This window comes from Nicotiana tabacum, chromosome 5 (genome assembly GCF_000715075.1).
Source record: "Nicotiana tabacum cultivar K326 chromosome 5, ASM71507v2, whole genome shotgun sequence".
NCBI lineage: Eukaryota > Viridiplantae > Streptophyta > Magnoliopsida > Solanales > Solanaceae > Nicotiana > Nicotiana tabacum.
Genome location: NC_134084.1, coordinates 23,693,944 through 23,838,122, shown reverse-complemented (window position 1 = coordinate 23,838,122; position 144,179 = coordinate 23,693,944).

Below are 144,179 nucleotides of genomic sequence, written 5' to 3'. Positions count from 1 at the left end.
AGGTGCACTTTTGGAGCCTAAGGCAATGCGGACCGTGGAGGAGTTCGTGCGGTCGCAGTAGCCTCTTTGCGGCCGCAACATGTAAGCACTACGCACTACTAGTTTAGATAGGAATCCAATTCCCACTTCTAGCTCCCTGTGGATTCGATCCCGACCATCTCGGGTAAAAGATGCTTCGATCGCTCTTGCCATTTTATAGTGGTGTAGGGTTGGATTCGATCACTTCCTCCTCCTCGAAAGAGGACGGTCTCACCTCAAAAAATTCACCAATGCCTACAACTAAGAAATTAGTGCAATAGAAAGAGAAAGTACTCCTCAAGAAAGGGACTACGTAGCACATACCATGGTGCTTAGCCTCCCATTTGCCATTCGACAAATCTTTCCAATTGCTCTCATCATAAGTCGAAGAGGCCGCTAGTTTGCGGGCCCAGCCCGCAAGATCGGGGACCTCTTTTGGAATCCATGGGATCACTGCAGAAAAGGAAAGAAAATGCCCTTACAGAGTCTGACTCTGCCGAGAACAAAAATAATAGAATACAATGCATCACTTACGCTTGAAATTCCATTTCTCGGGAAATAGCAGGAACTCCGCAGGAATAATATCGACAGTCTTTACTCGAACAAACTGACTCATCCATCCTCGATCGCTGTACTCCTCATCACTGGAGATAGAAGGGCCCGGTGGATTGGCGTCGTAGTGTAATTAGACCTCGATGATGTAAAGGCTGATACAATCTGAGGAGATGGCTAAGACTAAACTCGAGCTCGACCTTTTCGGCAAAAAATCTCATCATCAGCACAATCCACCAGAAAGACAGATGGATCTGAGCCAAAGTAACTCAATGTTTTTGACAGAATTTCAGCACCAGTCAGTTAAGAGGACCCAACGTAAATGGGTATGTGTACACGCTCAAAAACCCCTCTACGTGGGCCATGATATCATTTTCCCGGGAGGGTACCTGCACCCTCACCTTTTCTCCCCATTCGCAGTCTCTTCTCACAACCTCGAGGTGTCTCTCATCTATTTATAGAATGAACCTCGATGCACGCTCTTGATGGCCCGGAACGTCGAGAGGTTTCTCCATCGTAAATCTCTTTCGAGATGAAACAGTTTGAAGTTAGCTCACCAAACGCCAGCAGTGTACCACCGGCCGGGTAGGAAGCAGAGGAAGGACTTCCCTCTTCTTGGTGAGCAGATTTGGGCGTGGTAACCATAGCTACTTCAACACAAGAAAGGGAAAATGAAAACTCAGGCGAAAACTTTGATCTAATGCAGCACTAGAACTAGCGCAAAAAAGGAACTCTATAGAGAAAGGTAGTTGCACAAAGCGGCAGGGCCTTCAAAACAAGGAAAACAAGTATATATAAGAAGAGCGGCGACTATTCATTAACTTTAATAGCCAATCAACTCTTACGATGCAATTATGACTTTTTGGGAAATGTACCGACGGGGCCATTTCGGTCACTTCACTGTCATGTCACAAGAATAACGTTGCCACCTCGTGTTCGAGACATCAAGGGGTCAAGTCCTTACCAATCCGACCTAGGGAAGGTATGCAATCAAAACTAGAACGACCCGATCTAGGGGGTCTCTGTTGCTCCGAGACCGAGCTCGAAGAAGTTAAAATTAAGCTTGACTTTGGCATAATCAGTAAAAGGCAAAACTTTGAAGACATTAAAATCCTTTGTATTCCAAAAATAGATTTACTAAGGTGCATTCACAAAACTCCCACGCGGAGTCCATGTACAGAAGAAGAAGAAAAAGAAGCAAAAAGAGAAAAGGTGGCTTAGTCTTCATTTTCACCACTCCTCGAGCCACTCACAGAGCCCTAGTCCGAAGAAGTCGGAGCTGCTGACTCCTCTTCCAAGGCCTTCGCTTCTTCGATCTCGGCGGAGAGATTAAAACCCTTGGCATGCATCTCCTCGAAGACCTTTCTCCGAGCCTCTAACCAAGCATGTGCAAGGGCATGAGCCAGTTTGAGCTCGACCTCTTCAGATATCTCCCTGGCTCGAGTATTTGCTGCAGTAGCGTCTTTCTGATACGAGGATAAGACTGCATAGCTTCAGACTTAGCCCCGGATAACGCAATAGCCGACTCGACATGAAACACCTGGAATTTGTGAGCCTCCTTCTTAGCACCTTAAAGAAGACCCTAGGTCGAGTCTATCTCCCCTTGGATAGTATCCCTCTCCAAGGTCGTTCTATCCTTGCACCATTTCAGCTTAAGTATCTCGGCATCTTTGGCCGCAATATCTTCCCGAAGCTGCTTCGCTAGGGCATCCTTTCGCTCGATATACAAATGTCGAGCCAAGATAGTAAACACAAAGTTATGAAAACAACAAGCAAGCTCATAAATACTGAACTACCTGCTAAATGAAGTTGGCCCGCTCTTGGAGCATTTTCTCCGAGCTTGCTCGAAGGCTGTTCAGTTCCTCCTTCCTTCGGGCGTATAGAGTTTTTAGCTCTTTTGATTCCGTGGTAAGCTTATCGAACTCCTCCTCACTATGAGTCAGTTCAGCTCTTAACTTGGAGAAAGCCCGGTCATACATCATCGTGACCTATAACATAAAGGAAAGAAGTTAGAAAAACAAAGATCAAAACTCAAAGCGCAAAGGTAATGTCAAAATCACCTGTTTTGGAGTTTCACAGCCTCCTCGAGAATGACTGGGGCATCAAGATCATCATCCTCTTCAACGCTGGCAAAGAAATCTCCAAACATCTCATTCTCCCCTCGGGATGCCCCCACATCGGTGGTCTCTCTGTTCTGGGCATCATGTATTTTCCCTGGGGGAAACGACGGGCCTGATTGAAGACCACCTATGGCATCAACCTCTATCAAGGCTTCTTCTTGCCCTCGAATGGCCTCAGAGCCGGATCTTCCAAATGTGCCAGACAAGTGTTCGTCAATGCAGATTGTATCTTGTTCAGTGATTGGCTCGGGGACTGCACCTAAACCCTCATCGAAGTGCTCCTCAATACGAGGTAGGACCACATCGGCCACCTCTGACTCGAAAGTCTTCTGCCCATCAACCATCGAAGCATCGGTGCTTCATCTTGCCCTATGTATCAGTGGGCAACTATCATCGTCTTCAGCACGAAAACTCTCAGCCGTTGCCAAAGTTAGGACCGTTGCATCGGACCTGGGCTTTTGAGCCTTAGTTCTCTTTGGTTTCGGGGACTCCACCAGCACCTCTTTCATTCTCTTTCCATCTTTGGCTGGCCTTTGGGTCTTCTCGTCGCCAAGAGGAGGCGGTCTCATTGAAACGGCTTCCCCGAGGCCTACACAAGAGTAAAATGTCAATCATGCCACCAAGAAAACCGTTCATGAGGGATTTGGAAGTGATAATGATGAGGGAGTACCATGATTTTTGTCCTCCCATCGAGTTTTAGCCAGGTCACGCCAAATGTGCTTGTCATATGGAGAGGCAGAATCTAAAAGTCTAACCCAGCTCAGGAGATCGTTGACCGCATCGGGGAACCACATGGTGGTTAAAGAAACCAGAGAAAAATCAATTCAAACAACAAAGGAGTTATTTTGAAAGAAGACAAGAGGACATTCAGATGATAAAACATGCTCGGTGTAACAACAATTATGCCTCATATTTCATTCCTCGGGGAATGGCATCTTCTTGGCAGGGATGAGGTCCGAAGTTCTGACTCAAACGAAGTGGCTCATCCACCCCCAGTCTTTACCTTCATCGGTATTGGCAAAAAATGCTTTGGCGGACTGATGCCACAATTTGACTAGGCCCCCTCGATAGAGGCAAGGGCTATACAATCTAATCAGGTGATCGAGGGTGGAAGACATCCCCTCGACCATGTTCGAGAAATGTCTAAGCAAATAGATGATTCTCCAAAAAGAAGGATATATTTGACCAAGGGTCACTCGATATTCTCGACAAAAAATGAGGATCACCGGGTCTATCGATGGAGAAGAAGAACTTACAGGACCCAAGGTAAAGGGATATGTGTACACGCTGAGGAAACTAGGTTTATATGTAGTTATATCCTATTCCGGAGAAGGGATCTCTACTTGTACTGCCTTTCCCCAGCGGCAATCTAATTTCACCTTCTTTATGTCAATTATTAGACTAACATACCGAGACATGGGTTCGCATCGGCCCGGTACCGAAGAAGGTTTATCAATTTTGAAGTTGGAAGCTGTATCGAAAGTCCCAGGAACACACTCTTTGATGCTGGGGGCACTACATTTTTGCTCTTAGAAGAGCGTGACGAATAAGGGGCTTCCCCTTTTTGAGGTACTGTTTTAGAAGTTTTTGCCAAGGTTGTAACAAAAATTCAAAGCAAAATGACAAAGAATTGAACACGGAAGAAGGGCGAAGGCAGGAAACTGTCAATGAAGATTCGAAAATCTGAAGATGTTGCAAAGGGTTGAAAGATAGCGAATTGGAGTATTTATAAGTCACTAGGAGGAGTTAAAAGGGCAACCAATAGCGGTTCGTGGGCTTTTCGAGAACCGTGTTTGATAAGACCCATGTACAACTTTTCTTTCGTGCCATTTAATGATCTCACGGGGCTGATGTCATAATGGGGGCATCGAAGAGACAAGAACTCAAGATTGTTTCTTATCATTTCATTCTAAGAAACGCGGGGACTATCTGTATACGACCAAAATTGAGGAGTTCGACTTTAAGGCTAATATGCCGCCCCACGCCCAACCTCGAGAAGCTCGAAGCAGAATGTGAGGTACGTCCCCGAGATATGTCCCTCGAGGGAGCACATCGAAAGCCCACTATAGTTGATCTCGGAGCAGTAAAATCGATGATTGTTATGGGAATGCAGGAAAGCTCCCAAATATACATATTTAGAGCTGACCAGGTCTGCAATAATAGTATGAATCCGTACCAAGTCATTATACAGCTGTACAAATAGTATTTTCTCGTTATTATTAGACATATACTATGTTGGGATTCCCCCTCCTATATAAAGGAGACCTTTGTCATTTTGTAGGGGATTCAGATTATTACATAACATATTGAATACAAGACAACATTCTTTGCTCTTTGCTTAAACAATTGCTCTACATATTTATTGATTATTCATTCATTGTTCATTTATTGTTCTTCATTTATTGCTCATTATTAACCGCAAGAGGCCATCTTTGAGGCCCTCATTATCATTGATTCTTCATCAATTATTCATTGCTATTAGCCCCATCTAGACCTCGAGGCTCTGCTCCAACAAGCTCGAGGCTCAGCCTTGTGACCTATTGGTTTGCATTTCTCATTTTCTTTACTTACACTTAGCATCTACTTCCTAACTGCTAGCATTGAAATAAATTATGTATATTTAGAACCACGAAATCAAATATAATTGTAGTTACTATTTTCAAGGTAAACAACATTAAATAAAGTGAAACTATACTTTTATAAGTAGTTTATTACAAAAATTGACCAATTCACAATATATTATTAATATTAGCCAAAAATTACTAATATTAGCTAATTAGCTATTTGTAGCAAAAAATGATCAATTTTTTATTTGCTCTTGAGTGAGTGTTATTAGAGATTGGGTACATCTTAAGAAGTTTGAATCTCAATTTTGGGATGATTTGGTGGAGTTTTGAGGTGGTTTGAATTGAAAATTCGAAATAGAAGATGAACACGAAAAAATTAGATATGAATATCACACCAAATCATTTGTGTAAGGCCCCGTAAAATTCTTCCTAAAACCCGAAATTTCGTGGTGACAAATTAGGATTATGTATTAGAGATTGTTGAAGCGGTTCGGACTTTTTGGATTGAGCAGTACGCCACAGAGTTAAAGGAAAATGTTTGCAGAAGTGTGCATTTCTATGGCCTATTATGCACTGCATAATCACTCTGCGGGCCGCAAAAATGGCCGCAGAGTGTGGCAGTCTTTTTGGACAATTTTGAGGTCAGTTTCACAGTCAATTATGCTACCGCATATCTATTTCGCAGGTCGTACTTTCGTCGCATAATCGTCCTTGGACTTTTGCCACGGGAGGTTCTGCGGCGCATTATGCGACCACAGAATATGTCTGCGAACCGCATATTGGTCGCAGACCGAGGCAAAAAATTCAGGTCCCTGAGGGCCACTTTTTGCGGTCATTTCGCGGGCCGCATAGCCATTATGCGACCACATATCCATGTCGGGGCTCCAAATTTTTATTTTTTAAACCCGATCCTATGTTGATATATCATATGCTATAGCTCATTTTAAGCTTATTTTCTGATACCTTTAGAGTGAGAAAGAGGGTCCTAGAAGGAAAAATGGTTCTTCATAAAAAAATTACTTAATATTTGCAGAAACCTTGAAGATTGTCAAGTGAAGTTCACTAAGTCTTCACCTTAAAGGTAAGAATCTATGTCCTAGCTCTCAATTTTGAAATTTCTACTAAAAATAGGTAATTAGCAAAATGGCTCATGGGTACGAGGGTTGTTTATTTTGCATGCATGTGTGGTGAAAGAGTGTAGGTAGATTATGGGCTAAAAATGATAAAAGATGGATTGTGGAATGATGGAATCTTACACAAAAAGAGTCTTAAAACATAATGCACACATAGTGTTTGATAGAATGCTTTAGTGAGCTAGAATTATACATCATTCTCCTGATTTTGGGTTCAATTATGCTATATTGCAAATAGATTGAAGTTCTAGTTCCAGAACATCTTAAAGTTTTAAGAGTTCAATTGAGGTATATATGGTTAAAAACCCCTTCTTCTTATAATCGAACCCCCCGATGTTCATGTAATTGGTGTAAGTCCCTAAATTGATCATACTAGAATTGACTGCCCTAATGTGTTGTGTGGAAAGATTCATGTTCAATATTTGCTCTAAATGTTTATCATGTCATCATGCCATTTGAGGATGTGTTTAAAAATGTGGAATATGTGTTGAGAAAGGTTAAGAATTCATGTTAAGAATCGAATAAAGGTTGTTGTGCCAATTTGTATGAAAAGCCTCTATGTGCTTTGGATTTTCCGAGCTTTTTGTGCGATGCTTTATATAATAGGCCTTATTGAAGTTGATGATAATGTTATTTGAATGTATAAAAGGGGAAACTTGGATTGTAAAATAAAGTCAAGTACCAAGAACGACTTAATAAATGAGGCCACTCGTGCCAATGTATTGAAAGATTGGAAAGAAATGTGAAGTGAGATGATTGATTGAAAGGATGATGTCTCAAGTGAGATGGCCTAGCCGATCGGGCTGTGATCGGACGTCATGCTGCACACATGGTGGTAACTGTGCTGGAAACGATAATTGAAATTATTGAAAAGTTGATGTCTCAAATGAGATAACTTAGCCGATCGGATCGAGATCGAACTCCGTGTAAGAACACGGTGGAATTGTGAATTATGGCACATGGCACTAAGATTACCAACCTAAAAAGATGGAAATTGAACCGAGAACTTATGTGATTTTTACTTGATGTTTTAGTATTTGTTTGAAGCACTTATTGTACATCATGACTGCTTCTTCTTTGTTTCATTGTTCATTCTATTAAGATTAGTGTTTAGCTTTACATACTAGTACTATTCGACAGTACTAACACCCCTTTTGCCGGGGACGCTACATCTTTAAATGGATGTAGGTGGTTCCATAGCAGACAGTGTTGATCGCAGCTAGCGGTGCATCATCATCATCTTTCCAGCAGACTTTGTGGACCCCATTTCTTCCCGGGGTCATGTAGTGCATCCCTTGTTTATATGTTTACCACGTTTTGAGGTATAGCCGGGGCCTTGTTGCCGGCATTATCGTAATTGCCTTTTGTAATTTTAGAGGCTTCGTAGATATTTATGTGGGTTGTATATGGGTATTGGAAGGGTCAGTGAATTATGTTGTGTTTTGGACCATTGTTCCTCCAAATTGTTAAGTGTATGAAAATTTGAAAACTTACCAATGATGTAACAAAAGAATTGATTTGGAAATGTTTACCAAAATCTTCTTATTGTATAATTAATAATAACCTATTTTTTTGATCATAATGAGTTGGGTAGAAAGTATCTAATAGGTTTGCTCAGTCGGGTTCACTCGGTTGAGCACCGGTCGCGCCTCCTGGGATTGGGACGTGACAATTTGTGTACCATATATGTATCATATTTGTATTAAATATATATCACATGTATATCTGTGTGATACATGCGTGTGTGATACATGTTTGATAAATATGTCGCATAAGTATTTTCTGAACTTGATTTTAACTACAAAATTTGTTATCAAATCAGTCCAAGTCACCTACAATCTTCCTCAAATTTTGTATATTGACTCATCTATATGTTTTCAATGAATTTCAACCATGAAAAAGGTCATTTTTTGCTTAGATTTTTGGAATCTTATATATATATTTCAACACTTTGTTTGTTACTTCATCCATGAATTTCCTTTCCGTCTTATATCTAATGTTGCTGATCACGCTTAAAAATATAGAGGGAGATCTTTGCGTATGATTCTTGAAGAGAAAGAATCTTAGTTGTTTGGTTTTCAATTTTTATAGGTGCTTGACTAGTTTTAGTAAGTCTATGATTAATGGCTAGAGGTTGGTAAGATATGACTTATTTGGGACATTTATGTAAGATTTTCAATAATCAATTTACTGTTGAACTTCTAAAATCACAAATAATTTGAGATAACTATTTTTAGAAATCACAACAACTAATTTGAGACTAAGGGAGTAATATACTAATATAAGTAGTAAATTTCTTGTTCCGTCAAATAGCTGATAGAAATAATTTTCTCTGACTGACACCCCAACGAAAAGTCAATACGTAGTTTTTCAATATAGAAGTAAAATATATCTTCTATTTTTAAAAAAAGAAGAATAATAAGGAAAATAAAGTGCTTCTTTCATGATATAATCACAATCCTAACCTATAGAAAAGGCGGAATATATTGATAGTCCTTTAAACTTGTCAATATATTTCATTTAGACATTCGAACGGGGACTTATTCCAATTGAAGTGAACATACGATAAAAGATTTCTATTCTAATTGGGGAGATTTGAGAAAATAACTCTTGTTATTTTCACTACTAAGAAAAAGGGAAAATCAACCGCCAAAAGCGACCGATGTTGGTTGTTATTTGGTAAAAATTGATCGAAAATCGATCGATCCGTGACGGTCGGTAATTATAATGTCGGTAGAGCTAACCGACCGATTTCAGTCAGTCTATTAAATTCCAAAAAAGAAAAAAAATTTGCCGAAAAAACTTATTCGAAGTCGGTCGGTATTTTAATTATGTAATTAAAAAATGCACCTATCTGGAAATTGAATCGGGGTTTGTATTGTGGCAGGATACTATTCTACCACTATACCATTGATGCATTTTGAGTTAAGACTGCTTTTTATTTCATTTATACTCTTTAATTGTATTTTCGCGGGAAAAATAACCGACAGATGTCGGTCGATTTTATTAAAAACTAAAATTACCGACCGAATTCAGTCATTTTTTAAAATGACCGGCCGAATTAATCGACTGATTTCGGTGATCAGTTTTTTTAAAATTAATTTTAATTTATTTTAAATACTTTGGTCGATTTCTTGAAAAATAAATTTCGCGCGCAAAAATAGTTTCCCGCATTTTTGCGCCAAAGAAAATCGATCAAAGTTGATCGATTTTATAAAAAAATTAAAAATTAAAATATTTTCGGCTGATTTTTTGACCTACCAAATCGATCGATCGATGCGATCAATTTTTGCCGAATTTCTAGTAGTATTTTAACTATCCTGTTTTTGTTTGTTTTAACAAATATTTATATTTGATGTGTATTATTAAAGGACGCAACATATTTTAAGTAGTTAACTTATCCAAGAACGAGCGCTTGGGAACACATGTAAAAGTTTTTCCGAAATTTGAGCCGAAAATTCTAGCATAAATATACTTCAATCATATGATCAGGTGTGCATGTTCAGTTGAATATATCTTAATTCGAATCATGTAAATATACTGGTATATTTAAGAGACTGCCTATTGAAAATTACATCTTGGGTATTCCATAATCTACGAAAGTTGATTGCCTCTTTGGATAGAACAGTGGGAATATGTAACTTACAGCTTCGATTGTCTAGAATTAATTAATCCTTCACATGTTAATACTGTTCATCAAAATGGCAAATAATTAATCTTTCACATGTTATTCTTGTTAATCAGAATGGCATATACCCCTCATATTTTGACAAACAATATCAATTTTATTATAGTTTGCTTTTTGTACAAGGAATAGAGCTACATATATTGTTCTATGCCCGTGGGGATCGTTTGGTACGAGGGATAAGGTGGGATAAGATGTGAGATTAAATTTATACTGTATTTGATTGGCGGTATAAATTTATACTTCCAACCAAACACAATATAAATCTCATCCAAACTTAATCCAGGATATCTCATCTTATCCCACATTATCCCATCAAACTCGGAATTATTTTATCCCTCCCATATGGTATGAACTAATCCTGAGATTATAATCTCGGGATAATTTGGTCCGCGTACCAAACGACCCCTTAGTTGCTATCTCAAGTTCATGTTTACCTTGCAATATTATTTTTTCAGGCAATGTCGATCGGTTTATTGTGTATTTTTTTTTAGAAAAATAAATCATATATATTACTCTTTTAATTTTTTGACGAAGTGATGTTGGATCATGGATGACACCACTTCATTCAACCAACACAATTTTCCCATAAGATCGCCTCATACTTATCCCAATTTTTCCATTACGACCTTAAAGTTTTCGGGGGGGGGGGGGGGGGGGGTATCGTGCCCTTCCAAATAACTTTTGAGTGATATTATTGACCTGTGTCAATTTTATTTCAAAAACTTTTTTATTTTTTTATATTTATATTTTTTCCTAGCTAGCTTGCCTTCTCTTTTTTTCACCTCAAGCTCTACTCTTGTTTTAAGTAAAATTGAAAAAGAAAAAGCATAACACCTGTAATTATTTTTGCTTTTGATACAAAGAAAGGAAATATCAACTGAAACCACGCTAACATTACTGAAAAGTCATCGATGAGGAAAACGACTTGCCAAGACAAATATGTGCACGAATTCTGGTCCAAATTTCAAGGTCCTCAGACTATGATCTCAAGAAATAAAAGAAAGAAATGAAAACGAGTTTTCTTTTCTTAAAAAAGTAAAAGAAAGTGGATAAGAAGAGTTTTATCCATCATTTGCCTTTTGTTCATAAACGGATATGAACAGTACAATCACACTAAGAGTTCGTTTGGTAGTGTGTGTTAGAGAAAATAATGCATGCATTAACTTTGTGTATTATTAATGTTTTGTTTGGTACACTTTTTTAATTTATGTATAACTAATATAAGCATTAGTTATACAGTCTATTTGGTATTATCCTATGTATAGCTAATGCATAGAAAACCATGACATTAGCTATACAAAGGCTATTAATGCATGCATTATGTCATGGGCTGCTTTCCAGACACGCCCCATGACCCCTTGGCCGCACCCCATGGCGGCCTAGCAAGCATCACAATGCCTAGCGCCATGGTCGGCCCGTGGTCTTGGCTGCGCCAAGTGACAAGCGCGCATGCGCTTCTGTCGCCCCACCGATGCCTCTCGCCAACGCCCAGTGGCTGGCCAATGATAACAGCGTCGCGCGCCCTGATAATACTGCGCGCGCAGATCCTGATGCCTCGCCAACACCCAGCTGCAGGCCCATTCCAGCAGCGCCTCGCGCACAGACCCTGATGCCAAGCACCAGTGCCCAGCCTCAGGCCAACACATCAAGTGTCGCGCGCGCCCACAACAACGTGCGCAGACCCTGACACGCAAGACAAAGTTGCTGCCATCGGACTTAGTTCTATATTGTAATAAACTAAGTCCTTTTCATTGTAATTATAGGCTAGTTTACATCATTTTCATCCAGTGTGTTTCCACAACTTTATTAGGACTGTAAGCACGTGATTTTTGCTTCACGAGCAATCACTCCAAAAGAAAATAAAAATAGTGACAAATGGTTTCGCTGTACAATTTTTCGATCTTTCCGTAACATGTGTTGTTGGTCATTTGTGGGTCTGTCCATTTTGCATCTAGTCATTATCAAACAAAAATACAAAAATGCCTGTCGTTAAAAGAAAATTCAAAAAAAATATATATGTATGTGTGCATCGTTCGTTCTAAGCTGTGATCTAACCATTTTTATTTTATTTTTATTTTATTTTTATTTTTTCATTTATGTGTGTTTATCGTTGTGGGTGTCACTCAATATGTGTGCAGGTTTATTTATTTATTTTTTTTACATTGTTTTAGGAATTTTTGTTTAATTTGAAAAAAAAAAAAAGAGGGGAAAAGGAAAATCTGATTTGGGCCCCGAAACAAGGCCCAAAACCAAAGTACTGATCCAGTCCAAGACGAGCCTGCCCAAACACGGACTCAAACGACGCCGTATCGGCGTCCCTACCAAAGCCGTTGATCTGATTCAAACGAACGGTCCAGATCAGGCTGTTCAACTCGCCTCAACGACGTCGTTTCAGGCAAGATGATCTAAGCCGTCCAACCCCATTGATCCAACGGATCCAGGCCCTCCTCTAAACCCGTCAACATGACCCGATCCAATCCCCTACCCGGTCTTAACCCACTATCATCTCCCGAACGACGTCGTCTCTCCTCAATGAGTAGATCCTGGCCCTTGATCTCAATTGATCCAATGGCCAGGATCTAAACCCTTAATACATATATAAACCTAACCCCTTACCCCCACGCCCCAAGCCACACCCCCCCTTCAGCCACTGTTCACCATCTTCCCCAGGACCCCTTTCCTCTCAAACCCTAGCAGCCTAGGTTTTCCCCCGTGAGCCCGGTAACCACAGTTCCGATGACCACCAAAATAACATCCCCGATGCACCCAACCATCCTGAACATGAATCCGTTAACCTTTCACCTCGAATCAACCCGTAGCTTCTCGAATCTTCCAACGAAGATTCGAGTAAAAACCAGATCTACACCGATTGACCCCAAACTCACACCACGGCCCCTCCTGAACTCCCTCACCCCCTGAATGGCTTAGGTTCCGTTCGAATCTGGCTGGAATTGAACGGTTCCCAAATCGAACCTCAAGAGCCCTAGGATTCAGATCTATGGGTTTTTGTCCGAATCAGTGTCAGGATCAGGGCCTAGCAGACTTTTACCGAAGTGTTTTCAGTTGAGAACGCTTCGGTTAAAGTCCATTAGACCCCAAAATCACCTGGCCCGAGTTCGAGCATTGAGTCAGTCTTAGTTTCAGGTCCCGGAGGTATTTTCCCTTTTATTTTGTCATCTTAAACTCTATCTGTTGTACATGTTCTGGTTTGTTTTGGTTTCTGACTCGTCTATCCCTGTGTGTACATTTTGAGTTTAAAGTTGATTTGTTTGTTGATTTTGTTGGTTGTTCGATGTATATTATAGTTCGCGTAGTCGTTTAAATAAGCATCGTCAACTAAATTCACTTGAAAGATTAGAAAATCAGGAGTTGCATTTCAGTATTGATTACTATGCCTGTTTCTTGTTGGTGTTACTTGTATCGGCATGACCAACTTGTACCCTTTAATTGGCACCCACGTTTGATTAAATTGGAATCATTGGTTTGAATTTAGGCTGAAAATTGATTGTTAACTGTGGAAAGCTAACAGATTCACCTGAAGGCAGCATTGAGTTTAAGTTAAGTAGTCAGTAGTTAGCTGAAATCAAAGAGGTTTATATACTAATTATTAAGAGTTATGGTAATACAGTAACATGCAAGGTTGAGGGTAGTTTTGGCATAAGACAAAGTCTGATTAGGGGGTTTAGGGGGTTTAACTTAAGAATATGTCAAGTGTTAATTAAAATACTATTAACCTAATAACAATGGGGAACAAAACATAAGAGCATGGGTTCAAATGAATACTTTATTGCACCTATAATCCTCGATTAGAGCAATAGGACAAAGCATGTGGGGGTGGGGCTGATTAAGTTTACCAAGAAAGATGCCTTTAGGCATGGGGAGTTAAGGGGTATGGGCAGATTGCAACTGGCAGGATCCAGGCAGCTTGACTGCACTGGGTTGTTGGCTTATAAATAAGCTGTTGCAGAACTAAAAAAGGGCTGGACATTTCTTAGTCTTCAGAAAAGAAAAACAAGAAACATAAAGTCTCGGAATATTGTAACCAAACACTGTCTGAAAATTACATAAGAGTTTATGTTGGTTTAGCTGTCTTGGCCAATTACTGTTGTTCGCCTGTTTGAGCCACTTGTAGTTATTGAATTGCTGGGGTGTTTACATTGAATACTCTGCTGTCTCTGTTGGTTCCTGCTCTGTTTCTGGGATTTGTTGTTTGTTGCTCGACTACTCGGGAGCTTCATCTTTGTTGGTTGATTTTGTTGCTGTGTTGTTGCTGTGTGTCTGCTGCTGCTGTATTCGTTGCATACTACTCAACTGATCACTTTCTTTCTTCCTTTCCTTCCTATACCAGGTACACACCCAATACACTGTCAGATGTAGCTGGAAATTTGAGCATGAATGTAAATGAACGACCTGAAGAATTTTGTTTATATACATAGTTTGCCCTTTTAAATATCATGTAATGTAGGAAATTTTATGCCTGTTTTGGATGTTGGAGATAGCCTTCAGGCCTGATAACTATCAATGAATGTTAGTTGAATGTTAGATTGTGTATATAGGATGGTGATAAGAGTATGCTTAAGGCAACAGGTTGTATCTCAGATTTAGTGCAATAGTGTAGTATAAGCATGTAATGTATGCCAAGCCTAAAATTCGTACACTAAATGAGCTCTTTCCTTTCCAGTAAATTGCTATATATAACTCTTAAAACCATGTCTTAAGATCAGGAACACAAATTCAGGGCCTCAACCTCACAAGGGTCGAGTTCAGGCCAAAACGGGCCAAGCCAGCCTGCTTCGAACAAGCAGTGGTCCAGGTCTGGCCAATCACACTGGGCTGGATTTGGGCCCGTGCTTACTTGTTCGGACATCCTCGTTTCTGATTTTAGGCATTTCTGAATGTTGTTACAAACAACTTGCAAGCATGTAATTAATTAGGACTATCTACTGTTTTCAATTGATAAGGACAAACGCGATAAGAAACGTAGTTGCTATAGGATATCCTTTTAAAATAAGAACGAGATGAGCCTCGATGAAAATAAACAAAACGTGCAAATGCGGGGCCCTTGTTAAATGTATATTATTGAAGCATTTAGTTTCCGGGACGGGTTGCTTAGCAAATCTCACAACCCTCCTAAAATAACAACACGTTAGTCTCTTTAGGATACGCTTTAATAAACCTTACCTTCTTAAACTCGGGTGCACATTTATGTGACCCAAATCCAAATCTCGACGGATTCGAAATGTATTTCTAATCACGGGTACATTGATTGTGACGTGATCCGAGAGGCATATCCATGACGTCGCGAATTCCTTTTAAAAGTAGAACGAGACGAGCCTCGTCAAATAAAATATACACAGCTGTGAGGCCCTCTAACTGTATATACATTAAAACACTTAGAATTCGGGATAGGCCATTTAGCGAATTTTTCGGCCTTACCCAAAACAACAACACGCTAGTTGCTTTAGGCACGTCTTAATAATTTATTCTCCTTAATTCGGGTGCACATTCATATGACCCAAATCCAAATCTCAACCGTGTCGAAACATGTCAACAACCATGGGTGCATTGATGTAACGTGGTTCGAGATATGTTTTCACAACGTTGCAATTCTTGATAAAAACAGTTAAAATGATAAAAGCGGTTAAAAGTTAAATCTTGCACATAAGTTTACACTTGTATAAAATCAGATAATCAAGCCGAATATAACAGTTGAGCGACCGTGCTAGAACCACGGAACTCGGGAATGCCTAACACCTTCTCCCGGGTTAACAGAATTCCTTATCCGGATTTCTGGTACGCAGACTGTAATATAGAGTCATGCTTTTCCTCGATTCGGGATTAAAATTGGTGACTTGGGACACCCTAAATCTCCCAAGTGGCGACTCTGAAATAAACAAATAAATCCCCTTTCGATTGTCCTTTAATTGGAAAAAACTCCTTGTACCCTCTCGGGTGCGGAAAAAGGAGGTGTGACAGCTCTGGCGACTCTGCTGGGGACTGAAACCCAGAACCACTGGTTCAGGGTTAAGAATTCGAGCTTAGAATAATTGTTACTATTTGGTTTTATTTATTATCTGATTTTATTACATGTTTTGAGCCTAATGTGCTAAGTGTTGCTTTTACCGCCTTGATATTATTTGGACTGTATATATAAACTGTGCCGAAACCCTTCTCTTCTCTCTTGAGGAGCGCACGCTGGTCGTGGCTTCTTTCTGTTAGTGTCATATGCCAAAATAGAACGAGGATTCGGAGGAGTTGCAAAGTCGGATGGCCTTTTGGTTACCGGTACACAGCTCCCATCCTCGGCTCGAGTTGTCCGCTCGGGTAAGCCAGGTCTAGAACAAGCACCTAGGTTTTACAGCTTAGCATAACATAACTTCATGCCGGATCCCTAGTAGGAACGCTTATTTGCATCATGTGCATTTGACTTAGGGGACTCAGCACAGGGGCTGGGTCCGTCTAGGACAGGCAACCTGAGAATAAAGACCATCCTGCTGCATCCTGTTTGCTTTATGCATTTACTTGTTTCAAGGCTTGCATGCTGACCGGTTTCTGAATATCGGGAATGTTTGGAAAAGGAAGAGGAATAACGGTTAAGGGATTACTTATTTATTCTTGAAAAGTCACAAAAATGGTCAAAGCTCTGCCAGAATTTTGAAAAAAAAATGTGTGTCTTATTAATTTGTTTTAAAAAAGAAAAAAAAAGGAGTCTTTGATCCATTTTTAAGAGAAAAATAGGGTGTCCCCAAAATTCGATTTATGCCCGAACTACGTCAGTTTGATTCTCGCATGGTGCGGGATACGTCCCATCGGGCTCAAATTGTTTTTCAAAATATAGGTACAATCCAAAGAACGAAAGTTCTTAAGGTAACATCATGCTTTTTCGAAAAACAACCAAATTTCATTTTTTTTTCTTTTAGAAGTGTGTCAATTTGGTATTTGAGTCTAATGAGTCTGGATCTTTGCTTAATCACCCCAATGCTCATGCAGAATGAGTATGAGTCCAAGTTTGCCGGTAACAGTTAGAAGCAAAATCCCCCTGGAAGTGCGATTATAGTGGGAGGATTTGGAAAGGTCAGAGCAAGACAAGATCAAACTGCACCTGGGAGGTTTGGTTGATTTGTTGAAAGTTAGGCCTCGGTGCGACATCATAAAGGCTTTAGTTACATTTTGGGATCCAGCCCACAACGTGTTCCGTTTCTCAGATTTTGAACTCACCCCAACCTTAGAAGAAATGGCGGGTTACATGGACGTCACTGAAGGTTTGAGACACAAATACCTGATCGCTCCAAGGGCTGTGAATTCACACAAATTCATGGATCTGTTGAAGATAAGCAAAGGAGTCCCATACGCTGAACTGGATAGAGGTTTTTCTACCCTACAATTCATATACCAGAGGTACGGGAGCAAAGGAGGATTTAATGATCCAGAAAGTGGTATTTGTAGCAGGGGAAATCTGGTAAAATGGAATGAGCATAGGCGGTTTGCTTTTATGGTGGCATTTTTGGGCCTTGTGGTGTTTCCCCGAAAAGATAGAAATATCGATCTAAAGGTGGCTGGAATCGTCAAAATCTTGATTACCAACGATAAAAGCATCCTTGCTCCCATGATAATGGCAGAAATATACCGAGCCCTCACAGCTTGTAAAGCTGGAGCAGACTTCTTCGAAGGCTGCAACTTGTTGTTACAGATGTGGATGATCGAACACTTGTGTCACCATCCTCAGTATATGCACTACATGTCTACAAATGAGGGCTGCATCGAGGGTTATAGCCTAAGGGTTTCAGGTTTTCGATCACCGGGAGGGTTTGAAGAATGGATATCCTATCTCCGGATCATCACCGCAGACCAAGTAAACTGGACTTTGGGTTGGCTTTCTGTGGAAGAAATCATATACATGCCCGCCACTGGTCCTCACTTCCTCTTGATGGGACTCAGGGGTATTCAACCTTATGCCCCTTACAGGGTAATGAGACAGTTGGGAAGATGTCAAGTACTACACCCGGACGAAGATCTCAGCACTTATGCAGTCGAGGTCAGCAGTGACGGCCAATTTCCTGAAAAGACAGTTCGTTGCATATGGAGTGAATGCCAGTACTTAACGGCAAATACCCGGGTAAATGATGTGTCTAGAGGTGAAGTCTCGCCGGCCTATCTCACTTGGCAGAACAAGAAGAGCATCGTGAAACGACCAACCAAACGGCCTCACCTCCGAAGTTTTGTTGAGTCATCGCAAGAACAATGGGATTGGCTCGCAAAAGAGGAAGGTTACCTGGTTGAAATTAGGAAGTTGAAGCGACAAATTGAAAGGATGGTATTCGAAAACAACGTGCAAGTCGCCCAAGAGCAGGCTGAAAAAGACAAGTTAGCCCAAGAGAACCAAACCCTGAGGGCCCGCCTTCGCCAAGCCAGTAAGAATAACATCGACCAACAGAAGCGCTGCTCCGACGAAAGATTGGTAGCCAGTTTGAGAAATCAGGTCATCCAGAGCCAAGATGAATTAGACCAATCAGAGGCTTGCATAGCAAGGATGAGGGTCAAATGGGCAGAAGGTACAATGGCCCGGAGGAAACGCCTACAGCAGGTCATGAGGAATTGTGAACTGAGCGTCAAAGCAGCAAAGGAAACGAATTCCGCCCTGCAAGAGCGGATCTTCAAGCAAACACAAGATGCCCAAGCCGACCGAACACGCTATTACAATGCAATGACAAGGATGGAAAGGCAAATGGATATGTTCCAGGATCAGCTCGCCACCAATGCACAAACGCTAGGATTAAAGAGCCGACAGATAAGGCAGTTGTTCGCAGAAAGGGACAACATTCGAGCAAGAATTGACGAAATCGGGCATTACATCTACCTAAAATGTTTGGCATGCGAGCAAACACCTCGGGAAACCCTCATTGCTTCCATCATGGGCTGCGTCCACCGGATTATGAACGAGTTGAAGAGCCTGCAAAGAGACCTTACACCTAGGGCCGCGAAAGGGCCGAAAGATGCCTCGTGGGTCCCTAAGTTGGAAAATTAGTTGTTGATCGAGTCCTGATCGTTTTGTTTGTTGTTTCCCCATATGTTGTTTTCTTTTCCTCAAACCAAGTTTAAAACCGTGGAGTCTGTACTGTTGCTATTTTTCTTGAAGTAATGTGTAATAGCAAATTTTGATAATGAAATTAAGCAACTCCGAAAGAATTTCTATGTGTCTTTACTTCGAGGCAGAACTACGCCTGGTCTGATTCACGCGGGGACGTGATACGTAGGCAATCCCCATAAGATTCGACCGCTTTTAATAAATAAAGAAAAGAAAATGTAAATAAAATAAAACGCGGGGTTTCGCAGAATACTTTAAAAAGAGGCGAATGAACAAACCAGGATGACGCATGTGGTTTGAAGCAAAGCATGTAGAAACGATTAACTGCCTAGGTGCATTGCATCCTCTATGTGTTATGATTAAATCTGTTAAGCTCTAACACTAACAATGTTTGTTGTTGTCTGATACCAGACAGTTAGTTGTTAAAGAATTCTGGCAACACATTCATACCAAACCAGATCCAAAGGACCGGTAGCAACAAGCATGACTACTTCAGAGAATAGTAATGAGGAAGAAAGGCCGATGAGCCAGTTGCTAAAAGAGGCAATGGAAAAGATTGAAAGGATGGGACTAAAGATGCATGCAATGCAGCTAGCCCTGGCCAAAACACAAAAGAGCCCTGAGACACTGGGACACATGCCGGAATACCCTCACTCTGGCCCTTCCACAAGCCGCCCAAATCCCCTCTATCATCAAGAAAGAAGCCCTCATGATTCCCAAGCTCCACCACCCCATCAACCTCTCCCAACACCCAATATTCCCATTTTTGTGGGACCTGCATCAGCCCCTTTGCAGCGAACGACCAGTGAGCCATTGTTTCAGGCTCACGATACACAATACTATCCCCCTGAGCCTATATTCCATGCACCCGAACCACAGGCTTACAATCCCCATTTGGAAGTTCCGGTAGAGGTTGAGAAGCCGGTTAAGGCCCCTGAACAGGATGAAGTGTTGAGAAAGTTCAAAAGCCTGGAGCAATCCTTCAGGAACTTACACGGACTGGGCAACCAAGTCAGCGTGGCATACAAAGATCTGTGCCCTTTCCCAGATGTCCAACTCCCGGCAGGGTTCAAGATGCCCAAGTTTGATTTATATGAAGGGCACGGTGATCCCATGGCACATTTGCGGGGATTCTGTAGCAAAATGAGAGGGGCAGGAGGCAAGGATGAGCTTTTGATAGCTTATTTCGGCCAAAGTCTGAGCGGATCTGCACTGGAATGGTATACCAGGCAGGATTTCAGCAGGTGGTACACGTGGGATGATCTGACACAGGCTTTTGCAGGTCATTTCCAGTACAATCTAGAGATAGTCCCTGACCGTCTCACGTTATTGAGAACTGGGAAGAAACCCGGGGAAAATTTTCGCGAGTTCGGATTCCGCTGGAGAGAACAAGCAGCTAGAGTCGATCCTCCCATGAGAGAGGGAGAAATGGTAGACTACTTTTTGTAGACATTGGATCCAACCTACTTTGGTCACTTGGTGACAACGGTTGGAAAATCTTTCAACGAGGTGGTCAAAATAGGGGTCATGATAGAAGAAGGTTTGAGGTCGGACAAGATCTTAAACTATTCGGCACTTAAGGCCACAACCCAGGCTATTCAAAGCGGCACGGGAGGTGCGCTAAGAAGAAAGAAAGAAGAGGTTGCCACGATCGAGGCAGGCAGTTGGTCCAGGGCTGGCAGGCCGCACTACAACCAACCCAGGCCTCACAGGTCAAACTACCCATACAACCCACCACAAAATTTCTATCCACCTCGAGAACCACATTGTTCCGTACACCAAGCCCAGGTATACACTCAGCCTCCAGTTCGCCCACAATGGCGCGCACCGGCTCCCCAGAACATATATGCACCACCACAAAACACTTACCCTCCACCAAGGGCATATAGAAATCCTTCGGGGGCAGGTTTCCGGGGAAATCCAGATGCTAGGAATGACAGGTTGCGGAAGCAAAGAACCTTCACCGAACTGGGAGAAACTTACACCGCTGTGTTCCACAAGCTGCGGCAATTGGGTTTGGTTAGTCCTGTCCAGACTCGGGAACCAAATCCCCCACCTCAGAATGTAGATCGATCAATCAGTTGTGAATACTGTTCAGGGACGCTCGGGCACGATACCGAGAAGTGCTGGAAGTTAAGACATGCCATACAGGATCTTATTGACACCAATAAGATCGAGGTCCAGACGCCGGAGGCTCCTAACATCAACCAAAACCCACTGCCAGCGCACCACGAAACTCACATGATTGAGTTGGTGTGTGAGGGAAGAGAATATAGAAAACCCTCACAAACAGTGATGATGATCCAAGCCGCCCCGAAAGAAGTCTTAACTAGTGGAGGAACGAGTGTACAGTCGCAGGGAGAAGGCGTCAAGCCGGTAGTGATATTGGGGAAGAGCCCGTCCATCATAGCAAACAAACCCGAGCCAAGCAAGTTGGTAATACCAGGGATCCTGCCCACACCGGTAGTCGTGTTGGACGGGGTATGTAGAGAACGGGTGATCATAAAGCATGTGGTCCAACTGCCAATGATTGACAGCAGGGCGGTGCCTTGGAAATATGAAAAGGCAGTGGTGACGTACCAAGGAAAACAGGTGGAAGAAGTCAGTTGTGAAGCGCAAGGGCTGACTCGATCAGGGCGATGTTTTGCTCCGGTGGAGCTAAGAAAAACCAACCCAGTGGCAACCAAGAAGCCAGTATCCGAGGAAGAGGCTGCAGAATTTCTGAGGAAGATGAAAGTACATGACTATTCTGTAGTCGAACAGCTGAGAAAAACACCAGCCCAGATCTCACTGTTGTCGTTGCTGATCCATTCTGAAGAGCATCGTCGGGCCCTGTTAAAGATATTGAACGAGGCTCATGTACCCAGTGAGATTTCTGTAAACCACCTGGAAACCATTGCCAGCAAGATTTTCGAGGTAAACAGAGTGACATTCTCAGATGATGACCTGCCGGTGGAAGGAACGGAGCACAATAAAGCTCTATACCTAGCTGTCAAATGTGAAGACTCGGTGGTAACCCGAGTATTGGTGGATAACGGCTCGAGCGCCAATATTTGTCCATTATCCACCCTGGACCAGTTAAAGATTGACCATGGAAGAATCCGGGAGAATAGCATCTGTGTCCGGGGGTTTGACGGAAACGGAACAGCCACTGTGGGGGATGTTGTACTTGAACTGACCATTGGTCCGGTCCTGTTTACCATGGAATTCCAGGTATTGGACGCCACGGTATCTTACAACTTGCTGTTAGGACGACCCTGGATTCATGCAGCTAAAGCGGTGCCTTCCACCCTACATCAGACAGTGAAGTTCGAGTGGGATAGACAAGAGGTCGTGCTGCACGGCGAGGATACAACATGCACCATGAGCGGAACCATTGTGCCTTTCATAGAGACCACTGATGACAAGGGCCCCTGGGTCTACCAGATTCTCGATACAGGGTCAGCCAACAAAATTTCTGAAGGAGAAATCATCCCGCACCCTAGGGTAGCTGCCGCAACGGTCATGATGGTCTCGGAGATGCTGGGTAACGGATTTGTACCGGGAAAAGGCCTGGGAGTTGAACTTCAAGGGATAGTCCAACCTGTTTCCCTTCCTAAGAATCTGGAAACCTTCGGGTTGGGGTTCAAACCAACCGCGGCAGACAGGAAGGAGGCGCGAAGAATGAAGAAGAAGGTCTGGTTTCTGCCTAAACTAGTGCCACGCCTTTCAAGGTCTTTTGTTAAAGCAAGTGCCAAGGGGTCAGCGATCCCAAAGATTCGAGGACCTTTGATCGGTATAAATGAAGACCTGAATCAGAGTTTTGAGAGGCTATTCGCGGATGTCAGTATGGTGGAAGCCGGAGAAGGTTCCAGCCGAACAGAGATACAATTTGTGGGGCCTGAGGCCAAGACCAACAATTGGACGGTTACTCCTCTTCCTGTCCGAGGGGAGTCTTGGTAGTAGGCTTTGATTAATGTTTTGTTTGTTTGTTTGTTTGATCGGATTATTCAAGGGTGTAATCCCAATTTTACTTTCATTTTGTAAAAGTGTGAACCCTTTTTATCCTGCAAATTTAATAAAGTTCTTTTCTTTTGTCCCGTTTTAATTTCTTGTTTTGTTCTTTTTCTTTCTGAACAGTTCTCTTTTTACTGGTCCTAATGACATGGCATGCACAGGGGATCTTCGACCTAGTCTAATAAATCAATCTGAATCTGACTCAATGATGCAAGAGGTCGTTTGTGATAATGAATCCGAATGTGACGAAGGGGAAGCCTTCGAAGAAATAAATCGAGAACTGTGCCAATTTGAAGAGAAACCCAAGCCTAACCTAAATGACACTGAGGCTGTGAACCTAGGAGACGCTGATAACATCCAAGAGACCAAAATTAGCATCCACATTGAGCCGAATGTCAAAGCAGAATTGATCGAAACTCTCAGGGAATTCAAAGATGTTTTTGCATGGTCATATGATGATATGCCTGGATTGAGCACCGATTTAGTGGTTCACAAATTGCCCACTGACCCGGCATACCCTCCGGTCAAGCAAAAACTAAGGAAATTTAAAACAGAAATGAGTGTAAAGATCAAAGAAGAAGTGATTAAGCAATTACAATCGAAGGTCATTCGGGTCACTCGGTATCCCGAGTGGTTGGCCAATGTGGTACCAGTCCCAAAGAAGGATGGAAAAATCAGGGTGTGCGTCGACTACCGCAACCTCAACAAAGCAAGTCCCAAGGACAATTTTTCGCTGCCCAACATTCATATCCTGATCGACAATTGTGCTGGGCGCGAGATCGGATCCTTTGTGGATTGCTATGCGGGTTATCATCAGATCCTAATGGACGAAGAGGATGCTGAGAAGACAGCGTTTATTACGCCATGGGGGACCTACTGCTATCGGGTAATGCCGTTCGGGTTAAAGAACGCCGGGGCAACCTACATGCGAGCAATGACTGCTGTGTTTCATGACATGATACACAAAGAAATAGAGGTGTACGTCCATGATGTGATTATCAAATCTTGGCGTCGGGAGGACCATGTGGCAGACCTAAGGAGATTTTTCCAGAGACTCCGGAGGTATGATATCAAGCTTAACCCGGCCAAATGCGCATTCGGGGTTCCATCAGGAAAGTTGCTAGGATTCATCGTCAGTCGACGGGGGATTGAGTTAGACCCATCCAAAATTGAATCCATCCGAGATTTGCCACCGCCAAGGAACAAAACAAAGGTAATGAGTTTGCTGGGTAGACTCAATTATATCAGCAGGTTCATCGCTCAACTCACAGCAACTTGTGAGCCCATATTTCGGCTGCTGAGAAAGGACGCTGCAGTAGGTTGGACAGCAGAGTGTCAGGAGGCCTTCGACCAAATCAAAGGGTATCTGTCTAATCCACCCGTATTGGTCCCGCCTAAGCCCGGGAAACCCCTAATCCTTTACCTGACGGTCTTGGAAAATTCATTTGGTTGTGTACTGGGGCAACATGATGACACAGGGAGGAAAGAGCAGGCCATCTACTATCTTAGCAAGAAATTCACAGTGCATGAGGTCAAGTACACTCAACTCGAGAAAACGTGTTGCGCCCTAACTTGGGTAGCTCAGAAGTTGAAGCACTACCTGTCTTCATATACTACTTATCTCATATCCCGCTTGGACCCATTGAAGTATATCTTTCAGAAACCTATTTCCACGGGAAGGTTGGCAAAATGGCAAATTCTGCTCACAGAGTTTGATATCATCTATGTGACGAGGACGGCCATGAAAGTCCAGGCGCTGGCAGACCATTTGGCCGAGAATCCCGTTGATGAAAAATACGAGCCCTTAAGAACGTATTTTCCTGACGAAGAGGTGATGCATACGAATGAGTTGGAATTACCCGAGGAACCAGGTTGGAAGCTTTTCTTCGATGGAGCTGCAAATGCAAAAGGGGTTGGAATAGGAGCAGTACTCATTTCTGAAACAGGACGGCATTATCCTGTTACGGCTCAACTGCGCTTCTATTGCACCAACAATATGGCCGAATATGAAGCTTGCATTCTGGGTCTGCGCTTGGCTGCTGACATGGATGTCCAAGACGACTTGGTCTTGGGAGACTCGGACCTCTTGGTACATCAAATTCAGGGTGAATGGGAAACACGAGATCTAAAGCTCATACCATACCGACAATGCTTGCATGATCTGAGCAAGCAATTTCGATCGGTAAAGTTCAAACACATCCCGAGAGTTCACAATGAGGTTGCGGATGCCTTAGCCACCTTAGCATCAATGCTGCACCACCCTGACAAAATGTATGTTGATCCTCTGCACATCCAAGTCCGTGATCAGCACGCCTACTGCAATACCATAGAAGAAGAAGCAGATGGCGAACCCTGGTTTCATGATATCAAGGAATACCTCAGGATGGGGATATATCCAGAACATGCCTCTGGAGACCAAAAAAGAGCCCTTCGGCGTTTGTCGAATGGTTTCTTCCTCAGTGGGGGAATATTGTACAAAAGAACCCCGGATCTGGGATTGTTGAGATGCATAGATGCCAGGCAGGCAACAACGGTTATGGCAGAAGTACATGCTGGAGTTTGTGGGCCACACATGAGTGGATATGTATTGGCAAGAAAGATCCTTCGAACAGGGTGTTATTGGCTAACCATGGAACACGACTGTATCACTTTCGTAAGGAAATGCCATCAGTGCCAGATACATGGAGATTTGATTCATTCTCCGCCAACAGAGTTACATACGATGTCAGCACCCTGGCCGTTTGTAGCATGGGGCATGGATGTCATTGGGCCCATCGAGCCAGCATCGTCCAACGGTCATAGGTTCATTCTAGTAACTATTGATTACTTCACCAAATGGGTTGAGGCTAAAACCTTCAAATCAGTAACCAAGAAGGCAGTAGTGGACTTTGTTCACTCCCATATCATCTGCAGATTTGGGATCCCAAAAGTGATCATCACGGATAACAGTGCGAATCTTAATAGCAGCCTGATGAGAGAGGTATGCCAACAATTCAAGATTACACACCGCAATTCCACCCAATATCGTCCTAAGGCAAATGGAGCAGTCGAAGCAGCCAATAAGAATATCAAGAAGATACTACGAAAAATGGTGGAAGGGTCCAGACAATGGCACGAGAAATTACCCTTTGCTTTGTTGGGTTACCGCACTACCGTCCGGACTTCCATAGGCACAACTCCTTATTTGTTGGTGTATGGAACTGAGGCCGTGATACCAGCGGAGGTCGAAATTCCGTCCCTCCGAATTGTCACTGAAGCCGGAATTGATGATGATGAATGGATCAAAGCTCGCTTGGAACAGTTGAGCCTGATAGATGAGAAAAGATTGGCAGCAGTGTGCCATGGTCAGCTGTACCAGAAGAGAATGGCAAGAGCGTATAATAAGAAGGTGCGCTCTAGGAAATTTGAAGTAGGGAAGCAGGTATTAAAGAAGATCCTCCCACATCAGGTCGAGGCAAAAGGCAAATTCGCCCCAAATTGGCAAGGGCCTTATATCGTGACCAGAATATTGTCCAACGGTGCTTTGTGTTTGACAGATGTCGAAGGTAGATGTGTCGACATGGCTATCAATTCAGATGCAGTCAAGAGATATTATGCGTAATTTCCTTAATTATGGCAATTATTCGGTTTGTTTGTTTGTATTTGGCATTTATTGGATAATGAGATGACGGAGGCAATTCTTTCTTCTACCCAAACACTGTTTAACCCTTGCTTCCCCCTTTGAGCCTTAAGCAAATTCTTTTAATATCCCTCTTTTGGAATCACTAATGGGAAAGATACAAAAAAAAAGAAAAGAAAAGAAAAGAAAAAGAAAAGAAAAGAAAAGAAAAAGACATGAAAAAATGAAAAGAAGGAAAAGAAAAAAAAGAAGAAGATAAAATCAAGGAATATAAAACCGTGGGAACTACGTTTGACCTGATTCCTCAAAGAGGATACGTAGGCGCCTCACGGCTCGGTCATAGTGTGCATCATAGCAAATATAGGATGCATAATGTACATAGTGTGCACAATGTAGCACAATGTGCGTAACACACCTAACTCAACATAAGCGTAAAAAATAAATTCCCCAAGCAAGAAAATTGGGGCAGAGGTTATGTTTTAAGTTCCAACAAAGGTTTGATTCCAAAAGTTGTAACACATCACCCTTCAAGTTGTTTTCATTTTATAGCCTTCCTTCAATCCCACACCAAAACCAACATCGACATCCAAAAGACCTCCCGATCAATGTTCGAGAGATGCCAAATCCGGCAAATAAGGCCGAGAATAATACACTGATCCCCAGCAAAGAAAAGGATCGTAAGACTGGGAATGAGTTGATAGTCAAAAGAATCCCCGGAAGAGAGGGTCGTATCTACAACACACCGGATTCTCAAAAGAAATAAAATGAGAGAGTCTTATCGGTAAAAACCTTCACAGCCACCGAAAGGCGATGTAAGATGAGGGATATGAAATGAGAGAGTCTTATTGGTGAAAACCTTCACAGGCACCGTAAGGCGTCGGGAGATGAGAGAAAAGAGAGAGTCTCATTAGTGAAAACCCCTCGAAGGGCACCATGAGGCGACAAGATAGAGCAGCAAAAGCTACCACATTCGCAATAGGATGAACATCCATTTATCATCCCCAGCAAGCCAGACCATCGGGCAAATCGATTGATACAAATAGACTGGGTCGGGAATCTATGGTGCACGTCATGATCACGGGGACCAGTTGTGTCCTCCAGATAAGTTCTTTTGATTGTCTCCTCCCACAAAATATTGGTTCAGAAAGATTTTCTCTTTTCCATATCTTTATTTCTTTTCCCAAAATGTGTCTTTAAAGGATTTGTCAAAGCTTACTACCAGAAACCGAAGGGGAATTCATCCAATGCAGGATAATACAAACAGTCTTAAAGGCCGGCCCCAGGCAATGCAAGGATTGTGCTCGAAAATATTGGAAGAAGTAAGCTCCAAAAGGGAGTGGTTTCGGGAGTTAGAAGCAGACTCCCACATCATGTGTTTTAAAAGAAAGCAGAAAAGGGGATAAATTGAAAACCAATCCCCAGCAGGCTAGAGACCCCCAACAAGCAACTTTGCCCGCCGACCAATTATGGGGACAAAGAGCAAGAAAAGGGGAAGAGAGAAAAATTGCTCGCCAGAAAGGCACCCTCTACCACCACGATTAAAACTGATTAAATACTTTTGTCTGCTGCAGGAAAACAAAGGATTGATGATGGCAGCAAGATGCACCGCCATGGAAGTCACCAAAAACCGGGGCAGAAAATTTTCTGCCGATTGTCGAAAATTTTCTCGGAAGAACGGGGAAACAATTTCAATACTTTTAAGTTCTAGGTCGCCCACCAGTATAATGCAGGAATACTTTTAAGTTCTAGGTCGCCCACCAGTATAATGCGGGAATACATTTAAGTTCTAGGTCGCCCACCAGTATAATGCGGGAATACTTTTAAGTTCTAGGTCGCCCACCAGTATAATGCGGGAATACTTTTAAGTTCTAGGTCGCCCACCAGTATAATGCGGGAATACTTTTAAGTTCTAGGTCGCCCACCAGTATAATGCGGGAATACATTTAAGTTCTAGGTCGCCCACCAGTATAATGCGGGAATACATTTAAGTTCTAGGTCGCCCACCAGTATAATGCAGGAATACTTTTAAGTTCTAGGTCGCCCACCAGTATAATGCGGGAATACATTTAAGTTCTAGGTCGCCCACCAGTATAATGCGGGAATACATTTAAGTTCTAGGTCGCCCACCAGTATAATGCGGGAATACTTTTAAGTTCTAGGTCGCCCACCAGTATAATGCGGGAATACATTTAAGTTCTAGGTCGCCCACCAGTATAATGCGGGAATACATTTAAGTTCTAGGTCGCCCACCAGTATAATGCGGGAATACATTTAAGTTCTAGGTCGCCCACCAGTATAATGCGGGAATACATTTAAGTTCTAGGTCGCCCACCAGTATAATGCGGGAATACATTTAAGTTCTAGGTCGCCCACCAGTATAATGCGGGAATACATTTAAGTTCTAGGTCGCCCACCAGTATAATGCGGGAATACATTTAAGTTCTAGGTCGCCCACCAGTATAATGCGGGAATACATTTAAGTTCTAGGTCGCCCACCAGTATAATGCGGGAATACATTTAAGTTCTAGGTCGCCCACCAGTATAATGCGGGAATACATTTAAGTTCTAGGTCGCCCACCAGTATAATGCGGGAATACATTTAAGTTCTAGGTCGCCCACCAGTATAATGCGGGAATACATTTAAGTTCTAGGTCGCCCACCAGTATAATGCGGGAATACATTTAAGTTCTAGGTCGCCCACCAGTATAATGCGGGAATACATTTAAGTTCTAGGTCGCCCACCAGTATAATGCGGGAATACATTTAAGTTCTAGGTCGCCCACTAGTATAATGCGGGAATACATTTAAGTTCTAGGTCGCCCACCAGTATAATGCGGGAATACATTTAAGTTCTAGGTCGCCCACCAGTATAATGCGGGAATACATTTAAGTTCTAGGTCGCCCACCAGTATAATGCGGGAATACATTTAAGTTCTAGGTCGCCCACCAGTATAATGCGGGAATACATTTAAGTTCTAGGTCGCCCACCAGTATAATGCGGGAATACATTCAGCTCTAGATTTTGGAATCAGTCACCCCACCTGAAGACAGAAGGTTACAACAGAGATCCCCAAACGGGAAACAATAAAATCCCCAGCACCAAGAAGCAGACAACTGCAAAAGCAAGCGCACATTCAAAGGGAAGAAGGAACGCGTCTCAAAAGAAGTAGTTTGGGAACGTTGTAGCATGCCCAGTATAACAATTCTGATGAAAAGCCATACCACTGAAGAAACCATTGGAAGATCTAAAGAAGAAAGCCGTGTCCCCAGCAAATCAAGCAAAGTGATGAGAACTGACATTCAGAAAAGGTGAAGGACCAGCATCATCTCCAAGTTCACAAAATAAAGGCGTCGGAGGAAAGCATTAGCCGACAAGAAAGCAAGGCAACAAGAGCAAGTTGAAGATGGATGAAGTTTCAGGATCCTCAGTTTAACTTAGCTTCTTGTTTTCCTTTTAGAGCAATGTAATAGGGAGATCGGTTGAGCAGTAGCATCCTACAGCAACATACAACAGCGCACAACAACAGCAAACACTACAGTCACACGGTAGTCCCAGCTACCAAAATTTCCCGAACTACATTGACCTGATTCCTGTTCAGCCCAGGATATGTAGGAAACCTCTGAAGCAAAGGTTCGGTCAAATCTTTTTCAAAAACGCTTCACACGGAGTATTCGGACGGGCAAAAATCGCTCGCTTTATCTTTGCGCGAAAACCCTTCGTGTCTTCGGGCAAAGAGGGGCAGCTGTAAGCACGTGATTTTTGCTTCACGAGCAATCACTCCAAAAGAAAATAAAAATAGTGACAAATGGTTTCGCTGTACAATTTTTCGATCTTTCCGTAACATGTGTTGTTGGTCATTTGTGGGTCTGTCCATTTTGCATCTAGTCATTATCAAACAAAAATACAAAAATGCCTGTCGTTAAAAGAAAATTCAAAAAAAATAAATGTGTATGTGTGCATCGTTCGTTCTCAGCTGTGAGCTAACCATTTTTATTTTTATTTTATTTTTCCATTTATGTGTGTTTATCGTTGTGGGTATCACTCAATATGTGTGTAGGTTTATTTTAATTTTTACATTATTTTAGGAATTGTTGTTTAATTTGAAAAAAAAAAGAAGGGAAAAGGAAAATCTGATTTGGGCCCCGAAACAAGGCCCAAAACCAAAGTACTGATCCAGTCCAAGACGAGCCTGCCCAAACACGGACTCAAACGACGCCGTATCGGCGTCCCTACCAAAGCCGTTGATCTGATTCAAACGAACGGTCCAGATCAGGCTGTTCAACTCGCCTCAACGACGTCGTTTCAGGCAAGATGATCTAAGCCGTCCAACCCCATTGATCCAACGGATCCAGGCCCTCCTCTAAACCCGTCAACATGACCCGATCCAATCCCCTACCCGGTCTTAACCCACTATCATCTCCCGAACGACGTCGTCTCTCCTCAATGAGTAGATCCTGGCCCTTGATCTCAATTGATCCAATGGCCAGGATCTAAACCCTTAATACATATATAAACCTAACCCCTTACCCCCACGCCCCAAGCCACACCCCCCTTCAGCCACTGTTCACCATCTTCCCCAGGACCCCTTTCCTCTCAAACCCTAGCAGCCTAGGTTTTCCCCCGTGAGCCCGGTAACCACAGTTCCGATGACCACCAAAATAACATCCCCGATGCACCCAACCATCCTGAACATGAATCCGTTAACCTTTCACCTCGAATCAACCCGTAGCTTCTCGAATCTTCCAACGAAGATTCGAGTAAAAACCAGATCTACACCGATTGACCCCAAACTCACACCACGGCCCCTCCTGACCTCCCTCACCCCCTGAATGGCTTAGGTTCCGTTCGAATCTGACTGGAATTGAACGGTTCCCAAATCGAACCTCAAGAGCCCTAGGATTCAGATCTATGGGTTTTTGTCCGAATCAGTGTCAGGATCAGGGCCTAGCAGACTTTTACCGAAGTGTTTTCAGTTGAGAACGCTTCGGTTAAAGTCCATTAGACCCCAAAATCACCTGGCCCGAGTTCGAGCATTGAGTCAGTCTTAGTTTCAGGTCCCGGAGATATTTTCCCTTTTATTTTGTCATCTTAAACTCTATCTGTTGTACATGTTCTGGTTTGTTTTGGTTTCTGACTCGTCTATCCCTGTGTGTACATTTTGAGTTTAAAGTTGATTTGTTTGTTGATTTTGTTGGTTGTTCGATGTATATTATAGTTCGCGTAGTCGTTTAAATAATGATCGCCAACTAAATTCACTTGAAAGATTAGAAAATCAGGAGTTGCATTTCAGTATTGATTACTATGCCTGTTTCTTGTTGGTGTTACTTGTATCGGCATGACCAACTTGTACCCTTTAATTGGCACCCACGTTTGATTAAATTGGAATCATTGGTTTGAATTTAGGCTGAAAATTGATTGTTAACTGTGGAAAGCTAACAGATTCACCTGAAGGCAGCATTGAGTTTAAGTTAAGTAGTCAGTAGTTAGCTGAAATCAAAGAGGTTTATATACTAATTATTAAGAGTTATGGTAATACAGTAACATGCAAGGTTGATGGTAGTTTTGGCATAAGACAAAGTCTGATTAGGGGGTTTAACTTAAGAATATGTCAAGTGTTAATTAAAATACTATTAACCTAATAACAATGGGGAACAAAACATAAGAGCATGGGTTCAAATGAATACTTTATTGCACCTATAATCCTCGATTAGAGCAATAGGACAAAGCATGTGGGGCTGATTAAGTTTACCAAGAAAGATGCCTTTAGGCATGGGGAGTTAAGGGGTATGGGCAGATTGCAACTGGCAGGATCCAGGCAGCTTGACTGCACTGGGTTGTTGGCTTATAAATAAGCTGTTGCAGAACTAAAAAAGGGCTGGACATTTCTTAGTCTTCAGAAAAGAAAAACAAGAAACATAAAGTCTCGGAATATTGTAACCAAACACTGTCTGAAAATTACATAAGAGTTTATGTTGGTTTAGCTGTCTTGGCCAATTACTGTTGTTCGCCTGTTTGAGCCACTTGTAGTTATTGAATTGCTGGGGTGTTTACATTGAATACTCTGCTGTCTCTGTTGGTTCCTGCTCTGTTTCTGGGATTTGTTGTTTGTTGCTCGACTACTCGGGAGCTTCATCTTTGTTGGTTGATTTTGTTGCTGTGTTGTTGCTGTGTGTCTGCTGCTGCTGTATTCGTTGCATACTACTCAACTGATCACTTTCTTTCTTCCTTTCCTTCCTATACCAGGTACACACCCAATACACTGTCAGATGTAGCTGGAAATTTGAGCATGAATGTAAATGAACGACCTGAAGAATTTTGTTTATATACATAGTTTGCCCTTTTAAATATCATGTAATGTAGGAAATTTTATGCCTGTTTTGGATGTTGGAGATAGCCTTCAGGCCTGATAACTATCAATGAATGTTAGTTGAATGTTAGATTGTGTATATAGGATGGTGATAAGAGTATGCTTAAGGCAACAGGTTGTATCTCAGATTTAGTGCAATAGTGTAGTATAAGCATGTAATGTATGCCAAGCCTAAAATTCGTACACTAAATGAGCTCTTTCCTTTCCAGTAAATTGCTATATATAACTCTTAAAACCATGTCTTAAGATCAGGAACACAAATTCAGGGCCTCAACCTCACAAGGGTCGAGTTCAGGCCAAAACGGGCCAAGCCAGCATGCTTCGAACAAGCAGTGGTCCAGGTCTGGCCAATCACACTGGGCTGGATTTGGGCCCGTGATTACTTGTTCGGACAGCCTCGTTTCTGATTTTAGGCATTTCTGAATGTTGTTACAAACAACTTGCAAGCATGTAATTAATTAGGACTATCTACTGTTTTCAATTGATAAGGACAAACGCGATAAGAAACGTAGTTGCTATAGGATATCCTTTTAAAATAAGAACGAGATGAGCCTCGATGAAAATAAACAAAACGTGCAAATGCGGGGCCCTTGTTAAATGTATATTATTGAAGCATTTAGTTTCCGGGACGGGTTGCTTAGCAAATCTCACAACCCTCCTAAAATAACAACACGTTAGTCTCTTTAGGATACGCTTTAATAAACCTTACCTTCTTAAACTCGGGTGCACATTTATGTGACCCAAATCCAAATCTCGACGGATTCGAAATGTATTTCTAATCACGGGTACATTGATTGTGACGTGATCCGAGAGGCATATCCATGACGTCGCGAATTCCTTTTAAAAGTAGAACGAGACGAGCCTCGTCAAATAAAATATACACAGCTGTGAGGCCCTCTAACTGTATATACATTAAAACACTTAGAATTCGGGACAGGCCATTTAGCGAATTTTTCGGCCTTACCCAAAACAACAACACGCTAGTTGCTTTAGGCACGTCTTAATAATTTATTCTCCTTAATTCGGGTGCACATTCATGTGACCCAAATCCAAATCTCAACCGTGTCGAAACATGTCAACAACTATGGGTGCATTGATGTAACATGGTTCGAGATATGTTTTCACAACGTTGCAATTCTTGATAAAAACAGTTAAAATGATAAAAGCGGTTAAAAGTTAAATCTTGCACATAAGTTTACACTTGTATAAAATCAGATAATCAAGCCGAATATAACAGTTGAGCAACCGTGCTAGTACCACGGAACTCGGGAATGCCTAACACCTTCTCCCGGGTTAACAGAATTCCTTATCCGGATTTCTGGTACGCAGACTGTAATATAGAGTCATGCTTTTCCTCGATTCGGGATTAAAATTGGTGACTTGGGACACCCTAAATCTCCCAAGTGGCGACTCTGAAATAAACAAATAAATCCCCTTTCGATTGTCCTTTAATTGGAAAAAACTCCTTGTACCCTCTCGGGTGCGGAAAAAGGAGGTGTGACAAGGACCAGTCATGTAATGTTGGTTTATTTTTTTTAAGCATTATTAGGGGGATCAAGCAATCAAACATTTTCAACAATCAATTTTCTGTACTGGTGTCCCTCCCCCTCGACACTGCATCTTTTGTAATCAGCATTTCATTCATCAATAAAATCATCATCATCATTCAAAACCCAATTCTCTCTCAGCTTCCGCAATTGCTCGTGACATTGGGTTTCCCGCACGACACTGACAATCTAGTCTAGCGTGCAGAGGGGACCTCATTGGCGGACAACAACCGCACTGACATCGGTTGCTTAGCCTTACGTTGCCCTTCCAAAGAACATCAGTAAGGCGTTGCGTAACAGTTGGTATCAAAGCCTAGGCTCGACATCGGACGAGGGAACACATTTGCCATCATCACCATTTCTGACCATGGTGAATCATGGGGAGCGCCTAGCATCCCTAGAAGAGACGGTTGACCGATTACGACCCATCGTGGATACGGTGCCTGATCAAAACAATAACCTAGTGCAAAAGTTAGATGACCTGGACCGCCGAATGCAGCAGGCGGAAAATGACATTGCAAACATCAGTCGTGACTCTGACGATGACCGATAAATGGCAGCCATCAAAACTGCCAATATTCATGGCAAATTTGAGGACCTCCAACAGGAGCGTGCCGACGATTTAACCCATCAGCAACAAGAGGCAGACAGACTAACTGCCATGCAGCAAACTGTAGACGACTTGACAAGCAAGCTCAATGTTGTCAATGTTGCCCTACAGAGCCTACTTCGAGGCGGCGACAACCACATCAGTGGTGCAGCAAACCTCACCCCCATTCCACAAAAGCTTAAGATACCGGATCCAAGCCATACGACGGATCCCAAGATGCTAAAGAAGTGGAAAACTTCATCTTCGACATCGAACAATACTTCGATGTCGTGCGCCATTTGGAAGAATCCAAAAAGATAGCGACTGCTGCCATGTATCTTCAGGCGATGCCAACTTTGGTGGTGGGTCAAATACGAAGCCATCAAGGCCGATGAAGATACTCTCCAGACATGGGATGAATTGAAGGCAGCCATACGCCTGCAGTTTTTCCCCGAAAATGTGGAATACAATGCAAGGAGAAAGCTACGGGAGATCCACCACACCAGATTAGTGCGGGAGTACGTGCGCGAATTCTCCACACTCATGCTAAACATACGCGACATGGGGGACAAAGACAAACTCTTCGCATTCATAGAAGGTTTGAAACCTCATGCCCGTATGGAACTACAGAGACAACGGGTAGGCACCCTGCCCAAGGCCATTCAAGCTGCAGAATGCCTTGGCGATTATCATTTGGGAACTCAGAATGATAGGCCCCAACTGTCTGTCCGAGGGGGATTCAACGGGAACCATCCCAACAATGGTGGCCCAAGCAAAAGTGGGGGATATCGGAGTGCATCCAAAACTAAGACTCCTCCCACCAGCAGCAACAATGCTGCATCCATCAACAACAATCAGGGGAGAAAGCCTCCCTCAGAATGCCGTCATTGCGGCGGGGCACATTGGAACAATGAATGCCCAAACATAAAGGTCAATGCTCATCAGACTGTCGAGGATGAGTCAGATGCATCAGACACATCAGAATCAGACTAGGTAGGCGCCTTCAATGCAATTGTTGGCTCTATCTCACATGCCTTAGCGGGGACCAGTGCATGTCCTCCTAAGAAAATCGCAGTCCCAATCACCAAGAAAGGGAAGGAAAAGATGGACGAGAGGCCTCCTAAACAAGCGAGGACCCTAATGTTCGTCGAATTGAAAGTGAACGACAAGCCCTTCACGCATTGATAGACACGGGTGCTACCCACAACTACTTGTCTTCTACTCAAGTAGAGCGCCTGGGTCTTGTTGTGCAAAAGAGAAAAGGCCGCGTCAAGGCCATCAACTCGCCACCTCAGACATTGGGTGGAACAACTGCAAATGTCCCAGTGAAACTTGGCCCATACAAAAAAAACATCGACCTGCGCATCGCAATCATAGATGACTTCGACATGATAGTGGGGTTGGAGTTCATGAGGCAGACCAACACCATACCAGTGCCATATGCCAACATGATCCTGATGTTGGAGGAAAACGGGTCCAAGCCCTGCACCATACCATGCTTTCCTATAAAGATGACCGCTGGAAACATCTCAGCCATGCAGTTGGAGAAGGTAGTCAACAGACATGAACCCTTGGTTCCGGCTACCCTTCGCAGCAACAATCAGCCATCATGTCATCGGCCTCAAAGGACTGGTGACACTCCTCAGCTTGTGAAGACTTGTCAACCATGCCACAAGGACAAGTTGAATCACTCATCACAGATGGGACCCTTGCAGCCATTACATGTCCCTCAGAGACCATGGGAAACTGTTTCCCTCAGATTCATCACGGGATTACCCCAAGTCGGTAATCGTGCATCCGTCTTGGTTTTCATAGATCAGTTTTCAAACTATGCAACCTTTGTAGCGGCCCCGAAGAACATCTCAGCAGAAGATACAACTCGACTCTTCTTCTCGCACATTGTCAAACATTGGGGCCTGCCCAAAGACATTGTTAGTAGGAATGACTCACGCTTCACTAGCAATTTTTGGACCCATCTCTTCAGGTATTTTGGGTCAACATTGAGTCACAACTCAGACATCCATCCACCATCGGATGGCCAGACAGACCGGTTCGATGACATGCTGGAGGAATATCTCCGCAACTTTGCAAACGGATCACAGAAACATTGGGTGAAGCTCTTGGATGCTGCTCAACTGTGTTTAAATTCTCAAAAGAGCTATCATACAAACAAAAGTCCTTTTGAAATTGTTACCGGACAACAACCGCTTCTCCCGCAAACGGTGAACGCATCAACCATGCCGAAATCTCCTCGAGCTGCCAACTTCTCGAGCGAATGGGAGAGCAACATGGGGATAGTGCGGATCTATCTCGTCAAAGCCCAAGTACGGGCAAAAAGGTTCACCGAACAAAATCTTTGATTTTCCCAACATCAAGTAGGGGACAAAGTAATGTTATGCATCCCAAAGCAATACTTGTTTGCAGAGAGAATCCATGACCCTCGCCTGCAACAAAAATACATCGGCCCCTTGCTACTCAAAAAACGCATTGGGAAATCCACATACCAGGTGAAAACTCCATCCTGGTGGAAGATCCATCCAGTTTTCCATGTCAGCCGTATGAAATCATTGCGTCGCTACAATAACAAGCTCAAAGAACAGAGGGGCGCAGACCTCCCATCCAACAACCACCAGAATCATCATCATCATCATCATTATCATAAGGCTCCGAGGACGGCGCCAACTCAAGTGGGGGAAAATGTCATGGGCTGCTTTCCAGACACGCCCCATGACCCCTTGGCCTCGCCCCATGGCGGCCTAACAAGCCTCACAATGCCTAGCGCCATGGTCGGCCCCGTGGTCTTGGCTGCGCCAAGTGACAAGCGTGCATGCGCCTCTGTCGCCCCACCGATGCCTCTCACCAATGCCCAATGGCTGGCCAATGACAACAACGCCGCGCGCCCTGACAATGCCGCGCGCGCAGATCCTGATGCATCGCCAGCACCCAGCTGCAGGCCCATTCCAGCAGCGCCTCGCGCACAGACCCTGATGCCAAGCACCAACGCCCAGCCTCAGGCCAACACAGCAAGTGTCGGCGCGCGCAGACCCTGACCCGCAAGACAATGTTGCTGCCATCAGACTTAGTTCTACATTGTAATAAACTAAATCCTTTTCATTGTAATTATAGGCTAGTTTACATGATTTTCATTCAATGTGCTTCCACAGCTTTATTAGGACTAGTCATGTAATGTTGGTTTATTTTTTTTAAGCATTATTAGGGTGGATCAAATAATCAAACATTTTCAGCAATTAATTTTCTGTACTGGTGTCTCTCCCCCTCGACACCGCATCTTTTGTAATCAGCATTTCATTCATCAATAAAATCATCATCATCATTCAAAACCCAATTCTCTCTCAGCTTCCGCAATTGCTCGTGACATTGGGTTTCCCGCACGACACTGACAATCTAGTCTAGCGTGCGGAGGGGACCTCATTGGCGGACAACAACCGCACTGACATCGGTTGCTTAGCCTTACGTTGCCCTTACAAAGAACATTAGGAAGCCGTTGCGTAACAATTAGCATGGTTAAAGATAAAATTATCCTTAAAGTCTCTTAAGTTAAAGAATATGGAGGACATTTTTGTAAACAATTAAATTTCTTAAAAATTATGCAATGCAATTTAATTTTTAATACACCACACCAAAAAATGCATAAGAAATAATCTTTGTATAACTAATTCTTTCATTACTAACCCATGCATTACTAACCCCTGCATTACTAATACACCTTATTTAGCATTATTCTTATACGCCCTACCAAATGACCCCTAGGATTAAAATTGACTTATGCTAATGAACGTATGGGTCGTTTGGTAGGGTATATAAGAAAAATATTAAATAAGTTATATTAATAATACTATGAACATAGTATCTTGATAAAGAGGAAGAAGAGGTTTGTACGGGGTCAATCGAGAATCAGGTGAGGAGTTTTGACTAAGGATAATGCGCGAGAGTTGGAAGGGCGGCTGACGGCTATTGGAGCCTAGAAGAGTGGTGAGGACACTAGCGTTATGTGGATGGCGATAACGGACTGTATAAGGGAGGCGGTGAGCAAGGTGTTGTGGGTCCCGAAGGGTTACTCTCGCGGGTACTGAGGCGACTGGTGATGGAATGACGTAGTCCTAGGTAAAGTGGAGGCAAAGAAAACAACTTACTTTAAGTTAGTAGAGAGTATCGACAAGGAACATAGGAGAGCGAACAAAGTAAGATATAAGGAGGCTGGGAAGGAGGCGAAATTAGGGTCATGAAGGCTAAGACTGCTGCGTTCGGTTAGTTGTATGAGAAACTAGAGGGCAAAGGTAGGGACACGAAGTTATTTCGGCTGGCCAAAGCGAGAGAGATGAAGGCTCACAATCTGGATTAAGTAAGGTACATCAAAGACGAGGAAGGTCGTGTATTGATGGAAGTGGCCCAAATTAAGCAAAAATGGAAGTCGTACTTTCATAAACTTTTGAATAAAGAGGGGAACGAAAACACCGTGTTAAGGGAATTAGGGCACTCCGAGAGTCACCGCGACTTTAGGTATTGTAGGCATATTAAGGTTGAGGAGGTTGTGCGAGCGATGCGAAGATGAGTCGGGGAAAAACGATCAGATCAAACAAGATCCAGTAGAATTTTGGAGGTATGTAGGTAGAGCAGGCTTGGAGTGGCTGGCTGAGCTATTTAATATTATCTTTAGGACGAAGAGGATACCAGATTAATTGCGGTGGAGTACGATGGTTCTGCTGTACAAGAACACAGGTGATATTCAGGATTGTAACAATTATAGGGGTATCAAGTTACTATGTCATACCATGAAAGTTTGAGAAAAGGTGGTGGAAGGGAGGGTAAGGAAGGTGGTGTCTATATTGGAAAACCAATTCGGGTTCATGCTGGTCCGTTCTACTACAAAAGCTATCCACCTTACCAGGAGGTTGGTGGAATAGTACAAGGATAGGAAAAGGGATTTGCATATGGTGTTTATTGACCTCGAGAAGGCATATGACAAGGTCCCTATGGACGTCCTTTGGAAATGCCTGGAGGTGAAAGGTGTGTCGGTAACTTATATTAGGGCGATAAAGGATATGTATAATGGAGCTATGACTCGGGTCTCAGAGCTTTTTTCGGTGGTTATGGGGTTACACCAAGATCTGCGTTCAGCCCATTCTTATTTGCCCTGGCGATAGACGCACCGACACACCATATTCAAGGGGAGGTGGCATGATGTATGTTGTTCGCTGATGATATAGTTTTGATTGATGAGACACGAGATGACGTTAATGGGAGACTGGAGGTATGGAGGCAGGCCCCTAAGTTTTAAGGTTTCAAGTTGAGTAGGACTAAGACAGAATATGTGGAGTATAAGTTCAGCGACGTGACGCGGAAAGCGGACATGGAAGTAAGGCTTGACTCATAAGTCATCCCCAAAAGAGAAAGTTTCCAGTACCTAGGGTCAATTATCTAGGGAGATGGGGAGATCGACGGGGATGTTACACACTATATTGGGGTGAGGTGGATTAAATAGAGGTTAGTGTCTAGAGTCCTGTGTGATAAGAATGTGCAACCGAAACTTAAAGGTAAGTTATATAGAGCGGTGGTTAGATCGGCCATATTATATGGGGATGAGTGTTGGTCAGCCAAGAATTCACATATCTAGAAGATGAAAGTAGCAAAAATGAGGATATTAAAATGAATGTGCGAGCACACTAGACTAGATAAGATTAGGAATGAAGATATTCGGGAGAGAGGGCACGTGCAGAGGAGAAGCCTAGATGCCCCAGTTAGGAGGTGTGAGCGGTTGGCTTTGGTAGGTACGAGAAGAGGTAGAAGGCGCCCTAAGAAGTACTGGGGCGAGGTGATCAGACACGACATGACACGACTCCAGATTTCTGAGGACCCGATTCTTGATAGGAAGATGTGGAGGTCGAGCATTACGATTGCAGGTTCAGGGGTAGTCGAGCAGTTTTCCTCTTTGTATCGGCTAGTCTGATAGTGTTTTGTCTAGGACTGCTAGCGATTTATGTTGTATTTCGCACATTTGCATAGTATTTCTGTTATTGCTTTTCCATTTATTTGCTGTCTCTCATGTTGCTGATACTATTTTTCTAGTTTCTGTTGTTGTCATGAATCTATTGTCTCTGAGCCGAGGGTCTCCCGGAAACAGTCTCTCTACCCCTCCGGAGTAGGGATAAGGTATGCGTACACTCTACCATATATCCCCAGACCCCACTAGTGGGATTTTACTAGGTTTTTATTATTGTTGTTGTTATTGTTATTGTTGTTGTTGTTATTGTTGTTATTGTTGTTGTAGTAGTAGTAGTATTGAGATTTGTAATGCATGGATTAATTATGTTGAAACTATTTTTTATTCACTATTTGATTTGGATGTATTAAAAATAACATACATTGCATAAGGTTGTATACATGCTTATCCATGTATTAAAAATTATGGTATTACTAATGCCATGGTTTTCTATGTATAAGAATAGTACTGACAATACTAAATAAAGTGTATAACTAATACATATATTAGTTATATAACTAATACATATATTAATAAAACATAGGTTGAAAAACACTATCAATTAAAGGATTAATAATACCCAAGCTAATACGTATATTATTTTCCCTAATATATCCTACCAAACGATGTCTTGCTAGCTTTGATGTGATGCATACTCCCGGTACCTCATTATTTCAAGATTATGTTTTTGGTAGGACGAAAAGTAGTTTCAGAATGACGATATGAAATTCAAAAGTATTTTTAAGAAAATAACTCATATGTTTCAAATTAAAAGAATCTTTGTCTTTTCCATTCTTTCCTCTGGGTGATCACTTCCTAAAATAAAAGCAAAGAAAATATTGAACCCTTTTGACATTAAGTTGCATTTCTCATCAATTTAAGTGGTCCATTTCTTATATGCATAACAAGTTAATTTCACGTGTAGTCACTATATTTCATTTGTTGTATCAGTAAAGTCATATAATTGTTACTATCAAAGGATATGGTGCAGCGGATAAGACTGCTCCTTTCTTAATCAAAGGTCTCGGGTTCGAGTCCTGAGTATGGAAAAATCCTTGGTAGGAAACACTTTCCTCCGAATGAAGCCCTACGCGACACGAATCCAGATAATCGGACTCCAATGCGAGTACCGAACATCGGGTGGGAAAACCAAAAAAAGTCATATAACTATTTATTATATATTGATAAGGTGATTGAACTTTATACATTGTATCAGAAAGTCATAGAACTATTTTGTGTATTATTAAAGTCACACAACTATGTAATTAATTTCTTAGGAAAAACAACTTAAGTCTCTGACACCCAAAATTGACACGTCAATTTCAGATGGTGTAATATGCCTAGACCCCCAAAATATTAGGGGTGATTTTGAAATTAATCATTAAAATATCAAGTACAAGGTAGTAATTGAACCCCATAAATGGTTAGCGTAACTAAGAACACAAGTGATTGCCCTATTCCGGAAAATTTTATTTCGTGTCTCATACAACTGATACTAGTTGTTCTCATACAACTGATACTAGTTGTATGAGACAACTTTTTTGTCTCACAATTTTGTGGACCCAGAAATATAAGATTGGGGTCCACTAATTTATGAGATAAAAAGAGACACAAAATAAAACTTCTCCCCTATCCGTTGAATTGTTGCCATTGGCAGTACAATAAGGACCATTTTGCATTCAATTCACTCACCTGCCCCCCCTCCCCCCTCCTTTTTTTTTTGCTTTCTTATCGGATGTCCAGTAATCAGCACTCGGCCCTAACCCCGACTAATTTGAATTCGGCTAGCATAAGATTCATTAGAAGGAAAAACGCTCGCTATAAATTAAAAAAAAAATCATATTTAAAATTCGAATCCGAAACCTTTAATTAAAAGTATAAGGATCAATCACTCGACAACCCTCGAGGGTCGCTCACCCATCCCATGCATACGTACATGCATGGTGTTACAAAGGTTGTTTTACAAGTCATGTGAAATGAATTATCGTACTACTGTATATTTAGAGTCAAATCAATATATTATTTCTAAATTTTTTGAACTTATGAGGTTTATAATTCAATTCAAAATATGTTTTCGTTTGTACTTGACTTTCTAACATCATTATTGTTGGAGTTCAAAATTCTTAGAAGTAATTAAGTTTCTGAAAATGTAACATTTTCAGACGAAATAATTCAAATGGTCCAAAATTTTTTGGACCATCATTGGTTCGAGTCATTTTTCTGGACAAAATCAAATTCTTGATTGGACCATAATTCTTTGAATGATTGATGTTTTCTTGCCCTTTTCCCACTAGCTGTTCTGATAGATAATGCTTTGACAAAATAGACATTTTACTTTAAAATTAATATAATAGTACATGTTTACTCTTTTTAGGGTCTCTTAGGTCGAGAGATTTGATATTTTAGTTTACAGTAAAAAATTATTTTAGTTATATGATTCTTTTCCATAAGAGATTAATACGAAGTAACATAAAGAGATCATAACTTAAATACGAAAGATCTTTGTAGGATCAGTCTTGATATTTAAATTGTAACTTGACATATGAGATCATTTCTTCGGGTTCTTACGTTATATATCACGTTGATGTGACAAAAACTTAAATAATTCATGTCAAATAAGCGCATCTCAAGAAACTATATGCGTGTATAGGGACTCTGCATGAAATAATGATTGAAAAGTTCATTTGATAAAGAAAATATTATATCAACGTATAACTATATGAATTTAATTTGAATTATTGAAAATCATACTGAATAATATTAGTACGAATGAAATGTGTCAAGCAATGTAGAACGTTTGGAAATGAAAAGAGTATTTTAATACAAATAAAAAATGAAATAATATAACATAAAGAGTAGTACGACGTGTTAAGAACCTATGATAAGTTCTAAGTTCAAATCATAATATATAAATTAATAATCAGATTTTTCGACAACCTATTGAAATATCATTTTTTTTCCCAAACAATATGCGACCGCACAATGGGTGCTTTTGGTATGATAAAATTAATTTTCTTGAAAAATATTTTCTCTGAGTAAATGATTTTCTAATGATGCCATTGGTTTTCAGAAAATCCTTTTCAAGGAAAACAAATTCCATTGGAAGGGGCAAGTTGGCTTTCCAAGTCATTTTCTTTCAATGTTAACTTTTTAACTTCTTGTTATTTATTTCAGCTAACATATTTACTATACATATACACACTAAAAATATAGAAATTAGCAATTGATAAATTCTGTAGCTAAATATAAAAATGCAGGGACAATAAGAGAAATCTGTTGGTGGCAGATTATCAAGAAATTTTGTTAGCTATGAGCGATTGAGCAACGAAGTTCATAGTGAATTCTAATTTTTTTGTGTGATGTGTGCGTGTGGGGTGGGGGTAGGGGCAGTGATTTGGTAAAGGAAGCAAAATTGGAGAAAAATTACAAGGCAAGGAATTAAACCCTTACCGATAAGGTAAAAATTTAGGAAACCAACTGTTAGACCCTTGACAAAGCTGATCGGCAAGCGGCGCGGCAATGGCAATGATTTGGCATGATGGCCTTTCCATTGGCCTATGTGCGGGAGGGAAATCAACATGCGGGACAATGCGGGCAATGGCAACAAACTGTTGTAAGAGAGAGTGTGACAGACTACACCACTATTTGAGGGTTAAGGTGTGACGGACTACACTAAAGCATGAGTGGGCTGCGTGCAAGCAAAGACCAAGACCTTAACGGAACTAGGCGGGCTGGACGGAAGCTTGACAAGGCAAAATGGGAATGACCTAGGCGCTAAGATGAGGCAGCTTAGTGCCAAGGCAATGGCATTGGCAACTTGGTGTTGTCTTGGCTTAGGTGAGCAGGCTGGCACCTAAGGAATTTGTGGGCAAACGACTTAGCAAAGGAATGACATCATGGCTTGGTGACTTGATGCTAAAATCAGCTTGGCATTGGCAAAGGGCAGACTTCATCAAGTAGGGGCGACTTGACATGAACAAGCGACTGTGGCAGCGGGCGTGCGGCCGGATAAGTCATGGGCGACAAGCTATGACTATGGCATTAGGGCGGAGTAGTGTGTCACGACCCGAATTTTTCATCCTCGGGAGTCGTGATAGCACCTACTCGTAAAATCTAGGCAAACCAACTATTAAGGTTCTACATGTTTAACATTCAACCCAAAGAGATATAATCTAAAATTAAAGTTAAACAGTTGATAAATGTGGAAGAGTTATAACATAATCACATGAGCCAATACAAGTCTACCCATGAATCTGGTGTCATAATACCACGAACGTCTAATATTTTTACTACAAATAATGGTCTGAAAAGAAAGGTACAACTGTTCTTGGAAAAGAAAAGAGACAGTAGAAAAACTAAAGCAGGGAAGGGGGACTCTAGGCTCTGCGGACGCCAACAGATCTACCTTGGTCTCCCTAGACTGAAGGCAGCTACCTTAGCTACTCACCAGGTCCGGTACTAAAATCTGCACAAAAGAGTGTAGAGTGTAGTATCAGTATAACCGACCCCATGTACTGAGTAAGTGTCGAGCCTAACCTCGACGAAGTAGTGACGAGGCTAGGGCACGACTATCAAATAAACCTATGCAGTTAAATCATATACAAATAAAATCACAATAACATGAATCGACAGAATAAAGTGGGAAGGGGACATGCTGCGGGGAATAATAGATTATACAATAAGCCAGTAAAGAAGCATTAAATAATGAAGCATAATGAACATCATATTTAAAACTACAAGATAATGCAACAGTAACGTGTGCACGGCATCACCCTTCGTACTTTTACTATCTTCCTCACCATATGAAGCATCAGGAACAACACGACATCACCCTTCGTGCATTATCTCACATAATCATGGCACGACATCACCTTTCGTGCATTAACACTCATAATATCGGCACAACATCACCCTTCATGCTTTACACTCTCTCACAATAACATGCACGACATCACCTTTCATGCTTTACACTCTTCCTTTACCAAACAATAGAAGACAATATATCCCGGCAAGGGAAAAATCAACAATATAAACAAAACATCCCGGGAAGGGATTCAACTATAACCAATCTCGTTTCAACAATTACTTTACAAATGAAACTTCAATTTACCAATAAACTTTCATAAGTTTTGTTCAACATTACTAAGCATCAATTGAGCATGATGTGCATGATAGGTTCACAAAATCATGATATAAGACTCACGGGCATGCTTGATACCAACGTATAGATACTCGTCACCACACCTATACGTCGTACTCGATAAAAACACATAGAAAATAGACCACAACTCCTATTCCCTCAAGCTAAGGTTAGGTCAAACACTTACCTTGAATCCACAGACAAGATTAAGCCTCAACTACCGCTTTACCTCTTGGTTCCACTTCCAATTCGCTTGTATCTAGCCACAATTTACTTAATAATGTTAATAATTGCTAAATAAACCAATTTCAATGCATGAAAAATAGATTTCCCATTATTTTTCCCAAAAAGTCAAAAATCAACCTCGGGCTCGCTTGGTCCAAACACTCGGGTATTTGGACCAAAATCCGATTATCCATTCACCCCCAAGCCCGGATATACAATTGGTTTTGGAATTCGACCTCAATTTGAGGTCTAAACCCCCAAATTTCGATATTCCTAAGTTCTACCCAAAATTCTCAATTCCACCATGAAACCCCTAGATTCTAGGATGAAATCTTGTAAAAGGAAGTTAAAGAGTGAAAGAAATGAGTTTAAAATTACTTAATAGTGTTTTGGGGAAGAATGGGTGTGTTTTAGGGTTTTGAAAAATGAAAAGTGGTTGAACAGTCTCGTTTATATATACCCCTCTCAGATCGTCACCGCTAACCGCAGAGAAAGGACAGTGGTTGCGAAGCTCCACTGCGAACCGCGAAATAATGAGCGCGTCCACGGACATTTGGCCTTGCCCACCGCTGACCGCAAAAATCCCACCGCGGCAGCGAAGACCCCAGCGCGGTCGCAAAGATTCACTGCGGACCGCGAAGCTCAGTTCAGAGACCTGCAACTTTATTGAACCTGCAACAGCTATTTCTCTAAGTCTAAATTCATTCCGTGGCCTATCCAAAACCCATCCGAGCCCTCGGGGCTCCAAACCAATCATGCACGCAAGTCTAAAAACATCATATGGACCTGCTCGTGCGGTCAAATCATCAAAATAACATCAACAACTATGAATTAAACCTCAAATTCAGAAAATTATCCAAGAACATTGAAATTTCCATTTTCTAAACTATGGGTCCGTTTTATACCAAACCACTTCCGATTCTTACCAAATTGCACATATTCAACTTAATTATTATCTTAAACTTTACCGGGCTCCGAAACCAAGATACGGGCCCGATACCATTAAGAGAATGCATCAATTCACTTCTAAAAGCCTTTATATTTTCCAGCAAATAATTTTCTTTAAAAATTCTTTGTCTCGGGCTTGGGACCTCAGAATTCGATTCCGGGCATACCCCTAAGTCCCATATTTTACTACGGACCCTACAGGACCATCGAATCATGAGTCCGGGTCCATTTTCTAAGAATGTTGACCAAAGTCAACTTTAACCAATTTTAAAAGCCAAATTCATTATTCTTTTAAAATTTCACATAAAAGCTTTCCAGAAACGCGCTCGTACAGTGCACGCAATATGAGGTGAAGCAAAAAGTGGTTTTCAAGGCCTTGGAACATAGTTATTACTTCTAAAACAAGAGATGACCTTTCGGGTTATCACATTCTCCACCTCTAAAACAACCGTTCGTCCTCGAACGGACATAGAAAAAATACCTGAGTCGGTGAAAAAATGAGGGTAACGACTCTGCATATCGGACTCAAACTCCCAGGTCGCTGCCTCAACAAGCTGACCTCTTCACTACACACGAGATGAAGGGAAATTCTTTGATCTTAACTAACGAACCTGCCGGTCAGAAATGGCTACCTACTCCTCTTCATAGGTCAAGTCCTTGTCCAATTGGACAATGCTGAAGTCCAACACGTGGGATGGATGGCCGTGATACTTCCGAAGCATGAACACATGAAACACTAGGTGCACAATTGATAAACGCGGCGGCAACGCAAGTCTATAAGCCACCTCTTCCACTCGATCAAGAATCTCAAAAGGTCCAATGAATCTAGGGCTTAGCTTGCCCTTCTTCCCAAATCTCATCACGCCCTTCATGGGTGACACCCGAAGCAATACTCGCTCTGTGACCATGAACGCCACATCACGAACCTTGCGGTCGGTGTAACTCTTTTGTCTGGACTGAGCTGTATGAAGCCTATCCTGAATGATCTTAACCTTATCCAAGGCATCCTGTACTAGATCCGCACCCAACAACCGAGCCTCTCCCAGCTCAAACCATCCGACCGGCGATCAACACCGCCTACTATATAATGCCTCATAGGGAGCCATCTGGATGCTCGACTGGTAACTGTTGTTGTATGCAAACTCTGCTAATGGGAATAACTGATCCCATGAACCTACAAAGTCAATAACATATACTCGGAGCATATCGTCCAAAATCTGAATAGTACGCTCGGACTGCCCATCCCTCTGAGGATGAAATGTTGTGCTCAACTCGACCCACGTACCCAACTCACGATGTATTGCCCTCCAGAAATACAAGGTAAACTGCGTCCACGATCAGAAATAATAGACACTGGCACACCATGAAGACGAACAATTTCACGGATATAGATCTCTGTCAATCGCTCTGAATAATAGGAGACTGCCACATGAATGAAATGCACTGACTTAGTCAGCCTATCAACAAAAACCCACACTGCGTCAAACTTCCTCTGAGTCTATGGGAGTCCAACAATGAAATCCATAGTGATTCGCTCCCATTTCCACTTAGGAATCTCAATCTTCTGGAATAAACCACCAGGTCTCTGATGCTCGTACTTTACATGCAGACAATTCAGACACCGAGCCACATATGCAACAATGTCCTTCTTCACTCTCCTCCACCAATAATGTTGCCGCAAGTCCTGATACATCTTAGCGGCACCCGGATGAATAGAATATCGGGAACTATGAGCCTGCTCTAGAATTAACTCATGAAGTCCATCTACATTAGGCACACAAACTCGACCATGCATCCTCAAAACTCTATCATCTCCGACTGTAACCTACTTGGCACCTCCGTGACACACTGTGTCCCTAAGGACAAGCAAATGAGGATCATCATACTACTGATCTCGGATACGCTCAAATAACGAAGAACGAGCAACGATGCAAGCTAGAACACGGCTGGGCTCAGAAATATCCAATCTCACGAACTGATTTGCTAAATCCTGAACATCCAAAGCAAGCGGTCTCTCACTGATCAGAATATATGCAAGACTATCCATACTGGCTGACTTCCTACTCAAAGCATCAGCCACTACATTAGCCTTTTCCGAATGATACAAGATGGTGATATCATAGTCTTTTAATAGCTCTAACCACCTCATCTGCCTCAAATTTAACTCCTTCTACTTGAACAAGTATTGCAAACTCACGTGAACACCTCACACGACACGCCATATAAATAATGCCTCTAAATCTTCGGTGCGTGAATAATGGTCGCTAGCTCCAAATCATGAACGAGATAATTCTTCTCGTGGATCTTCAACTGTCGCAAGGCATATGCAATAACCTTGCCATTCTACATCAACACCGCACCAAGTCCATTACGAGATGCATCACAATATACTATATATGGCCCTGAACTTGTAGGCAATATCAATACCGGCGTTGTAGTCAAAGTTGTCTTGAGCTTCTGAAAGCTTGCTTCACACTCGTCTGACCACCTGAACTGGGAACCCTTCTGGGTCAACCTAATCATCGGGGCTACAATAGATGAAAATCCCTCCATGAACCGACGGTAATAGCCGCCAAACCCAAGAAACTCCGGATCTATGTGGCTGATATAGGTCTAGGCCAGTCCTTGACTACCGCAATCTTCTTAGGATCCATATGAATACCCTTTGCTGATACAATATGACCCAAGAATGCAACTGAACTCAACCAAAACTCACATTTCGAAAACTTAGCATATAACTGACTGTCCCTTAGAGTCTGGAGAATGACTTGTAGATGCTGCACATGCTCCTCCCGACTACGGGAATAGATCAAAATATCATCAATGAAGACAATCATGAAGGAATCTAAATAAGGCTTGAACACTTGGTTCATTAAGTCCATAAAAGCTGCTGGGGCATTTGTCAGCCCAAATGACATCACCAAGAACTCATAATGCCAATACCGAGTGCGAAAAGCTGTCTTAGGGACATCAGATGCCCTAATCCTCAACTGATGGTAGCCAAATCTCAAATCAATCTTCAAAAACACTTTGGAACCCTGAAGCTGGTCAAATAAATCATCAATCCTCGGTAATGGATACTTATTCTTGATTGTGACCTTGTTCAACTACCGATAGTCTATGTACATCCTTATCGATCCATCCTTCTTCTTGACAAACAACATCGGCACACCCCAAAGCGAGACGCTACGCCTAATAAAGCCTTTATCGAGCAAGTCTTGCAACTGTTCTTTCAATTCTTTCAGCTGTGGAGGGGCCATACGATATGGCGGAATAGAAATGGGCTAAGAGCCCGTAGCCCGGAGCCAAATCAATGCAAAAGTCAATATCCTTGTCGGGTGGCATCCCCAGCAGGTCAGAAGGAAATACCTCTTGAAACACGCGAACAACGGGCACCTAATCCATAGAAGGAACCTCAACACTAGAATCACAAACATACACCAAATAAGCCAAACACCTTTTTTCAACCATACACCGAGCCTTTATATAAGAAACAACCCTACTGACAGAATGACTAAGAGTCCCTCTCCACTCCAATCGAGGAAGACCCAACAAGGCTAAGGTCACGGTCTTAGCATGACAGTCCAATACAGCATGATAAGAGGATAACCAGTCCATTCCTAAGATGACATCGAAGTCTACCATATCGAGAAGAAAGATATATACACGGGTCTCAAGACCCCTAATGATAACCACGCACGAGCTATAAACTCGATCCACAACAATAGAATCACCCAATGATGTATACACATATTGTTGGCCTAAGTAAAGGTTAGTTTTGAAGACTGACAAAGGAACTCGGGCATAGACCAGGTCCATCCCTCAGGTGCACAAAAATAGGCAGATTCAAGCATGTGGGTTGCACGTGAAAGAGATAAGCTTAACTTGGTGTATTTAATATCTCTTGATTGAAAAGGTTGCATAATTGATAAGGAGAAGAACTCATTAATCAAAGAGAATACTATCCAAGATAGGGAATGAGTTAGAAGTTGAAATCAACTAGAACTCTTCCACTAAGGAAGAGTTGCATTAGAACTCTAGTTACTTCATCTACTAACTCTATAAATTGCAGGATGTTCTCACATTACAGTGTTGCATAAAAATACAGAAGTTAAACGTGAATTGAGAGCAAAATAGCAAGGCTTTTTGCAAGCAGTTCGTGTGTGATTCAAGTGTGCAAACCTGAAGCTACATGAACCAGATTGAAGAACCAGCTCCATAAAAAGTTTTATGTGTCTTTCTTTATTTCTAGTTCAATTGTAGTAGGTGCTTTACATTGTACCTTTCAGCTTTTATAGAAACAATTGTATTAGTTACCTAGAGTGTTCAAGTTAGAGTTAACTTGAAGTTGTCGCAATAATTGAGGCTGTGTGCCACAACGAGATTAGAGTTAATCCTAGATTTACAAACAAGTTTTTGTAAATGCAGTTTTTGGTTTAGTAATTTTAGTGGAAGTTTGAGAAAATCCTACTGAGTAGTAGGTCATGGTTTTTTCACCTTTTGAACCAGGTGTTTTCCACGTAAAAATCTCTATGCTTTTTATTTTCTTTACTTATTATTCCGCAAGCAGTAGTAGTTGGAACACATAGAAGAACTAGGTCCTTCTATAGTCTAGTTAAGCAAAAATTGGATACCACACAAATCACCCCCCTCATGTTTGGTATTGACGTGTAAAACATCAATTAGTATCAGAGCAGGTTATCCTTGAAGAGGCTAACACCTTAGGAACAGATCAAGATGAGCGCACCACCTGGAGACTATGAAGGGTAATCCACTGATAGGCCTTCACTCTTTAATAGCCACTACTACTTTTAGTGGAAAAACAAGATGAGATATCACATCATCGGAGAAGACTATCAGCTATGAGACATTGTCACTGATGGTCCCCTGGCTACCATGAAGAAGAATGTTAAAGGAGTAGATGTGCCAAAAACAAGAGCTGACTGCAATGTTGAGAACTTTAGGAAATGGGAAAAGAATGCTAAGGCCAAGAAATGGCTTGTGTGTGGACTTGGTCCAGATGAGTATAGTAGAATTCAAAGTTGTACCACTGCTAAGGAAATTTGGGACACTTTGCAAGTGGCTCATGAAGGAACACTGTTGTATGCTCAATATGAGAATTTCACCATGAGGAAGGGGAAACCATCCAAGAGATGTATACAAGGTTCACCATACTGACAAATGAACTTAAGTCTCTTGGAAGGGTTATTCTTGAAGAAGATAAGGTTGAGAAAATTCTAACAATGGTTTTTCCTGTTACTTGGGAAAGCAAAATCACTGCTATTTAGGAATCAAATAACATTACCACTCTTAAGTTGGATGAGCTAATTGGAAATTTCACTGCCCATGAACTTAGAAGGCAAATCATGAAGATGGATGCACCCAAGAAGGAAAGGAGCCTGACATTCAGAATCACTGAAGGTGCTGATCTAGAGGAGGATGAAATGACCATGATCACAAAGGACTTCAAGAAGTACCTAATGAGAGGAAATGGTCCTTCAAGAAGTGGAAGCTATAGAAAACCAAGGGTTCCTGAAAAACAAGCCAATGAGGGGTGTTACAAGTGTGGGAAAACTGATCCCCACATTAAAAACTGTCCTTAATGGGAAATTGAATGGAAGAAGGAAAGAGCCGAATGAAGGAACAAGAAGAAGGAACAGGTTCAACCCAAGAAGAACAAAGGATCAACAAAGGCTATGGTTACTGCCTGGGGAGAAAGCTCAGATGAGGACTCAGAGGGTAAAGATGGAGATGAACAAGCACTTATGACACTTGGAGAATCCGATGAGGAATCTCAGGTAAGTATAATTCATCTCAAAGACAAGATTAAATTTTTGTCTAAAGAAAGGTTATCTGAGTTACTCCTTGATTTCATTGATGAATCTGAGGATCTAAATAATGAAAAGGAACAACTGTCTAAGGAGTGTGTGATTTTGAAAGCTTAGTGCAAAAATCTGGAACTTAGGGCTAGTGAAAGTGAAAGTAAAAATACTGAGTTAAAGAACCAGGTTCATGAACTTGACACCATTATCCTAGAGCTTAGATATGAAAATCTAAAATTGAAATTAGGAACTGGTAAAAAGAAAGTTGATCACACACAACTCATTTTAGAAGAAAATGTAGGAAAAATAAAAGATGAGTTATACAAAAGAGACGAGTAGATAAGAGTCCTTAAGGAGGATCTAAATAAGGTTAACACAAGCTAGACAGAACCTGTAAATAGAATAGGTCCTCCGATGCACTTTCATGGCTACATGAACACCATAGTAGCAATAAGAGAGGACTTGGCTACGGGACCCCTGCACCTAAGTGGGATCCTAAAAGCAAGTATCTCACACTCCCTGAGAACATAATTTGCACACACTGTGGTAAAACTAGTCACTATAAATCTGAATGTATTGCAAAAGAAAAGTCTAGTCAAAAGAATAAAGAATTTGTTCAAGGGAAAATAGGGTGCCAGGTTGGGCTAAAAAGAATCTGATTCACCCTTTTGCCTATAGAAAGGGACCCAAACTAGTTTGAGTTTCTAAGACTAACCCCTGATTTCCTTTTGTGGGTCCAAGTGAAGGGGAGCAGCCAAATATGGTACATGGATAGTGGCTTCTCAAAGCATATGACAGGAAATAAGAACCAGTTCCTTTCACTTGAGGACCTCAAATGAGGTAATGTCTCCTTTGGAAATGGGAAGAAAGGTGAGATTATTAGGGTTGGAAAGGTAGGTAAGACTGATTCTCACTCTATTGAGAATGTCTACTTGATAGATGGCCTAATAAGACAACCACAATTGTATGATAGAGGTAACTTAGTAGCATTCACCTCTACCAAATGTTTTGTGATTAATCTTACTACTGACAAGATTGTTTTATAGGGAAAAAGAGTAAACAATACATACATTGTAGATTTGTCCACACTTTCAGAAAATGAACTCATTTGCTTAAGTGTGTTGGACAATGATCCCCTCATTTGGCACAAGAGAATTGGACATGCAAGTCTGAGTCAACTCAACAAATTAGTCTCCAAGGATCTGATGATAGGGCTGCCTAACATCAAGTTTAAGGAAGACAAAGTTTGTGAGGCTTGTGCAAGGGGGAAGCAGGTGATCAGTGCCAACCCTGCATTACTACAAAGTAGCGATAGTGGTCGAAACAGCTTTTACCCGAGAAGGTCGGGATTGATTTCCACAGGGAGATAGAAATAGGAATTGGGTTTCTATCTAAGTTAGAGATGCGTAATTGCTATTAATTTCACTTCTAATCATAGTTGGTCTTTTGATTACTTCTAATATAATGCTAATAAGATGCTAAATTAAGCTAAGAGTGAAATACTTGAGGGTTGTCTAAATAGTTAAGAAGGCACTAGGAAAGTGACTTTCTCCTAGGTGGATACTTGACTGTTTCTCAAGGCTAAGGATATGTTGTCATGTTGGGGATTACGATATAACCAGTGCACTGAACTTCTCACTCTATACCTCTTTGTAGTTTTAGTGATTTTGCGCTAATTGACTTTCTCAAGACCAATTGGGTATGATAATTTGTGCAAGCAATTTAGGTTCAAGTCGGGTACTATCTCTAGGTTTAACCCTTTAATTGAGGCTATAAATCTCTTGAATACGCCCCAATTCCTTATTGGACTAATTTTCCTAGACTCAACTTCTCTTTCTCAAGAAGAACCCAAGTCAAATAGGCACAAATTAGTGTTTGCAACCACTAATTCAACATTGAAACCAAACTACATACAATGTACCATGGTGTGTCATAGGAGATTTCAATGTCATTGGTTCTATAGAAGAAAAGATTGGTGGCCTTCCATACCAAATGTCCAAAAGTCTTAGTTTTCTAAGCATGATGGAGGATTGTGGCTTGATGGATCTGGGATTCTATGGATCTAAATTCACATGGTCTAATGGTAGGGGGAAATGTGCTATTGTATGGAAAAGACTGGACAGGGGAATAGCCAATGATCTATAGCTGGAAGCCTTTCCTGCTGCCACAATCACTCATTTAGCTTCAGCAGGATCTGACCACAACCCCCTGCTATTAGAACTTCATACAAGACAAGACAGTGGCAAAAAGTACTTCAAATTCACCAACTGTTGGGTGGATAATCAAAGTTTGCTACCACTAGTTTCAGAAATTTGGAACAAAGAAGTCAAAGGTAATGCTATGTGGGTGTTCCACCAGAAATTGAAAGCTCTAAGCCATGATCTAAGTCTTTGGTCCAGACAATAATATGGTGATATCTTCCAAAAAACCAAAAAATATGAACAAAAGGTGAAGGATGCTGAGATGATCTGGGCGCAGACAAACAATAATGCTGACAAAGTAACTCTCAATGAACTCAAAGCTTAGTATGTTAGACATCTGAAGGTGGAGCAAGATGTTCTGAAACAGAAAACACAACTGCAATGGTTCAAAGAAGGGGATGCCAATTCTAGATACTTCCACAGCCTGATCAGAGGAAGAAGAAGGAAATTATACATCCACAAAATCAAAAATGAAGAAGGTGAGTGGTTTCAGGGTGATGAAAACATTGGGAAAGCTGCCTGTGACTACTTTCAAAACCTTTTCACAGATCCTGGTTCAATTATTAGAGAAGACTTGCTGTCCATTATTCCAACCATGATAACCAGTGTTGACAATGGCATATTCACCCAAGATCCATCTATGTCAGAGCTCAAAGACATTGTCTTCTCCATGAGTCCTACTAGTGCAGCAGGACCTGATGGAATGAATGAGAAGTTTGACCAAGCTTGCTAGGAAGTGATCAAGGAAGACTTACTCATAGTAGTGTTAGCATTCTTCAGAGGCAGTTCAATGCCCAGATATATGACCAATGCATGCCTTGTCCTCTTGCCCAAAGTTGAATCCCTTAATAGTCTCACAGAATTCAGGCCAATCAGTCTTAGCAACTTCATTAACAAGATTATTTCCAAAGTTATCAGCTCAAGACTTGGCCCTATCCTTCAAAAGATAATTTCTGCAAATCAATCAGGCTTTGTTAAGGGCAGAAATATCTGTGAAAATATTATGCTTGCACAAGAAATAGTGCATGGTATCAAAAAGCCAACTGTGGGCTCAAATGTGGTCATCAAGCTTGACATGGCCAAGGCTTATGACAGAGTCTCCTGGAGTTTCACATGTATTATGCTCAGAATAATGGGCTTCAGTGAAATGATCATTGACATGATCTGGAGAACAATGTCCAACAACTGGTACTCAGTAATAGTTAATGGCACCAGATATGGTTTCTTCAAGTTTTCAAAAGGCCTCAAATAGGGTGATCCACTGGCTCCCTCCCTATTCATCATAGGAGCTGAACTCCTATCTAGAATGCTCAACATGCTAAATCATGATCAGTTATTTCATGGATTTTATATGGAGAAAAAGGGACCTCAAATCAACCATTTGAGTTTTGCTGATGATATCATCATCTTTACTTCTGGCAGAAAAACATCTCCGAGGAAAATCATATGGATTCTTAGCAATTATGAGAGCACTTCTGGCCAACTCATTAATAGACACAAGAGCCATTTCATGACTGCTCCATGTGCCCTGCCAAGTGCTATCAGAAGAATTCAAAGGGAAACATGCTTCTCTAGGAAAGACTCACCTCTCACATACCTAGGATGCCCTCTGTACACAGGCAGGATTAGAATAATGTATTTCAATGTCCTTATCTCTAAGGTGTTAGGAAGAATCCAAGGTTGGCATGGCAAGATGTTATCCTATGAGGCAGGGAAACCTTGATCAAATATGTCCTCGAAGCCCTACCAATTCATCTCCTCTCATTTGTGTCCCCTCCTAAGACTGTCATGAAACAAATTGAAAGGTTGACAACAAACTTCTTCTGGGGAATGGATAAGGACAAACTCAAGTATCATTGGGCATCATGGTCCAAACTATCATTCCCTCAAAATGAAGGTGGTGTGGGTTTCAGAACTATTCAGGATTCATGTAAATCCATGGAGCTCAAGCAATGGTGGTATTTCAGAACAACAAATTCAGTTTGGAGCTCATTCCTAAAGGCAAAGTACTGTCAAAGATAAAATCCAATATCCAAGAAATGGCACTCAGGCCAGTCACAAGCATGGAAGAGATTGATGGTCAATAAGAAAGAAGCAGAAAAAGTAATCCAATGGAGACTTCACAATGGGAAATACAATTTTTGGTGGGACAATTGGCTTGGTTCAGGGCCATTGGCATACAGCAGAACAGAAGGGGGCAGACTTGACAACATGCAAGTGTCCTATTTCTGGAATGAAGGTCATTGGGATCTCCAAAAGCTTAATGGAATTTCACCAGTTCACAAAATCTCAGAGATCATGCAGACAACTATCTTTCACAACCCTAACCTCCCTGACAAACCTATCTATATTTCCACTGTTAGGGGTAGGTTTACATGTGCCTCTGCATGGAACCTCATCAGAAAGAAAAAATCACCTAACTTCACAAATAGGAAGACCTGGCATAAGAACATTCCCTTTAAATGATCCTTTTGTTTGTGGAGAGCTCTTAGAAACAAACTCCCAATTGATGACAGAGTGCAAATATTTAGTGGTCCAACTGTCACCAGGTGTGTATGCTGCTCTATGCATGCTCTGGAGACAGTGGAACATCTCTTCAGTTCTGGGAACTTTGCAAGAATTATATGGAAATAATATGAGGGTCATGTGGGCATTCAAACTGAGAACTTGCTTTTGAGAATTCTCCTAATGAAATGGTGGTTGTTGAAGGCTTGTAATTCAGTGCAAAAGCTCATATTATATACCCTCCCCATTATCATCTGTTGGAACTTGTGGAAAAACAGATGTAGTGCCAAGTATGGAGCCAAAAATCCTCCCTAACAAGGGTCCTCTACTCCATCAATTCAGACATCAACCTACTCCTAAGATCCAACTTCTATGACATCCAATGGCCTTTCAATTGGGGGAAACTCTATTCTTTCATTGAAAATATTCAGCATCATACCACCATAACCCAAGTCACATGGAATAAACCAGACATTGGCTATGCCAAGATTAATTCAGATGGAAGTGCTATGACAAATCCTGGAAATATTGGAGGAGGTGTCATAATTAGAGATCATCATGGCCATTTCATTCATGCAATGGCTTTCCCCTTGGGAGAAGGTACCAATAACTATGCTGAAACTGAAGCAGCCAGAATAAGAGTTCAATGGTGTTTGGACAATGGTATCCCCAGAGTTCACTTGGAAGCAGACTCTGCACTCCTGGTTAAATGGCTGACAGAGGAAAATGACTCTCCTTGGGCTTTGCAAGAAAAGATTTCCCAGCTAAGGCTTCTATGCGCTCAATTTGAAGGATTCAAAGCTTCACATGTTTATAAAGAAGAAAACTTTCCTACTGATTCCCTCTCAAAATTGAGCCATGATCTTCATACCATAACAAACTTTACCACTGCCTCTTCACTCCCACCCCTCATCAGAGGCCAAGTTGTCCATGACCAATGGGGCACCCCAGCTTTCAGGCACAAGAAAACCAATAGCTTGTTGGTCTCATCTCAAAATGCAAGCTCCTCCTCAACATCAAATGGTTATTGTTGAAACAACTTCAACGAAGGGGTTCCAGTTACCAGTCCAAATAAAGCACTCCATGCACCAGCTGTGGGCAATTAATGCCTTTTCTAACATTAGTTCCTTTTTTGTATGTACCATCAGAAGGGGACTGTACAGTCCATTGGCCTGCCTTCAGAGTATGGCATCAACAGCAATGTTGTTCAATCTACTGAAGGGAAATCAATGGATAGTAACATCCCCAAACTCACTCATACAATGCAATTTTGAAAACAGAAAGCCCTGCAAACCCCATAAATGCAGGAAAAAAGATCAAGGATTCCAAAACAAAATGCACTCCATATTCTAAAAGCCCCATCACACCATTGTCCTTATAACCCACACGAACCTAAGAGCAAACCTTTCCCTAGGGAAGCACAAAAAGTTGTCTGCAGAAAATAGACAAGGAATTCTGGGCAGAAATGCTCTTTTCTTCTCTAATTCAGTTTTCGTTTTTGCATATCTTCTCAATATTTTGGTGCTCACTTAGCTGATATGCTCACAGGGTGTGGTATTAGCATCTATGATGCTCATTCCACTGGAAGCCTATCAATTGAGTGCAGCAACAATCCTAGTTCATGCTGCAACACTCTGCAACTTAACCTTCATCAACAACTATTTTAAGAATTCCCAAAAACAAAACCACCTTGCAATCATAACAACAGGGCAAGACTTTACCTATTTCTATCTCATTCATGCCTCCAATCATCCAGTTTTAGACCATCTGTTTCATGTCTGGAATGTAGGGATCCAAAAATGCATTCTCATACTCTTGCAACATTGCCTCTTTATCACCTGCAGGTTTCCATATACCTGCAGCAATGCCTTCCTCCTCTTTTCACAAATCAACTGATTGTAGTCAACACAAGAACTTGCAATCAGTTCTTTCTCTCAAAACAGGGGTCATAACTTCCCCCCTCTCCCCAGACTCATATCTAGAATCCACAAGAACATGGATTATGAGATACCTTTTTCTAACAAGTGCTATTCATTGCAGGTACATGAAGCAGACTTGACCAACTGATGCAGTTTCAATCAATGGTATTAGCATCCCAGATGCTCAATCTGTTGGAAATGTATCAGTTGACTCAAGCCTCTCCACCTATTATTATAGTTGACTTTTGGTCCCCTCCTCCATGGATACAACTCACAGTACATACAATACTCAACAGACCTCCAGGCTTCAGTAGAATGCACTATCAGCAAGGACAAACATCACATGCTTCTACCTCTCTGAAACTGAAGGATACATAATAGGCTGTAATCATTAAGCAGGCAAGCACTCAGGCTTCAGCTCAACAATAAAACAACACTCCTACCAAGATACAGTACAACATCCAGGAATCAAATGAAAAGCATAGCTTAGACTTGGGAAGCAAATCATGCTCACTCCCTTCTGTCAACTTCAGAAAATTGCAACACCATAGTCAGAATGATTGGACTGTTTTGCTTGCTATCTTCAACATAGCTTTCTTTGTATCCAATGCCAAAGCTAGGATGAAGATAGATCTTACCTTCTCTAAAAGTTTTTTGTCATACTATCATAGGAAATTCTACAATTTCATTAGTTGTAGAAGTGGTTGTAGAAGATGTGTTTCCAACTCATCCTTTGCATAGATTTAGGTTCACTTTTGATATTATGTATAGTTGACCTAGGTTATCTTCAACTTGTTTTTGTATATCTGACTATCTACCACTTAGAGGTAGATATTTGGAACATCATGATAGGTCTAACTTCTCACTGCATATAGGTGTCATTTGATTGTTAATGTTGGACAAACAAATGCCCTTTCATCTTATTTCTGGAGATCAGGTTTATGTCCTCCTCCATTGTTGTACTTTGTGTTATATATATGAAAATCAACCGTAGGTACAATACCTAGTGGATTATGCGAAACAAAATATTGAAACCATAAATTAGTCCAAATATCAAACACCCATAGACATTCAAGCCTTAAAATACAAGACCCATCAAATACCCACACTAGGGCTGAGCCACCACCCTAGCTAATGGGTCTAGCTACTCATGATAATAGAAGAAAATAAAGAAATAGATGAAGAAAAACCCATAATATTTAATTACAAGCTAATACTTGAAGATTCAATGATAAAACTATTCTAAAATTACTCAAAATAGGTAAGAAACACTGTTCACGAGAGCTGTTGGAAGTTAAAATACAACTGATGACCTAAAAATAGAAAAAAAACTATTTATACTGAATTTTCTAGACAAAAATACCCCTGTGGGGTAGTGCAGTCCGCACAAAATCGAGTACAGCCGCAGTGAGGCTTCTTGGCTTTAAACTCTGCGCTCTGAACTTGGCCACATCGGGCCGCACAAAATGCACCGCAGCCGCGGTGGCTTCTGTTGCGATCCGCACAAAAGGGACCGTAGACCACATTGGCATTAAGCTCCAAATCTTCAACTCTTTGAACTCCCTCTTTGTGGACCGCACAATATCGAGTGCGGTCGCGGTGAGTCCATTGCGGTCCGCATGCAATGCTTTGTGGCCACAATGCTTGATTTCCTGAAATAGGCACCTTTCTGAACCTCCTCACTGCGGACCGCACCAAATGGAGTGCGGCCGCAGTTGACCTGTTGCACTATGCTTGGACTTGTTCTTGGAACTTGTGCATATTTCACCCTTTTTAGTTGGTTTTAACGAATTGTCACCTTGTTGACCAAACCCTGCAAACAAGTACAACATGTAAGCCTTTGGGACTATTTTATATACATTTGTAATCAAAACTTAAGTAAGAAGGAGTGTAAAATGCATCATAATCCCTAATTATCAACAGGTAAGATCCTTTTTTAAATGCATGAAAGTGGTAAGCACCACCAGAACGATGGAACTGGTCCATATGGATCTCTGTGGTCCAATGAGAACTTTAAGAGGAGGTGGTAAAATATATGTGATGGTGCTTGTTGATGATTACTCTAGGTTTACTTGGACATTGTTTTTAACATCTAAAGATGAAACATTTGATATATTTACCTCTTTTGTTAGAAAAAATCAGAAACAACTAGGTAATAAACTTGCATCAATTAGGTTTGATTATGGATCTGAATTTGAAAGTGCTAAGTTTGCTGAATTTTTGCATGCTACATCATAAATAGTTGCATGACTAGACCTCTTGTTAAGAAGATTCCCTATGAGTCACTTAAAGGAGAAAACTAAATATATCTTATCTTAGGGCATTTAGATGCAAGTGCTTTGTGCACAATAATGGCAAAGACTCCCTAGGTAAGTATGATCCCAGAAGTGATGAGGGAGTATTCTTGGGATATTCTTTACATAGTAAAGTTTATAAGATATACAGTAAAAGAACTATGTGTGTAGAAAAAAATGTATATGTTATTTTTTAAAAACTAACATTCTTTCTGAAAGGAAGGAACAAGATAATGAAGAGATTGGGCTGATAAGAAATTCAAATGGTGAAACCATAGTCCAGCCTGAAGATGCATCACATGAAGGAACATGTCCTTCCACCCAGGGTAACATGACAGGGGGAACTGACTAGAGAGGAACTGATCCTCAAACTTAGAGGGAACCTATCCATGAACCTATTCCTCAGTAACAAAACTAGGAAGGAACATCCAAAGAAATTGACACTCCTATTACAACATCCACGAAATTGGATATAGATGAACTTGGTTCATCTGTTGATCAGAAGTTGTATAGGGTAATGATTGGTTCTCTTTTATATCTTACTGCTAGCAGACCTGATATTGTTTTCAGTATAGGTCTTTGTGCTCAATTTTAGGCAAATTCAAAAAAGTCCAACTTGACTGCTGTCAAGAAAATATTGAGATACTTGAAAGGCACCACTGACCTTTGCCTTTAGTATCCAAAAGGTAGTAATTTTAACCTAGTAGGATATGCTGATGCTGATTATGTAGGGTTCCTTGTGGATAGGAAGAACATCTCAAGTATGGCACACTTCTTTGGTTCATGTCTTATGTCATGGGCTACCAAAAGGCAAAATTCAGTGGCCTTATCTACTACTGAAGCTGAGTATGTTGTTGTTGCTTCATGTTATGCTCAATTCCTGTGAATCAAATAGCAATTAATGGATTTTGGAATTGATGTCGGTTGCATCCCTATTTTCTGTGATAACACTAGTGCTAATAGTATGACTAAGAATCCGGTTCATCATAAGAGAACTAAGCACATAGATGTTAGACACTATTTTTTTGAGGGACAACTATGAGAAAAGCTTGATCACTGTGGAGTTTTGTGTTACTGATAAGCAAATTGCTGACATCTTCACAAAAGCCTTAAGTAGAGAGCACTTTGAGAGAAACATGTTTGAATTAGGGATGATTAAGATCACCTAAAAGGATCAGTTCAAGGTTAAATGAAAAAAATATTGAAATTTTTTTTGGTTAGAAAGTCTGTAATTGTGTAAAATTAGATTAAATCTTGCTCAGTCTCATACTTTCCATAATATACTCTTGTGCCATGTGTTAAAATGAATCATTAATCTCTAATTTCTCTATTTTGGCAAATTAGACTTACACAAGAGAATTATCAGTGAAGAACCTAGTTCATCAATATAACACGATATGTTTTCTACACTCTGCATAATTTGGAAGAACTATATTCGGATCATGAGCAAAGTCCTACCAAATACCAAAGTTCTTTTGAACTTATCCGTTACAAGTGAACCAGTTACGTTTAAGACTCCTGACCATATTAAACTACCTAGATTCTTTTAAGTCTGCTACTCAGGGGGTAGAAAGTGGTTCTTCCGAAACTGAACAGGTATCTTCTGATTCTAAAGTTTCTCCTGAAACAATTTCTAAAGTTGCTACAAATTTGGAAAATATATTTGCAGTATCTATAATAGGTGTCGAGATTACAGAATCTGGAGAAGTTGGTGGTAAAAATGAAAAATAAGGAGAGCAAGGGTGCTAGGAGTACTGTGAGGGAAAAAGGGACAAGAATAGCTGATTCTTCACCCACTCTTGTGAGTTTAACCAAAGACGAAGGTGCAATGGTTGTTTAGGGAGATGAACCTGGTTCATCTGTAGAGGAAACCCTCGCAGACCTGCTGAAGAAAGTGATTAAAATCTATAATCCAGCTTCTTGATAGAGTTATCAATGGCAGCAAAACTCATACCATTCCCTATGGCTTCATTCTCACAACTGTGCTTGCACATTTCAATGTATCTATGAAAAAGTGGGAGGTTAGTACAAGCATAGATCATTTTTGGGTTAATACTCTACGTGCTTGCAATTATGAAGTCAATGTCACTCCTAAAGAACCTAGTTCATCCAAAAAGGTACCAATGAATAGTAAGGTCAGAGCCTTGGTGCAAGAAAGTGGGGCTAAGGATGCTGAGATTGAAAGACTGAAGAAGAGGTTGGTTAAGATGGAGACTAAGACAGATGCTCTCAGAACTGAGTTGGAAAGAGAAAAAGAGAAGAATAATGGTATTCTTCAAGGTGTGCTGAAACTCCTCCAAGTCAAAATCCAAGCACCTAGTTCTTCCCAGCCTTAAGCCTCCTAGCCTAGTGTAGATCAACCAGTGATCCAATTCGGGACGTTTTGTTTCTTTTGCTCATATTTTCAGTATTTTTATTTCTTCTTATGCTTTGTGGTAGAATCTTATCAATCGTCAATGAAATTCACTGTCTTTTGCTCTAACTGTTTGTTTATATTTCTTTGATGATTAATCCATGATTGCATTTAAAGTAGCCTCGGTGGCCATGAGTAAGTTTTAAAATCTGGTTATCTCACATTTTATGCAACTTTTTGATGATGCCAAAAGGGGGAAAAAGGTTGTGCTTTACACTTTGAATAGTGATGTTTATAACCTAATGTACCTGGTCCTTGATGATAAGTGAAAAATTTCTAACTTTGCATTGATGTTGAGCTAAGTTCTGGCAGGGCCTAAGTGTATAAAAAGCATAGAGTTTGTCATCATCAAAAAGGGAAAATTTGTTGGCCCAAGTAAAGGTTAGTTTTGAAGACTAACAAAGGAACTCAGACATGAACCAGGTCCATCCCTCAGGTGCACAAAAACGGGCAGATTCGAGCATGTGGGTTGCACGTGAAGGAGATAAGCTTAACTTAATGTATTTAATATCTCCTGATTGAAAAGGTTGCATAATTGATAAGGAGAAAGACTCCTTAATCAAAGAGAACACTATCCAAGATAGGAAATGAGTTAGAAGTTGAAATCAACTAGAACTCTTCCACCAAGGAAGAGTTGCATCAGAACTCTAGTTATTTCTTCATCTACTAACTCTATAAATTACAAGATGTTATCACATTACAATGTTGCACAAAACCACAAAAGTTAAACGTAAATTGAGAGCAAAATAGCAAGGCTTTTTGCAAGTAATTCGTGTGTGATTCAAGTGTGCAAACCTGAAGCTACATGAACCAGATTGAAGAACCAGCTCCATAAAAAGTTTTATGTGTCTTTCTTTATTTCTAGTTCAATTGTAGTAGGTGTTTTACATTGTATCTTTCAGCTTTTATAGAAGCAATTATATTAGGTACTTAGAGTGTTCAAGTTAGAGTTAACTTGAAGTTGTCGCAACAGTTTCGGCTGTGTGCCACAATGGGATTAGAGTTAATCCTAGGTTTACAAAAGAGTTTTTGTAAATACAGTTTTTGGCTCAGTGATTTTAGTGGAAGTTTGGGAAAATCCTACTAAGTAGTAGGTCGTGATTTTTTTACCTTTTGAGCCAGGTGTTTTCCATGTAAAAATCTCTGTGTTCTTTATTTTCTTTACTTATTATGCCGCAAATAGTAGTAGTTGGAACACATAGAAAAACCAGGTCTTTCTATAGTCTAGTTAAGAGAAAATGGGTACCACACAAATCGCCCTCCCTCTTGTGTGGTATTGACGTATAAAACATCATATATATAGGTGCACTCAAAGAATCACGACGCACAACCAGATAAGGGGCAAAATTAGATGACACATAGAAATATGTATACCCTGGATCAAATAAAATTGAAGCATCTCTGTTGCATACCGAAACCGTACCTGTGATAACTACATCGGAAGCCTCAGCCTCAGGCCTGGCTGGAATAACATAACATCGAGGCTGGGTCATACCACTCTGAACTACATTCTGAGGACGGCCTCCTGCTAGCTGGCCTCCACCTCTAGTTGTCTTACCTCCACCTCTAATGGCCTGACCTCCACCTCTAACGGCCTGACCTCCATCTCTAACACCTCGACTCCTATCTCTAGCTGGTCGAGCAGGCGGTGGAACACCTGGTGCTTGAACTATGACACGAGAACCCTGATGCTGAGAACTGCTCGAGGCTCGAGGGTGAAACCTAGTAATGTGCCCCAGATCACCATATGTATAACAAGACTTTGGATGCTGAGACTGCTGAACCTGAAACTGACCCTGACAGCCTGAGAAACCACCATGATAACTATGGAGCGGAGAGGCACTGATAGGAGCTAGTGGTGCACGGTAGGGAAACTGAGTAGAATACTGCATGTGAGAACCACGACCACCTGGAGAACCATGAAAAGCCTGAAGTGCTGAATGAAATGGCCTAGGAGGATAGACCCTACCAAAAAAATCTCTGCCTCCAGATGAGGCACCACTAAACCTGCCCGAATGATCGGGCCTCTTGTCAGATCCCTGACCACTCCCCTGTGATAGAACCATCTCAAGTCTCCTGGCCACATTGGCTGCATACTGAAAAGAAATCTTGTACCCTGTCTCCTTAGCCATCTACAATCGAATCAGCTGAGCGAGTCCCTCAATGAAACTCCTCACCCTCTTTCTCTCAGTGGGAAGTATGATAAGAGCATGACGAGCCAAAGCAATGAATCTGGTCTCGTACTGAGTGACAGTCATAAAACCCTACTAGAGACACTCAACCTGCCTTCTATAGTCCTCCCTCTGAGTGATAGGAAGAAACTTCTGTAGAAACAACTGAGAGAACTGATCCCAAGTCAAAGTCGGTGACCTAGCTAGTCTAGCCAAAAAAAAAAATCCCTCCACCAAGTATTGGCGGAACTTGACAAACGAAAAGCAGCGAAGTCGACCCCATTGGTCTCCACTATCCGCATGTTTCGAAGAACCTCGTAACAGCTCTCCAAATAGTCTTGGGGATCCTCTGAAGATATACCACCATAAGTAGTAGTGAAGAGCTTGGTGAACCTATCCAACCTCTACAAAGCATCAGCAGACATAGCTACACCATTACTGGTATGAGCCACAACACCCGGCTGGACTACCCCAACTGGCTGAGCTGCTGGAGTCTAAAACTGGGGAGCCATCTACTCCGGAGTGCGAGTAGCAAGAGTCTATGCTCCTCCCCCAGCCTGAGAGATGGCTGGTGCTACCAGAAGTAAGCCTTCCTGGGCTACACTCTCCATAAGGCCCACTAGACAGACCAGAGCATCCTGAACTGCCGGGGTGGTGATGAACCCCTCTGGGACCTGAGCTGGCCCTGCTGGAATGGTCTGGGCTGGAGCCTCCTCCTCAAACTCTACCTGAGGCTCCGCTGCTGGTGTTGCTGCTCTAGGCTGAGCCCTGCCCCTATCTCGACCTCTAGCACGGCCTCGGCCACATCCTCAGCCCCTCGTAGGAGCTGCCATTAGGGGCTCGGGCTGCTGATAAGTGGATAAAGAAGCACATGTTCTCGCCATCTGCGAAAGAACATAGTAGAATTTCAATTAGCATTGAGAAGTCAAATCGCACGACAGAGAGGAATAAATATGAAGTTTTCCTAAACTCTATAGCCTCTAGGGGATAAACACAGACATCTCTGTACTGATCCCTCAGACTCTACGTAGCTGGTTCGTGAATTGTGAGACCTAAGTAACCTAGAGCTCTAATACCAATATGTCACGACCCGGATTTCCCACCCTCGGGAGTCGTGATGGAGCCTACTCGTGAAAGCTAGGAAATCCAACTATTAAGGTTCTACACGTTTAACATTCAACCCAAACAGATATAAGCTAAAGTTAAAGTTAAACAGTAGATAAATTCAGAAGAGTTATAACATAATCACATGAGCCAATACAACTCTACCCATGAATCTAGTGTCATAATACCATGAACGTCTAAGATTTTTACTACAAATAATGGTCTGAAAAGAAAGGTACAACTGTTCTCAGAAAAGAAAAGAGACAGTAGAAAAACCAAAGTAGGGAAGAGGGACTCTAGGCTCGGCGGACGCCAGCAGATCTACCTTGGTCTCCCTGAACTGAAGGCAGCTACCTCAGCTACTCACTGGGTCCGGTACCGAAATCTGCACAAAAGAGTGCAGAGTGTAGTATCAGTAGAACCGACCCCATGTTCTGAGTAATTATCGAGCCTAACCTCGACGAAGTAGTGACGAGGCTAGGACATGACTATCAAATAAACCTGTGCAATTAAATCATGTACAGAGAGAATCATAATAACATGAATCGATAGAATAAAATGGGAAAGGGACATGCTGCGGGGAATAACAGATTATACAATAAACCAGTAAAGAAGCATTAAATAACAAAGCATAATGAACATCATATTTAAAACTACAAGATAATGCAACAGTAACACGTGCACGGTATCACCCTTCGTACTTTTACTCTTGTCCTCACCATATGAATATCATGAACGACACGACATCACCCTTCATGCATTACCTCACATTATCATGGAACGACATCACCCTTCGTGCATTAACACTCATAATATCGGTACGGCATCACCCTTCGTGCTTTACCCCCTCTCACAATAACATGTATGACATCACCCTTCATGCTTTACACTCTATCACAATATCATGCACGGCATCACCCTTCGTGCTTTACACTCTTCCTTTCCCAAAAAATAGAAGACAATATATCCCGACAAGGGAAAATCAACAATATCAACAAAACATCCCGGGAAGGGATTCAGCTATAACCAATCTCGTTTCAACAGTTCCTTTACAAATGAAACTTCAATTTGAATCAATACTCAACAATAGTCAATTACCAAGAAACTTTCATAAGCTTTGTTCAACATTACTAAGAATCAATTGAGCATGATGGGTACATGATAGGTTCACAAAATCATGATCTAAGACTCACGAGCATGCTTGACACCAACGTATAGATACTTGTCACCACACCTATACGCCGTACTTGATACAAACACATAGCAAATAGACCACAACTACTATTCCCTCAAGCTTAGGTTAGGCCAAACACTTACTTCGAATCCACAGACAAGATTAAGACTCAACTACCGCTTTACCTCTCGGTTCCACTTCCAATTCGCTTGTATCTAGCCACAATTTACTTAATAGCATTAATAATTGCTAATAAACCAATTCCAATGCATGAAAAATAGATTTCCCATTATTTTTCCCAAAAAGTCAAAAATCGACCTGGGCCCGCTTGGTCCAAACCTATAATTCAGACCAAAACCTGATTATCCATTCACCCCCGAGCCCGGATATATAATTGATTTTGGATTGAGGTCTACACCCCCAAATTTTGATATTCCTAAGTTCTACCCAAAATTCTCAATTCCACAATGAAACCCCAGATTCCAGGATGAAATTTTGTAAAAAGAAGTTAAGGAGTGAAAGAAATGAGTTTAAAATCATTTACTAGTATTTTGGGGAAGAAAGAGTATTTGAAAAATCGCCTCTTATGTTTTAGGGTTTTGAAAAACGAAAAATGGCTGAAGAGTCTCGTTTATATACACCCCTCTCAGATCCTCACCGCCGACCGCAAAAAAAGGATTGCTGACCGTGGAGCTCCACTGCGGATCGTGAAATAACGAGCGCGGCCGCGGACGTTTGGCCTTGCCCACCACTGACCGCAAAAATCCCATTGCGGCAGCGAAGACCCCAGCGTGGTCGCGAAGATTCACTGCGGACTGCGAAGCTCAGTTCAGAGACCTGCAACAACTATTTCTCTAAGTCTAAATTCACTCCGTAGCCTATCCAAAACTCACCCGAGCCCCTGGGGCTCCAAACCAATCATGCACGCAAGTCTATAAATATCATATGGACCTGCTTGTGCGGTCAAATCATCAAAATAACATCAACAACTATGAATTAAACCTCAAATTCATGAAATTATCCAAGAACATTGAAATTTTTATTTTCTCAACTATGAGTCCGTTTTATACCAAACCACTTCCGATTCTTACCAAATTGCATAGATTTAACTTAATTATTATATTAAACTTGTACCGGGCTTCGGAATTATGATACGGGCCCGATACCATCAAGAGAATGCATCAATTCACTTCTAAAAGCCTTTATATTTTTCAGCAAACAATTTTCTTTAAAAATTCTTTTTCTCGGGCTTGAGACCTCGAAATTCGATTCCAGGCATACACCCAAGTCCCATATTTTACTACAGACCCTATGGGATTATAGAATCACGGGTCCGGATCCGTTTTTCAAGAATGTTGAGCAAAGTCAACTTTAACCAATTTTAAAGGCCAAATTCATTATTCTTCTAAAATTTCACATAAAAATTTTTCGAAAACGTGCCCCGAATGTGCACGCAATACGAGGTGAAGCAAAAAGAGGGTTTTAATGCCTCAGAATGTAGTTTTTACTTCTAAAATAAGAGATGACCTTTCGGATCATCACACAGTGTCAAAGGGCAAGGCTGGGCGCAATGACGGCCTTGGGCGTGCAGCAGATGGCCAGAAACACGCACATACTGCGCACATAGAGTAGTTATCAAGTGTGCTATGCACATGCTGTGCAGTTGGGCAGTTAAAATTGCCTTGTCCAAAAAGTTACTGATAATGGTGGCTAAGTCTATGCACGTCTGTAGGCATGTTTTAGCATGACATGCACGTTTTTTATTATGGGTGATCATGGCCTATCAGTTGGGGGTGTCAATTGAAATAGGAAACCTGTTTTGGGCTTACTACGCTATATATATGTGTGTTAGCAGCCCCAAAAAACGGGCTAAGTACCTAGAGAAGGAAAATGAGTAAGATGTAGGCATAGGGTGGTTGTCTATGTCAAGGCTTGAGCATGGCAAATGATGTGCCATTGCCTTGCCAAGAGTGAGCAACACGAAATGCCTTAGGCAGGGGCTTTTATAGGGCAGTTTGTGCAAGAGTCGGCAATTTTGTGAGTTGATGTCTGTCAAGAGTGGCAGCACCTTGCCAAATTCGAGAGTTTCCTTTGTAATTCATATATTTAAAAGGTTGGGAAAGAGTTCCCCTAAATCTACTTGTGCCTTTACTTATTTATGTTGCCTTGAAAATATTCTAAGTGTTAAACCTCGAAAGCGAAAGAAAATCAGAGTAAGGCTGAGCCAAGTTGAGACGTGACTGCCACACATCGGGCTATTTTTCGGCGGGCAGAAAACGCCCCTATGATACCAACCAACTAAAGTAACAAGATTCTCTTTCCGACTAACACTTAAATGCCATTATTAGTATTTAGTTCTCAATAGTCACGTCAAAACACTCTTAGAACTAACATTACTATTAATGGTTATACTAATTTCAAAGACCCCCAGGTTTCGTTCTATCATACTAATCTTCTTCGTGATTTTTTATATTACAATTACCTTCTTTATTTTGATTTTTTGAAATAAAATTTTAACTATTTTTCATTAATGTAAACCAGAAGCGTAATATCTATTCTTTTCTGAGAAATAATTTTTATTCACTAATAAAACACTAAAAAATATTTTTCAAAAATATAATTTTCGGAAAAATATATTCGACTTTCGTCGTACTGAACACACTCACATACAAGTGAAGTGTGAGGAAAAGGCAAGTACGTACCATCCTCGATCCTTTTCATAATTAAATGCATATTATAGAAAGTGAGGCTTCTAAGTTGCAAGGGAGCAATAATGTTGAACTTAGGCGTGGGTATACAACCATTATAAATTAATGATGACGGAGATATTAGGGTGCCCTACGGTTTTTTTAATAATGACGCCTCTTACTAGTTTTTTTCCCTTTCTTTTCTAGATCTTTCTCTTACTTTTTGGGGGGTGGGGTTGGGGCTGTTGGGTTGTGTGTGTGTGGGGGGGGGGGGAGGTTCTATTGAGGGGGAGTTGGCGGGGATTGTTACTCTTCAATGTAGGGGACCATATGCACCTTTATATATCTCTATATAGTTTTAGAATGATGTACATATACAAATATAATTATAAGTTGTAATGTTACCTTAGTTATTGGATGTTGCTTTTGGTTACCAGACAAAAGATCCTCTCCAGGTTTTATGTTCTTAAAGCTTGACATGATTTCTACCTACTATATATATATACACGTTAACATAAAAGTATTATATCGTGCAGTAAAATCAGCTCAAGAAAATATGAGCTGCTCAATCTATCTAAAATTGAACGAGTTAATAACCCACCCATTTATTAACTCACTTCACTTTAACCCATCTAATGTAGTCCATCTAAAATCTTATCTAGAATATAGGAAAAATGACATTGTATAGTCATTCTTAAAATAATTGCAGAAAAATGTATATATATATTTTTTAATATAGATACATTTTGTATGTTATATATAAAAATTATACAAATTTTATATACTTTTTCGGCTAACAAATATAATTAGTTTCTAGTGCGGGTTAAAAGTGAAAACCCCCTAGAATATAGCCAAAATTGACCCGCGCGAGAGAATCCTTATCAAAATATTTTAAAAACTTTTCTTGTTATATATAGCTATAACAAAGAATTTCTTTTATAGTTGTGTTTGGTAATTTAATAAATTATAAGAAAACAACCAAAATAATTAAAATTGGATAAAAGTTGAGCTGATTGGACTATGACTCATTATTTAGTTCATCTTATCCCAACCTATGTCACTCAAAGTAATCTTTAAACGGGTTATTGACACACTTATTTATTAACTTTTTTTTATTCGCATAAATCAGCCAACTCCCATTTGACGCACCCAGTATTATGTATCTCTGAGCATTTTGTGCTTATAAGAGACAACCACTATAGGTTCGCTTTTCATTTTCGTGGCCTCTTTTAATACTTTACCAGTGTAAATTAGTTTACGTTAAAAGAACCATTTAGTTATTAGGTGTTTGCCATAATTTTCTTATCATATTTGGTTTTTCTATTTGTTGAAGGAAAAGACAATATGTTTATCTTAATTGGGTTTTCCTTCTTGTAGAAGGAAATTACAAATCTCACATATTTGGATATAGTCCATTTTCTTGTAGGAAAAAGGTTTGGAGTTCTATAAATTGAAGATCTGTCCTTCTCATTCAGTAGCATCCACAATGTAGCCATATAGGGTTTGAGAGTCGTGTTTAGGGGAAGAACTTTACGGGACAAGTGTTAGTGTGTCACTTGTGTTTGCCTCTTCGTGAGGTTATTCTCTCGATATTTTGTACTCTCTTTTTATATAGTGGATTGCTCATCTTCGCCGCGGACGTAGGTCAGTTGACCGAACCACGTTAAATGTTTGTGCCTCTTTTGGTATATTTCTCTTTTGTTGTCTGATTTATCGTCGTTCAAGTTTGCTTTGCTAACTTCCGTATGACACCTGATTATTTCGGTCATAACAAGTAGTATCAGAGCCTTGGTTATTTATCCGAGTTGTTACGGAATAGAGGCGAATATGAGCAAGATAGTATGTTTAAATGGGAGAAATTATAATGTTTGGAGAAGCAAGATGAAAGATTTATTGTTCGGGAAGAAGATGCATCTACCCGTTTTTGCAGCTCATAAACCCAAGAGTGTATCTGATGAAGATTGGCATTTCGAGCACCAACAAGTATGTGGATATATTCGACAATGGGTTGAAGATAATGTTCGCAACCATATTATGAACGAGACACTTGCGAGATTATTGTGGGAAAAGCTAGAGACTCTTTATTCTTCAATAACTAGGAATAACAGGTTGTTCCTGCTAAAGCAATTGATGACCCTTAAATACAAGGAAGACAACCCGATCCTTGATCACATAAATGATTTTCAGGGCGTCCTTGATCAGCTGTCTGGAATGGGAGTTAATTTCGATGATGATATACAAGGACTTTGGCTTCTTAATACTCTCCCTAACTCTTGGGAAACTCTTCGTGTTTCTTTGACAAATTCAGCTCTTGGAGGTAAGGTGACCATGGAATATGCCAAGAGTGGTGTGTTGAATGAGAAAGTGTGGACAAAATCTCAGGGTTCGTCCTCGCAAGCAGATATCTTGGTTACAGAAGACCGGGGGAGAGATAGAACAAGAGGCTAGAGGAATAGAGGTAAAAGTAGAAGTAAGTCAAGGTCCAAATACCATAATATTACATGCAACAATTGTGACAAGAAAGCACACATCAAAAGGTTTTGCCACAAGTGGTTGCAAGACATTAGAGAAGGAAAGAAAGTTAAAAATAACGAGAACAACATTGCTGCTATTGTTCGAGATGACCTTCTTTTTGCTTATGATGAAAACATCATCAATTTGGTATCCCATGAGATGAGCTGGATAGTAGATTCTGGAGCTACCTCACATGTCACACCAAGAAAAGATTTTTTTCTCATTTTATACTCCTGTTGATTCTGGAGTATTAAATATGGGCAATGCCAGTGAAGTTAAGGTGTTTGGTGTTGGCACAGTTTGTTTGAAAACTAATAACGGTTCAACGTTAGTTCTTCAAGATGTCAAGCATGCTTCAGACTTTCCTTTCAATTTGATCTCCGCGGGAAGATTAGATGATGAAGGTTACCATAATGCCCTTTTTAATGGCCAATAAAAGCTCACCAAGGGCTTGTTAGTAGTGGTTCGAGGAGTCATGTCCGGTCAATTATATGGGACATAGGGTTCTATTCTTAATGACTCCATAAATCTAGTGGAAAGTGATACTTTATCAGAATTGTAGCATCGAAGAGTGAGTCATATGAGTGAGAGGAGGATTACGTGTTTGGCTAAGAAATGTTTGCTTTCTGGAGTGAAACAAGCAAAGCTGAAAAGGTGCATACATTGTTTAGCTGGCAAATAGAAAAGGGTTTCCTTTCATAGTCATCCTTCCTCAAGAAAGCCTGATTTATTGGAGCTAGTACACTCTGATTTGTGTGGTCCTTTTAAAGTATAGTCAGTGCACTTTACTTTGTGACCTTCATTGATGATCATTCTCGTAAGCTCTGGGTGTATCCTTTGAAATCTAAATACCAAGCACTTGGCGTGTTTAAGGAATTTTCAGGCCTTAGTTGAGAGACAAAAGGGGAAGAAATTAAAATGTATTCGCACTGACAATGGTGGTGAATATTGTGGTCCCTTTGATAACTATTGTAAGGAACAAAGAATTTGTCATCAGAAAACTCCGTCCAAGATACCTCTATTGAATGGTTTGGCAGAGAGGATGAATAGAACTCTAGTTGAGAGAGTTAGATGCTTGCTTTCAGAGGCTAAACTTCCAAATACATTTTGGGCGGAAGCACTTAACACTGTTGCCTATGTTATAAATTTGTCTCCTGCTGTTATTTTGGATGGTGATGTCCCAGACAAAGTTTGGTTTGCCAAAGATGTTTCTTATGATCACCTGAGAGTTTTTGGGTGTAAAACTTGTGTGCATGTTCCTAAAGATGAGAGATCGAAACTGGATGTCAAAACTAAGCAGTGCATCTTTATCGGTTATGGTCAAGATGAGTTTGGGTATTATTTTTATGATCCAGTTGACAATAAACTTATTAGAAGTCGTGGTGCAATATTTTTGAAGACCAAACTATTGAAGATATTGACAAAGCTGAGAAGATAGATTCTCAGAGTAATGAGATCTTAGTTGATATTGATCCAGTTTCAATTGCTAAGGCACCTATTGCACATGAAGGAACCCAAGACAATGATAGAGATAATGATCAAGATCAAAATGATCATCATGGTGTAGATGTTATGGATGCTCCAGTTGATGAAGTTGTGGTTGATCAACAACCAATTCTTGCACATGTAACTACTTCGAATGCTCCTGAAACCTCTCTTAGAAGATCTACAAGGGAGAAACAAAAATCCATGCGTTATCCTCCTGATGAGTATGTACTTTTGACTGACATGGGAGAACCTGAGAGCTATGATGAAGCCATGCAAGATACTCACAAACATCAGTGGATAGACGCCTTGGAAGATGAGATGAAGTCACTCCATGAGAATGGCATATATGAGTTAGTGAAATTACCGAAAGGTAAGAGAAATTTATCTAACAAATGGATATTCAGAATAAAGCAAGATAACCATACCTCTGCGCCTAGATACAAGGCGAGTTAGTTGTTAAAGGTTTTGGCCAGAAGAAGGGAGTTGACTTTGATGAAATTTTCTCCCCTGTTGTGAAAATATCTTCTATTTGTGTGGTTCTAGGCTTAGCCGCAAGTCTAGATTTAGAGGTTGAGCAGATGGATGTCAAGATTGTTTTTCTTCATGGTGATTTAAATGATGAGATTTATATGGAGCAGCCTGAGGACTTCGTAATTAAGCTTGCAGATAAGCATGCGTATTACAGAAAATTGGCAGGCACGAAGCCTGTCAATAGTTCCTCTACTTGAAGACATATTTGGCCCCTTGGCTGGAGGGGGAGTTTGTTGGGCATATGCCCATATTGTCCGGCCAAAGATCTAATGGCCTAATCCTATTCTCTTTTGGTTTCCATTCCTATTCAGAATTGGATTCGGTTTTTATTGCTATTTTGAGTGGGTTTTGGCTTTAAGAAAAAACAACACTCATGATCTATAAATTGGACAACCTTGAAGAATTATTCTATGCTCATTGGTAGAAGTCTTTGTAAGACTTATACACATAAGAGTGATTTTTGAGAGAGCTTTCATCAAGAGAGAAGAGAGAAGAAAAGTATTTGTGTTGCTGCAAATTTTTATTCCGACAAGCCAACTTCAAATTACATTTTCTGATTCGTTAACCGTTGGATCGGGCTGATATTTTGACTGAATGTTTATAACATCTTGGTATTTGATGTGATTGGTGGAGATCAGAGTTGGTTGCTTGTAGCATCTGAATTTGAGCCTCAAACAACAGCTTCATTTTTGTGGATTCTCCTCTTTCTTCAATTGATTTGTTGTTGCTATTGTTGCTCCGTGTTTGACATTTGTTGTGTACCCAATTTGGAGAACTTTTGTAACCCTCTTATTGTTATAGTGGAGTTTTTGGATCTTTGTGATCCCGTAGTTTTTACCTTCGATTTGAGGGGGTTTCCACGTTAAAATTTCGTGTTCTTTACTTTCTTTATTTTCAGGGTTGCCTCTTCCTCGACATAACAAGTGGTATCAAAGCGAGGTTCATCTTGGTGGGTTCAGTTCTAGCTGCAACATATTTGACGATAATCGTGATTTTTGTCTGAGAAATTTGACCAGTGTGCTACGCATGTTGAGACAAACTTCGTGGTGGAGATTTGGAGATGCGACCTGTTAAAGTCTATGAGAAGAAGGTGGATCAAGTTTATTTTGCCAGAAAATTCAAGCCAAAGGGGAGAATTGTTAGGTGTTTGCCATAATTTTCTTATCATATTTGGTTTTCCTATTTGTTGAAGGAAAGGACCACATGTTTACCTTAATTGGGTTTTCCTTCTTGTAGAAGGAAATTACAAATCTCCAATATTTGGATGGTCCATTTTCTGGTAGGAAAAAGGTTTGGAGTTCTATAAATTGAAGATCTGTCCTTCTCATTCAGTAGCATCCACAATGTAATCATATAGGGTTTGAGAGTCGTGTTTAGGGGAAGAACTTTACGGGACAAGTGTTAGTGTGTCAGTTATGTTTGCATAGGAATCGTTGGGCGAGTTTTGAGTATTAGGTATGTCTAAGGAGCTAGTCGGACACTTGGAGCGTAAGCCTCACAAAATCACGTCCCATACGTGAGTCTTAGAGCGTTTTGCAAATGCCTCGCCCAGAGACGAGTTCCCCGATGAAAGGTTACTTACCTCAAATTACCTGCCTATAGGTACGAATCTAACCCAGAATTTTTACATGCATAACATTTAATAAAATCAAGCAATTTAACATTAAGATCTACGGATAAAAATGACAATACACAATACTAAAAAATAGTTAATCAATAAAAATTTACATACATAATGCATATCTCTCATTAACTAATTTAGTATAAACACTAGTGCGTATAAGTTTTTTTGATTTCTAACATCTATCAGCCATATGCTCATTTTTCCCCATTTACATATGTAGAAGTTCAGTCGTATAGTCTTTTTGGATATCATCAGTATTAAAAAAGGCAGTCCAATGTACAAATATCCCATATTCACACAGGGTCTTGTCATCTTTAAATTCTTGCCAAAAACATATTTAAATTCAAAACATGGTTTTGAAAAATTCTTCATGATAAGATTTGAATAAGGTGTAGAAGTCAACTTATTTTTGAAAGAATTTAACATGTTATAGTAGGCAATTTGTCTTATTTTCAGTATTATAAATCCTACTTTTAAAACATATATATATATATATATATATATATTTTGAGTAACCTGATAACATAAAAATATTCTAAATAATCTGATAGAGTAAAAGTACTTTTACATCAATGTTCCTTACATTCAAACACACTCTTAACCCAAACAGACTCTTTTGCTAAATTAGTGTATTTGGGAAAACAATTTTATGCTCCCCCCCCCCCCAATTTATCTCCTTTCTTACATATCTTTAACTGTGAGAACTTATGGTATTAAAGATATCATAATATGTGTCGCACCTCCTTTTTACCGCGCCCGCCGGACGCGTGGGGAGTTTTCTCCAATTGAAGGACAGTCGAAACGGGATTTATTTAATCATTTAAGAGTCGCCACCTGGGAATTTTAAGGCGTCCCAAGTCACCAATTTTAATCCCTGAATCGAGGAGAATATGACTCTGTTTATTATTCTGCGAACCAGAAATCCTGAGTAAGGAATTCTGTTAATCCGGAAGAAGGTGTTACGCATTTCCGAATTCCGTGGTTCTAGCACGGTCGCTTAACTGTTTTTATTATTGGCTTAATTATCTTGATTTTTATTAAATATATTGATGTTACATGATTTTACTACCGCTTATTCTTATTGTGATTGAAAACCCTTCTTTGATTCGAATTACGCGTACGTATATTCGTGTTATAAATTTAAAAATGCGGAATTGTGTCACGCGTACGTGTACACAATAACTTTTGATAATATATTTATTAAGCAATCATTTTTTTTTCGAGATTGTGCTGAATCAAGAATATTTGTTTTTTCTTAAATATTGAACCGCACATCGCGGATTTTTATGAAATTAATTTAACGCCTTTGGAAAAATCCTTTTATTAAATATTCGCTCGAAATTGCGCGTACGCATAATCCGAATTTTGCTTTTTAAAAAAAAAAATATAATCAGGGTACGCGAACGTATCCCTAATTGCGCGAAATATTTGCAATGATATTAGGGATTTTTCCACAAATTGTTTATTATATTATGAGAAATCTTCATTTAAGATATCCTTTAATTCTTGGAAAAGAATCCACAATTTATTAAATGTTGCCCATTGATTATAATTTCCGAATATAAATTATATTCACTCCAACTATTCAAATTCAAAGGACAGAATAAAAATATGATTAATACTATCTTTAAAACAAATATGACATATATATGTATATGCCAAAGAATAAATTGCATATGAAACTGAAAATGAATGATTCATAAAGGGAAGAAATATTTTCCAAGAATTTTTATTATTTACTTAATGCAATTTCTATTTTTTGCTTACCATTGATTTAAAGTGTTGCAATCTGTACATGTACATCTCAACTTATTCTCATATATTCGTTTTTAATCGAATAGGCGAAATTATTATAATTGATTCTGCTTATGGTTAAACGTAAATGTATATATAATCAACCCTTGTTACTAACTTTCACATTATAACCTCCTAGGCCATTTGTTATTTTAAGAAAGAGAACAAATCTACCTAATTGACTTAATAAAGTAATATTGCCTACAACATTATTCACCCTGTTTCGACGTTTGCAAACATAATGGGGAATAATAATGCAACTTCCAACTATTGGTGTTAACCATAATCATTATTATGCCATATATGAATTAAGTACAATCAATCATCGTCGCCTTAATCCACAACCAAACAATCGAAATACACTAACCACTCATTTCTTTATATTCCCGGACTACTTTATACCTGTCTAACAATGTCGTAAGACTTAATTAATAACCAACCTCATGCCATATTCCCTATCTTAACAATTCAACCATAACTATACCTTAATGAAATTCTGGAATAGATAAAATTATTACAATACTTGTATGAATTTCAAAGAAAAATGATCAACTGATAATTAACATGTCCAGCATACCTCTATATGAAATAACATGAAACAAAACTGAAATTTGTAATAACAAACTTAGATAAATGGAAAAATAGAACTGCAACTCAAACTTCATTGATTTATCATGCCGAATCTCTTTCCAACATAGAATTTAAGAAGATATGTACCTGGAAATGGAGGTATAAGGAGTAAATTTCGGTAGTAGCAGCAGTAACAAATTCAACAGAATAGCAGTATTTCCACAGATTTGAGCGATAATACGACCCGAGGAAACCAGATGCACAATACAGTATTTTAAAAGACACTTCAGATTTTAACTGAACAGTGGAATCACATAAAGTTGAACAGATTCAACAAAAGAACAACATTTCAGATTTCAGTTTCTTTTCAGTTTCAAATTCCCATTTTTTCTGATTTTCTGTTTCTGCTGCTGTATCTGTGTGTGAGTGTGTATGTGAGTGTTCTATTTTCTATTTCCTTTACTATTTTTTCTTTCTTCTCAGATTTCTGTTTTTCTCTCAAAATCTGCCTTTTCAGATTTTTTTCTCCTCCAAAAATCTCTTAAAGTCTCCCTCTTTTAAGCTGTCCAGCTCCCTGTATTTATACAGGGTTGGTCTTTATTTTTTAAAGTGCTTCTTGGACCCCCTTCTTCTTTTAAAATCAAAAAGTTCCATTAAAACTGCTTTTGAATAAATTAAATGATCCTATCCTGATTTTAAGCAGCCCCATTACCCTTTGTTCCCCATTAGTATCATTAACTAATAGCCATTAACATACCACTTTCAGCCCTCTATTATTATCAAATTACCCTACTGCTTTTATCCCAGAAATACTACTGTGATCACTATTATTACTGCCTTAAATACAAAATCGTAACAGAATTTACAAAACAGATTTAAAAATCTGTTCAAACTTAATTATCAACCTGATTTAACACAGCTATAACCAATTCTCTTAGGTTCTGGACTGAATCCTAAGAATGTAAACATTCTATCACAATTACATCTAATCATCATTTGTAAACTTGAACTCAAACTTGACAATATTACACTGAGTTCAGCATAATAATGCAAACTGAACTTATAATTGAACTAAGATCAAACATACACAGGAGCATTGTCAATATACTGACAATGCCCTGTTCAGAAAACAACATATACAGCATACATTTGAATTCACTGATTCACAAACAAACATGATTTAATTGACGAGTATTAATCAGTTGACTATTTACAACATTTGTCAATAATTAGTCTAAAACAATAGAAGCAGACTGTTTTAGTCAGCATTTTCAGAAATGAAAATTCGTAATATAACTAATCGACAAACTTAATCGAGTCGATTACACACATTGTAAACAATCATAACCAACAGAAACATTTCACTTTAGAAATCAAGTAGACGGGTAGGGAACAGTATAACAATAAAAGATGGGAAAATTATACAGACTAAAACAAACACAAAAATACATGTATAATACACAAAATAAATAGAAAAAATACCTTTGAATCTTCAATTTTATTCCGACTCGAACTCAACTTGGATTTCGGATTTTTTGTTTTAAATCAAACAGACCTTAGTCGAAGTATTTTCCACTGAAAATACTTCGACTAAGGTCGATTAAACCTCAATCTTCATTTAATATGAACGGAATCCAAAAGTTTGGTATTTTTAGGGTTTCAGGTTCTTGGATCTTAAATCCGATCATTTCCGGGCAGATTCGAAGGGAACCAAACATGATACAAGGGTGAGGGTAGCCTAGGGGTCATTTGGTGTTAGTTTGAAACGGATCTGAGTTTGTTCTTGTTTGGTTCGAATCTTCAAAAGAAGATTCGAGAAGTTCAGAACTGATTCGAGCCAAACAAACAACAGATCCATACTCAGGATGACTAGGGGAAGCTATGGTGTTAACTAGGTGCTGTTTGGTTTTGATCTGAACTTGGCTCGAATCTTCAAATGAAGATTCGAGAACCTTCAGGGAGATTCGAACCAAGCAGATAACATATTTGGATAGAGGAGGTTCAGGGGGTTCTGGGGTGTTATTTTGGTGACCAACGGCGTTGATGCCGCCGGGTTTCAGGCGAAGGGGAATAGGGGCGGCTAGGGTTAGGGGTCTGTTTGGGAAGACGATGAACAGGAGAGGATGGGGGGGGGGGTGTTTAGTTAGGGGCCGGGGTAAGGGTTTGGGACTTATATAGGGGTGGGGTGGATTGATATCGTCCGTCCGATCAAGTAAGATGAAGGGCCAGGATTAATTCATTAAACCAAACGACGTCGTTTGGTTTAAAGTTGGGGTCGGACTGAATCGGGTCAATGGATCGGGTAAGGGTCTTGGGTTAGGGTGATGAAATCTTGGCCGTTAGTTGGATTTAATCCAACGGCCCTTGATGAGAGGTGACCAAACGACGTCGTTTGGTTCTGGCTTTGAATTGGACCGGACAGACTGTTTGGATTGGGCTGACAGGGGGGGGGGGGTAAATTGATTTGGGCCTGGATTTTAATCCAGGTCCAATCTTTACAACTTGTATATATTTTTTATTTATTGATTTTATTAATTAATAAAATCCTAATTAAAAATAAAAACAAAATTATCATTACAATAATATTAACTATAATATAATTTTAACTTCACAAAAATATATTAATTACTCTATAACAATTATTTAACACATAGACAAAACATCAATCACACAGTGAAACATTTGAAAATAGAACTAACGCATATTTTTTTTTATTTTATTTAAATTATCTTTTAAAATGCATAATTATATCCTATATGCATGCAACATGTATTTTATTTTATTTTTCATTTTATCATGACAAAGTAAACATTTACGGACATAAACAAATATTTAACACCACGCAAATTCAGAAATTACACAGTAAAAGAAATTTATTTTATTATTTTGGAGTAGTTTTTCGTAAGGCAAAAATCTCGTGCTCACAGCTGCCCCTCTTTGTGCGGAAACTCGAAGAGTTTTCGTGCAAAGATAAAGTGAGCGGATACGAGCGATTTTTGCCCGTTCGAATACTCCGTGGGAAGCATTTTTAGAAAGATTTGACCGAACCTCTGCTTCAAAGGTTTCCTACATATCCTTGGCTATAAAGGAATCAGGTCAATGTAGTTCGGGAAGTTTTGGGTAGCTGGGACTACCGTGGGACTGCGATGTTACTGTTGTTTCGTGCTGTTTTTACTGCTTGCTGACCTCCTTATTACACCTTACTTTAAAGGAAATACAAAAATTAAACTAGATTATGGTACAGGAATTATAAAAATCTTATCTAGATCATGCCCTTGCGTTTCTTGTTGTTTTGATATCTTGGTGACTCTTGGGCATTTGGCTTATTCCGTATTCTCTTTCATTATGTCCCGTATTTTCTTTTGGGACTCTTGTTGTTTCTTGCTGGGGATTCTGTTGGACTCCTCTGCTTTATTGATTCTAAGTGTGCTCCTTTTTCATATGAGTGGGCTTTTGATTTCAACATTTCGATTTCATTCCCTCGTTCTTCAGGTGGGTGCCTTGACTGCTTCTTTTCATTCTTCATCCTCATTCTCCAGGTGGACGCCTGACTTCTTTAATTTCTTTATACTCATTCTCCAGGTGGACGCCTGACTTCTTTAATTTCTTTGTCCTCATTCTCCAGGTGGACGCCTGACTTCTTCAATTCTTCATCCTCATTCTCCAGGTGGACGCCTGACTTCTTTAATTCTTCATCCTCATTCTCCAGGTGGACGCCTGACTTCTTTAATTCTCATCCTCATTCTCCAGGTGGACGCCTGACTTCTTTAATTCTCATCCTCATTCTCCAGGTGGACGCCTGACTTCTTTAATTTCTTTATCCTCATTCTCCAGGTGGACGCCTGACTTCTTTAATTTCTTTATCCTCATTCTCCAGGTGGACGCCTGACTTCTTTAATTCTTTGTCCTCATTCTCCAGGTGGACGCCTGACTTCTTTAATTCTCATCCTCATTCTCCAGGTGGACGCCTGACTTCTTTAATTCTCATCCTCATTCTCCAGGTGGACGCCTGACTTCTTTAATTTCTTTATCCTCATTCTCCAGGTGGACGCCTGACTTCTTTAATTTCTTTATCCTCATTCTCCAGGTGGACGCCTGACTTCTTTTTAACTTCTTCATCCTCATTCTCCAGGTGGACGCCTGACTTCTTTAATTCTTTATCCTCATTCTCCAGGTGGACGCCTGACTTCTTCTTTTCTCATCCTCATTCTCCAGGTGGACGCCTGATTTCTTTAATTCTCATCCTCATTCTCCAGGTGGACGCCTGACTTCTTTAATTCTTCATCCTCATTCTCCAGGTGGACGCCTGACTTCTTCTTTTCTTCATCCTCATTCTCCAGGTGGACGCCTGACTTCTTCTTTTCTCATCCTCATTCTTCAGGTGGACGCCTGATTTCTTTAATTCTCATCAGGTATTTCCTGACACAAATATTGTATTTGCCCCTGTTTTAAATCAAAGAAAACTTCGTTAGTTTAAAGTAGGGTGGTTGACTGGGGTATTCTTGCCGATGGTGATGCTTCTCTTCATTTCTCTTTGTTGCTTTGGAATGGTTGAAAAGACTGTTTTGTCCTTGTAATTGATTCTTGACTATAGGATTCTCCTCTGTATGTTTTCCTTCAAAACCTTTTAACTGTAATCATATGTCCCTTCTGACTTTGCTGATCCACTTTCGATTTCACCTTTCTTACACCCATATCTTTTATCTCCCACCTTTCGTGGCCGTATTTTGTAACCTTGAATCTTGGTAGTATATCTTGACATTCCTTCTTATTTGTTTGGAATAAAACTTATCTCAAAGCTTTTAGAAAAGTAAGATTATTAGTGACGAAACACGTTGATTTCGACAATTATAGAATGAAAAGAAAAATCCAATTTTGGATGACTGTTGGAGCAAGAATGAAAACTTATCTGATTGGAGTTACTGGCACCAATGATCATGGTATGCATTTCGGATTAATCAACCCAGTCTTTTAATCAATCTCCTTTCAATTGTCTCTTTTTTTTGTTTTTGCCAAAACTTCCATAACCCAACTTCATTTTTCATTTCACAGACCTGTTGGACTTGCAAAGTCTTAAAGAGTTTTCACTGATAAGCTTTCCTTATTTGTTCATTTTTTTCACTTCCTTTTCGCCTTATGGTGCCTACGAAGGTTTTCACCAATAAGACTCTCTCATTTTACTTTTCTCTCAACTTCTGTCGCCTTATGGTGCCCGTGTGGGTTTTCACCTATAAGACTCTCTCGTTTTTACTTTCTTTTCTCATTTGTACCAGAGTGTTATGAACCATCTTCATTTGCTTGACTTAACATTTTTCTAAGATTGGTCGAAAGGTCTTTCTAGTATGGGGTTAGAAATGGAAAAGCTAAACAATTTTGGTATGTGTTTAAAATTACAACTCTTGGAATCTCTCTTATGTCCAATACAATTCTTGCCCCAGTTCCTTGATTGGGGTCGCTTGATGTTTCTTTTTGTGCACATTTTATGTATATTGTGCACCCTATGACCGAGCCGTAAAGCGCCTACGTATCCTTCTTTGAGGAATCAGGTCAAACGTAGTTCACCAAATAATAGTGATGATTTTTTTTCAATTTCTTTTTTGATTGATTCCAAGAGAGGGTAGGAAAGAAACAAGTATGGCTCAAAGGGGAAGCAAATGGTATAGTGTTTGGGTAGCAGAATAAATTGCCTTTGTCATTCCAATCTTCGAAATAATGCTAAATACAAATATTCAAAAATTCATGCATAATATCTCTTTACCGCGTCAGAATTGATCGCGATGTCTATGCACTTGCCTTCAATGTCTGTTAAGCATAGTGCACCATTCGATAATACTCTGGTCACAATGAATGGTCCTTGCCAATTCGGGGCAAATTTGCCTTTTGCTTCAACCTGATGTGGAAGAATATGTTTCAGCACATGCTGACCTACTTCAAATTTCTGGGGACGTACCCTTTTGTTGTATGCTCTTTCTATTCTTCTTTGATATAATTGACCATGGCATACTGCGGTCAGTCGTTTTTCATCAATCAAGTTTAACTGTTCCAGACGGGTTTTGACCCATTCATCATCATCAATCTTTGCTTCGGCGATGATCCGAAGGGAAGGAATCTCAACTTCTGCAGGAATTACTGCTTCAGTGCCATATACCAACAAATAAGGAGTGGCTCCTACTAAAGTGCGAATAGTAGTGCGGTATCCCAATAATGCAAATGGTAACTTTTCATGCCATTGTTTTGAACCTTCTACCATTTTCCGAAGTATCTTCTTTATGTTTTTGTTGGCTGCTTCTACTGCTCCATTCGCCTTGGGCCGATATGGGGTAGAGTTGCGATGTGTAATCTTAAACTGTTGACATACTTCCTTCATTAGGTTGCTATTAAGATTAGCACCGTTATCTGTGATGATCACCTTCGGGATTCCGAATCGACATATGATATTTGAGTGGACAAAATCGACCACAGCTTTCTTGGTCACTGATTTGAATGTCTTGGCCTCAACCCATTTGGTAAAATAATCAATAGCTACCAGAATGAACCTGTGCCCATTGGATGCTGCCGGCTCAATTGGTCCAATCACATCCATGCCCCAGGCAACGAATGGCCATGGTGCCGACATTGTGTGCAACTCGGATGGTGGAGAATGAATCAAATCTCCGTGTATTTGGCATTGATGGCACTTGCGCACAAAACTGATACAATCTCGCTCCATGGTAAGCCAATAGTAACCAGCTCGGAGGATTTTCTTTGCCAACACATATCCACTCATGTGGGGTCCGCAAACTCCTGAATGTACTTCAGACATGACAGCTGTAGCTTGTCTGACATCTATGCATCTTAATAATCCAAGATTTGGTGTTCTTTTATACAAAACTCCTCCGCTTAAGAAGAATCCATTTGCTAATCGCCTAATGGTCCTCTTTTGATCTCCTGTGGCTTGTGCGGGATATATCCCCATTCTGATATACTCCTTGATGTCGTGGAACCATGGTTCACCATCAAATTCTTCTTCAACCATATTGCAATAAGCGTGTTGATCGTGGACTTGAATATGTATCGGATCTACATAAGCTTTGTCCGGATGGTGCAACATTGATGCCAGGGTAGCCAATGCATCGGCCACCTCATTATGGATTCTTGGAATATGTTGGAATTCCACTGATTGAAACCGCTGACAAAGATCATGTAGACATTGTCGGTATGGGATGAGCTTCAAGTCTCGGGTTTCCCATTCTCCTTGAATTTGATGTACCAAAAGATCCGAATCTCCCATGACTAAAATTTCTCGGATACCCATGTCTGCGGCTAGCCTTAACCCCAAAATGCAAGCTTCATATTCAGCCATATTATTGGTGCAATAAAATTGCAATTGAGCCGTAACAGGATAGTGATTCCCTGTTTCAGAAATGATTACAACTCCTATTCCGACTCCTTTCATGTTAGCGGCTCCATCAAAGAAAAGTTTCCAGCCAGGTTTTTCAATTTGTTCCACCTCGTCGATATGCATTGTTTCTTCATCAGGAAAATAAGTCTTCAACGGCTCATATTCCTCATCGACCGGGTTTTCGGCTAAATGATCGGCCAGTGCTTGAGCCTTCATTGCAGTTCGAGTCACATAGATGATGTCGAATTCTGTGAGCAATATCTGCCACTTTGCAAGCCTTCCCGTTGGCATAGGCTTTTGAAAAATGTATTTCAATGGATCCAACCGAGAAATGAGGTAAGTAGTGTAGGATGACAAATAGTGTTTCAATTTTTGAGCTACCCATGTTAGGGCGCAACATGTCTTTTCCAGATGAGTATACTTAACCTCATAAGCTGTGAACTTCTTGCTAAGGTAGTAGATAGCCTGTTCTTTTCTGCCAGTGAGGTCATGTTGCCCCAATACACAACCAAATGAATTTTCCAAAACCGTCAAGTAAAGAATCAAAGGTCTTCCTGGCTCTGGCGGGACCAACACGGGTGGTTTTGATAAGTACCCTTTTATCTTATCGAACGCTTCTTGACACTCATTGGTCCATTTGACCGCAACATCCTTTTTCAACAATTTGAAAATTGGCTCACAAGTCGTTGTGAGCTGAGCAATAAACCTGCTGATATAATTCAATCTTCCCAACAAACTCATTACTTCAGTTTTGTTCCTGGGAGGTGGTAATTCTTGGATGGCTTTGATTTTTGAGGGGTCTAGCTCGATGCCTCGTCGACTGACTATGAATCCCAGCAACTTTCCGGATGGAACTCCAAATGCGCATTTGGCAGGGTTAAGCTTGAGGTTGTACCTGCGAAGTCTTAAGAAGAACTTCCTCAAATCTCCAACGTGGTTGGCCTGATGTTTTGATTTTATGATCACATCATCCACGTACACCTCAATTTCCTTGTGTATCATATCATGAAACACTGTGGTCATTGCTCTCATATAGGTTGCCCCGACGTTCTTTAAACCGAATGGCATTACCCGATAGCAATAAGTTCCCCATGGTGTGATGAATGCCGTCTTTTCTGCATCTTCTTCATCCATTAGAATTTGATGATACCCGGCATAACAATCCACGAAAGACCCTATATCATGCTTGGCACAATTGTCGATCAAAATATGGATATTGGGTAATGGGAAATTATCCTTTGGACTTGCTTTGTTGAGATTGCGATAGTCGACGCATACTTTTATTTTGCCATCTTTCTTTGGTACAGGAACGACATTAGCCAACCAAACAGGATATCGAGTGACTCGAATGACCTTTGCTTCCAATTGTTTGGTGATTTCTTCCTTAATTCTCATACTCATATCAGGCTTGAATTTTCTCAGCCTCTGCTTGACAGGAGGCACCGTTGGATCGGTGGGCAATTTGTGGACCACCAAATCAGTGCTCAGGCCCGGCATGTCGTCATACGACCATGCAAAAACATCTTTGAATTCTATGAGTGCTTTAATTAACTCTTCTCGGATCTTTGGTTCCAGATGGACACTTATTTTATTTTCCCGGACATTACTCGTGTCCCCTATATTGACGTCCTCGGTATCACTCAAGTTAGGTTTGATTTTTTCCTCAAAGTGAATTAACTCTTTACTAATCTCTTCAAAAACCTCATCTTCATCATATTCTGATTCATAATCACAATTTATTTCTTGAATTAATATTTCGGAACCAGATTGATTTTTAAGACTGGGCTGAAGATTCCTCATGCATGCCATATCACTAGAGCCAGCGTAAAAGGAACTGTACAGAAAAGAAGAAAAAGAAAAGAAAGCTATTAGGAATGATAATAAAAAGGAAACTGTTTTTTATTGGATGATGAAAGATAACAAGGTTTTGCACACTTCAAACCAACTGTAAGATAAACTTTGGGATTACAACCTTGAAATAACCCAAACAAACTGAAAGAAAATCAAAATAAACTACCAAGACTCCTTTCGAATTGGGAGAGGAGTGGCTTTCCAATTATTGAGCTTTGTTTCTGGCCCAACGAATTGAACTTCTGCGTTGCTACACCCTTCTTCGCTTTCCAACATATTCACATCACTAAATAATTTCTCGAACCTTTCAATTAATTCCTTCTCAGGATTGACCCGGGATTTAGAAATTGTTGTTGTCGGGCGACTTTTAGCGCCGGTCTTGACAAAAGACTTTGACAGATGTGGTACTGGTTTTGGAAGAACCCATGCTTGGTGTTTCAACTTCCTAGTCCTTATCACGTCATTGGCAGTGGGTATGAACCCCAAACCGAATGTTCCCCAGTTCTCGGGGAGAGATACTGGTTGTACAATTCCTTGTAGAGATAAGCCCAGACCTTTGCCGAGTGTAAAGCCATTCTTTAACATTTCATAAGCTACCATGATTGATGCAGAAGATATCTTTGGATTCGGAAGGTATTTCCCTTCTGGAATTTTCTCTATCGACACCGTGTCTGACACTTGGTATACCCATGGTCCCTGGTTATTTTCTGTTTCCTCGAACGATACAATGATACTGCTGTGAGCATTTAAACTTTCTTCTCCATGCACGACTATTTCTTGATGATCCCATTCAAACTTGACAGCCTGATGTAGTGTTGACGGGACTGCTTTAGCAGCATGGATCCATGGTCGACCCAACAACAAGTTGTAAGAAACAGTTATGTCCAACACTTGGAATTCCATTGTGAATTCAACTGGCCCTATAGTTAGTTCCAACACTATGTCGCCAAATGAATCTCTGCTTCCACCGTCAAACCCCCGCACACAGATACTATTCTTCTGGATCCTCTCCTCTTTAATTTTTAATTTGTTTAAAGTGGAGAGAGGGCATATGTTTGCACTTGACCCATTGTCAACCAATACACGGGTTACTACGGAGTTTTCACATTTCACGGTGAGGTAAAGAGATCTGTTGTGCTCGGTACCTTCCACAGGTAATTCATCATCCGCAAATGTAATTCTGTTTGTCTCAAAGATTCTGTTGGCTATTTTTCCCAAATGATTTACAGAGATCTTTTCAGGAACATGAGCCTCATTCAGGATTTTCATCAAAGCCAGACGGTGCTCCTCTGAATGGATCAGTAATGACAACAATGAAATTTGAGCGGGGGTCTTCTTTAATTGATCCACAACAGAATAATCATGGAGTTTCATTTTTCTTAAAAACTCCTCTGCCTCTTCTTCCGTCACAGCTCTCTTTGTTGGCGTTAGATTGTTTTTAGTTTTTCTCAACTCTTCGGGAGTAAAACATCTTCCCGAACGTGTCAAGCCTTGCACCTCACACACTTCTTCCTTGATTTCTTTGCCCTTGTACATTATAGTCACCCGTTCATAGTTCCATGGGATGGCTTTGTTGTTGACGACCGGCAGCTGGACTACAAGTGCAATAATAACCTGATCTGTACGGGCTCCTTCCACAAATATAATGGGTTTGTTAGCAACCCCTGGTACTACCACTTTCGGCCTTTCTTGTTTTGCGGCAACTTTGCTCGATGATGCCTCATCGACTATCATAGACGGTTCATCACCATTTTTGTTCTGCTTAGACACCGGCTTCTCCTCCATTAACTGCTTATATGGCTTGGTTTCATGAGTCTTGATCATCATGACAGTTTGTGACGGCTTCTTTGTCTCTCCATCAGCTTGTATGATTTCTATCATGTTAGCCTCTTGATGGGCTGACATTGGATTTCTATTGATATTTGGAGCTTCGGGGGTTTGAACCTCGATTTTATTAGTATCAATCAGCTCTTGTATTGCATTTTTCAAATGCCAACATTTCTCCGTATCATGGCCTGGCGCACCGGAGCAATATTCACAGCTAATGGTGTAATCCAGATTCTTTGGTGGAGGATTGGGTAGTTTGGATTGTATTGGTCTCAGCATGTCTAGCTGTCTCAGCCTGTGGAACAGACTAGTGTAAGACTCTCCCAATGGAGTGTAAGTTTTCTTTTTCTGTTCCCTTTCTCCCCTGAATGCTGGCCTAGGCCTGAAACTTGGTCCGGGATAGGCTCGTGGGTAAGTATTTGGTGTGACAGGAGCACGCCAATTGGTGTGAACAGGTGGCTGATTGTATGCTTGAGCATGGTTAATGGAAAAATGAGGTTCTGAAGGGTGATAGTAGTTTTGGGATGAATCATGGTGGTAAGCTGATTGGCGAGGTCGTTGTTGATTGTAGTAAAGCGGTGAACCTTTGGGTTCAGGCCAAATTCCTGAGTCAACTACCGCCGCTTCCTCCCTCTTCTTTCTGCCGATTCCTCCTACCCCGCCTTGAATAGCTTGAGTAGTTGCCTTAATTGCTGAATAGCTCATAATTTTATTTGTTTTGAGGCCTTCTTCCACCATACCTCCCATCTTCACTACTTCGTTGAATGATTTCCCAACGGCTGAAACCAAATGGGCATAGTAAGTCGGTTCCAAGGCTTGTAGGAAGTAGTCTACCATTTCGCTCTCCTTCATAGGAGGATCCACTCTTGCTGCCTGTTCTCTCCACCGAAAACCATACTCTCTGAAACTCTCATTGTGTTTCTTCTCAAATTTGGTCAAAGATAATCGATCTGGGATGATTTCCAGATTGTATTGGAAATGGTATGCGAATGCCTGTGCCAGGTCATCCCAGGTGTACCATCTTCCATGGTCCTGGCGTGTATACCACTCCAAAGCTGATCCGCTTAGACTTTGACTGAAGTATGCCATTAATAATTCATCCTTTCCCCCAGCTCCTCGCATCTTGCTACAAAAACCCCTTAAGTGGGCTACTGGGTCGCCGTGCCCGCTGTATATGTCAAATTTGGGCATCTTGAAGCCAACTGGCAATTGTACATTAGGGAATAAGCATAAATCTTTGTATGCTACACTGACTTGCCCCCCTAATCCCCGCATGTCTCGGAACGATTGTTCTAGACTTTTGACCTTCCTGAACATCTCTTCTTGTTCAGCATTTTTGGATGGCTTGTCAATTTCGGTTGGGAGATCAAAATGATGAGTGGCTGAATGAATTTCGGAGGCTTTGAGGGTGGGCTCTGGAGGGTAATAGTGGTTGTCCTGGGCCTGGAATGTAGGCTCACTAGGAGATTTGTGGAATGTAGCAGGGGGAGGTGCTACAAAAACAGGAGTCATAGTTGGAGAAAAGTACGGAACTGGTTTTGGAGGTGGAGACTGTGGTGTCTGGGAGGTGGTGCCTCGGTAGTGCTGGTAAATGGGGAAGTTTGGGGATAATTCAGTGGTGATATTATCCTGAGTTTGAGTCTTTGATGGAGCAGGGTTATTTGGGTAAGATGGGGGTAACTGTCCTGTAGACCAAGCTTGGTACATCTCAGCCATTTGCTGCTTGAGCTTAAACATCTCTTCTTTCATTTTCCCGACATCCATCTCTTCTATCTCCATACCTGTGTCAACATCTGGGATAGACATACTTTCGGGTATCGGTCCTTTTGATCTTGTGTGATAGTGATAATATGCCAGTATACTCTTTAGAGAAACTAACTGCTTGAATTCTGGAAATGGACAAACTTGTTAGTTCTGAGAGTTTAACACATATATAATCGCACGTTGAGATGCAATGCTCTTAGACAAATAATCCCTTTCTATTATGCATTTGCTCGGCTGCTTGTGTCGTCCCAGCCTTCTTGAAATTTTTATTGTTATTCATTTTTATTTATTATATATATCTTTTATCGTGGTGGTCGAATCTGAGAGATTGCCTACGTATCATGCTCTTACATGAATCAGACCTTGCGTAGTTCGGACCAAAGGCAATCACTTTTATTCATTACACAAAGATGGAATTACATTTGAAAACTTTAAGAAAATGGCTTGAAAACACACACACTTAAATCAAAATAAAGATACAATTCTTAACATCTCACAATGTGCCCCACTTTCCACTTTTGTTGTCAAATATTGGGTTATCTGCTCAATGTGGTGCTTGACCCGGATGGCCTCCCAGCGTTCGATACATCCTTTCCAACTCCATTGCTAGATGACGAGCAAAAGTGGGCGCATGCTCTGTAAACGCTTCATAATCCATTCCTTGGCAGTTTACATAACTTTGAGATGTGAAGACTGCCAGGTCGTGGATTTGTGCCCTGAAACCTTGGAGACGTTGGTCTTGGTCTTGTAATTGCTGCTGACGAGTGGTGGCTATATCTCTGACACGGTTTTCACGATCTAGAGCTGATTCTAATAGAGCTCGGAGTCTGGCCTGCTCTAATCTTGCTTGCGATCTTTCCCTGTCGAGGTCTGCTTGTTGATATTCTATGTTGCATCTTCTTGCCTCTTCTAGTTGTGCACGAAGCTGGTCTTCTGATCGCATCCAATAATCTTTTTCCTTCTTGAATTGGGCCTTGTCTTTTTCGGATTGTCTATCTTGGCGTTCTTTGTTAGCTCTGGCTTCTTCGTTTAATTGTTGGATCCTTTCTTTTGCCTTGCTCAATTCCCTTTCATTTTCCGCAAGAATGGAATCATAATCTTGCATTTTTTCAAAGAGATTGGCGATGGTTTTTTGATCCTTCCAGCTCCTCTTTGGCGTTTCAGAAACTCTTTTCATTTTTTGTAATCGAGCATGAAGATTTTCATTCTCACAAGCTAGACTCTTTTTCTCGCCCTCGGCTTCTTGTGCTTGCAAATCTTTCTCCAAACTGAGGCTTCTTAAATTTTCTTTTAGGGCATGGATAGTTTCTTTGTACCCTTTTTCTTTTTCTCCCCAGATCAACCGCTCTTGGATTTTGTCATTGAAGTTTTGAACATGGGGTCTTTTTGTTGGCCTTTTTAGCTCAGGTTCTGGTACATTATCCACGCGAGACCGTTTTTCAAACCACCTTGCATATCCAGGATTTATCTCACCCTTTGTAGTGTCTAGGACTTGAGTACCGCTTTTCAAGTATCGGCACCCATTCCACATTTGCTGAAGTAGAGCTTCGGGGATAGTGGCTTCTGGGTGTAATTCGATTACTTGCATACTCAAATCTTCATCATCAGGAACTATTTGATATCTCCCTAGTTGCCTTAGGACTCTTAGTGGTGCATATGGCTGAATGCTTCTCAATCCCAATAGTAGTAGATAACTGTTTGAGGTTGACATATGTATTGCTTCTCTCATCGGGAGCCATCCCAGAGTCCATTCAACTTGATTTGCCGTTAAAGCCTTTAGATGAGATACCCATGCTTCTATCCCTTCTGGAGCTTGATAATTTTTTGTTCTTTCCTCATAGCTCTCAATGCAATTAGCTTTGTTTGACCCATACTGTATGATCTTGGGCTATTGTTGGAGATGTTCAATCACCCACATTTGCAACAAAATTTTGCATCCTTCGAAGACTTTTGCTCCTGATTTGCATAAAGTCAAAGCCCGATAAATATCTGATAGAATGATGAGGACAAGGGTGTGATTTTCTTTAGTGGTGAGGATTTGCACAACTTTTGCGGTGCGAATATCAATTGCTCGCTCTTTATTTGGGAAGACCATGACTCCTAGAAAAGCCACCATGAAAGCAAATCGACGGTGCATCTGCCAAGTGTCTTTGTTTTGCTTATTAGTAAGGCCTTTCTCATGAATTTCGAACCCATCTGATTTTCCGAACCTTGAATACAAAAAGTTGAAGGAACAACATCCATTGATGACATTGCTTTTCCTGATTTGACTGCTGATGTTCAGAAGACCGAAGAATCGATGTACCGAAGGAGCCTTTGTGAATATCAAGCTTTGATTTCTTAAACTTCCGTCAAAACCAGCATATCCAGCTATCTCCTCTAATGTAGGAGTAAGCTCGAAGTCAGAGAAACGAAAAACATTGTGAGCAGGGTCCCAAAAAGTTACTAACGCCGCAATCAGATCATCACGGGGTTTAACTTTCATAATGTCCGTGAGATTTCCCAAATGCTTGACGACCCATTTTTGACCGTCTTCGCCTAAATCATACCACCACATTTGAAGCTGACATAGAAATTCTTCCGTACTTGTGGATGAGGGGCTTTGTGTGGTGCTCATTTTGTATCTGAAATTTTATTTTGATAAAGTCAAAATTCATTTTTGAAAATTTATACTAAAAAATCGTTTTCGATTTTTTTTATATTATTTTTTATTTATTAAATACCTTTATCTGGGGAGTAAAACTATATTTTTTTCAAAATTTTTAAAACAACCCATTTTATTCCTTTCTTCTTACCATGATTTTATTTACGCTGGTCAACAAGCATGTTCGAGGCAAATGAATGCACAAGTAACAAATAGGATGCATCATGATGGTCTTTTAATTTTGGGTTCACCTGTCCTAGACAGACCCAACCCCTGTGTTGAGTCTCCAAGGCCAAATGTATATGATGCAAATATTCGTTCCTACTAGGGATCCGGTACATGACTGAGTTATTCTAAGTGTAAAACCTTAGGTTGATTGTTCTAAACCTGGCTTACCCAAACGGACAGTTTGAGCCGAAGCGGGGGCAACGTACCGGGAGCACGAAAGTCTGTCCGGCCTAGTTACTTGTCCCAACTCCGTCTTATTTGGTATGACTCTAACAGAAAGGTGGGTCACGCGCACGTGTACACCATAAATTCAGAAGACTCAGAAAGAAGGGGGTTTCATAGCAGTTGTATATATTCACAATTCAAATAATATTAAAGCGGTAAACAACAACATTTAGCATATTAGCATATAAACAGTTGAAAATCTCATAGTAAATAAAGCCAATTAACACAGATATTTTAAGCTCGAATTCTTTAAACCCTGAACCAATGGTTCTGGGTTACAGTTTACTTTTGTCCCCAGCAGAGTCGCCAGAGCTGTGGCACCTCCTTTTTACCGCGCCCGCCGGGCGCGTGGGGAGTTTTCTCCAATTGAAGGACAGTCGAAACGGGATTTATTTAATCAATTAAGAGTCGCCACCTGGGAATTTTAAGGCGTCCCAAGTCACCAATTTTAATCCCTGAATCGAGGAGAATATGACTCTGTTTATTATTCTGCGAACCAGAAATCCTGAGTAAGGAATTCTGTTAATCCGGAAGAAGGTGTTAGGCATTTCCGAATTCCGTGGTTCTAGCACGGTCGCTTAACTGTTTTTATTATTGGCTTAATTATCTTGATTTTTATTAAATATATTGATGTTACATGATTTTACTACCGCTTATTCTTATTGTGATTGAAAACCCTTCTTTGATTCGAATTACGCGTACGTATATTCGTGTTATAAATTTAAAAATGCGGAATTGATGTTACATGATTTTACTACCGCTTATTCTTATTGTGATTGAAAACCCTTCTTTGATAATATATTTATTAAGCAATCATTTTTTTTTTCGAGATTGTGCTGAATCAAGAATATTTGTTTTTTCTTAAATATTGAACCGCACATCGCGGATTTTTATGAAATTAATTTAACGCCTTTGGAAAAATCCTTTTATTAAATATTCGCTCGAAATTGCGCGTACGCATAATCCGAATTTTGCTTTTTTAAAAAAAAATATAATCAGGGTACGCGAACGTATCCCTAATTGCGCGAAATATTTGCAATGATATTAGGGACTTTTCCACAAATTGTTTATTATATTATGAGAAATCTTCATTTAAGATATCCTTTAATTCTTGGAAAAGAATCCACAATTTATTAAATGTTGCCCATTGATTATAATTTCCGAATATAAATTATATTCACTCCAACTATTCAAATTCAAAGGACAGAATAAAAATATGATTAATACTATCTTTAAAACAAATATGATATATATATGTATATGCCAAAGAATAAATTGCATATGAAACTGAAAATGAATGATTCATAAAGGGAAGAAATATTTTCCAAGAATTTTTATTATTTACTTAATGCAATTTCTATTTTTTGCTTACCATTGATTTAAAGTGTTGCAATCTGTACATGTACATCTCAACTTATTCTCATATATTCGTTTTTAATCGAATAGGCGAAATTATTATAATTGATTCTGCTTATGGTTAAACGTAAATGTATATATAATCAACCCTTGTTACTAACTTTCACATTATAACCTCCTAGGCCATTTGTTATTTTAAGAAAGAGAACAAATCTACCTAATTGACTTAATAAAGTAATATTGCCTACAACATTATTCACCCTGTTTCGACGTTTGCAAACATAATGGGGAATAATAATGCAACTTCCAACTATTGGTGTTAACCATAATCATTATTATGCCATATATGAATTAAGTACAATCAATCATCGTCTAGCCTTAATCCACAACCAAACAATCGAAATACACTAACCACTCATTTCTTTATATTCCCGGACTACTTTATACCTGTCTAACAATGTCGTAAGACTTAATTAATAACCAACCTCATGCCATATTCCTTATCTTAACAATTCAACCATAACTATACCTTAATGAAATTCTGGAATAGATAAAATTATTACAATACTTGTATGAATTTCAAAGGAAAATGATCAACTGATAATTAACATGTCCAGCATACCTCTATATGAAATAACATGAAACAAAACTGAAATTTGTAATAACAAATTTAGATAAATGGAAAAATAGAACTGCAACTCAAACTTCATTGATTTATCATGCCGAATCTCTTTCCAACATAGAATTTAAGAAGATATGTACCTGAAAATGGAGGTATAAGGAGTAAATTTCGGCAGTAGCAGCAGTAACAAATTCAACAGAATAGCAGTATTTCCACAGATTTGAGCGATAATACGACCCGAGGAAACCAGATGCACAATACAGTATATTAAAAGACACTTCAGATTTTAACTGAACAGTGGAATCACATAAAGTTGAACAGATTCAACAAAAGAACAACATTTCAGATTTCAGTTTCTTTTTAGTTTCAAATTCCCATTTTTTATGATTTTCTGTTTCTGCTGCTGTATCTGTGTGTGAGTGTGTATGTGAGTGTTCTATTTTCTGTTTCCTTTACTATTTTTTCTTTCTTCTCAGATTTCTGTTTTTCTCTCAAAATCTGCCTTTTCAGATTTTTTTCTCCTCCAAAAATCTCTTAAAGTCTCCCTCTTTTAAGCTGTCCAGCTCCCTGTATTTATACAGGGCTGGTCTTTATCTTTTTAAGTGCTTCTTGGACCCCCTTCTTCTTTTAAAATCAAAAAGTTCCATTAAAACTGCTTTTGAATAAATTAAATGATCCTATCCTGATTTTAAGCAGCCCCATTACCCTTTGTTCCCCATTAGTATCATTAACTAATAGCCATTAACATACCACTTTCAGCCCTCTATTATTATCAAATTACCCTACTGCTTTTATCCCAGAAATACTACTGTGATCACTATTATTACTGCCTTAAATGCAAAATCGTAACAGAATTTACAAAACAGATTTAAAAATCTGTTCAAACTTAATTATCAACCTGATTTAACACAGCTATAACCAATTCTCTTAGGTTCTGGACTGAATCCTAAGAATGTAAACATTCTATCACAATTACATCTAATCATCATTTGTAAACTTGAACTCAAACTTGACAATATTACACTGAGTTCAGCATAATAATGCAAACTGAACTTATAATTGAACTAAGATCAAACATACACAGGAGCATTGTCAATATACTGACAATGCCCTGTTCAGAAAATAACATATACAGCATACATTTGAATTCACTGATTCACAAACAAACATGATTTAATTGACGAGTATTAATCAGTTGACTATTTACAACATTTGTCAATAATTAGTCTAAAACAATAGAAGCAGACTGTTTTAGTCAGCATTTTCAGAAATGAAAATTCGTAATATAACTAATCGACGAACTTAATCGAGTCGATTACACACATTGTAAACAATCATAACCAACAGAAACATTTCACTTTAGAAATCAAGTAGACGGGTAGGGAACAATATAACAATAAAAGATGGGAAAATTACACAGACTAAAACAAACACAAAAATACATGTATAATACACAAAATAAATAGAAAAAATACCTTTGAATCTTCAATTTTATTCCGACTCGAACTCAACTTGGATTTCGGATTTTTTGTTTGAAATCAAGTCGAAGTATTTTCCATTGAAAATACTTCGACTAAGGTCGATTAAACCTCAATCTTCATTTAATATGAACGGAATCCAAAAGTTTGGTATTTTTAGGGTTTCAGGTTCTTGGATCTTAAATCCGATCATTTCCGGGCAGATTCGAAGGGAACCAAACATGATACAAGGGTGAGGGTAGCCTAGGGGTCATTTGGTGTTAGTTTGAAACGGATCTGAGTTTGTTCTTGTTTGGTCCGAATCTTCAAAAGAAGATTCGAGAAGTTCAGAACTGATTCGAGCCAAACAAACAACAGATCCATACTCAGGATGACTAGGGGAAGCTATGGTGTTAACTAGGTGCTGTTTGGTTTAGATCTGAACTTGGCTCGAATCTTCAAATGAAGATTCGAGAACCTTCAGGGAGATTCGAACCAAGCAGATAACATATTTGGATAGAGGAGGTTCAGGGGGTTCTGGGGTGTTATTTTGGTGACCGGCGGCGTTGATGTCGCCGGGTTTCAGGCGAAGGGGAATAGGGGCGGCTAGGGTTAAGGGTCTGTTTGGGAAGACGATGAACAAGAGAGGATGGGGGGGGGGTGTTTAGTTAGGGGCCGGGGTAAGGGTTTGGGACTTATATAGGGGTGGGGTGGATTGATATCGTCCGTCCGATCAAGTAAGATGAAGGGCCAGGATTAATTCATTAAACCAAACGACGTCGTTTGGTTTAAAGTTGGGGTCGGACTGAATCGGGTCAATGGATCGGGTAAGGGTCTTGGGTTAGGGTGATGAAATCTTGGCCGTTGGTTGGATTTAATCCAACGGCCCTTGATGAGAGGTGACCAAACGACGTCGTTTGGTTCTGGCTTTGAATTGGACCGGACAGGCTGTTTGGATTGGGCTGACAGGGGGGGTAAATTGATTTGGGCCTGGATTTTAATCCAGGTCCAATCTTTACAACTTGTATATATTTTTTATTTATTGATTTTATTAATTAATAAAATCCTAATTAAAAATAAAAACAAAATTATCATTACAATAATATTAACTATAATATAATTTTAACTTCACAAAAATATATTAATTACTCTATAACAATTATTTAACACATAGACAAAACATTAATCACACAGTGGGATATTTAAAATAGAACTAACATATATTTTTTTTTATTTAAATTATCTTTTAAAATGCATAATTATATCCTATATGCATGCAACATGTATTTTATTTTATTTTTCATTTTATCATGACAAAGTAAACATTTACGGACATAAACAAATATTTAACACCCCGCAAATTCAGAAATTACACAGTAAAAGAAATTTATTTTATTATTTTGGAGTAGTTTTTCGTAAGGCAAAAATCTCGTGCTCACAATATGGTTATAAAAAGCTTGTCATTAAAAAGATATAAGCATATGCCAATTTTTTTGAAGTGAATGACCAAATAAAGTGGAACAGAGAAAGTATTATACTACTAAAAAATAGAACTCAAAGTGTTGGCCTTTAAATTAAAGATTTGAGTTTAAAAACCTCTCTGGCTTGAAAGAAAATGGAAAAATGATACTATTGTATAGCCGCCGTAAAAATAATAGTCGACAATATATATAAAATATATTTGTTTTGTATATATATACATTCTGTATTGTTATATATAATAATTAATACAAATTTTATACACTTTTTCGATTACCAAAGAAAATGGATCCTCCCAAAGTTTTGGGCCCAAAGATTCACAAAAACTAAAGAATTCTTTGAAATTGTGTAGCCCATGACTTACATGTTTCACTTGTATAGTGAGGTAGAAATATACTACTAAAAAAAGGGAATTATCGACCGACAAATACTGTAGCTAAATATAAATTTCATCGCTAATCATATTTAGCAACGAACTAACAATAAATTATTAAAAAAATTAACTTGCATAATGAGGTACAATTGCAATAGGTGGATGGCTCAATGTAACCTTAAGACTTATTTAATGCAGGCATTCAAATAAGGAACCACCAGGTCTCTGATACTCATACTTGATTTGATGCATGACAATTCAAACGTCGAGCAAAATATTCAACAATGTCTTTCTTCCATTAATAACAGATCGATGGTATCGAGCTTAATAATATCCATTAATATAAAATCAATTGTCGTATCGAAGATACCATCAAAATCATCATTGGGAACAATGGTCAAAATGACAATTTTCTATTGACAAAATGAATTGGTGCAAAGATATATCCAAGGAAGCTTTGCCGTCGACATTCATATCATAAGAATCTCCAACTTTTTATTTAATTTGTTGAATTAAATGAAAATTCAGAAGTTCAAGAAAATATCTAAGTAAAAAAAAAAAAAGAACAAAGTGCACTCATGGTGTGATCTCTAGTAGTCAATAAAGTGAAATACTAGGTTATTTTTTCCTATTTATTTACGTCTAGAATGAAATAATCGAGGTGTCCACCTGACCCGAACACAACGGTCTAAAAAAAACAAGGAGGAATTCTCTATCTATAAATAGCAATACAGAATCCTACACTTCTCACACAACACAAAAAACTATAGAAAATAATATCACTTATTTCATAAACTCTATGGCCAAGGAAATTAGTACTAGTATTATGACCATTTTCATTTTGTTGCTTGTAGTGACAACAACAGCAAAAGGACTAACACCAGCCCCTTGTTGTCGTCCCCCCGTGTTTTATTGTTGCCCTTTCAAAGGCAGTGGAGTTCATAACATTCCTTTGCCGCCCAAGAAACCCAACCATTTGCATCCATCTATTAACAAGTTTTCCCCACACACAGAAAATCAGCTAAAACACCTTTGATCAGTTCAGCTGAATCATGTCTTGCTTGCTTGATTGTCGAGTTAAGATTACTATGTTTGGCTTCTGGAATAAGGTTATATATGGAGCTGGATATTTGATTTGATGTAACCGCATAAATAACAAATCTGATAATATCCAAATTTAAGTTTCTTCCTTTGCAATTTCTCATGCTTTATATTTAAAATTATGGTCATATTATTTCTTTATCTAAAGTTAGTATCGATCAAAATGATGCATTCTCTAACTACAAAAAAACCAAAAAAATAGGAATTAGAATTGGATGAAATTCGTTGCCAAACAACATATTTTCGTTGCTAAGCTAGTTTAACGATGGATTATCAAAAAATCATGTTAGCTACTGTAACGACTCATTCAGTCGTTTTGAGCATTTGCTTTCCGTTCGATGGTTTGAGGGCATGAGTAGCTTCGTACGATATACTATGACTTGTGTGTATTGTCGGTGGTTTTCGGGTGGTTCGAAATGGATTTGGAAGAATAATGCCAACTAGAAAGCTTTAAGTTGGAAGAGTTGACCAAGTTTGACTTTTGCGTATTTGACCTCAGATTGGAGTTTTGACGGTTCCGGTAAGTACGGATGGCGATTTCGGACATGGGCGCATAATATTTTTGACCTTGTGTATATAATGTAATTTTCCGACGAAGAAAACTTGGATGAACGCCGCCCTAGCTTCGCCAATGATTGTAATAACTCAAACTTGCACATAATTGTATGCTTTAAATTTGAGCCAAGCAGTCTTAGTTATTTTCATAGAACTTAATATTTTATCGAAGAGAAGAATAAGAGAAAGCTGTTGCGCTCACTGCGGAAAAATAATAGAATCACGGGAGCAGACTTTCAATTAGACGAGAAAGAGAACTTTTGCGATTTCGACTTTGAGAATACCGACATCAGAGTTGAACTAAGAATTTAAAATTTATGTGTTCCTACAATGAACCCTAATTAATATACAATAATAATTGAGTTACAAAATCTAAATAAAAGCTACTGAATTAATGTGAACTCATAGATTGTGCTATAAATCCATCACTGATGGTGATCCCAATAAGAAATATGAATTGAGAGAAAAGTGCTCAGGAATAAAACGACCAATCACGGTGAAGAGGTCATGAGATTTGTTACGGGCTGCTCTGTTGACTCATGGTGCCCGTAACGCTGCGCGCCCCGTGAGGGTTGCACGATTGTCAGCCCTGCAGCCGACATATGCTGACGATGGGCTTCAAGAAGGAACGTCAGGAAAAGGGACTACGCAGGAGGCAACGACCATGTAAAGATGTTGTATTGCATATCCTAAGAGTGCCAAAGGAGTTTATAAAGGACTCAGGAGGAGCCCAAGGGTCTAGCCTATGGGCGACGGCCGCATGCGAGTCTGAGTGTCAGTACATTGTGTTTCCGAGCTATGAGTGAAATCTAGGGATTTCAGCCGGAGGCCCTTCCTAGTATATGCTTGTATATGCTTACCAAGTTTGGCGTTATTCGGAGATCGTTTACCTATGGGCTTGACTTAGCCAAGAAGCAGTGACATTGTCATAACTAGATGAAACTTCCAAAGGCCATATCTCTTTCCACATGTACTGTAATTGGATGAAAATCCATGAAGGTGTGAAGGAAGTCAAGACGGATCACTAGGAACAGACGGCACATTTTTGAAGGTCGGAGTAAAGAGAAAGGTCCATTATGATTGTCTGGCCAAAACATGTTATGTGGGGACATTTGGGCCTTTTCTTTTAAAGCATATATAAAGGGGGCAGATGTATTGAAAACTCAGCCAGCCTCCCCCGTGCATTCTGTCATCAAACCGCACCAAGTGAGCAACCTTGAGGAGGACCTCAAGAGCCTGCCTTGGCATCTCTAAGTAGTGTCTAAGGTATTCATACGAGTTAGGGAACTATATAGACGATGTCACACCTCAAGGCTAGCGTTATAAGCGCATAACAAGTTGGGTGTGTTGGGAATAAACCCCTTACCAAAATAATATTCACGGTAATAAAGCGGAATAATAATGTAGCACCGAGATACGGTAATTAACAAGAATAAAAGAGTAACAATGACACCAAGATTTTTACGTGGAAAACCCTTCTGAATAAGGGAAAAAAACCACGACCCCGAGAGGAGCAACTGATATCACTATAGTAAGGAATTTTACACTTTGTAGGTCGGAGGTAAATACTCCAAAGACCACTACAACACTCAAAAGAAATAACCCTCTTTTGATATTCCCACCTCACTACAATATCGCTCACTCTCTATTTTCCTCACAGACTATTTTCTTATACCTTGTCTGTGAAACCTCACTCTTTCTTTCTCTCTTTGTTGGTGTGAAGAAATGAGAGTTGAAGCTCTCCTTTTATAGCCAAAGCTTCACCCTCTAAAGCCTACAATATTTGACAATTTACACACATTTTTCACAATTCAACAAAGTTGGCTACCAAACCAAAGAAATTCAACAAGGTTGGCTACCAACCAAACCAAGTCAACAAGGTTGGCTACCAAACCAAAGAAAACTCTTATTAGGCACATGCCTAATACTTCTTCAATGAGATGGACATCATCAATCTCCCCTCCAGTCTCATTCATCCAGAGGAGGTAGCACTGTCTTCTAGTTTGAATGCATGCCGACAAGTTCTTTGCATAGCTCGAACTTGTTCCTTGGTACCACCTTGGTCAGCATATCTGCGGGATTCTCATTTGTAGAAATCTTCAAGACTTTTAGAGATTCATCATCTACCATTTCTCGAATCCAATGATATCTCACATCAATGTGTTTGGTCCTTGCATGGTACATAGAGTTCTTGCTAAGGTCTATTGCACTTTGACTGTCACAATAGACGACATACTCCTTCTGATGCAATCCAAGCTCTTGAAGGAATCGCTTGAGCCATATCATCTCCTTGCCAGTTTCTGTAGCAGCAATGTACTCTGCTTCAGTTGTTGAAAGTGCAACGCACTTTTGCAACTTAGACTGCCATGATATAGCTCCCCTGAAAATGTAAACAAATATCCAGTACTGGATTTTCTGTTGTCAATGTCACCTGCCATATCAGCATCTGTATAGCCCTTCAAGATTGGATCAGATCCTCCAAAGCACAAACAATCTCCCGTGGTACCTCTCAGGTACCTGAGTATCCACTTGACTGCTTCCCAATGTTCCTTTCCAGGATTTTCAAGAAACCTGCTGACAACACCAACTGCGTGAGCAATATCAGGTCTAGTACATACCATTTCATACATCAAGCTTCCGACTGCTGAAGAATAAGGAACTTTAGCCATGTTCCCTTTCTCTTCCACTGTTGTAGGACACATCTTTTTACTCAACTTTAGATGACCAGCAAGAGGTGTGCTGACTGGCTTAGCATTCTTCATGTTGAAGCGTTCTAGTACACGTTCAATGTACTTCTCCTGAGATAGCCACAACTTTCTACTTGTTCTCTCTCGAACTATCTTCATCCCTAGAATTTGTTGTGCTGGGCCCAAGTCCTTCATATCAAATGACTTGGACAGATCTCCTTTCAACTTTGCTATCAACCCCTTGTCTTTTCCTACAATTAGCATGTCATCCACATACAACAACAATATAATAAAGTTATTCTCAGAAAATCTTTTGAAGTATACACATGGATCAGAATAGGTCTTTAGGTATGTTTGACTTTTCATGAATGAATCAAACTTCATGTACCACTGCCTTGGTGCCTGCTTCAATCCATAAAGACTCTTATTCAATTTGCACACCATGTGTTTCTTTCCAGCTACTTCAAATCCTTCTGGTTGCTCCATATAAATCTCCTCTTCCAAATCTCCATGAAGAAATGCAGTTTTCACATCCAACTGCTCCACTTCAAGATCTAGGCTAGCTGCTAAGCTCAAAATTGTTCGAATAGAAGTCATTTTAACAACGGGGGAGAAAATTTCGTCAAAATCAATACCTTTCTTCTGTTCGAAGCCTTTAACCACCAATCGAGCTTTGTATCTGACCAGCTTGCCATCTCCATCTTTCTTGAGTTTAAAGACCCATTTGCATTTGAGTGGTCTTTTACCCTTTGGAAGTTCAACCAGCTTGTATGTGCCATTTTTCTGGAGAGATTCCATCTCTTCTTGCATAGCTTTCATCCACTGGTTCTTTTCTGGATGGGACAACACCTCCTTAAGACTTTCTGGCTCCCCCTCATCACTGATGAGGACATACTCTGTGGAAGGGTACCTGCGTGACTCTACCCTTGGCCTCTCTGATCTCCTCAGAGGTTGATGTTGTTCTTCTCCCTGAGTGGGGTGCTCCACTTCCTCGACACCTTCATCAAGTTGCTCCCCCTGCTCAATAACCTCACCAGGTTGCTCCCCCTGCTCGGCAACCTCGTCGGTCGTACTTTCTGCACTTGTGGGATTGTTAGAAGTAGAAGGAATAGTAACAAAGTTAGGAATTATACCATTCTTCGCCTTTTCTGACATATCAGCAGCAGTTCTAACTTCACTTTCTCGGAAGACTACATCTCTACTTCTGATGACCTTCTTCTTTACAGGATCCCACAGTCTGTACCCGAACTCTTCATCTCCATATCCGATAAATATGCAGGGAATAGATTTATCATCCAGCTTTGTTCTCTGCTCTTTTGGTACATGTGCAAAAGCTCTGCAACCGAACACCTTCAGATGCGAGTAGGACACCTCCTTGTTGGTCCAGACTCTCTCTGGGATTTCAAACGCCAACGGAACTGATGGACTCCTATTGATCAGGTAACAGGCTGTCTGAACTGCTTCACCCCAGAATGACTTAGGCAGTTTAGCCATTCTGAGCATGCTTCTCACCTTCTCCACAATGGTGCGGTTCATCCTCTCGGCTACGCCATTGTGCTGTGGGGTTCCAGGAACTGTCTTTTCATGTCTGATCCCATGACTTGAACAATACTCTTCAAATTCCCTTGAAGTGTACTCACCTCCATTGTCACTTCGGAGACGCTTTAGCTTTCGACCCGTCTCCCTTTCTACTAGAGCATGAAACTTCTGGAAAACTTGAAACACCTGATCTTTGGTTTTCAAAATATAAACCCATAATTTTCGTGAAGCATCATCAATAAAAGTAACAAAATATTTGTTACCGCCCATTGATTCAATTTCCATTGGGCCGCAAACATCAGAATATACTAAATCAAGTATATTCAATTTTCTTTCAGACGATGTCTGAAATGAGACTCTATGCTGCTTACCAAATAAACAGTAGTCACAAGGTTTTACAGTTGTACCTTTGGCATAAGAAATGAGTGATTTCTTGGCAAGAATCTGCAATCCCTTCTCGCTCATATGACCCATTCTTTTGTGCCATAAATCTACAGAAATCTCATCTTGTGCCGCGTTCAATTCACCTTGGCATATTTCTGCATTTGTCCTGTACAACGTGCCACGAGCAACTCCCTTTGCAATCACCAATGATCCCTTAGTGAGTCTCCACTTTTGATTTGCAAAATAACTCTCGTATCCATCTCGGTCTAAAGCAATTCCCGAGATCAAGTTCATCCGCAAATCAGGTACATGCCGCACATCCTTTAGAACCAATGTGCATCCGACATTTGTCTTGATACAAATGTCACCAATCCCCGCAATCTTTGAGTAACTTGTGTTACCCATTTTCACTGTGCCGAAATCACCTGCTACATATCTGCAAAAAAGATCTCTTACCGGTGTGGCATGGTGAGATGCCGCTGTGTCAACCACCCATTCCGACTCTGGACCTGACAGGTGCATGCATTCCTCTTCCTCATTTATAAAGAGGACAACATTATCATTATTTTGCACCATGGCGGCTGTGTTGTCGTCATTCTTCTGGCCACTGGTTTCACCTTTGCCCTTCCTTGGATTTGGGCAATCTCTTTTGAAGTGACCTGGTTGATTACAGTTGTAGCAATTTCTGACTCTTGATTTGGATCGGTTCTTTGACTTCCCACGAGCTCCGGATCTACCATAGTTGTTCGAACTCCTTTGATAACTCCTGCCTCTACCTTCTGTGATGAGAGCCTGTCCTTGATTTTCAGGCTTCTTTCTCATCTTCTCATTGAGTAGAAGAGCCGATGTGACATCTTTCAACTCAATAGTAGTCTTACCGTGCAGGATGGTTGTTGCCAAATTATCGTACGAAGATGGCAACGAGTTCAATAGCAAGATGGCTTTATCTTCTTCCTCGATTTTCACTCCGAGGTTGGCAAGATGTGTGATTAGTCCGTTAAACACATTTAAATGTGACAAAAAATTCGTACCTTCACTCATGTGTAGGGCGTATAACTGCTTCTTCAGGTACAATTTATTTGTCAGCGTTTTGGACATGTATAGGCTTTCCAACCTTGTCCAAATTCCACGTGCAGTGTCTTCATCAATGATGTTATTTACCACATCATCTGATAAGTGCAACCTGATTGCACTAGCAGCTCTTTCATCCAAGTCAGCCCAATCCTCAGCTTTCATGGTATCAGGCTTTTTGGAATCAACATCTAGAACCTTGTGTAATCCTTGTTGGATGAGCAGATCTCTCATCCTTCTTTGCCATGTTGAGAAACCGTTATCTCCATTGAATTTTGCTACCTCGTACTTTACTCCGGACATTTTTATTTTTCACCAAGTATAGTACTACCGACAGTGAATAGTATTTCAGTGAACGAGCAGAACCTGTGCTCTGATACCAGTTGTTGGGAATAAACCCCTTACCAAAATAATATTCACGGTAATAAAGCGGAATAATAATGTAGCACCGAGATACGGTAATTAACAAGAATAAAAGAGTAACAATGACACCAAGATTTTTACGTGGAAAACCCTTCTGAATAAGGGAAAAAAAACCACGACCCCGAGAGGAGCAACTATATCACTATAGTAAGGAATTTTACACTTTGTAGGTCGGAGGTAAATACTCCAAAGACCACTACAACACTCAAAAGAAATAACCCTCTTTTGATATTCCCACCTCACTACAATATCGCTCACTCTCTATTTTCCTCACAGACTATTTTCTTATACCTTGTCTGTGAAACCTCACTCTTTCTTTCTCTCTTTGTTGGTGTGAAGAAATGAGAGTTGAAGCTCTCCTTTTATAGCCAAAGCTTCACCCTCTAAAGCCTACAATATTTGACAATTTACACACATTTTTCACAATTCAACAAAGTTGGCTACCAAACCAAAGAAATTCAACAAGGTTGGCTACCAACCAAACCAAGTCAACAAGGTTGGCTACCAAACCAAAGAAAACTCTTATTAGGCACATGCCTAATACTTCTTCAATGAGATGGACATCATCAGGGTGAGACTCCGGGCGCCGCACGGGCTATTTGTGTGCCGTTGATACCTTGGAGGACTTGACCCGTGACCGATTGCATGAGAGTTTAAGGGGAAAGAATAAACCTATATGTGGTCACATTATCGCCATGGTTTAAACATACTCTAATCAAAGAGGGATTGACTTGCCATTTGTGATGAAAACTGCAATTAAAATGGCACTGAACGATCTTCCCTTATGTTCTTTCTCAAATTGAAACTATAATAATTTACTTACAGAAGAAACACCAAGGAGTGTGTGAGAAGAGATGAATGATGTCTCTGCATTATACTAAAAATACTTTTCAAAAAAAATACAAAAAGAGGGGGAGTGAGTGATTGAGTTGGATAGGCACATGAAAAATCACTTACTCTAATTGACAAACATGTTCTTTTGTTCCACTTGTTCTCTGAAAAATTAAATCCTGCCAAATTTTGTTATAGATTCTAAATTTTCATAGATAGGTATATGTGTTCTTGCAAGTTCAGTTAACTCAAACAGATACTCTTGGCAAACAAGCATTTGTGTGTAAGCAATTTTTATTGCCTCTGTTACATTCTTGCTCTATTATTAGCATTTCTTGTTTGTAGTAGTTTATCAAGGCACATCCACTCTTGAGTTTCTGAACTAGAACAAGTCAACAGAAGGGCAAAATTAAACACTATTATTCCATCCACATCTACTTTAGCTTTGGTGAGCAAAGTAACCTCCGCATGTACCTGATGAAATAATTGAAGTGCACACAAACTAATCCGATCAAAGAAGGATAGCTCGGTGCACAAGGCATTTCGCGTTCATGCAGGATCCGGGGAAGCGCCACACTCTAAGGGGTATGATGTAGATACCGTACCCTAATACAAGCATTAATGGTTGCTTCTACGGCTCGAACCTGTGACCTATAGGTTATATAGAGACAATATCTCCGTTGCTCCAACGCTTTCCTTCAAGCTAACTCGAACACCTTCGTAAAAGAAATTAAACAGAGAACCTCCACATAAAGTTCAATCAACTATTTATTTGTTCACTGTACAAACATGGAAAAGAAATAATTAACAGCAGAAAGTTCATCACTTCCTGGTAGGAACAAGTAGCAAAGGCTTTTATCTTTGCAATGGTACATCATATTTTTCATTCATGTCAAGCATCAAAGGATCACTATCATTTGGAGGAGAGCATTCAAATTGATAAACCAAAGAAGCCAAAATCAAACGCACTTGTTTTGTAGCAAATGGCAAACCAGGACACATTCTTCTTCCAGCACCAACTGGCAAGAATTCGAAGTCTTGCCCTTTAAAATCAAGATTTGAGTTTAAAAACCGCTCTGGTTTGAATGAAAATGGATCCTCCCAAAGTTTTGGGTCATGTTCAATTGCCCAAAGATTCACAAAAACTAAAGAATTTTTGGGAATTGTGTAGTTCATAACTTGGCATGTTTCACTTGCATAGTGAGGTAGAAATGCTATAGGTGGATGCGGTTGATTGTCAAAAGTCCCACATCAGTGGGTGACAATTTGGGTTTGAGAATTTTTTCCTGTAAAAGGAGGCCTAATGTTTAGAATTTAAAGACACATCTCATTTACCTTCTTATCTTCTTAAGGCATTTGTATCTTCTCTCTTTAGTATTATTTCACTTATATTTTTGGAGTGAAACAAAATATTGGTTGTGTCCGAGGAAGTAGGCAAAATTGGCTGAACCTCGTAAATTCTGGTGTTCCTTTTATTGTTGCTTTATTGTCTTATTTATTATTTGGTGGCTGCCATAATTTTTGGTATAGTAGTTGTGACTCATTCACGCTATATACATTTGACTTCCGCAACAATTGGTATTTGCAAGCATTGTGTCAAAGGGAAACAGACAAGGGTTTAATTTGGTACAGCGATCCATAATACTAAAGGTATTTTGGATTATGTACACTCTGATGTTTGGAGTTCTTCCAAAACACCTTCATTAGGTAGGAAATACTATTTTGTAACCTTTATTGATGATTTTTCCCGAAAAGTGTCGGTGTATACAATGAAGAGCAAAGATGAAGTGTTGGGAATTTTTCTCAAATGGAAAATGATGGTGGAGAATCAAACATGCAGGAGGATCAAGTGTATTCGCACAGACAATGGAGGTGAATACAAAAATGATCATTTTAATAAGGTCTGTGAAAATGATGGCATCGTCCGACACTTCACTGTCAGACATATACCATAACAGAATGGAGTAGCAGAACGTATGAACTGGACCTTGCTGGAGAAGGTACGATGTATGTTGTCCAATGCTGGCTTGGGAAAAGAATTTTGGGCTGAGGCAGTTACATATGCATGCCACCTCATTAATTGCTTACCATCTGCTGCTATTGATGGCAAGACACCATTTGAAAAATGGTATGGAAAGTCTGCTGTAGATTATGACTCTTTGCACGTGTTTGGCTCAACTGCATATTATCATGTGACAAAGTCAAAATTGGATCCAAGGGCAAAGAAGGCTATTTTTATGGGGATTACTTCTGGAGTCAAAGGATATCGCTTATAGTGTCCTATGACAAAGAAAGTAATATTCAGCAGGGATGTTACCTTTGATGAATCTGCTATGGTAAATAAGGTAACATAAGATATCAAACAAAATGAGGGTGTTTCTAAGCAGGTGGAGTTTGAGGGAAAATTTATTTTTCCTACAAAAGAAGTAGAGGAGGAAACAAATGAAGATTATCCTCTGGAAGAAGAGCCAATAGAGAGGGAGATTCCAACTCAGGAACCTCAACAACAACTTGAATCAATTGCAACTAGCAAAGCAAAAAGGACAATAACAAAACCTGTTCGTCTTATAGAGACGGTTGCTTGTGCCGCCTCAATTGTAGAAGAAGATGTTCCTACCACTTATAAAGACGCAGTCCAAGGTTCAGAAGAAGATAAGTGGAGGATTGCCATGAATGATGAAATACAGTCCCTTCATCAAAATCATACATGGAGATTGGCTAATCTTCCGAAGGGAAAGAAAGCAATTGGGTGAAAATAGGTATTTGCAAAGAAAGAAGGATTTCCTAACCAAGAAGATGTTCGTTACAAAGCAAGATTGGTGGCCAAAGGATATGCTCAAAAGGAGGGAATTGATTACAATGAAGTATTTTCTCCAGTTGTAAAACATTCCTCCATTAGAATTATGTTGGCTTTGGTAGCACAGTTGGATTTGGAACTAGTTCAGATGGATGTAAAAACTGCGTTTTTACATGGAAACTTGGAGGAGAAAATCTACATGACTCAGCCAGAAGGATTCAAAGTTGCTGGAAAAGAAAATATGGTATGCAAACTTGAAAAATCATTGTACGGATTGAAACAATCTTCTAGACAATGGTACAAGCGATTTGACAAGTTTATGTTGCGGCAATGGTACAAGAGAAACAAATACGATCATTGTGTGTATTTGCGTAAGCTTGAAGATGGTTCATTTGTATATCTTCTCCTATATGTTGGTGATATGTTGATAGCTTCCAAGAATTCGGAAGAAATTGATAAGTTGAAGATTCAACTGAAGAAGGAGTTCGAGATGAAGGATTTGGGTGAGGCAAAGAAAATTCTTGGCATGAAGATAATAAGAGATAAACGTTCAAAGAAACTCTGTTTATCTCAGAAAGAATATTTGAAGAGAGTACTACAGCGCTTTGGCATAGATGAAAAGACTAAGCGAGTTAGTACTCCACTTGCTCCCCATTTTAAGCTAAGTACTACTACGTAGCCAAAAGATGAAGCTGAACGAGAGTATATGTCAAAGGTACCATACGCAAATGCTGTTGGTAGCTTGATGTATGCAATGGTCTGTACAAGACCTGACATTTCACAAGCTGTTGGAGTTATTAGCAGATATATGCATAATCCAGGAAAAGAGCATTGGCAAGCTGTGAAGTGGATTCTACGGTATATTCATAATACTGTAGATGTTGGGTTAGTTTTTGAGCAGGAAGACAATCAGTCCGTATTTAGATATTGTGACTCAGATTTTGCGGGTGATATGGACAAATGAAGATCAACTGCTAGTTATGTGTTTACTTTTGCAAAGGAACCAATTAGTTGGAAGTCTACAATAGAGGCAGAGTACATGGCTATTACAGAGGTTGTGAAGGAGGCAATTTGGTTTCAGGAGTTGCTAAAAGAGCTTGGCATTGGACAAAAAAGTATCACAATTTTTTGTGATAGACAAAGTGCTATGTAATTAGCGAAGAACCAAGTTTATCATGGTATCATTTCGTACGAGAAATCATAGAAAAAGGTGGAGTCACGGTGAAGAAACTTCATACTACGGAGAATCCTGCTGGTATGCTGACAAAGGTGGTGACTGCGGTCAAGTTTCAACATTGTTTGGATTTGATCAACATTGTTGAACACTGAAGATTGAAGATGAAGACACAACAAAAATTTGTTATTGAGAGAAAGTTGAAAATGTAGAATTTTGCCAAGATAGATATTTGTTCATTGTCAAAAGTCCCACATCGGTGGGCGACAATTTGGATTTGGGAATATTTTCCTATAAAAGGAGGCCTAATGTTTAGGATTTAAAGACACCTCTCATTTGCCTTCTTATCTTCTTAAGGAATTTGTATCTTCTCTCTTTAGTATTATTTCACTTGTATTTTTGGAGTGGAATAAAATATTGGTTGTTTCCGAGGAAGTAGGCAAAATTGGCCGAACCTCATAAATTCTGGTGTTCCTTTTATTGTTACTTTATTGTCTTATTTATTATTTGGTGGCTGCCATAATTTTTGATTTAGTAGTTGTGACTCATTCACACTATATACATTTCGCTTTCGCAACAGATGCCACCTTAAGACTTCTTTAATGCAAGCATTTAGATAAGGAAGTTGAAAGATTGTTGATTCTTTAATGGGGTTTGAGTTTATCTCATTTTGAAGCTCAGAATAGAGTACTTTCATCACTTCTTTGTTCCTCAGTAGCTCAGCCATTGCCCACTCAATTGTTGATGGCAAAGTCCCTGTCCTTGCTGGAAATATTTCCTATAAAAACATTTGGAAAATATTAAAAAAGAGTCAGCAATAGCAATAACAACAATAATAGGTAGACTTGGATAAGATAATGTGCATGCAGACCTTACCCCTACCTGATAAAATAAACTAGAAAAAGAGTCAAGTATGTGAAAAATGCAACTGAATACTTTATCAGATCACCTACATGATAACTACAAGTTTTTTTTTTGGCAATCCGCTAGGCAAGTACCTAGGGCTAGTTTTTTATTAATAAAAGAAAAGAAAAACACAACAATTAGGAAGAGTACAAATAAGGGGTACAATAGCACCTGTATTGTTACCCATATGCCTTGGCTATATAATCACTCCTCTGCGCCTCACAATGCCTTATGATGACAGCCTCATGTAGAGGATTCATGGGGTAGCTGCTGGCAAAGTCTCACGAGGGCGTATAATCTCATAGCCGTGTGGATATTTTCCAAAGGCATAGGACCAAGGCAACACTAACCGGGCTAAACCTTACCTTACTAATCCTATTGAGGCAAAGAAAAGACCTCACCTACTAACAAACATGTAAAAAATAAGAACTGGAGAGTACCAAAAATTCAATGATCATCACAGAGTTTATAACATACTCTGTGATGATATTACAAATGATAATACTTATAAAATGATAAAATAGAATGTAGTAGGAATTAAAATCTTGTCCCTTCTTTTCCAAACTTGTAAAATCTTTAATTTTTAATTCTTTGTTGTTTTCCTCACCCGTGTTCAAAATGTATTCAAAAACCATCATTTTCATTTTTGAACGGTTGGACCTCGTTGATGTAGTTGGGGCAACCTTCTTTTATTTGGCAACTCTCATTGGAGGTCGCCTAACATTTAAAAAATCACTAACCTTCTCGTCCCAACTATTTTCCCTTGTATGAGTCTTCTTACCTTTGCCGCTATGCATTGGTGATAAATCACCTTGTATTACTGCATGTCCACGACATTCTTGCAACATTTTATCTTCCTCTCCTTCTTCATAAATGTCCCTTCCAAAGTTTACTGTATTTGGCAGGTTTTGAGTAGTGTTTTGAGTCATCAGTACATTTGCATCTTGTGCCTTTGTCATGACTGTCTTGTCTTGATGTTGTTGAACCCTTTGCACATTATTTCTAACCTTGCTCGGCTGTTCAGTGCTGTTAACTTGAGATGGAGTTAACAAATTAAGAGGCTTAGAAGTTACCAATGCGTCCAGAAGCTTTCTATCCTCCAAAGATATAGTTGGAGTGGTTGTAACAATTTGTTGAAGTTTTTTCGCAAATTGAATTTGTTGCTCAGCTGTTGCATTCAACTGTTGCTGTTGTTGTCCAGTCTGATTTAATACTGGAAGAGTACCAGTTGTACTACTCGACATGGTCTGTTGCTACCCAGGCGGATTAGCTGTTGTAAATTCTTGCAACCTTGTTACATTTGTCTTCACACCGTTGTGGTGATCACTTTCTTTCCTTGTTTTGGATATATCCTTACCCTCCATACGTTCAACATTCTCATGTTCATCTATAGTATCCCTTGACTTCTTCCCCTACCCTTGAACTCTATTGACACTTTGTTCTTGTCTATCTTGCTCCTGATCCTCGACTGCCCTTGAACTCTACTACCCTTGAACTACAAGTAACTGTCTATAAAAAGTGAAATTGGTATTATGAAAATAAGAGAGGTTACTTGAATGTTAAGATAAAGCGGCAAACGACAGTGTATATAAGTTAAATCTTTTTAGAACTGATACTACTGTAATGGCACATTCTAGTCTGCTTAAAGATAAATAATATAACTACTGAATAGAATAAGTATGATTAAGGGTGTGTTTGGTATAACGGAAAATATTTTTCGGGGAAAATGTTTTCTTGGAAAAATGTAGTAATCTTATTCATTTTCCGGTGTTTGGTACGCAAATTAAGGAAAATGACTTCTCAAGAGTATTCATAAATAATTTAGATATAATAAACATGAAGCCATAAACTTTCACACCAACAACCTTCCAGACCCACAAATTTCATAAACTTTTGAACCGCTAAACTTTCAAAACCGCAGAATTTCGAACCCGTAAACTTTATAATTTCTAAACCCGTAAACTTTCAAACACATAAACCTCTGAACTCATAATTTTGGAACTTGTAAACTTTTGAGCCTGTAAACCGATAAATAAAAAAATTAAAGCTGAAAAATATATTTAAAAATATTTTTTTTGGGAGGGGGGTTGACAGTAAAACGAAAAAAAACAAAAATTTAAATTACAAAAAAAAAAGTAATTTTTTTCCGGGTAGGGGGGGCGGGTGGGTGGTGAGTGGTGCAGAAAAATAAAAAAACAGAAATTTGAAATTGCAAAAAAAAAAATTAAGGTAAAAAAAATAATTTTTTTTGCGGCGGGGGGGGGGGGGGGGGGGTTGGAAGGGGTAGAAGGATAGTAGGGTGGGTGGTAACAAAAAAACTGAAATTTGAAAAAGAAAAGCCATTTTTGGAGAGGGGGTGGGGTGGGTTGGTGAGAGTGTGGAAGGTTGAGAAGGTGTTTTGAAAAATATTTTTCCTTTTCTTGATAAGGAAAACATTTTCCAAAACATTTAAACCAACCAAACATGAGAAAATTGGAAAACATTTTCCAGAAAATATTTTCCTTCGTACCAAACACACCCTAAGTTGGTTTTCATCAGTCTGCAGTTTTATTGCAATCTTTATAGAATGCCTAATATGGTAATATTAAAAATAAACTAAATAACATTCTATAATAAGTTAAAATGACTGATAATTTCAAAAACTAATTAATTGTTCTGTCAATGTTGGTAAGTTAAATCTAGTCCATAGCAATAAAGGGTATCCCGCATTCGCGTAGGATCCGAAAAAGGATCGTACCCGAGGGGTGTGATGTAGACAGCCTAATAACCTAATACAAGCATTAGTAGCTGCTTCCACAGTTCAAACCCGTAATCTATAGATCACGGAAAACAATTTAGACAACTTTACCGTTACTCCAGGCGTCCCCTCCAATTTACAGCACAAAGTAAAAGGATATTAACATACAAGGAGCATGTAATTGATTCGATCATCAGAAAATCCATTAGCAAGCATTAAGTCCGAGAAGTCCCCATGTTTCTTGACATCAAATCCACTTAAACTCTCTTCTGATCTCTTCTCCCTTTGACTATACCTTCCCAAACCTTAAAAAAATTACCAAGACACTTCTTTGCTTTTTTTTTTTTCTAATGACAAGTTTGTAACAGATTTTGAGGAAAGTAGTTCTAATGTTCTATACATAGGAGTACCAGTTTAATGTGACGAGTCCATGCCAGGTTTTAATATTCCAATGACACGTGGCTCCTTTTCCGACGCAGTAACCCAACAACGTACCTAATATATTTACACAACATTAAAATCTAAAAAGGATAATATATAGGTCAACTTTACTTTTACCTTACGAAAGTAGAGTATGTATTTTTGATAGACGACTCAAGAAAAATAACTCACAATAATTTTTTAAAAAAAATAACAAGAAAGAAGCTATATTGAAAATAAAGAACACAAAACATTCAATAAGAAAATTGACATAACGAGACACAAGTAATAATATAGATCTACAACTAAGATAATATAATAATGATAACAATAATAATATTTTTATTTTTGGTAAATATTACCATTTTCAAACCACATTAAAACATACACCTAAAGAGCACCCAAGCACCAGCCAAGGACTATGCTAGAAGCAGTAGGTCTCGCATTCTAATCACACATGTGTTCAATAAAATCTATGCACCTTCTAGCTAGCTCTCCCTCACTATACATTTGAATCCTCTCTATAAATGTATTCTTTTATCTGTTATATTACAAAATTCCTATTAACCTTCTGTTTCCTAAAGAAAAATAAGTTTCTACTCTGCCAAATGTTGTATATCACAGCCCCAATCACTACAACCATCGCTTCCTTCCTGAATTTACTCTATCTTCTGCGCTTGATCTTCATCAATGTGGTCATGAGATCATACTGCGTAATGTGTACTCCAGTCCATTCCTTCACCCCTTCCCACACCCTTATTGCCCATGTACACCGTAAAAACGTGATGTGCTTCGTCAAGACTATTCAGCTCGCATAATCCACATGCTCCATCTGCACAAGGAATTCCCATGCCAATGATTCTCTCCTTTGTTAATAGCCTCTTCTGCATTGCCAACCACAATATAAGCATGTGCTTGGGCTGCATAATTCTATTCCAAATCAAATCAGTAATATTCCACTTTAGTCTTTCCCCTACTAGTTGGCCATACCCCCTTGAGACCGAGTATCTCCCATTACTAGTGAGGCAATAACTATCATTAATGTACCACCCCTTCATTTGTTGCTTGATACCACGTATCTTCCTCCAATACCAGCTATTATAAATAATAGTATTGATATGAAAATACGGAACAACTGCAGTGCCCCAAACGGCCAAACTCAACAACATACTAACTTTTTATCCTTATTCTCGATCTCTATATCTTTCTATCTACGATCAACCTCGATAAGCTAAAAAATTGCCAAGTCTCTCGAAGCAAAAAAGGCAAAAAAAAAAATTAGTCTTGACGTGTTAATTATGTAAGATTATTTAATTAACACAAAATTTAAGAAAAAAAGAATTTGTTTGATATTTATAATTAAATAAGCAATAAATATTTAATAACTATAAAATATTTCATTGAGGGTAAATAAAAATTTAAAATTAAATTATTTTAAATATAAAATAATATTCTTTTACAAAAATATTATAAAATATTATACCATATAAATAGGGACAGGAGAATATAAGAATAAAATAATTGTAGAAAAAGGATTCATTTTGTTTAATTGTGACGAGCAAAAAAATTAAGCTAAGCACATTAATTCATCTTCTTTTATATCTTTCACACCTTTTCTTTCATGAACTTTCAACCAAATAAAAAGTGCTCGTAACTAGGAGTTGCAAACGGGCGGCTCGGGTCGGGTCGGATGTGATTTGGGTCGAAAACGGGTAATAAACAAACAGATAAATTATCCGATCCGACTCATATTTAATACGGATAAAAAATGGGTTCGGCGAATAATATGGGCAACCATATTATTCATGACTTCTTAAATATGATCACTTTTGGGAGAATTCCTAGTCTCCCAAACTTGATGAACCCCCCATATAAGGCTTTACAAATATAAAAGTTAAACTCGTTCGTTATCCATTTTATCCATTCGTTAACTATTTTTTAAATGGATAATATGGTTCTTATCTATGTTTAATCTATTTTTAAAAAATTCATCATCCAATCTATTTTTAGCGGATAATATGAATAATTAATTATTTTCTTTTAACCATTTTACCACCTTAGTAGTAACCAATTGGCAAATCCGGCACCTTAATATTATATATGTTTCAGTTGCACGTGTAAGTTGGCTGCTACGTGTACAATAATGAATTCTCCATTTGTGGAGCTTCAAGTATTAAACAAGACATGTGGCAGCCTTAACCCTTTGGTAGTGAGAATCTCCTTCTCCTTGCCCGTAGCTAGAGCTGTCAATATCGGTCGGGCTGACTTAGCCCAGCCCATCTGATATTGGCTTTAGCAATTGGCGGGCTGCACTGACACTACTAAAAAACAGCAAATTTATGATCATCAAATCAGTCGCAAATCGGTCGGAAGTCGTGTTTTTCGACCGATTTGCGATTGAAATGTGTCAATCAAAAAATATATCGTCACAATATATTTGCGACTGAATCAGTCGAAATATTGCGACGGATTCCGTCGCAAACTGAAAAATGCGGGGATATTTAAAATTAAGCGATTTGCGACCGAATCAGTCACAAATGTAGCGACCGAATCAATCACAAATGTAGCGACTGATTCTGTCGCAACTATTAATAAAAAAATTGTTAGAAATATTCAATTGCGACTGAATCAGTCGCAAATCTGGATAATTCCTAGTGAAATATGTGTCAGATTCAATCATAAATCTTGGCATTTTTAGCAGAAACCTGTTGTATTTCTAATTACACCACCTGCCAAATAAAAGAGCAAAACAAACACCTAACAATTAACCCAAAACTTAATATAGCAATCCAAAATTCAATATCTATTACAAATAGATATAAACAACTTTGAAGAACATAAAGTATACATAATAAATATAACAATATAAACCTTAAAAACGAATTTATTATACAAGAATTTTAAACAAGAATTTATATAAACAAGTATTAAACAAGAATTTATATAAACATGTAAAAAACAGCTCATTAATCTAAGCAAGTAAATTTTTAATATCACTATATACATATTATATTGCAAAAATTGTTGCTAATTTATACTATATTTGCAAATTATATAACTAATATGTACATATTATTTTGCTAAATCAATGCAAAAAAAATTCTGAAAAATAAACCAACAAATATGCTGCGGAACTATCATCGGAGGGGAGATGAGACGCCGAATTCCTGCACCAAAAACGAGTTAAAAAACTTAAGAACAAAAAATTTGGGGGAGAGGGGACAGGGGGCGGCTGAACGGGGGAGATGAAGAGGGTGAGGGAGAGGGGGAGTGAGATAGAGGGAAATCATACCTAATATGGTTAGATTAGAGGATAAAATTGACAAATAGATTGGGTTGGGGGCAGAAGAGGAGAGGGGAGAAGAGGGAAAAAAGTTGGAGAAGAAAGAAGAATGAAGAAAAAATGGGTTAGGGTGTATCAAAAAATATAATTAGTGACCGAATCGGTCGCAAATTTGAAATTTGAATTTTCAAATTCCGACTGATTCGGTCGCAAATGTTGTTGACCAGTCTGACCTCGTTTAATTGCGTATTCTGACCACATCGGTCGCAACCTATAATTTAATTTTATTTTTAATTTTAATATTTACGACTGATTTAGTCACAAACCATAAAAAAAAATCGCGATATTTTCCGCGCAATTGAGCGACCAAAGTAGTCACAATTTTGAGCCAAAAATTTTAAAAAATATAACAAATATTATTTTTGAAATTCCGACCGAATCAGTCGCAAATTTGCGACTGATATTTTCGGTTGCAAATCAACTATTTTTTAGTAGTGTGGGCTAGCCCACCATTTTGATGGATCTTATAATGGTTAGTTTATATTGCTCCCAAACGCACACGCAAGTGTCGCACCTCCTAATTCCGCGCCCGCGGGGCGCGCGGGGAGTTTTCTCCAATTGAAGGACAGTCGAAACGGGATTTATTTAATTATTTAAGAGCCGCCACCTGGGAATTTTAAGGCGTCCCAAGTCACCAATTTTAATCCCTGAATCGAGGAGAATATGACTCTGTTTATTATTCTGCGAACCAAAAATCCTGAGTAAGGAATTCTGTTAATCCGGAAGAAGGTGTTAGGCATTTCCGAATTCCGTGGTTCTAGCACGGTCGCTTAACTGTTTTTATTATTGGCTTAATTATCTTGATTTTTATTAAATATACTTTTATTACGTAATTTTACTACCGCTTATACTTATTGTGATTAAGGACCCTTCTTTGAATCGAATTACGCGTACGTATATTCGTGTTATAAATTTAAAAATGCGGAATTGTGTCACGCGTACGTGTACACGATAACTTTTGATAATATATTTATTAAACAATCATTTTTTCGAAATTGTGTCGAATCAAGAAAATTTGTTTTTTTTTAAAAAATAGTGAATCGCACATCTCGGTTTTTTTATGAAATTGATTTAACGCCTTTGAAAAAATCCTTTTCTTAAATATTCGCTCGAAATTGCGCGTACGCATAATCCGAATTTGCTTTTAAAATATAACCAGGGTACGCGAACACATCCCTAATTGCACAAAATATTTGTAATGGTATTAGGGACTTTCCACAAATTGTTTAATATATTCATATTTTTTTTTTTGTGAAAATCATGAGAAACTCCCATTTTAGAGGCCTATAAATTCTTTGAAAAGAATTCGCAATCTATTAAAGGTTGCCCGTCGATTATAATTTCCGAGTATAAATTATATTCATTCCAACTATTCAAATTCAAAGAACAGAATAAAAATATGATTAATACTATTTTTTTAACAAATATGACATATATATATATATGCCAAAGAATAAATTGCATATGAAACTGAAAATGAATGATTCATAAAGGAAGGAAATATTTTCCAAGAATTTTCATTATTTACTTAGTGCAAATTCTATTTCTAATTACCATTGATATAAAGTATGGCAATTTATGCTTGTACATCTCGTTTCATTCTCAAATACTCGCTTTTAATCTAATAGGCCTAATTATTTGGTTAATTTATTTTATGAAGGTAGATAGGCATTCGAGTTTATAGGAAAGGAATTATTATACAAGCCAATTCAATAAAATTACCTTACATGCAACCTAGCTGTATGTCATAAACATTCATAACGTTTTAACATCGTAACGAGCTATATCATATAACCTTTCGCCATCGTTTATATACACATCTATTATCTTATAAAAATATACCGTCAATACCATCTTCACCTTATTTAACAACAAGAGTTAGTAATGTAGTTTTCTTGATATTTCTACATTACTCTTTACCTAGCTAACAACACCATAAAATTTAAATAATGGCCCACTTTATGCCATGTTTCCTACCTTGACAATCTTAATTATACCTTCCCTTAATGAAAATTTCGAAATTAACCCTATTACAACATTTATACGAATTTCAAGAAATGACATTAACTTACAGCCATCACGTCGAAATATACTACTATTAAACCAACATTTAACAAAGCTTAATTTTTAACTAAAGAGCTCAAATGAATAGAAGATAGTATTACAATTCAAACTTTATTTATTGTCATGTTGAAATCCTTCACAACATAGGTTTTAAAAGATATGTACCTGGCAATGAAGGAAGAAGGAGTTAAGATTTCAGCAGTAGCAGCAGTAACAAATTCAGCAGAATAACAGTATACAGCAAGTCTGAACAAGACCCGAGAAACCCAGATTCACAAGAGCAACGCTTTTTTTAAAGAATTTCAGATTTTTAAAAACCAAATAGTATCAATACCCAGACCCGGACAGATTCCAAAAAGAACAACAAGGTTTCAGATTTTTCTTTTCTTTTCTGGTATCTGTTTCAGCTTCACTGTGTGAGTGTTCCTTTTTGTTTCCTTTTCTTTTCAAATTTCTGTTTCTGATTCTATTTCTATCTCTTTCTTTCTTTCTGTTTTTCTCTTTCATGAACTCTCTTAAAATCTGATTTTTATTTCTCTTTCAAACTCTTCTCTGAAAAAAAAACTCCCCCTCTCTGAAAAACTGATAAATCAGATTTTTCTCTTTCAAAATCTCTCTTTCTCTCAAAACTCTTTTAATCTGATTTTTTTTCTCTCTTCAAATCTCTTAAAGTCTGCCTGAAAGCTCTCTTTTTTCTTTGTTTTTCTTTCTGAAAGAGCCCCCTCATTCAGTCCCAATCCCCCTCCATTTATACAAGGCTGTCCTATACTGCCTGGACCCTTTTTCCTTTAAAAATCAGAAAGTTTTCATTAAAAATCTGTTTTTCCACTTTAAATCCCATTAGGCTAACTTTTCCCTGATTTTCAGCAGCCCATTACCCCTTGTTTCCCATTAACCTATTAAATTAAAAGCCACTAACACTCCACTATCAGCACACTACTATCCTCACTGTTTCATTACCAGTAGTACCCCTTAAAGCTTACTGTTATTACTGCCCTCAAGGAAATCAGAATCTGATAAAAAATAGATTTTTAAAATTTGTTCAGAATCGATTATCCTTCTGAATTAAACAGCTATAACCAATCCTATCAAGTTCTGGACTGAATCTTGACTGAGAATGCACTTTTCTAACACAATGGTATCTAACCAACATTTGTGAAATTGAAATTAAACCTAATATCACAATCAATTATACTGAATTCAACATGGCAATCAAACTGAATTTCAACATTGGACTAAAGTTAAACAAACACAGGGGCATTGTTAGTATACTGACAATGCCCTGTTCAGAAAATGATATATACAGCACACATTTGAATTCACTGATTCGCAAACAAACATGATTTAATTGACGAGTATTAATCAGTTGACTATTTACAACATTTGTCCATAATCAGTCTAAAATAATAAAAACAGACTGTTTCAATCAGCGTTATCATATATGAGAATTCATAATATAACTAATCGACGAACTTAATCGAGTCGATTACTTACATTGTGAATAATCACAATCAACAGAAATAGTTTCATATTTTGATCATATAGACGGGACATGAGACAAAGATGACAGAATTTAATCAAAATAAAAAATATGAAAAATCAACGAGTTATTAAAACAAACAAAAATACATACAGAATATACAAACAGAAATAGAAAAGTACCTCTGAATTTTAATCAGACTCGAACTCAACTTGGCTTCGGATTTTGTTTGAAATCAAACAGACCTTAGTCGAAGTATTTTCCACTGAAAATACTTCGACTAAGGTCGATTAAACCTCAATCTTTATTCAATCTGAACAGAATCCAAAAGTCTGGTATTTTTAGGGTTCTTGAAAGTTTGATTTGGGACTTAACCATTTCTGGTCAGATTTGAGGAGAACCAAATACGATACAAGGGTGAGGGTAGCCTAGGGGTCATTTGGTGTCAGTTTAAAACGGATCTGAGTTTGTTCTTGTTTGGTCCGAATCTTCAAAAGAAGATTCGAGAAGCTCGGAACTGATTCGAGACAAACAAACTTCAGATCCATAACAAGGCATGCTAGGGGGTACTATGGTGTTATTTTGGAAGCCATTGGAAAGGTTGGAGTTTTCAGACCCACCTTCGATTCAATATTCGAAGAGTTGGGGTCTGATTCGAAGGAAACTAAGGTTAGATCGGTGTAGAGGATGTTCAGGGGATTCTAGGGTGTTATTTTGGTGACCGACAGCGTTGATGCCGCTGGGTTTCAGGCGGTGGGATCCTAGGGCGGCTAGGGTTAGTGGTGAGTTTGGGAACGATGATGAACAGTGAGAGGGGGGGGGGGGGGTTTGGTTAGGGGCCGGGGTAGAGGTTTGGTCCTTATATAGGGGTGAGGTGGATTGATCTCATCCGTTGGATCAATTAAGATGCACGGTTGAGATCAATCCACTTAACCAAACGTCGTCGTTTGGTCTAAGTTCAGGGTCGGCCTGGATTGGGTCAAAGGGTCGGGTTACGGGTTACGGGTAAGGGTAGTGTATCTCAGCCGTTAAATTGATCTAATCTAACGGCCCTTGATGAATGATCACCAAACGACGTCGTTTGGCGTAGCTGAATTGGACCGGACATGGTCATCTGGATTGGGCTGTGGGGGGGAATTAATTCATTTGGGCCTGGATTTTAATCCAGGTCCGATTTTGTATATATATACATTTTTCATTTTTTCTAATTTAAATTTCTAATTTTAATTATAAAATAATTTTAACTTCGCAAAAAATATATTAATTATTCTATAACAATTATTTAACACATAGACAAAACATCAATCACACATTGGCATATTTAAAATAGAACTCTTGCATATTTTTGTGATTTTATTTAAATTATCTTTTAAATGCATAATTAAATCCTATACGCATGCAACATGTATTTTAGTTTATTTTTTCATTTTATTATGACACAGTAAATATTTACGGACATAAAACAAATATTTAACATCACGCAAATTCAAAAATTACACAGTAAAAGAAATTTATTTTATTTTTTTGATTTATTTTGGAGTAGTTTTCATTAAGGCAAAAATCACGTGCTCACAGCAAGTATACGTGGTCGACAATTAATATATGATTGTAAGTCCAGATATCGTATCCACATGGACTAGTGATCAACTATTTACTAAATTAAACTAAGACAATTAATCTATTCAAGCGAATCCTAAAGTGTAAATATTTAACTAAAACTAATCTAGAGTAACAAACTAAGAAATTAAAAGAAACAATTTGGCGATTATTAGAGACAAATTCAATGAGAGACGATATTCTAGAGTTATGGGTTAGCTAACAATTTTGTTGAGTTTTCTACCTTAATTGTCTAATTAATTTATCTACTTTATTGATTGACAGAGTTAATATTACTCGTAGCCTTCTCTCGAAGTACTATTCACCTAATCAAGCTAACTTAACGCCTACATTCAATGGAATTAGGATTAACAAGAACGCATTTCTAATTCCCGTACAGTAATCAAGCAAGGCGATTAGGTATATCCTTATCCTAATCGCAAATCCGTTCCCGATGCCCGAGTTCAAGATCTTACTATATTCAATCTTATTTGCAATCAAAAATTTCCTCTTCCGAGTTCAATCCTAAATTGGTAATTAATATTCAACTAGTGATCAAACAATCAAATAATTAGGCGCGAGATTGAATAAATAAATCAATATAATAAAATAATAAGACCAATTCAAGCTTCAAACTACAACGTTCATATAGCACCCAAAACTCTAGAACTAATAAACTATGAGACTAAAGGAAGAGAAGAGAAGAAAAACTAATTAGAAGCATCCTCCAAGCGTGGTGTGTGTTCCCCCACTTGAATTCTCCTTCAAAGATTATTAGATCTCCTCCAAATTAGGTTTAGACTTGCTTTTATACTAGTTGGGGGTCTTGGGCTGAAATAACTTTGTCCCGGGAGAAGTTGGAGAAGTTTCCCATCACCAGAGCCTAGTGTCGCGTGGGGAGCTAGCCCTGGCTCTGGGAAAATAAACATTCTGGAAATTGGGCTACAGGTAGCGCCCCACGCTGCTTGTGGCCCTAGAAATCGCGATTTTCAATTTTTTCTCCTTTTTGGCTCTAATCTCACACTTTTCGCCCCCTATTGCCTCCGGATGATTCCTACATATAAAAACACCACGAATAAGCATAAATCAACACATTTCACATCCGAAATTCACGAAACACGAGTAAAATATGAGGTGATATACATATAAGTATATATACTTTAAGACAAATATCAACACCCCCACTTAAATTATTGCTCTCCCTCGAGCAATGGGACGATCAACTACACCCCAACAACGTACACTTCTCAACTAGAGAAGAGCACTTCAATTTTTTAACCTTACACGTTACCCTTGACTATGATCGATACCGACAATCAAGCATGAATGTACATAATTCACATTCTTCCCGTTTTAAACATGCCCAGGTATATCATTTCAATTCAAACAACCTATCCGTAACTACCCTACCTCAAGAGCCGACTCATTACCACTAAGCACTCTCACTCGCGCACTCACCCAACAAGAGAAGTTTACAATATTACCAATTCTTCATGAGATCATGTGCCCTCACCAATAAACAAAAGAGTGAATATAAAGTAGTCCACATATTCAAGTATGCATTTGAATATAATTTGATGACATCACACAATTGAACAATATTCGCTCACTCTCACAAAGAATTCATGTGCATCCCGTGGTCGTACCATAAGCTTGCCCTTTGTGTACATCTCTACTGATCTAAGCTAGCCAAATCTAGGATCAATTAGGACTTTAAGGTTGTAATGTAGGCTAAGGGACGAGTATGATGCATTTAGGAATAGTGACTAATCCTCCTAAGCACTTTAATATTCTATACACAAAAATTGAGCACATATTCTTCTAAATCAATTCACTTGTCATACACTATATATAACATAGCCCTCTTTTCAATTAAGCACCTCTATATTTCCACTAGAACGAATTAGTAAGATTAGGATATGTGTGCTTTTCTACATTATTTGAGATATTCTTTTTCTTTCTTGCAATTTTTTTTTCTTTTTCTCTTTTTTTTTTCTACACACACTCCATACATTAAGGTTCATCGGCTAGCGACTTTTTTCCCCCACAACTTTAGTGCACCTTAAGTGCCCTTCCATGATTCCACTCAAAAGTTACTCCCCGATCTCTCACGTTACTTCTTTTAGCGACTAAGTGCCTTATGAGGTAAGGTTCAACAATCTCAAATTAAAAACAATAAATGTGGTACGACTTATAATGTGGGTGCCACGGAAAAGGTCTATAGGCTCAAAGGGGCTAGCAACGGAAAATTTTATTTTTTATGTGACAAGCACATCTATGATCAACCAAGAAATGCCTATTTCATCTCCTAGATTAGCACAACTTAATGATTTCGCTTTGATTAACATACATGGCAAATTCTAGACTACACGGGGTAGCACAAAAGATCACAATACCTCACACACACATTGCACATGACTCAATCGAGACGGTTCTGTTCAACTCTCAAGTCAAGAAAGGGATACTACCTAACAAACCTAAAAAAAACTTTTTGGTGTTTTTAATCGGACTTTAATCCCTCAAGAAAATAGTCCATAAGATCCATCATCGGAAAAAGTACGAGCTTTTTTTGAATTTTTTTCCAATACACTAAGAAAGAAAACTACATTAAGCTAGGATAACACAAAAAATTACCCATATAATCTCCTCACCCTGCTCTTAAAATTGTGCATTATCCTCAATGCATACAATAAATAACAATAAAGTAAAAGAGACTTCCTGGTAGGCCAAAGGCCGAAGTATTAGCAGCTCACGAGATACTCAGACTTCTCCCATGTGTGATCTTTTATGCGGGCACCCCACACTTAATTTCAACCATCGCTTTTGCACACCTTATGGCCTTTCTTTATATGCTCATAATCCTACAAATAAAAAATAAAAACAACACTACAAAAAAATGTCATAATAAAAAAACATAAAAATAGATAGACAAATAGAATTGAGTTTCCTCCCAACAAGTTCTTGATTTAACGTCACGGTACGACGCCATCACTTTCACCACTTTTCCTTTCACTTTGAGGATATGAACTACGCCCCCAACTTTGCATCAATTTTTCTGTCACGTACCTTGGGTTGTGGTGTAAAAATAAAGAAACCATGCAATAGGTATCACATTTTGCACTTCTTGGACTTTAAGTGAGGGATGTCGTTTTATCTCCTTGGCATGTCAAAATTCAGAATATATGCACTTTGTTCCTCATCTATTGACTCCTCCATAGGCTCGAATGGATCAATTCTTGTGTCACCAACCAATCACAATGTTGAAAATATTTGTAATGAGGTCCAATACGCTCCAACTCTAGAATTGCTTCACTTTTAACATCCTCACTTTTGCACACTTCGTTAATCTTGCCATCATTAATAATATTGTGGTTGAATAGTTAGAACTCCTCTTTCTTGTCATGACCCAAAATCCAAACTGTCGTGATATCACCTAACCCAACCCGCTAGGTAAGCCAATTAACAATAAAATATTAATAATAATATTGATGCGAGTCAAAGATGAGAAAATTGAATTTTTATACCACTTCCCAAGGACTTGTAGTACAAATCACGAGCTTCTAAGATATATAGTTTACAAAGCTAGGCTTGAAATAAAATACATCATCTGTTTGAAATATACATGAACAAATCTGAAATACTAAAGCTACCAAGATCAAGAGACAGCTATGACTGGAAAGCAGGTACATCTTCAGGTCCAGCTCCCGTCGTATGCAGCAACATCAACATTCAAGACCTGCGCGTAAGGTACAGAAGTGTAGTATGAGTACAACCGACCCTATGTACTCAATAAGTAACAAACCTAACCTTAGGTTGAAAGTAGTGATGAGCTGGGACAAGGGTCAAAGTCCAACTCCAATAACAAACAATAGTTCATAACAATATAATAAAGACGGTACAAGAAATAACTCAGCTTGTTCACAGTTACAAAAAAATAGGCATGCTTTTCAAGTATAACAGTAGATCCCAAATCTTTCATCGAAAATCCCAAAATATATGAGTAAGTTTGAAAACTGTGATTTTTTCCAAAAGCCTTTTAACGATAAATAAGATGTTTCATTTCAGATACAAGTAAAATCATGAATGCCACCAAAACCGGGTAGCAGAAGGAAATGCATCTATATGCATGTATCTCCAGTATACATGTCAAATGCAATGTATCTCAGTGATGAGCTCATGTACTTACACTCTCAAAGTACTCAATCTCACGATCTCACTCTCTCACTCATCACGCTCAATACTCAGCATTATACATGGCAGATCCATCACAACCAAACATAAATAAAACCTCATGCTCAGTACTGTATATGGCCAATCCAGCTCAGTACTGTATATGGCTAATCCAGCCCAGGGAAGATCCATACCATATATATATATACATCAACTAACAGTCAGTCACTCAGTACTGTATAAGGCTAATCCAGCCCAGGGAAAGATTTATCCCCAAATATAAATAACTCGGACAAGATCCATGTCTAGGGAATTCATCACAATTATAAATAAATAAGGCAATTTCATGCCCTAGGAAGTCCATCCCCTGGAGGGGCTCCTTCAGCCCAAGTGCTATAATAAGCCAGATCCAGGCATTAATAAATAAAACATGCTACAACGTGCAACCCGATCCCTAAATATCACTCACAATCAGGCCCTCGACCTCAATCAGTTATCAATCTCTCCAGTCTCTCGGGCTCACAACACTCATGCTAAGCAGTCCACATCAATGATACAAGATGTGAAAATATACAATAACAGATATTGAGATATGATATGTAATGATAAATGTGACTGAGTACATAACTGCAATTAAGCAAATAACGTAACAGCAAGGAACGACCACTGTGGGTCTCAATAGTACCAACATATAGTCTAAACATGATTTCTAGCATAAATCACAGCTTAAGGGCTCTAACATATAGAGTACAGTATAAATGTCCAGATAAGATAGCTACACAATTCCATAGAATCGACTAAATTACCATTTCTATGGTGCACGCCCACACGCCCGTCACCTCAACATCAATCACAGAACACGTTATTCGGGGTTTCATATCCTCAACACTAAGTTCAGAAGTGTTACTTACCTCGAACAAGCCAAATCCAATACCGAGCAAGCCAAACGATGCTCCACAATTGCCATCCCATGCGTACCGATTTCCGAACGACTCGAAACTAGCCAATAGCAACTCAAATACATCAAATAATGCCAAAGGGAACAAACCCAATCTATAAAGGTCGAATCCTTAATCAAAAGCTCAAAATTAACCAAAAAGTCCAACCCCTGGCCCCTATCTTGAAACCCGACAAAACTCACAAAATACAACAACTCATTCAATTACGAGTCCAACCTTACTAGTTTCACTCAAATCCAACTCCAAATCGATGTTCAAAACTCAAGAATTTGCTCTATGAAACTTTAGTCAAAAGCCCCCAATTTATCTTTAAAATTCACCAACCAATTGCCAAAAATGAAGATAGATTCATGAAATAAAATCAAAACCAAGTAGAGAACACTTACCCTAATTCATATGGTGAAAATTGCTTTAAAAATCATCTCAATCCGAGCCCCTAATCTCAAAATATGATAAAAGAACCAAAACTCGAAATATATAGAATCTGCCCAGCAATATCGCATTTGTGATCAAATCGTAGCATTTGAGACCCCCCTTCTGCGGTAAATATTTCTCTTTTGCAAAGAATCCCTGAACCAGCAGCCATCGCTTCTGCGATCTCCTACCCGCTTCTGCGATCGCGTTTCTGCGAACATTGAATTACATCTGCAGTTGTGCAGATGTGCTCATGCACCCGCACATGCGATCTCATGCCTAGCTGACCCTGCCCGCTTCTGCAAAGAAGACAACACATATGTGAAGTCACTTCTGCGACCAATTGTCCGCAGATGCTGCCACACCAGAAACAACAGCCTTTGCCAAATGCAACATGTGACGAAATGGTCCGACCTTCGTCCAAAACTCACTCGAGCCCCTTGGGACCCCGTATATATGTATGAACAAGAACATGGACCTACTCGAGGCCTCAAATAACACATAACAACATCAAAATGATGAATCGCACCTCAAATTAAACTTAAATAAACTTTAAACTTTCAACTTCTAAAACTCGCGCCGAAACATATCAAATCAACCCGGAATGAACCCAACTTTTGCACACAAGTCCCAAATGACATAAAGAATCTATTCCAATTCCTAGAACCACAATCCGAGTCCGATATCCACAAAATCAACTCTCGGTCAAACTTATGAACTTTCCAATCTTTTAAATTTCCAATTTTTGCCAATTAGTGCTGAATCCTTCTTAAAATATCCAAATGCAAATCTGGGCATACGATCGAATCCAAAATCACCATCCGGACCTAACAAAACCATCAAAACTTTATTCCGTGGTTAAATTCACAAAAGTCAAACTTAATAACCTCTTCCAACTTAAAGTCTCAATCATGAAATTCATTCTTCCAAATCGATTCTGAATAACCTGAAAATCAAAACTGACGATTCACACAAGTCATAAGACATTATACGATGCTACTAAAGACTTCAAATAGCTGAGAAAAATGCAAATTCTCAAAACAACCGGCTGGGTCGTTACATTTCTACTCCACAAGTTGGCTAGAATCCACAACAATTGGTTGTAGGGCATCAGATGCCTCAATCTTTTTATCTAATTGAGCCTGTAGGTGATGGATATTTGAGCCAAATTGTAATGACCCGGTTGGTCGTTTCATGAGTTATAGCCATGTTCTCCTCATTTCTGTTTTCTTCTATGTTCTTCAACTGTGTTTTCTTGTATCGTGTTGGTTGATTCTGGTCCGTAGTGGTTTTAGAGTGGAATGAGGCACATAACCTCCTATTTTGAAGCTTAAGTTAGAAAGGTTAACCGGATGTTGACTCATATGGAAACAATCTCGGATGGGATTTTTGATGGTTCCGTTAGCTTCGTTAGGTAAATTTGGACTTAGAAGCACGTCCGGAACGTGATTTGGAGGTCTGTGGTAGAATCAGGCATGAATTTGGCGAAAGTTGGAAATTCGGTAATTTTGGGTCAACAGTGATTTTTTTTTTATCGGGTTCAGAATAGAATTCCGAGAGTTGGAATAGGTTTGTAGTGTCATTTGTGACGTGTGTACAAAATTTCAGGTCATTCGAAAGTGATTGTTAGGTTTCAGCGTCATTTGTGGAATTTGGGAGTTTAGAAGTTCTTAGGCTTGAATCCAAGGGTGATTTGATATTTCGATGTTGTTTTGAGTGATTCGAAGGTTCGACTAAGTTTGAATGATGTCATGGGATGTGTCGGTATGTTTGGTCGAGGTCCCGAGGGCCTCGGGTGATGTTCCGGGTGGTTATCGGATCACTATTTGGCTAGGAGAGTTGGAAAATACCTGATATATGGTATTTTGAAAGTTGCAGGTCTCGGATCATTGGAAGTGCGGCTATGGTAGGAAGTTCATAGACTGCGGTGGAAGAATGCGACCACTGTAGGAGTTCATGGACCGCAGGAAAGGAGAGGGGATCAGAGTGGCGGACGCGATGGAAATTCTGCGGACCGCAGTGATGGTAGCGCGGCCGCGATGAGGAATACAAGGACCGCGGGCTGGAAGTTTAAAGAGCTATATTAACGAGGTTTAGGGTTTTATTTCATATTTTGGAACTTTGGGAGTTCAGTTTGAGGCGAAATTCCGGAATTTTTCAAGGAAATTATTGGGGTAAGTAATTCTAACTCGATTTTGGCTAATAATCATGAATCTATCATTGATTTCATCATTTGATTTGTAATTTGGGATAGAATTTGGGGAAAATTTGTGGAACTTCATAAAATGAAATTTTGGGATTTAAAAATCGATTCGAAGTTGGAATTGAGTGAAACTAGTATGGTTAGTCTCGTAATCAAATGAGTTGTCGAATTTTGTGACTTTGGTCAGATTTCGAGACGTGGGCCCGGAGACCGTCTTTTGAGTTGACTTTTGACTTTTGGCCTAAAGCTTAGTATTTTCTTATGGGATTGAGTCCTTTAGCTCCTGTTGATTGTATCAAATTATTTATGGCTAGATTCGGAGCATCCAGAGGTCAATTTGAGGGGCAAAGGCATCGCAGAGTAGGATTTTGACTTGGTTGAGGTAAGTAACGCTTCCAAACTTAGTTCTGAGGGATCGAGACCCCGAACTATGTGCTGTATGATTATATTGAGGTGACACACATGCCAAGTGACGGACATGCATCGTTAGAATTGTGGCCTGATTCATTCCATGGCACCGCTTAGTGACTCTTTCTTGCTGACATCCTTGTTTCTATCATGTGACACTACTAAAAAATAGACCTGTGGTAACACCTCAACAACCGTCACAATAGATAGGTAACCGTCGCCATAGAACTATTAGAACGGTTTAGGGGTCCGTTTCAGTGGTTTGTGTCGCAATAGGTCTATTGTAACGATTATGTGCAACTGTTAAACAACCGTCACCATAGGTCCGCTACTGCAACGGTTTCCCGACCGTCGACACATGATATCTATTGTAATGGTTACGTGTTTAATTGGGACGGTTGTAAACCATCGTGTTATCAACCTATCACCATTTGTTGAGTCTATAGCAGCGGTTTGTAGAGGATAGTGCAACGGTTATTTTTGTTGCTATAATATTTGGTGCTAATGCAACGCCTTTTTGAGACTACTGAAACGCATTGAGTATCTATTATTACAATTTTTAGAGGCTACTGCAACGGTTTATGGGATCTATTGCAACGATATAATAAAACAATGACGAATTGATTACCTATATAATAAAATATTCGATTCTAGATCATCGGAATGTATCTAAATCACGAAATGAGACTAGTAATCAACATAGTTATCCAAAATATTCAACTAACGTCATCCACATAAAAGCAAAATAGCTAAATAACGTACTGTTTAACAATTCAAAGTTATCATAGATAAGTTTGCAAAAAATTCTAAATTAGAATATCCTAAAACATATGAAGCTCTAACAGAACCAACACCCTCAAGTGAGGTCTTCAGTGCTTTCATCACTACCTCTTGTTCATTTGTTCCACCTACAAGGATGATAAATAAACGATTAAGTAAAATATTTACAAAAGATATATATTCTCAATATACACACACACTAATGTCAAGACACATCGTAAGTTAAATCTTAACTTTTCTTATCATTTCAATTAGTAAGGATGGAGAAATTACTACTGTGAAATAAAACTTCAAAGGCAATCAAATTGACCATCCGAAAGTGTAACAGGAAGAGAGGTCAATCACAGAACTAGAGGACTATACAAATTTGCCTAGCAAAAAATCCAGACTTAAGAACAAGCAAAAAACGTTTTTGCTACATTATGTATAGTTTAATACAATTATGTTCCTCACAATTAAATGTCGAAAAGAACTTTTGACCATCAAGAGGGAACATACAGTCTTTTAGTTCAAAAAAAACAATTCTTAACTTTTTTACTTACCTGCAACATAGATAGTTGCAAGGTCTTTCTATTCTTAAGTAACCTGCTAAAATCATGACAAAGAAAGTGAAAGAGAAACAGAAGAAAAGGAAATGCTGCAACAAAGGCCAGGAACCAATTAGATGCCCAAGGCATATTCAAACACACAAACAATATATTCAAGAAAACTACACCATCTACATGCCTTGATACTAAACTCAAATCTACCACATAACTCAACATAAAGAAGAATGTGAACTCTAAAGGTTCCTGAAAGAGTGCATTGAGTGAACAACACTACAGTCAAATCCAAAGAGGTCCACATGACCTGAATGACTAGATTAAGTGAACAACACTAAAACCAAATCCAAGATAAGTCCTAAAAGGATCCTAGGAAACTCAAGTGATATACATATTTAATTTCTATATAAAAAAGTTATCAAGGCACCAAGTATGAACACTAGCCAGTAGAATCTGACATTTTCATTTATTACTGAGGTAAAACATCAGATCTTTCTTCATGTATTTTAACTTAACAAGTAGTAGCCTTTTCATTTAGGTCATACAGACTAACACTGACAGGAGTGATTCTCTAACAGTAAGCTCCAGTTACCATGTGTGTGTGTCGACGTTTTAAGTAAATACCTGAAATGCGCCGACCTTGATTGTTGCTACCAATAGACGGCCGATGAATTGGATGAATATCTGCTAATGGTGCAGAGTGATCGCACAATGTTGATAGCATGTTAGGATCAAGTGTTAATCCTGAATGTTGAAGTTTTTCGATGACATCTTCGACAACTTGACGTATAGTTATCTTTTGTTGTTCAAATTTTTCCTCCATTTTTTGCATCCAATCTTCCATCTTTTGGAAATCATTTGTAGAATTTTGAGTGTGTTCAGAATATCCCACTTTCTCTTTCAAAGAAGTTCTTGTAACCCCTTGTCCATACAACCTCAAGTGTCCGGAATGTTCAGGTCCCATTACAGACGCAAATGCATTAATAGATTCGTTGCCATCGGTTTGTTGCATTTCAGTTTCTTCCATTTCGGCCTACAAGCAAATTCAGAAAGACAGAAATCAAGTAAATAAAAAGTAAGTCGATTAATAAAAATAAATAATTGCTCAAAATAAAATAATAATAAGATGAAAATTCTGATTCTCACTATTTTTTGATTGTATCTTCATCCGAGTCTTTGTATGATCGCCCGAATTTTCTTTTTCTTGTAGTCACAAAAATATGCTTAATTGATAGAGGATCCGAAGTATCCCTTGTTTTTTCCTCATTACATAAAGTAGATATAAAAAAATCTTCTTAAAGAGATAAGTTCATATTTAATAGTAATAAATAAGAGAGCACACCAATTTATTGTGAATTATAGCGAAACTTGTCTTTCCAGCAGTATGTGTTCTAACTTTTTTCAGTTCTCAGTATTAATCTCAGACATTTTCTGCAAAACACTAATGTCAAATTATATAGTCAAGAATGACTTGCGTAGAAGCCCAAAGTAGTAAGAATTACTTTTGACTTTTTCATCATTCCAATACTCAAGGAGACTCTTAAATTGAGATGTGTCACGACCCTAAATTCATACCCGGTTATGATGACATCTATTGTGAAATAAGGCCAGCCGGCACAACACCCAATTCATTTTAAACAATTATAGTAACAGAATTTAAGTCATTAACATGCTAATAATCCTAAAATAAAAGTAAACAAGTACAATTTGCGGAAACCAACACAGTCCGACGTCGGGGTGTTACCAGTCATGAGCATCTAACATAGGTCTAAGAGTATGAAAGAGTTTATACAGTCTATTAAAGAACTAGAACAAGGGAAGTAAAATAGGAGGGAGAAACACTGGGTTGTGAACGCAGAGCAGCTACCTAGTAGACTTCAAATAGCATGCTCGGAGCAATCAACCTTCACTGGCGGGACCCGAAGCTCCTGAATCTACACACAGGGTGCAAGGAGTAAAGTGAGTACTCCAACTCAATGAGTAATAAAAATAAATGAAGACTGAGCGATAAGAAAACACGTAAAACACAACAAAATTCTACAAGAGGCAATGTAAAACCAATACAATGCAATAAAATAGTGAAATCTTATAAAAACACCTTAGTTCAGTATAAGCTTCTTTAAAACACTTTTTTAACAGTTAAACAAGTAAATGAAAAGCAGCGAGAAAAGATAATCACCTAAAATCAGCCCCTCGGGCACAATATCAACAGAATCAGCCCCTCGGACAATAACATGGAACAACACCAGCCCCTCGCGCTATATCACATATCACACTAGATACCCGCGCTCACTGAGGGTGTACAGACTCCGAGAGGGGCCCGTTACGGCCCAAATGCAATATCAAGCCATCTCGTGGCATAATTAATAGGCTCTCGGCCTCATATCAAGCCGCCTCATTGCGTACAACTCAGGCCCTCGGCCTCATAATCGTAATCAGTACAACACTGTTGCGGCGTCCAACCCGATCCCATAATAATCCTCACAACACAGGCTCCCGGCCCTACTCAACCAGAAATCTCTAAAAGCCACTCGGGCACAATAAAATATGATGCTCAGCCTAAAATATCATTTAAAGTGTTAAAATAGAGTAAATGTGGCCGAGTTATGAACACAATAGAATATAGCATGACTGAGTATAGACATAAAATCAAAACAGTGAGAAAATACAAGTAAAAATCCTCTAAGGGTCCAAACATTTGGCACGAGGCCCAAATATGGCATTCAACCCAAAACATGATGATAGCAAACAATTTTCAATCAAATACGCAGTAAAACAGTCATACGGGATGGACTAAGTCACAATACCCAACGGTGCACGACCCCACGCTCGTCATCTAGCGTGTGCGTTACCTCAATATAGCACATCGATGTGAAATTTGGGGTTTCATACCCTAGGACAACATTTACAATCATTACTCACCTCTATCCAGTCCAAACTCTAGCCCGCGATGCCCTTGTCTCTCGAATCGGCCTCCGAATGCTCCAAATCTAAACAAATTAGTGCAAAACCATCAAAATATGCTACGGGAACAAAGCCCACTCGAAAGAAATCAAATTACAACACCAATCCCGAAATTGGCCAAATTCGACCCCCAGGCCCATGTCTCGGAATCCGATAAAAATTACATCAATAGACTCCTTATCACTCCCCGAGTTCATTCACATCAAAAGCACCAAAATCCAACCACAAACAACCCCTCAAATCCCAAATTCTAGGTCTCCAATTAAAAGCCCTAGTTCTTCAATATTTAGGCTTATGTTCTACAAATTCTATGATTAATTAGGTAGAAATCACATTAGAATTGAGTATTAAGTCCATAAATCTTACCTCCAAGTGTTCCCCCTTGATTCCCTCTTCAATCCTCTTTAAAAAGCTTCAAAATCGCCCAAAAATGGAGGAACTTAGGTTAAAAATCACGGAATAGGCCTTTTAAATCATTCTGCCCATCTATTCAAAAACCTCCTTTGCGAACGCGGTCAACGCCTCGCGTTCACGAAGCACAAACTTAAGTTGACCAGAATTTCTCTTACGCGAACGCGATTACCCCCTCGCGAACGCGATGCCTCAGCAACTCAAACCATCGCGAACACGTCTGCTCTCTCGCGAATGCAATGCTTCCTAACTCCAACCCTTTGCAAACGCGGGACCTCCCTCACGAACGTGAAGGCCAAATATCCAGCCTCTCGTCCTAACCCTTCGCGAACGCGAGGTTCCACCCACGAACGCGAAGAACAACTGTCTACAACACTCACAACAGATTTCTGCAACTTTTTCTCAACTTGAAATGATCCGTTTAACCACCTGAAACTCATCCAATGCCCTCGGGGACCTCAACCAAACATCCTAACATATCCCATAACATCATCCAAACTTGTTCCAACCTTCTAAACACTCAAAATAACATCAAAACACCAAATTTACATCGGATTCAAGCCTAAGAATTCCAAAATCTTTCGAATTCCGCTTTTGATCAAAAAGTCTATCATACCATGTCTGAATGACCTGAAATTTTGCACACATATCCTAAATGACACAACGGACCTATTGCAACTTCCGGTATTCCATTCCGACTACTATATCAAAATCTCACCTATTAACCGAAAAATGCCAAAACTCCAATTTCACCAATTCAAGCCTAAATCTACTCTGTACCTCCAAAACACATTCCGATCACGCTCCTAAATCCCAAATCAACTCCCAAAGCTATCAGAATCATCGGAACTCACATTTGAGCCCTTTAACACATAGGTCAATGTGAGCACGTGATTTTTGCCTCACGAAAACTACTCCAAAATAAATCAAAAAATAAAACAAAATTCTCTTAGTGTGCAATTTTTAGAATTTATGTGGCATTTATTAATTATTTGTGTTTTGTCCGTAAATGTTTACTTTGTTATAGTTGCATGCATATCTAGGATTTAATTATGCATTTAAGAATTGATTAAATTCAAAAAGAAAATCACAAAAATATGCATTTATCTTATTTTCGTCATTTAATTATGTCATTGTGTGATTAATATTTTGTCTATGTATTAATAGTTGTTAAAAGGTAATTAATATTTTTGTAAGGGTAATGTTTTATAATTAAAATTAGGAGTTTAATAATTAAAAGGAAAATAAGAAAAGAAAATTGGGTTGGGCCATTTTTAACAAAAAATCAGGCCCAAAATGGGTAATGACCCAGTCCAAGACCAGGTCTCAACCGGCTCCCAAACGACGTCGTGTGGGTATTATCAATCTGAGCCGTTGATCGAACAAATCAAACGGTTCAGGGTAGCCCTGGTTTGATATGAAACGACGACGTTTTAAGCAATCAATCTGAACCGTTTATCTATCTTGGTCCAACGGCCTCAAAAACTCACCAAGACCCGATCCACTTCATCCCCCGAGCCAACCCTTTCCCCAAACTTAAACCAAACGACATCGTTTGGTTAAGTGAGCTGATCCTGACCGTGGATCATGTTTGATCTAACGGCCTAGACCAATCCACCCCTCCCCTATATAAGCCTCAAGTTCATACCCCGGCCCCCTAACTAAGTACCCCCACCCCTCTCCTATTCATCATCGTCTTCAGACGATACCCCTAAAACCCTAGCCGCCCTAACTCCCCCTCGCCTGAAACCTGGCGGCAACAACGCCGCCGGTTACCACCTTAACACCCCTGAACCCCCTGACCATCCTCTATCCGAATATGATAATCACTAAGCTCGAATCCTCCTAGATTTTCTCGAATCTTCATTTGAAGATTCGAGCCAAACTCATATCCAAACCAACCAGGCCCTAATCAACACCATAGTACCCCCTGACCGGCCTCGTTATGGATCTATTGTTCGTTCACTTCAAATCTTTCTGGAACTGCTCGAATCTTCATTTGAAGATTCGAGTAAAACCTAACCCTACCCCAATGTACCGCAAACTCACACCAGTTATCCACCTGACCTCCCTCGTTCTTAAAACACCGTTGGTTGGGTTCAAATATGTCTATAAGTGTTCGAATTTTAGATCAAAGAATCTGAAACCCTAAAAAATTCCAATCGTGGAATTTGCCCAAATTAAATGAGGGATTGAGGTCTAAGAGACTTTAATCGAGGTATTCTCAATTGAGAATACTTCGAATAAAGTCTGTTCAGCCTCAAAAGGTCCGAATCCAAAGTTGAGCTTTTGTCCGTATAAATTTGAAGGTTCAAAGGTATTTTTCCTACTCCTTTTTGTATTCTATGTGTATATTGTTGTTTGTTTCAGTAGTCTGTGTAATTTTCCTATTTGTTTATTTGATTCTGTCTCATACCCGTCTATTTGATCAAATAATGGCATTGTTTCTGTTGGTTGTGATTATTTACAATGTGTGTAATCGACTCGATTAAGTTCGTCGATTAGTTATATTATAAAATCTTGTTTCTGATAATGCTTATTGAAATAACCTGTTTATCTACTTATAGACTGTTTGTTGACAATCATTGTAGATAGTCAGTTGTTTAGTACTCGTAAATTAAATCATGCTTGTTTGCAAATCAGTAAGTTCATCAAATGGATGTTATGTATGTTGGTTTCTGGGTAGTAATTTTCAGGGCACTATCAATATACTGACAATGCCCCTGCATTCATGCTGATTTCAAATTCAGTTTAAATTGTGCTGTTGAGTTCTATGTGATGTTGGGTTTGAATTCAGTTTTATGAATGATGGTTAGATATAATTGGGTTAGAAGGTTGCATTTTCAGTTAAGATTTAATCCAAAAAACTGGCTGCTGTTGGTAAAAGCTGTAGTTTGAAGGATTTTCAGGGGTACTATTGGGAATGAAATAGTGAGAGTAATATGATAGTATTAGTGTGCTAATAGTGGAATGTTAATGGCTATAATCTAATAGGATAATGGGAGACAAAGGGAATTGGGAGTGCTGAAAATAAGGGAAAAAGTATCTTTAGTGGCTGATTTATTAGAAAATCAGCCTTAGTGTTATTTGAGTGGAGATTTTCTGATTTTTAAAAGAGAAAAGGGGTCCAGACAGTAGGCTGTTAAAGGGGGGGCAGACTTGTATAAGAAGGGGGTTTAGGGACTGATTTTGGAGAGAACCATATGTCAACAGTGAGGAGAACCATATAGAGAGAAGAAAAACAGAACTAAGAGAAAAAAAGAGAGAGAAACTGGACAGTGGAAAAATAGAGAGAGAAAAAGAAAAAAAAACTGAAAGATAGACAGAAAAAAGAAACAGAAAAAGAGAACACTCACACACACACAGAATCTGAAACAGATATAGAAGAAGGAAAGAAAATCAGAAACATAGTTTTACTTGAATTTGTCTGGGTCTGTTGATATTGTTTGGTTTAAATCTGAAATTTTTCTTAAAATTCTATTATTGCTCGTCTGGTTCCAAGGGTCTTGTTATTTTGCTCAAATCTGCTGAGTTATTTGGCATTTTCTGCTGATTTTGTTGCTGCTGCTACTGCTGAAATTTGCCTCTTTTACCCTCATTTCCAGGTATATATTTTTAGACTCATGTTGTGGAAAGCTTCAACATTGCCAAATAAATGAAGTTTGGAATTATAATTATGTCTTTTACTCGTTTAAATATATTAGTTTAAATTTCAGTTTTGTTTTAGTTGGTTAATATAGTAGTATGCTTGACATGATGACTATTAGTTAATCATTCCCTTTTGAAGTTCGTATAAGCGTTGTAATAATGTTATCTATTTCAGAATTTCATTAAATATAAGTTATGTTCGAATTGTCAAGATAGGGAATATGGCAGAAAGTTGGCCATTAATTAAATTCTTGTGATATTGTTAGCTAAGTAAAGAATAGTATAGAAATATCAAAAAACTATATTATTAGCCTATTTTGTCAAATATCCGATTTTGTTTAAGGCTAGATAATGTTAGTTGTATTTCGCTCATATATGGCATAATAGCGGTTATGTGAATAGCCATGGTGAAAATGTGAATTGATATAATCCGTCACGTTTACGATGTTGGAATATGATGAATGGTTCAGACGTACCACTACGTTGCATGTGATGCCATTTTATTGAGTCAATTTGTATAATAGTTCTCTTTCTTATCAACTTGATTTTATTTATCATCGCAAACAAATTAACCAAACAATTATAACTTTGGACTAAAAACAAGTATATGAGAAGGAGGTGGGATTTATAAGTACAAATTGCAACATTTTATGTCAAAGATATGTAGAAATAGAGTTCGCACTAAATATAACAATGAAAATTCTTCGGAAACTATTAATTGGTTTATCAAATTAATTCTTTTCCCAATTTTGTATGCGATTCGCTTTTTGGGTATACTAATATTGTATTCACGATAAAAATGGTAGTTTTAGTTACATGTTATTTGTTTTTCATATCATTAATTCTTTAAAATTTGAATAGTTTTGAGGTATATAATTCATACGCGTAAAATAAGGCTTGCGGTCAACACATAATAAATTTTGAATTCTTTTCAAGAAAATTTGAAGGCGTCCAAATC